Genomic DNA, 144,179 nt, shown 5'->3' with positions numbered 1-144,179 from the left:
TAGGTTTTTATCAGAAAGAAACTAAACTAAGGGTTAATTTGTCTAAACTGCAAAATCCGGCTGGCCAGCTGAAGTAACCATGAGAACAAAGCTAATTAAAGGTCAGAATACAAAGGCTGGTTCATGCTACATGGGATGGGTACCGAATTTGGTACTTTAATAGGTACTGACCGAATTCTGTCGGTAGGCCTCTACTACCGAGTACCGATTCACGTAAAATCAAACGGAACCATGTTTCGGTACCTAAACGCATCATTGTGACACTGAAGGAGTGCAGAATTTGCATGCACAAGAGTGTAATGACTTAAGTAAAACACACACCTCATGCTCTGTGTCACCGACGCTGACACACTGAGTTACGTCCGCTCGCACGCAGGTGAACACAAGCTCCTGACAGCGGACAGAAAAACATGCACTAAAACCTAGAAAGCAGGCAAGGATATCTGCAGTTTTAAAAAGCTTCAAATTTAGTTTTGATGGCAGCACTTCCTCTCCTGCGAGCAGCAGCAGGGCTCACTCTCCTACTCCTGGTACATATGGCGAAGGTAGAAGTTCACAAAATAGCCCATGTGTTTCATGCCCTGCCGCTGAGATGCAGGGTCCATTCTCCACTGAATAAAGGTTTTTGACCTGGCTTGGATGCTGAAAGTGAAATAATCCCCCTGTATCTATAAGACTGAGCTTGGTAATTAAATACATACATGATAGATAGAGAAAAGAAAGAAAAATGGAAACAGACAGAAACAGATAAAAGATGCGATAAAGAGACAGAAAGATGGAGAAATAAGAAGATAGAGAGACAGTTAAAGATAAAGAAAAACAGATAGATACAGACATAATATATAAATACAGTAGATAGAAGATAAATAAACATTTCAGAGTTTTTTTGCGTAAGAATGTTCTGTTGAATATGTAGACAGCTTAAACAGGCTGCAGCCAGAGGAAACCATGGGCCCAACCGTTGAGATATTCTTCTGAGTGTGTGTGTATATACACTGACCTGCTTAAGCGCAAGATTTTTGTCGAGGCAGAGGAGACAATTTTCATCGGCCTCAGATCTACGGCTACAACTCCTGCATTCAGCAGCGTTAGCACGGCAGCATCCGTTAGGGACTCGTCTGCAGCCAGCAACATGGCTGGGTTTTCATTTGTGCTTTACACTGTGTAGTCAGTTAAGGGTTTTAATGTTGAAGAAATGTTTTAAACAGCTGAGATGTTAAAATGCAAACAGCTGGATGTTGTTTTTGATATGTTCATTAAAGTTTATGTATTGAGAAATAAATATGTTAAATTGAAAGTTTGGGAGATTTTATTATTAAATGAATTCCCAGGTACCCAGTATCAGTACTGCATTGGTTCAAATGTGAAAGCTACCCATCCGTATGCTACATATTACAAATAATTGCTAAATTCCAGTCCCACCCTCATTCACCTTGGAGTAGGTTTAATCTGACTCCTGTGTGCCTCTGAAAAAAAAGAATCTCTTCTTCATAATGTAGGTTTGTTGGTCAGACAGTATTTGGCCCAGAGGAGGAAACAGAAAGGAACCAAAGCAGAAAGGAAGTTTGCACAATATCATTCCCTTCAGGTGAAGAAATATTTACATGTTCATTATATAAGTCCCCGTTGGATCCTCCAATCTCATCACAGTGCAGCAGTGGTGGTGCTGTGCTCCTGCTACTAGAAAACATGCCAACATGCAGGAGTGATGACCCTGACAACCCTGTTTCCTGCACTTCTTCTCCCATACACACAGGTGACAGTCAGTGAAACAAATCACACACTGCAGATGTTTTGCTTAGAGAGCTGAGGACTCTCTGTGAGGAATGTAGGCAAAATACAGCAAATAATCAAACAAAGACAAAATCCAGCTAAAAGAGAAATCTGTTTAAATGCTGTCTTCTGCAGGAAGGGGATTCATTCAGTTTATTGAGCATATAATACTATTTTACATTTAGGCACTAATAAAAAAGAAATACAGAAACTATTGGGGGTTACAGCAAGTACCAGACTAATTAGTGAGCTGAAGGTAGGGCCCTGTAATTTTTGCAATGTGGAAAATGAGAACAAAATTGTAGAAAGAAAAAGAATTCACTGTGAAATGCAGAACATTGTATATTTTTTTTCTATCATGAAATGATGTGATCATTGACTCAACTCAGAGTATTTTCATCTTTTACAGCACAACACAGCCCAGGTATTTCTAACAGGGTTGTAACAGGCAATACAGCCAATAAAACACAGTACTGGGTTTATGTAAAAGGGATGCTAACTACTGGTTAGCAAGTTATGGTATGCTTACATTAAGGCTGTACAATCCATTTAATTTACCATTAAATGTAGATCACACAAATGACAAAACTGTCCAAAAAAGATTGTTTTTTTTGTATAATTATCATGCAGGTGAAAAATGTGGTGGGGGAGAAGATGGTGGTCACTACCAAACATTCCACGGTAGATGCCACCATTTCATACCTGCAACAGCAGCAGCAGTCTGTCAACAGCCAGATAGAGCTTGGAAACAGTTTGGAGACAAACAGGTGAAAAAGTACACGTAAGATTTGCTCCTCTGTGCTGTTTGCATCATTCAGCAACAAAACGTCCTGACTTTTTAACACAGAATGAGCAATTAGCAACTAATACAGAAAACGTTGGTTTGTTTGGGAAACATTCAACAATTTTTAATTGTTGTTCGTCAAGTGCAAAAGATACAAATATTTTAACTCAATAAGTAATCATTTTAAATAATTGGGATTTTTAAAACTGACCAAAATAACTGTGGCTGTAGTTTGTTTTCCCATAATCTAGCAGCCATTGCTCACACTGCTTCTTTTTCTCCATCAGGTACCTAAAACGCTGCCACATAAAAGACTTCAAATTTTCCAAGGCTTCTTTTGCAGCTGAGTGTTAGTACCCAGCCCTACCGCATCTTTATTAGCCGATTGCAATCAAAACAACAACCCTACTTCCATTTATACTCCAAAATAAGAGCCTCAAATATAGATGCAGAGTGTTAGGCTTAAAATATTGATCTTCATATTTGGGGCTCAAAACATTAGCCTTGACTTGTTTGACAAAGTCACATAATGGCAGCAACAGGATGGCACGTTGAGAGACAGACTTCACTTTGATGAATGGTATCGTTCTGGTTTAACGGTGTGAGATCTCATACCACAGGATCTCATCAGACCCCTAATCCACAACACAGTCAGCCGGGGAGGGAGAACTAAAACGCCACATTTGATGCGAAGAACTTTATTCATTAAGTAGGATAAAACTTTTCTGCTTGAACACGATTGACTAGATCGACAAAACAAAATATAAAAATACCACAACTTCAAATATCAAAAAGCCAGAATCAGAGGAGGTAAGCTCACATTAAGCTTTCACCTCAGCAAACTCCTCCACAGAGAAAAGAAATCTACAGCAGAGGCAAGACTTGAGTTTATCAAAGATTTTGTAGCTCCATCTGCCCAGTCAAACCTTCATCTAAAAAACACGATATAGCTACTGAGTTCTGTGTTCAACAGCATGAAGGCTGCCGAGGTTTGTTGTCACCAAAACAGCGGAAAGAAGACAATCCAGTGTGCTGGATGTTCTTTTTGCGTTCTTGTCATTTAAATGTATTATATTTTTTATATTTTGGATGTTTTATTAAATGTTTCAAATTGTGTTTATTTACTATAAATTTAGAACACTGCAATTGAAAAAAAACTTGAATAAAAAACCCCCCACTAAATAAAAACATGTAAAGGGTCCTAAATGAAGGGGGTCGTCTTGATTCTGTTTCTGTTACAAGATCTGACCCCTGCACCTCCAATTTATTCATTCAGCAGAACAAATGAACAGGGTAACATTTAGGATAATAATGCTGTTACCATATAGAACATAAATCCATGTGATGGTTTCCAGAGTTTGACATAGATATAAAATGTAAATGAAAAGGCTGGTTTAGAGTTTATATTTACAACATTATGAGAAATGATCACATTAATGACACTAAACTAGTCATGTAAATTTGGTATGAATGCAGTACGTAGTCTTTCTGCGTGCGTTCACCACCAGGAGGCTGAGCCCACTGGTTCTCTCAGCACGTCAACATGAACCCATTGCAGGGATCAGGCTGCATTTCCTGACATCCGGACACAACGGGGATTTCATGCTTTCTTCCAACATCAGCAGCTATCATAGAAACCAGATTACAAACAAAAGCATTATCATTCCATCCAAATGGCTAAAAATATCACCTTGATAATACTGGATCAAACAAAGGGAGGTTACTCACTCTATTATTCACTCTATTACCTTATCTGTTAATAACAATCTGGCTAATTGGTGTTCTGGATGAATAGTTAGCAGAGATGGAATGTCACTGAAGTCTCCTGAGAGGACTGTTAACAATATCTATTATACAATATTTAACTATTTCCCTTCATGCTCAGTGTTTAACAAATTCAGCATTAACAATAATCAATCAGAAAGTCCAGCAGTTTAGTTCACCTACTGGTCTTCAGCAGGCGGACCACAGCTTAGTCAGGCTGGCCAATAACATCCTATTTTTAGACTAATTTGTAGATTTGTTCAAGTAATTTCTACCATTTGAACACAGATTGGAAAACGGTTTGCAATTTAGGATTTTTTACTATAAAAGAACTTTTGCATTTCATAGAATGATCACACCATGCTACTCTATATTCTTTTAACAAAGGACAACATGCTTGCTGTCTACATTTTTAAATACATTCTTTGTGTAATAATCTTTAGTTACATGTCTACCTCCTTATTTCTTACACATGACCAGTAACCATCTTCTAACTATCATGTCTGAAGAGGTCTGTTATACTCTAAGTATTTGCATTTTGTGCAGGGAAACCAAAGCAAATACAGACGGCAAATAATAAATGTCACCTCTGCTGATCACCTGTCCATGAAGGCAGAGACAGACTCTCGACCCGCACTGATGCTGACGGCAGCCCAGTAACAATAAGAAAGCATCTGAAAAAGAATGGTTTAAAGAGCTTTTTGGACATTACAGGGGAGCATTAAAATGAGGATTTGCAAGGTGGTACAAAGTTGTTTTCTCTGATGAAACAGTAACTTGGCTTCCAAGTAGATCCCTCTAGAGATGTTACACAGCACAGTGGAGGAGGCCCTGTCACGATCTTTGGAGCATTTTCCTTTAATGGAACAATGGAGCTTCAGGTTGTTTAGAGATGCTAAACCGTGACTGGCTTTCAGAAATGTTATCTCCTGTGTGTGGTGATGACTGGGTCTTTCAGTGACTGGGTGGCAAAGGACAGCAGTTCCAGCACATGGGTGCCCTTCATGCAGCTATCTTTACTTTATAAACGTTCTTACCAGACTACAGGGAAACACTTGCATCAAACATGTCTGAACATACATTCAGACATGTTCAGTTAGAACAGTGGGACTACTCCCTACAAAAGCATCCTGTTGTTTTCAGTTCTGTTCTGTCCTGTTCTGTTTTTCTTTTTCTTTTTTAGTTTGTGGTCCTAAAGCTTTGAACAATCTAAACAGCGTGTTTCAATCTTTCCACTATTTTTTTTTTTGTCTTTTGTTCCTGTTTCTCGTTTTGTGTGTTGAAGGTCAACTTCCAACCTGGTTATGATCCAGGATGGCTTGATGCAAATTCTTGTCTTAAGTGTGAATGATTTTATAATTGAGTACAAAGCCTCACTAACTGATGAGGACCATACCTGGAGGAGGAGATAAAAGTAGACATTGTCATTTCCAAACGGACACCATTTTACTGGATCAGTCTCATTAAAATTAGGTTTAAATTTATATGCAGAGAAAACACTCCTTCATTCCATCCATTACTTTTACACCCCTTTGTTGTCCTTAATGACAATAATGAAATTTAATTACTAAATGCTTTGTTAACAACTAAAAAGGTTATGTGTGTAAATATCAGTATATTTTTTTGCCAATTAACACATTAGCATACTTTTATTTTTGGCAATATTTAAAATTTTATTTAAAGATGTATATATACATATATATACATTTTAAAATAAAATGTAAAATATATTATACATATATCCTAGAAAACTGGCTGCCATATGGTGTGCAAAAATATAATATAAGTAATATAGAAGCAAATGCCTATTTTTTATTATGTATCCCAGGTTGAGTATTATTTGTTGTTTTGATCATCTGATATGCAACTATGCATCCCTGTAGGAAATTCAGTCAAGGATTTTATAGTTTAGCTGTAAAAATAAACACAAATATGGTCACAATAACAATTACCAACCTTAAACTAAACATCTCATTTAAATACCTCCTTCTAGTCAAAAGGGTAAATTTTGGCTCAGAAACGAATAGTAAACTTTCTCTCTCAGAAGACCCTCTGAACACTCAGCTTTTCATTTTTGGCTTTTCTTTCTAAATTAGCAAATCCAGTAATTTTTTTACTTTAATAAATATAACTTTTCATAAAAAAACAAAACTGCATTCTGAATGCCTTACATTTGAAGTTACTAAAATTATTTTTTTTAAAGAAATTATATATGACAGAAAACATATTCTATTCTTATGCCAATTAATGCGCAACTTTCCAGATACTGTTCAGTTGCTCTAGTACCGCGTACTGCCACTAGGAGGAACACTACACTGTCCAAAGCACTGGAATTAGAGGAGGAAATCAGAGGTGTGTCTCCTGAGCATCTGTAAAGGCTGCACTAAATTCCGCATGAGCATGATGTCGTGTGATTTAAAGAACATTCCTGCCTGTCTGTGTCTAATACCAGCAGAACGTAAGAAATGGGCTGCACAGCATACTAAAGCTATCTGGCTGTTTCTACTGTATTCAGTTCTGTTTAGATGATTATTCATCAATTTATTGATTTTATAGACAAGCACAAAATAAGTACATTTCAAATTGTCTGTTGTAATAAGTTTACAAATTTTCACACATCAAAATATTAGAGTTTCCCCTTTGGGGAACTGATATAAGTCCAAAATGATAAAAGTAAAATGAAATAAATGATGTCAACAATGTTAAATAATTCACCAGAAGAAAGGAACCAGATAACAATGGTGAGCTAGGCTTTACAATTACTTAGAGACTAAAGCTCATTCCTTCCCTTTTTGCTTTATTTATGGACAGTTACAGTATAAGAAGACTTGTGTCATTTACATATTTAGAAGAAAAACAAAGTGTTAACATTTCCTTTTGACCAAAGGAATTCAAAGTACAGAGAAGAGACATGTTCTTTGAGAACATTTGTTGTTTTTATATTTTAAAGTCAAAAATATATTCTTTGCTCAGATTTCTAGGCAGTCATGTCTAGATGTTCATGTAAAGCTTTTCACAATAGGCTATGCAACATAAACACCGCAACATGTACACCAGGAGAGACAAAACAGGGCTTATATTAAAATGTAACTATATTCCTCATTCTGAAGTTATGAAACGAGATGAAAAAAAAAAACTCTGCCTTGAACCAATTCTGTTACAGCACAAAAATTATGATGTATGTTGGGATTCCTGGATAAGTTTATTTTAAAATTAGCATGACAATGTAAACAGAATTGCAGCACTCCACTTCTGAATTTATCAGGTGTCTAATGCAAAAAAAAAAAAAAACATACAGTAGAGACCTGCTTTAGTCATTGATCTAAAGAACAAAAAAAGAGAGGAGGCCACAGCCTGGAGCTTCTTGGTGTGGTCCGAGGAGAAACACACACAACTGAGGAGCAGATGGAAAATCCTACCACATTTACTGACACTAATTAAATCAAATAAAAAGGAGACATGTTTTTTTTTTATAGGGAAAATGTCTAAATCTCTAACGCAGTGTTCTCTACTCCTGATTTCTCCATCTCAATTTGTTGTTTATTATAGGAGGCTTATTAGACATTTTAGTTGTCCACGTGCCTTTTAGTTCAGAAAGGAAGGATGTTGCGTGACTAGATCACACAGTTGTTATAGTAAATACATTTTAGAAACAAAACAGACTAAGTAGAAGTAATGATCTATGTAATCTATTCAATGATATGTCAGAAATACGGTATAATATTGGATTTATGATTTCTGGACATAGTATGACAAGTGAGTTTATGAAGATTGAAATTGATAAACAAAATCGCAGTTTAATATTTTGTTTTAGCATATTTAGCTCTGAAGATAGCATTCATTTGCTGTGACAGAGGACATTAACCACAATCAGGTATCAGTGAGATAAGGGTCAGACAACTGTGTAGTCTTCTTCAGCAAATGGGGTTATGGACATGACTGTGTGGGGAGGAGTTCATGTGGAAAATCCAAATTCTCAGTCAGAATTATGACCCTGTGAGTGATGTCATTTAAGGTGAGATGCCGTTTTAAAAACATTAAAAATGTTTCATAATTTACAAGCTAATCTAAAACCTATTCTACCACTTCCTCCGTGATTAGCGATGCGCCTGCTAAACATTTAAAAATAGTCATATTCTTTCACAATAGCATAATATATCACTGAAAATGTAGAAAAATCCAACCATTAATTTGAGTACATTTAGTTTGGGTGGAAGACATGTTTTACTTAAATCTATGTTGCCATAAATTTTTTTATTAACTAGAGCTCAATACATTTTTTCTAAAATCCTATATATATATCTATATCGATCTTTATCTATATATATATAGATATAGATCTATTTCTATCTATCTATCTATCTATCTATCTACCTATCTATCTATCTATCTATCTATCTATCTATCTATCAAACTATCTATCTATCTATCTATCTATCTATATATATATATATATATATATATATATATATATAGTGTGCTCTATATACTCGACTACTCAAAATACAATTTTCTTCATAGAGTCCATACAACTTTAATACTGCTGTGTAATGCAGGCCACACACACATAATTCCTTCACAGACGCAGAGCCAGAAAAGTGTGTGCTAGTCCACAGAAAGGTCTAGAAAATTCCCTTTAGTATCTTGATACATTAACTAATTGACAACAAATGTGGCTAAAAAAGCACAAAAAAATCTACTTCTGAACAAACTGAGAACGGTTAAAACATTTTAAACACACACACTGGCATGAAAAGGGTCTCTAATGCAACGCTGCACGCCGCTTTTATCACGCTCTTCAAGGTGAATAATCCCTGGAGAAGGTGTAAATGATGCACAAACTCTCTTTCACACACACACGCACACACACACACACACACACACACGAGTCGATATTTCTACAGTTTAAACATTGTGATTGGCACAAATAAAGCCACAAATTGAAAAGAATACACCAGCCCTACCAGACTAAGAAATACCAAACCGCTCTATTAATAAGAAATGGTAGGCAAACCCAGGCACAGAGTCATGTATATACTATGAGCACTGTACCACCTGGGGGGGAGGGGATGGGCCACGTTGGAGGAGATAGGGTTCCTCAATAACTCCATATAAGTCTTCCCATCAGAGGTTAGTGTACGATTGCAGCACAACATGAGCTGCATTAATGGAGTTGATACCACTATATGAAAATATATAAAAAATAAGTACGTTTTGGGTCTTTTGTCTACAGGCAAACAATAAATGTTCATTTGATAGCACGGAAAATGGGACATGTAACGACAGATTTCTGTGGATCCTTTTCTGACTTTAGCCAATCTTGAAATTTCTTGATAATTACCTGGATTGTTCAACCTTTATTTCACCAGGCAAAATATTAAGAACAATTTCTGTTTTACAATGTTAACCTTAAAGTGCTAAAACGCTTAAAATGCACAGTTTTTTTAGGTTTCCTGTTTCTTTAGATAAAGCCTTTTAAAATGTAATAGCTGTCTATTTTTTTTAAACATTTAGAGAAAACAAAACAAAATACACACGAAACAGTAGCAGGCGACATAGAAATTCTCACTCTAAATCTACAAAACAAAAGTCCTTTGAGTGATTCCACAGAGCCGCCCGCCTATTTACATGAAAATAAACTGAATGAGTTAACATTTATTTCCTTTAATAAACACATTGTGCTTTTCAACAGGGCTCAACAACACTTCATCAAAACCTTAAAATGACATGTGTCCAACATTGTTTATTGTTTTGTTTTTTTTCATTTTCTTCCTGTTGCAAATTATATATCTCTCTAAATAAGTTGGGCTTCTATATGCCACCAGTTTAAGAGGCAGCTGGAACTTAGTTTCACCAAAGTAAAAATAGAGTACTATACCTACTTTGCAGAAGCAAAGAGAACAAGTACGCAGGTCTAAAACATGCATGATCTACCACACTGCCAAATACACACTTTCCATACACATTATATCTAAGAAATTCTGCATGGCAGAGATGCAAACTAATTTTACTGTTTCCACAATTATCCTGTGGTCGGGTCACCCAACTGTGAAGTGATAATACTGACCATGAACCACATCAGGGACAGTACACAGTTAGGAAGGTGGCAAAATCAGCTGAACTATTGTGTGAATGGCGCTATGCTTGCATGTGCACGGTGAGAGAGTTGAAATGGTCCTGGGTTCTTCTTTGAATGACTGAAACACCTTTATGGTTCAGTGCAAAGGATACCAGGACATCTGTTGGCATAAACTGCAAACTGCATCCAATGAATTACCGTCCAACCTTTTCCGACCTCATCTGACCTTATCTCACAAATCTAAGAAAAACTATTAACTCTACTAATGTTTTTTCCAAGCATGAAAAAAAAAAAAAATGATAAAAACGTATTTTTATCATTTGTTGTTGAGACAGCTTTTAAATGTATATTGGAAAAGAAAAAACACACGAAGAAAACAAAAAAAAATCAATAAATACTATATTTCAGTCAGGACAAGATGCTTGCTACTCATATAAACCTCGGAAATATTATTTTATTCTAACTCAAATTAAAAGAGCAGAGAGCAAGTTTCAGTCATTTTAACTGGGACGTTTTTGTTCACTTGGACATTTGCCGAATGCCAATATGATGGGGAAACATGGCCATGAGCAATGGCAGATCTGGAGACTTTTCAAGTCCGATTTTACAAAAATGACTGTAGAAGTAAAACTAACCCAAAAAATGCTTAGATACAGAAAAATATCTACTTGCAAAGCATAAGCCAGAAGAGAAAGAAAGAAAAAAGGCAGACAGAAGGAAAAATATTGGTCAAAAAGGAGCTGGGAAATTTTCTCTCAAAAGCATACAAGGTCAACTGATTTTATTTTGTTTGTAACCGTTGATATATACTGCATAGCTCAGAATTAAGTTTAGGCTCCTTAAACTAAAGACATAAATCAGCTGAAATAAAGAAGGTGGTGGTTCATTACAATTTACCTATATTTAAAAAATAAAAATAAAAATAAAACATACATTATAAGCAACTGTAAAATCAGCTAAACGTGTATCTAAATGTAACTAAATTAATGGGTAGCAGCCCTTAATTAGACATTGTTTACAATCTCTATTTTGTTTTCACCACTTCACACTAAATCCATCCAGACATGAACACAACTTAAAACACATGCAAATGTCACACCAACCACATGATCTCATTTTTAGTCCTTAAAAAGCGGGCCCCAGGAGCAATTTCAATGCTTTTCATCATGTGTGAGGTAATGAGTTAAACAACTGAACTTCCTCATCAATTCATCACTCACACTCATGGGGCAGATCAAACACAATCACAGCAACGATTAGAACTTTGGATTATCTGCATCACAGTAAAAAACTGAAAGTTCTCCCGGTTCCTTTCTGTTTGACAAACTAAGTAACTTCAAGCATTAAGACTACCGTTTCTGAGAGGGCTGCACCTGAGGAAAATAAAATCCCTTCAACTAAAATCCCTCTGAAATCAGGAGGTGCTGGATAAAATGTCACTTTGCTGGCATGAGAAGATGAAGCAGCAAATCAGTACAACATTTTTGTATTTTCCATGAGTGTGGAATGTATGGACCGCTACACCTGTGAAGGTAAGGTGCGAACAGAGCGGCAGTAAACCCAAGAGCGAGGGGATATGTGACATGCCAGCAGAGGCAAAGCCACTGACTCTTTCATGCTGTTTCACAATTTCTGTGCTTTGCCACCTTAACCTCCAACACCTACACACCCTTACTCACACTCACAGCCTCCAAGAATTTCCATTCCTGAAAGTGAATGAAAAGCATCTGCTTAATATTTTCTGGTGTTTAATTTAAAATGACAATACCTACTGTGAAATGTATTCTGAAATATGAATTATGTTTAGTTTGATTTCCATTTTTTTGTCTTCATGATCACAAATGTGACAAGAGTGTTAAAAATCAATCGTGATCATTTTAGAAGAACAAACTGAATCAATGGATAGAAGACTACCATGTTTTTCATTCCAAAGATTTAAAGTGGCCCACGGTTGAAACATCAGTTAATTAAAATAAAACGGGGAAAACTCCAGAGCACTTTAATCGAAGAAAATTATAAAACCAGAAAATGTTTGCAGGAGGCTCCTAATTCTCTGTTCCTTACAGTGTGGAACACGGTGAGACCTAAAAGGTCATAATTATGTTGACCAAGTCACATGTCCTTATTTTTCCTACGGAGCTATGTCAATATCTATGAGCAAAGTATTTGGAAGGGAACCTGCGATCTTTTGTGTAACGGGTAACATTTGAGAAGGGGGATTTTTATGATCTTGATTGAAATAAATAAACCCAGATTACATTTTAGACCCTTTAAGGTCAAATGTTTTTGCCCCGGCTGCATCTTTATCTGCGCGCTCCTACCTGCCAGTTGTTGCGGGAGTCCTCCGACCACAGCCGCTTCTTCTTCTCCACTTTCAAACCCGAACAAACTCTCTCCACTTCAGCCTGCCGCCGTTTTTCTCGACAAAGGCTTAACGAAGAAAAAGCAAAAGAAAACCAACATGAAGATTAAGAAAATCTCCGCGATGCGCCGCGTTTTCCGTTACTTTTACCGTGCTTCTGGACATTTTACTCTCAGCTAAAAAAGAAGAAGAAAAAAAGATCACGTTCCTCTCTTCCATCAATGTTTTTAACTGTAGCCAAAAATGTTTTCAAAAAGCGACGTCCAGAGCTGCGAGACGCGCGCTGTTATGAGGACGAACATGAAGGTGAACAAAGTGCCGCTAGAAGGACAGACGAACCGGTCGGTTCTTCTGTGCATGTGCCGATTAAACTAACATAGAGTGGACAGCTCTTCCATGTTACCTCTCCTCAGGACCAAGAAGGTGAAACCTCCTTTTTTATTTCCTCTGCTCCCAACTCTTCCTCCCAGTACGCCGGCCGCGCAGCTCTTGCTGCACTTAGGTTAAAGCGGGCTTTCGCAGCACAAAGAGCAAAGAGTCAGAAAGCAGAGGGGGAGAGTTAGCGCACGAGATGGACTCAGAGTGAGAAACAACAGTTTCCTGTGTTCTGGTGCTCTCACTCAACTGGGAGCCGGCGCGAGCTCTCCTCCTCCCGGTAAAAGCTGATAATGACTCGGTAACGGTGTGCTGGGGATCCCCTGCTGCGTCCAATTCTGACGTCTTAACCGGTGAGCGAGCGAGAGAGCTACTCATAGATAGAGATGGTTGAAGGGTGGCTAAGGGGTCAGGAGTGACTTTGAACTGTGAGCTCTGACTGTGACAGGTGACAGCAGCGGAGGAGGGAGCAGCAGGAGCCAACATTCGTTTAGCAGGTGCAGCTCTTCCCTCCTTTAAACACACACACACACACACATCTATCTATCTATCTATCTATCTATATAAAGTTGTTTTTTTTTCACCTAACACTGAGTCCCTGTCCATTCCAAATATCTCTACGTAATCATTCCTCTCTGTTGTGCAAAACAATGCTTTTGATTTTGTTTTTATTTTGGGGGGATGTTAAGAGATAGAAGGATCTAAATCCGCTGAGTCAGAACATAAATCGACTTAATGACACAAATGCTAAGCTCAGAGGAATAGTGCGCACATGATGATGGTGCACACAGAATAAGAGAAGATGTGATAATGCCACAAACACAAACCCACCCCTTGACCCCAAGCACCCCCAGTTACAACAGCAACCATTAGGAGTGTGCTTGATGTCTTCTTTGTTTTTAGTGTTTGTCCGTGGTCGCTATACATCGCAACATATAGGGCAAGGATACTGGTTCTTTCTCTTTCTGACTTCATTTTGTACAGATGACGACATTTCTAGAAAGGATCGGTGCCAGTGGCGGATCTAGACATTTTACATGCGGGGGCAAAGGAGATGCAAAAAGGTCTAGGCAGGGTGGCAATGCTGGAACTCTTCATTGAAGTTCATTCATCTAAAAATATATATCTAGTGACAATTAGAATGATCTGATACAATTTTCTTTGTGATTCTGCGTTGCAGAATTTGCTTTTATTATAAAATTATAACATAAATTCACTACATCTATAAAGCCTGGAATATCTAACTTCATAAAACACCTATATACTTGTGCAGATATGTTATTCATTGAAACATCTTCTATCTCTGCACTGAAATTTATACCGAGAATAAATCCATACCAGGTGGTCCAGCTGGATAGGGTGCATTCCCTGACTCTGTGCCTTCCTTCTCATCTTCATCAGTTTCCTCTGCACTATCTTCTTTCTCTCTCTGACTCTGAAATCTTCTCATCTTCATCACTTAGGCCAACATCATTTTCCTCATTTCACTAATTTCTTCACCTGTTGCCCTTTAAGTGGCCTCCTTCACCTGTGACCCTCCTGGTCTCTCTTCATTTTCATCGACAAACAAGTGATTAGTAATTACAAGTATTTTAAGAACATAAAATAAGGGGGTAGCTGGGAGGCATGGCACGGTATCAGTGCCAAAATTAAGATTACTGCGCACCCAGCGGTGGCTTCTTCCTTGTTGCAGGAGGCACTATCCATTCCGAAGCCAGTTACTGGTCTGATTAATGGTAGACCGGCACCGGTAATTGAGCGGCCGGAGCTGGCAAATGAGAAGATGAGTACTCACTTGCGTTAGCATTGGAGAGGTATGCTAGTGACTAGCATGCCTTTTGTCTTCTCTTTTTTAACAGTCGATGGCACAATTCTGTAATAACACACGAGATAGTCCCACATGATATTACACGTCCTCCATTCGGGTGCGCCGCTGCCATTGTGATAGTAGGGAAGGAGTTTTCCTCTTCATTTGGTCGCACGTAAGATAACCACAATGGTTGTGTATTGGTGGGTTCAAGGGTGTAAAAACAAAGGCGATAAAGCAGTAAAGAGTAGATTTCATTACATACCAAGAATCAGAAGAAGTGAAGGTGAGCAAACTTTGCAACTAAGCATCCTGCGTCGACAATAGTGGCTGGCTAATATCCATAATAAACACAAGTCATCAAATATGGCACAAATTTGCTCTGATCACTTTGTTAGCGGTTAGATTTTCAAATTTTTCAAAAAAGAACCAAACTGTGATCAAAATCAGAAATCAAATTATGTAGTAATGGTAATTTGATTAACAATATAAATAGGAAAAAGTTGCTGTTTTGTGATAGTAATTATTAATATTGAATTAATAAACTATATTGCATTATAATTAATTAAATACCAAACAAAAATGCTGATCACTCAGAGTCTTGATAGTGTAATGCATTATTTGCCATATTTCATCCATTTATTGATATTGTGCATTAATATCTGCATTATTTTTGTTTCTCTATTGATAACTTATCCTTCTTATTATTACAGATTTGAAAGGGTAAAGGACCGGGCTCACACAAAGGACAAGTACAACACAGCCAGAGCCTTGCTGGACCTTCATATTGCACATGAATGAGAAATCATTTTTATGCTTGACCAAACATGCAACTGTTTATAACAATATAGTCATAATTTAAGAATTGAAATTACTGTTGTAATAGCAATGATTTGTTTATTTTCTCATACAATTTTAATTTCCGTTTGGTGATCAATAAAGTATTTTTATTTGCATTGAACTTAACCTCTTTAAATGTATTGTTTCTTTTTCCTGAAGGTTATGGAGGTAAATATTTCACCATAGGTGTCTAGGCGACTGTGGCTCAGTAGGAAGAATAGTTGTCTTGCAATCATAAGGTTGAGGGTTCGATTCCAGCTTCCTCCTGCCATAGGTCGATGTGCCCCTGGGCAAGGCACTTAACCTCAAGTTGCCTATCAATCTGCGTATCGGTGTATGAATCTGTGAGCGTTAGTGAGTGCAATTGGGTGAGCGGTCTGTATGACTGGAAAAGCTATATAAGTTCAGTCCATTTACCATAGCTGATCAGAGATAAAAACAGTATAGCTCAGTTTACACTTTGTACCACGGACATCAAAACGGCATTTGCCATGCTTCACAACAAAAAAGTGCACTTTACCATGAAAAACTGAGCAGAAAGGGTAAAATAAAGGACAGTCCATAAAAAAAGTATGAGAAAATAAACAAATCTTCGCCATTACGCAAGTGAGTACTCTCCTTCTCATTTGCCATCGTTGGCCCCTCAGTTACCGGCGTGGACCGCCAGTTACCGGTGCCGGCCTATCATTAATAATATCAGTTGCTGGCGTCGGAATGGATATAGGCTACTGTAACAAGGAAGCAGCCACCGCTGTGTGCGCAAAAGTATTCATTTTGGCAGTTGCCTCACCTGTAGATCCACCCCTGATCAGTGGTTATAAGGAGGGTTTTTAAATGGCCAAATACCAGGACAAATTTTTGTTTAAAAAATGGTCTAAAAGCCTTGAAGATGATGGGTACTCAACTACCAAACAATGTTTGACCTTTTTCACCATTGCCTTTAAACAACTGATCTCATATTTTTTTTCTAAATTTTATGTGGCACTAGTGATGTTTATTTTTTCTAAAGTAGATAGACAAGAAGTGGGGTGGAGAGAGAGGAAAAGCATGCAGCAGAGGTCTCCAGGTCTCCTGGGACAGCTAGGTCGAGGACTAAAGCCTCCATAAATGAGTCGCATACTGCTACAAGGCAGAACCCTCATGTCATTTGAAATAAATTGAGATCGGAACCTAATATTATCAGGGAGCTTACCTTTATGGAAATTGAAAACGTGTATTTCTTCACAAATGAATTGGTATTTGTTTAATTTTGTTCATCAAAAAAAAGCAGCATGTGAGGAAAATGTTCCCATCTTCCTCCTTACCCTATAAGCATATCTGAATTTAGACACAACATGGTCACCTGTCAACTCTGAAAGTCCTCGGATAATCCAGTCATTGTTGGATGTATCTTGGAATTGAATGAGCACAGGCACAAACACAAGAGGGTCAAAAACCCCACATTTGTCAAGAAGACCAAGATTTCCTGAGTTTGAGGGTAACTTGACACCTTGTTGATTCATTTGATCCCATATAAATGATCACTCTTTTACCTGAGTTTGCAACATAGCGGAGAAAACCTGGAAGATTTTCCAGAATATTAGGGATATTAGCTTCACCTAGCTATAATTACACAGAAAAATCAGACATTTCTGATTATATGGTCCCTGACCAACAGAGTGATTAGTGGGAACACTGGATGGGGATCAGAGAAGAGGGAACCCCTCTGTTCCATCCATCCAGACATCCATCTATAAGGTAGAGGTCCCCAGCTCCTCATTTGGGGACCATCCATGTCGTGCCTAGCCAGTCTAACTTCTAATCTCAAGGGAGTCCTGAGTGTGTTCAAAAGCCTCTTCCAGTGGGTCAGATATGAAACACCACCATACTAAGGTGTCTAGAAGGCATCCTTAAGATGATCACACCAACTCCTCACCCTTACACCATGGGTGAGTCTGGCACTTTACAGAGAAAGCTCATTTCAACTGCCTGTATTTGCGATCTCATTTTTTCGGTCATTACCCGCAGCTCATGACAGGTGGGGGTTGGAACATGCATCGCCTGGTAAAAAAGGAAAGGTTCACCTTTTGGCTCAGCTGTCTCTGCACCATGATAGAACAGTACAGTGTCCAAATCACGGCAATGCTGTCACACTAATCCACCCCCACTCACGAACAAGTTCTGTTCTTCTCTGCAGCCTCAAACTGATTTTACTGTATATTATGAAGATCTGGCAGAATAAACTATCCATAACCTATGTAAATCTCTAACTAACTTACACGTTTCCTTGCTGTCACACTACTCTAGTTAAATGGACACATTTAGTTTTAAAAATAAATAGCTTAGCCAACTGCTTAGGTAAAATTTTATTAAAAACATCAAGCTATTCTTTCCACAAATTCTCTTACACCTGTAACAAGAATTAGCCATAAGTAATATATGCATTAAAGGAGTCGTTACAGCACACCTTCTTTAAACTGTGACAGAAATCCTGTAAGATATTTTCATTATAGATAGATAGATAGATAGATAGATAGATAGATAGATAGATAGATAGATAGATAGATAGATAGACAGACAGACAGACAGACAGACAGACAGACAGACAGACAGACAGACAGACAGACAGACAGACAGACAGACAGACAGACAGACAGACAGACAGACAGACAGACAGACAGACAGACAGATAGATAGATAGATAGATAGATAGATAGATAGATAGATAGATAGATAGATAGCTAGATAGATAGATAGATAGATAGATAGACAGACAGATAGACAGACAGACAGACAGACAATTGGACAAATCACCAACCTCCAAAGCAACTGCAGCAGTGCTGAATTTATCTCTGAAGCCAAAGCAAATCCAAAGGATGCCTTTCTTTAATTATTGACATAACATTTGTGTAAATGTAAGGGTAGTTCTTACTATTGACAAAAATTACATGTTTTTCTAAGAAGTCTGAGCTATAAACAGACTTGAGTACATAACCAAGTTTTATTTGTTTTGCTTGTCCACATTAAGTTATATGGAACAAGAAAAAAAGGGAATAGGATTGCTGGGACAGCATTAACTAATCATAATTACAACATACTTTGCTGGTATGCATGCACATGATATATGAAAAAACATATGTACACCCCATTAAATATTCAGTTCTTTTGAAAGATATTCTGATATCTCTATAATTGAATATGATTTTGTTAAATTATTTTGTATAGCAAAAGTAAACATTATTCTAATCTTTTAGCACAATATATTAATATTAAAAATGCATCTTCTAGGTGAGCAAAACATTAGGACACCTTATATAATAATAGTTTTACGCTTCTTATAGTTATCAATTAATCTCTTTAACATTGTGCTGAGGAAGATTTGCCCCACTCCTCAGTTTTAGTTGTGAGATATAAGTTCTTGAATGTGAATCCAATTTAATGTCATCCTACAGCAACTTGTTATCTTGATCTGGGCCTTGACTCTGCCCAGGAGTTTCTATTTCTCTTTTGTTAGTCGATCCTTGGTGGATTTCCTGGTATGTTTTAGGTCATTTTCTGTGTTACAGGGTCCAATTCTGCTTCGACTTGAATTTAGTTTAAAGATGATCTCACATTGTGTCAAGCCACTCTGATTTCTAGGATTTTGAGCTGGCCAGGTTCTGCTGTACCAAGGCAACTCCAATCCATAATCTTCCACCTCTGTGCTTTACAGTTCCTATGAGGTTATTTTCCTAGAATCCAGCATTTGGTTTATACCAAACATGTCCTGTCCTCAGATATAATGTCAAAATAATTACATTATAGATTACTTTGTCCCAAAAACATTGCACTGCCCTTGTCACCATTAGCTGGCAAACTTCAAGGTGGATCCACACTGCTGGTCCCGTTCAGGTATTGGCAAAAGTGAGAAAATTCACCCCTTCTGTTGTTGCGGCATGCTTTCACACATATATTTTTAGACAGGACCAAGCAACGTCATGCAGTTGCATGATTGTTGTAGATTGTTTCGGGGGCTGTATTCCGCTGATCGAATGGAAAAAAGCACAAAAAAAAAATCTGTCTCATTAGGGTTTCAGGGCAGCGCCTGTGAGTGGGCAGCAAAGCCTCGGTGACCCGTCCCCCCCTTGTCTTGTGTCATGATGTATGTTTGGATGGGTTGTACTGGAATTCTAATTTCCCCTCGGGGATCAATAAAGTATCTTTGAATTGAATTGAATTGAGTTGCAACTTTGTTGTTCAAATTATATGTCTGGACCTCTTCACTAATCCAGGTAACCCCAAGGGAGATTTTGAAACTCTTTTGTCTTCAGATTTGTGCTCTTACTATGTTTTTCTTCTGTCTTCTGTCTTCTACTCAAATGCACTGTTCATACCTTACATCATATGATACACTGGGAATGACACATATTCACACTGCAAGCAAACCTGGAGTAATCTGCTCCAGAAACAGGACTCTGGAATGGTAAAAAGCATTCCAAATGTTTGCTGTGAAGTTTGGTGTTTTTTTCCTAGAAAGCAAATATTTTCTCATTGCAAAATTTCCATGAAAGTTAAAATTGTGCAGGATCCTTCTGATTGTACAAATATGCATTTTATATCAACAGTAGCAAGAGCCCGCTTTAGGACTACTGATAACTTTAAATTAGATTTTTTATATCATTTTTTTGTCTACTCTCAAGATGAACTTGCTTAGATGGCTATACCTGGGCATATTGGGAGTTGTTTTGAATGTCCTACATTATACACTACAGGTCCTTCTCAAAATATTAGCATATTGTGATAAAGTTCATTATTTTCCATAATGTAATGATGAAAATTTAACATTCATATATTTTAGATTCATTGCACACTAACTGAAATATTTCAGGTCTTTTATTGTCTTAATACGGATGATTGTGGCATACAGCTCATGACAACCCAAACTTCCTATCTCACAAAATTAGCATATTTCATCCCACCAATAAAAGAAAAGTGTTTTTAATACAAAAAACGTCAACCTTTAAATAATCATGTACAGTTATGCACTCAATACTTGGTCGGGAATCCTTTGGCAGAAATGACTGCCAAAGAGAGGGACGTCTGGGCATCTCTACTGAGTCTGCTGACCCCCGGTCCAGGATAAAGTGGAAGACGACGAGTACGAGTATGTATGTATATATATATATATATATATATGTTTGTGTGTATATATATATATATATATCTATATATTGACATATTCAGTAAATAAGAATATGTGTTCCAATGAGGATTGTTTGTCAGATCAGTGTATTTTTTGAAAATAACAACCTTTAAGGATTTATAAAACTTTTCTTTCAAAAAGCCCATATTTCTGTATTAAATGTCATAAACATAGGCTTGAAAAAATAATTTTGTGTGCAATTAATCTATATAATGTGTTTCACTTAGTGAGCTATGTTATTTTAATAAATTAACCTTTCAACAATATTCAAATTTATTGAATGGGTTTTATTTATATGTATATATTTATATATATATATATATATGTACATACACATATGGAGTAGAGTAGGAGAGACAGCATGAAGACGATACATCGTAGACTCACATTCCCTTATCCATGCACACACGTTTGCCCATGCAAACACTGAGGCACCCACTGACACACCACAGACAGTCTTGCTGACACAATGACACTTTTCATCTAGGGATATTCTCTAACAAAAATCATGCAAATTTATTCGTCCTTTGGGTCAAAAGAAAGAAAACTTAGAGCTGAGAACAATAAAAGAGTTAAAATAAGAAAATATGGGGAAAAAATCGGGGCAAGCTATCAAGAAAGTGTGAATGAAAAACTGAAAACAGCATAATAAAACAGCAACAAAAAAAAAAAAAACCGAAGGACAGACAGAGGAGAAGGCTATTGTCAGGACTTTTGGCCAGAGAGGAGCTGTCTGTGTATGAATACTCAAGAGACACTTTGACACACACACACACACAAAGACAAAGGCACTCATGGCATGGCCTGTGGTTAGATGCGGTGTTGTGTAGCATAGAGCACAAGGACAGGTGTGTATTCAAGCAAAACCTCTCTCTAGGATTCCTTGTGTATGTGTGTATGTGTGTGTGAAAAAAAATAAGACCTAGGATTAAGTACTTTAATTAACAATGCTTGCTACGAAGACAAACCTGTTTGTAAAAGTATAAAATATTTGTAAGAGTCCACTTACCTGCTTTATGGAACCACTGTTTTAGTCACTCAAACTCTTGGAAAATCAAACCAACAAACACACACACACACACACACACACACACACACACACACACAAATACACTCATGGCATTCCTCTGCAGCACAGTTGCTCTTTTTATCACTGCAAATGCAAACAAACTTGGTAAAATATTTTTTTACTTTCTAGTTTAGTTCATTTACATGATATCACACTAAAACATTTAGGAAATCCATTCTGTTTTTGGGTTAATTTATTCAGGAGGAAAAAAATCCCATGGTAATTAATGATTATTTTATTCAAAATCATTTCTGCAGCTGCTGGTTCTTGTACTGTTACTTTGTAGCACAATCTTGTCAATAGAACAGCACATATTTTTCTCCTCTAACATTTCATAAGGTTGGTGCATATGAACAGATAAATCATTGACCGTTTCTCTTTGCACAACGTCTAAAATTCATCCAGAGTCCTGGGTTCTCTCTTCCTTTCAGCTCAAGCTTATAGGATGTTTTGGCATGGCTTTATATTTTGGAAAATTATCCTCCTGAAAAACACAACAATGACCAATTTTTATTTCTTTTGAAGAGACAAAAACGTTTTTTGTCTAACAAGATTCCCAGGGACACAGCCCCATAACATCACAGATCCTCCACCATACTTAACAGTGGGCATAAAGTGCTTTTCCACATATACAGCCTTATTTCATTAAAAAAGCTTTCACACTTTCCTAACATGCCTCCCTTACAACTGCTTGGAAAGTAGATAGCATGTAATGGTTGCTATGGAAACTCTGTCAGAATAAGAGCCCAATTTTTGCTGTAGTTCTCTAACAATGAGCTTTTACTTTGCATAGTGGCAAGATAAATATTGGTCTTCAAACCACCCTAGTGAAAAAGGGGCTAAAAGAATGAACCTCTGTGTCATGTCATGTTTATACCCCAGAGACAAAGAAAGTCGTTGATTAACTTTGCAAAAGTTCCTGGAAACTCTGTTTAACTTTAGAAAGTGTCTAGAATGGCACAGTTACTTTAATTCTATCAGAATTGTGCTAGAAATGTAACTGGTGATTTTGTTAAAAATCTATTTTAAATAAATGCACTAAAATTAAAGGTTGGATTTTCCTAAATGTTTCATTGTGATATTATGTTACTGCAATAACAGATCCTAGCCCTGCTGACAAGCGCAGGAAATACTACATTATATCTTTGTGACTAACTTACATGTAAGCACAGCTCACAATGTTGATATAAACATGAACTGTTATATACATTAAACTCATTGAAGTGCATGAACAGAGTGGATGACGTAGTCTTGTGATTTGTAAAGAACTGATTTGCCAAAGCGGAACTTCATGTTGGAATTAAAAATGTACCTTGGATCATGTCCCATGTACACCCATGTTGGATCTAATGAGTTCAACTGAACTCATCGTCACTCTATATGCTTGCTGATTATTCTTTGTAGCCATGGCAGATGATTGTTTTACTTGTCCCAGCAGGATATATAGTAGCTGGTCTAAAAATTAAAACTGACCATTCCAGTGAGCCTTGGTTTTCTTCATTACAGGTTCCATCTCTTTTACATTGCAGAATTACCCAGGAACCTATTGATGTTCTCAACATAAGGCTTTCGGACTTTTCTCCAACCAATAAAAAATACTGATAGTTCTTTAAGCACATTAGCTGTACTAATCAGGAATATGTAGATTAAATCCTACTTTGTTGTCTCTGAGTCATGTAAGTGGAATGCAAATATTACTTTGTTGTAATATTTTGTAGGGTATATTTTATCCAGTTAAATAATGGTTTACAGCAAACTAACAAAACAAATTGAAAAACTGTGACATTTTGGTTCATAAATGGTGAACTTTATGCTACATGCGTTTGACTGGTTCTTGATCGTCTGGCCAGTATGTTTTAAGTTTTTCACATGCCCTTCTTTTCTGGGGATGCCAGCAATTTTAACGCACTATGATTGCAGATCAGCAACAACAGACCCTTTATTGCATTTGCCTATGTGAGTAAGTTATATATCTAACATTGTTCCCATTATTAAATATCTTCCTAAACTCTCAAACTGAATGGCAGGCCTCTGTGACTACTTCCAGAAAACACACACAGTAATTTCTGTATAAAACAGACTGGATCACTGCCTGCTGGATCACAGTTTAGCAGAAGTTAGGCCAAAAGTTTATTTCAAGGAGGAAGAATTTGAGGTAGAAACACTGTTTGCTGAAAGAGAACACGTTCTGAAACAGTACACAGTGTCAAGCCTAAGTGCTCAGGTGCCTTAAAGGAATCTTCCACTCACAGAAAAGCTGATACACATGCAACTATAAAATACATTTGAAACCCCTCAGGAAAGGTGCTATGTCAGGGCTGCTTCCCTTATATCCATGTACATGCATACCTACACACATAACACACAAATTCCCAATAGCAGATCACTTTACGATGGATTTGGTGCATGTTAAATGCCAGATGAACCCTGTGTACTTGCCTTAAGGGGATCTAAAATATGCTTTCTTGAGTCTATGTGAGTTTCTGCGGCTCAGGAACTGAGGTATAGAATTCCAAACATCCAGACCAAAAACAACATTCAGACATTAGGATTTTTGTTCAACTAAACCAATGCACCACTCAGAAACAATACTTGGCTTCAGTACTTAAAGAGAGCTGGCAGAAATGCTCAACAAGTTTGCACCCCGAACTGTTAGTTTTAATGACTACAGTTCTGAAAATCACCATAGCAATATTGATTATATGTAAGGTGCTGTAAGACAGGGCACCTACACAGCTATTTATTGTACAGTTGGCATTGATATTAGCTCAGGTGTATGAATCCGATATCAGAGGATATGAAAAGAATCTTATGCGGTTAAGACTGGAGACATGCATTTTAGAAGTAATTAATACCAACAAAAAATGTAACATGGGTATTTATTGTGGTATCTGCAAAATGAAAGTACAGACTAAAATTCAATGGCAGAACCTTTGATCAGTCAAAGTCAAAGATGGTCCATGTGTGACAATCGTTGTTTGATTACACTTACCTTCAGGCACAATACATGACTTCCATAAACTATGAATAATTTTATCAAGAATTAAATATAAAACATCTCCAAAAATAATTGAAATCAGACAAATGTATACATCTCTAAATGGTGTTTGATGGACTGAAATAATTTAATCATTAAGTTTCTGCTAGATCCTCTCTGTAATTAATAGCATATGTACTGAGTCATATCAGGGTTAATGGTATCAGTTTTCAGTGGTTGTTAATGTATCATATGCCTAGGAGCATTAATGCATCCACTGTAGAAAAGTAGGGTCACCAAGTTGAAAAGTTCACTTTGGGCTGGGTTCTCAAAGGGACAGTTTAGACTTTTTTAAATGATTTTTTGTGATGTAGTTATCAGTATTTGACATGTTACCTCCAGCAGACAGAGGTTTTATAAGTGTTCCAGAGGAGGTTCCAGAGGAAGGCTAACAACCCCTGATAGAGCACATTTTAGATGCTTAAGAGCTCATTATGAACTTTACAGTTTTGTTCAAAATCATTGTTTTGTTTGTCTCTGTTTTCTCAACCACACCACATTCATTTTAAGACACAAAATTCCATATGCAGAGACTGACTCATCTGACTCCATGTCCAATCAAAGCTGAGTAAACAGTCTTTATTATTGTGTGAAAATTCTTGCCCTAATCAGTTTAATTCTTTTTCAATCCTGCTCTAGTCTGTCCTGTGTAATTTGTAAATACTGATTGCTGTGGGCAGAAAGGATCTCCTGTAGCGCTCTGTCTTACAGCACATCTGAAGAAGCCTCTGACTGAAGACACTCTGTTGTTGTAGGACAGTCTCATGAAGAGGATGTTTAGGGTTCTCCATAATGTTCTTCATTTTATGAAGAATTCTTCTTTGCACAATGATCTCCAGAGATTCCAGAGGAGTCCCCAGAACAGAACCAGCCTTCTTTATCAGCTTGTTGAGCTTTTTTAAGTCCCTGGTTCTGATGCTGCTACCCCAGCAGATGATGGCAGAAGAGATCACACTCTCCACAACAGACTTATAGAAGATATGCAGCATTTTGCTGCAAACACCGAATGACCTAAGCTTCCTCAAGAAGTACAGTCTGCTCTGTCCCTTCTTATAGATGGCTTCACAGTTGCATCTCCACTCTAGTCTGTTGTCCAGGTGAACACCGAGGTATTTATACTCCTCCACCACATCCACCTCTTCTCCCATGACGGAAATAGTTTTTGACTTATTCCTGTTTCTCTTCAAATCTAAAAGAAGATACATGATAAAGATACATGGCAGAATTCATGTTAAACATTTCTAAATCTGTGGTCACACTTGGTTGAGTTTCTTTTTTCCCGAAATACTGTAATTTCGTTTGTGCCAAAGATGTCCTCTGTTATGGTACCCAAAGTTTAGACTCATCTCTCCAAGGAACATTATTCCCGATGTTCTGGTCTCTGTCTACATTCTCTCTGGCCAAATTTATTCTGGCTTTTGATGTATTTCTTAGAGCATAGGTTTCTGCCTGGCACACCTCAATAAAGAGTTAAACTTGTGCACTGTCCTTTTGGCTATAAATGCACGCAGTTCCAACAGTAACAGGAGTGTGCTGTAAGTACAGTGATAACATTTAGTGTATCTGTAGTACTTCTTATAGCAACTTGTGGTATATTTATGGTTAAAACCTGCTGAGATAGTCAGAACTGGGAATGTTCTCCACTTGTAGATTATTTTCCGTATAATGAAATGAAAGATTTCAAATTCTTTTGAGACCTCTTTAAATCCTTTAGAAAAATCATAAGCTGCTACAATTTTCTAAAGGCTTCAGACAGCGCTTTAGATCTCACAGTAGTGTTCACCATCACTTCAACAGTCAGGGGGACATACACTAAATGTTAGGGCAAACCTCTTTCAGAATGCTGAGGAACGATGTTCTAATGGTGTTCTAATTATGCAGCTCATGTAATAAGCATTTGTGGAATTTTAGTCCTTTTAAGTAGGAATAAACGGAGGTTTCCTATTATTTTTTCTTATCTTTAATTTTAATGAAATTTTACAGAACGTTTTAAAATATATGTTTAGTCTTGTTTATTTATATTACCTTGATTTTCTGTATTTTTTAAATTGATTTGAAATATCTATAAGAAAAAGAAAAACAAACTGATGTTTATAGGGGGTCCTAATTTTTCACATGATTGTATAATGCAGAAAGTGAACATTTTATCCTGACTGTTCATGTCCTCCTCAGCCTCCCTGGTAAGGGCTACGCCAGGGTATTGGAGAGGAGAGTCCGGCCGATAGTCGAACCCCGGCTTCAGGAGGAGCAGTGTTGTTTTCGTCCCGGCCGTGGAACACTGGACCAGCTCTACACCCTACAGGGTGCTCGAGGGTTCATGGGAGTTTACCCAACCGGTACACATGTGTTTTTTGGACCTGGAGAAGGCATTCGACTGTGTCCCTCGTGATGCCCTGTGGGGGGTACTCCAGGAGTATGGAATCGGGGGCCCTTTACTAGGGGCTATCCGGACTCTGTACGAGCGGAGCAGGAGTTTGGTCCGCATTGCCGGCACTAAGTCGGACCTGTTCCCAGTGCATGTTGGACTCTAGCAGGGCTGCCCTTTGTCACCGGTCCTGTTCATAACATTTATGGACAGGATTTCTAGGCGCAGCCAAGGGCCAGAGGGGGTCTGGTTTGGGGACCAGAGGATTTCGTCTGTTCTTTTTGCAGATGACGTGGTCCTGCTGGCCCCCTCTAGCCAAGACCTACAGCATGCACTGGGGCTGTTCGCCGCCGAGTGTGAAGCGGCTGGGATGAAGATCAGCTCCTCCAAGTCCGAGGCCATGGTACTCGAACGGAAAAGGGTGGCCTGTCCTCTTCAGGTTGGTGGGGAGTTCCTGCCTCAAGTGGAGGAGTTTAAGTATCTCGGGGTCTTGTTCACGAGTGAGGGAAGAATGGAGCGGGAGATCGACAGACGGATCGGTGCGGCTGCCGCAGTAATGGGGGCACTGTGCTGGTCCATTGTGGTGAAGAGAGAGCTGAGCCGAAAAGTAGAGGTGATTTTCTTTACCCCACCCCGTGCAAAACAATTGTTGGCCATTTCTTGATCTCAGTTTCCTATCCAGCAAACTTGCTCCCAAATTGTTGTGGAAATCTGACGTGTACCGGGTCAACAGAAACTGTGAGGTTGCAGTGCCCCGCAGTCTACATTTCACTTAAGCAAGTGATCCAGACACAATAGGTTTGACCCCGGCTTTCAGTCACAGCTCAGATAAGAGCAAACAGAATATTAACATTAAAACCAAACAGGAAAATTGTCCAACTCAAAAAAACAAAGAAACTTGTTAATGGTGCAATGGGCCTTTGAGATTCTTGGACAAAGCATTCCCAACTACAAGTTCACAACGCCATTAACACCGTCCCCTACATAATGCTCTGCAATATGATATTTATGTGGAACTCTTTTATTCCTCATAGTTTTCATATTACTGCATTTGGTTTATTGTATGTGTTTTTGTAAATTCAAATCTTTCTTTAAAGTTATTCTGTCTAAAGCTTGTTGTCTTCATCCTATTTTGCTTTTGATTTCTACATGGAGTAAGCTTAGATGTATTCCTGCTGTACTATATCCTGCAGCAGACACACAAATAATACAAATACATGTGTTATTTTTTTGCTAATAAAGTATGCATATCAGAAAGGTAAATAAATCGATAAATACATTTCAGGCAAGTAATGACTTTTCTTTATTGAATTTTGCAAGCTCAAAATTCCAAAAAAGACAGTTTTGTTTTACCTCCAGACCTTTTTTGTTCTCTAACCAGGAGCAGTAGCCCATCATTAAGGGCCTACAAGAATTAGGACAGTGGAAAAATTGGATTAAATTGACTTGAATATCGATGAGGAATAGAGGTCTATCCTCCTGTGTGATATAATGAATCCCAAGCCAAGCCATTTGACGGTTGCAGTATTTGAAGTAGCGCAGGAGGGGGCTGCTTGAAAATCTCCTACTGTGGCAGCTTTCTAAACCATCTCAGCCTGGAACAGAAACTGAATAAATTTAGCTTCTCCCATGGACTCAAGCTTATTAGGTTGCTCTCTTGCTATGGTGGCACCAACCAAAAACTGGGAGCACGACCCAGTTACCAATCATAATATGAAGAAACATTTGACTTTGGCCTGAAGTCCTACTTACAGTTCTGTAAGTACAATGTATTCTCTGTTAGCTGCAACTTTAGTCAACTTTTTATTTTATTTCTTGAGATTTAGTGCAGTTGCTGAGACCTTTCTTCATGATTAGTGCCTAACAGCATGCATTTTCCATGAGTATAAGAAGATATATATGGCATGCTTATCAGGTTACAATTATTCAATTTCTGTGCCTACATATCAGCAATCTTACAGGAAGGGACGAAGGTGCTGATGTTTTTGGAAAGTCCCTGGCATCTGATAGATGCTCACAAGATGTCCTTAGGCAATTAGGCTCTGCTAAAAGGTTACAGTAATATTAGAAGCTGAATGAGGGATGCAATACTTATGTTGTAGTCAGTAAAAACAACACTAATTAGTCTGTTTGGAGGAAACATATGTAGTTCAACCTAGAGGATTCTAGTATTCCATTCTGTTTTCTTGTTAAAGTATTATTTTTGCTTAGCTGTAGCATATTGGTTTATTTCCCTGCTTGTAAAATCTTGATAGATGACTTTTGCTGTAATTTGTAGAGATATAACTAAAACAGTTGTTTTATTGTTTGCCACTATTTTGCATTTTATGATGACAACAACCAGTAAAACAGTTATTCTACTCGGTCTTTTCTTTTTCACATTCAGTGGCTTTCATGCAGTTGTATCTTTAACAAGGCACATGGGCCTAATTTTAGCAGTATCTCAGAATGCCAAGTTTGAATATTGTTTCTAAGAATCTCAAAGAGTTCAGAGACTGGCTGTCAGCTTTTGCAAGAAAAAGCATTTGTAGACATTTTGAACAGATTTTCTTTTCTTTGAGTTGGCAAACCTCAGAGCAATTCTGGGTTAAATTCTCTAGTGGTGCCTCAGATGGTTCAGGATTGTGGAAGGACTGGCAGTAAGATGACATGTTGCTAACAGTTGTGGGCTTTGCACACAGACCTGTTTGCTGTATCTGAGTGGTGTTATAATGTGGCTGTACTACCTTCACTATTTGTGATTATGCAAGAGCAAGTCCTTTGTGTAAAAGCATGCAAAAAATTTTAGATTTCTTTCTGACTGAACAAACCGTGAGTGCTGGTATGTGAATAACTGTGTGTGTCCTTCGATTCTGTTTGACATATGACGTTGAGAAGCGAAAATTGACATTGACGGAGCATTGTGACTGCTGCGTCCTTCGGGTCCTTCCGAAAAGGCCATGTCTTGAACACACTGATGTGATTTAAATCGCTTTTCGACCAGCCTTAGAATTTGAGACACTACTGGGAGCAATTCTTTGATTAAAAGAACAGTGTGTGTGTGAAAGAGAGGGAGAAATGAAAGAAAGAAGATGGCGTCTCAGCATGTGATCACACAGAGAATTAGAAAACAGACCCAGGAAGAGGAAAAGCTCCACTGACCTTTTTGTGTCAAGGCCAACTCTCAAAAAGATTCCAGTTTGCGTTTCACTTATATCTAGACTGCATTTCACCTCCCTACTCAACCTTTCTTTGTATAGGTGCTTCTCAGTGGCCGACTTTTAGACATTGGTCCAAACATGATGAACACCTGACGATCACCAGCCTTCCAGTCATTTTTAGCATAGTATTAAAAGCTATAAAAAAATAACTTATCTGTTGAACTCTAATGAAAACATCAAAAATTTCAAAACATGCAATTAATATGCTGCATAAAACAAAAGCAAATTTTTATTTCCTCAGCATTAATTCCTCTTTTATTATTGGTTTATACAAATATGTTCCTCTTAATTTAAAGGCTAATTAAATAATCTTAGTGGTAATAATAGTGGTTTGAGCAAGTTTGCAACACTAACATTTCAATATGAAATATTTGACATTATCTGACACTTTTAGAGTTTGTAGTTTCATCTAAAATACATAAAATGTAAAAAGAGATTATAATTATATATAACAATATACAGGATCTTATGCTTGGTACCTATCAACCAATGACTTATCAGCAGTAAGGGAAATGCAATGTTATGATGTTATAAGACATAAGCATCTTATAAAATTGCTTGCATAGCTTTTTATTTATATATTTATCTTGGTTACACCAGTTACCATAGTTATGATCATTGTGGGCCACTCAAATTCTGACCCATTTTCCCAGCAGCCTTCTTTGAGATGTGGACATTTATTAAATACACTCATTATTATTCAAATGCATTTGCAGCTGTAAATACAGTAAATCTATGCAAGTTTAGTTGATCCCAATGAGACAGTGAGCCGCTCCAGATAAGTGGAACTTGCTGTGATTGATGCACAGCATGGATGTAAGTGCAGCTTCAGAATGGAGGCTTCAGAGGACTAGTTTGGCTAGCTGGTATCTTAATATTTACAGGTTGTCCTGATTTAGATTTAAAGTGTAGTGTTGGAGTTTCAAAGTTCTCAAGTGCTCCAAGATCTCCTTGAGACCTTCATAAAGGTGTTTATCCACAAGAAATTAGATAACCCCAATATCCAATCATTGTCCAGTGAAGAAGTAACCATTCTTAGTTAAAATAAATACAAATGTTGTAACCTAGTGTGAAACTATCATCACTGCACAGTTGACACATTATGAGGTTCAGGGATCTACATGACTGCGACAGAAGGGTAAAAGAAGGGTCTGACATTCTTACTGCAGGGTATCTCTCCTTCTCCTGCATCATACTAACACAGCCTGCACAAAATGCCCTCCACAAGCGAGGAATCATCTTTTAATTGTTGCTGTTTTTCGGTTTATTTTCTGTAACACACAGTTCATAGTGCACCGAAAGTGATGTTTGAGTTGAGAACAAAGACGAGATGTGTAATCACGCTGCTTGTGCTCTGTGTAGCTGTGTTTTGCTATGGTAACTGGTTTGCAAATGGAACAACATTTAGTCAGACAAAAGCCGGTGGATAAGAATGAAGAAAAGATGAAGCAAAACAGAGAAAACAGAGACAAAAGAGTGGGTCAACACAGCGCTCTTCTCTGCTCTGCTTAAAAGAGATACAGACCCAGTGGGGACCTGGATCGAAGAGGGTTCTGAGAGAGAGCTTGTGTATTTAATTATGCATGTGTCTCATAGTAAGAGGTATATTTGTACGTATTTGTTAATACAAGAAGTAAAGCAGCTTTTGTACGTGTGTGATTTTTCTATCTGGCTCAGGTGTCTTCTCTCTTAGTGTGCAGTTTCAACATCACACCCCTCTTTCAATCCATAATCCTCCTCTCCCCAGGCATTTCACTCTCTTGCAACTCACCGCCATGCTGAGATAAAGTTATCCTACGGCACCCACTATCATTCCTGCCCATCCGTGTGTATATAAGATGCAGCTTTTCCAAAACGTCAGCCTTTCGTTGCTGCTCTCAGTTCAGACAAACTGCAGGTAAAATAAACCAGTTTAATGATAAAAAGCAACATCGTTTGTTAATTGATCTCCGTTAAACATAGAAGATATGAAAAAAAGCCCAGCCATTCAAATGTGTGATGTTTAACATAGAAGTTACTCTTCCAGTCACAGCTGTACTGTTTTAGACAAGGTTCAGGACAGAAACTGAGAAAAAATATACAATGCCTTGCTAAAGTATTCATGCCCCTTTGATGCATTTAAAATTTGTCACAAAGAAAGTTGCAGACTGTGTAAATGTTTTGGTACAACCAAGAAAACATGAATATATTTTACTGGAGTTTTATGTGACAGGTAAACACAAGGTGGTTGATAAATGATTTTCGGCATTTTTTACAAAAACAAAAGTGTGATGTGCATATATACTAAGCCCCGTTTATTCTTCTGTCCCTAAATACAATCCAGGGCCAGCCATTGCCTTCAGAATTCATATAAAGTACAAATGCAGCTGTTCTGTGAAGGCCTTAGAGGTTTCTTAGAGAACATTTGTGAGCAAACAGCCTCACGGAGACCATGAGAAACAGCAGACAGGTCAGGGAGAAGGTTCTGGAAAGGTTTAAAGCACTATTAGGTTCTACAACAACATCCCAAGTTTTAAATATCTCACAGAGCTCTGATCAATCAATGTTCTGGAAATGGAAAGAGAATTAACCAGCTGCAAATATACCAACACATGCACCGTAACCAAGAAGATTAATTAGAGAAGCAGCCAAGAGCCCTATGGTTTCGCTGGAGAAGATGCAGAGATCCACAAGTCAAGGCAGAGAGTCCGCTGACAGGATTATTTCTTATGCACTCCAAAAACGAGGCCTGTATATATGAGTATTGTTGAAAGGAAGCCATAACAGGTCCTGTTTGCACTTTGCCACAAGCCACATATGGGACACAGTGAACATGTGGAAGAACCTGCTCTGGTTAGATGATCCAAGAATTTTACTTTTTAGCCTACATACAAAATCACTGCAAAATAAAAAACAAAAAAACAAAGCACACCATGCTAACACAGCATTCCAACAGTAAAACATAGTGCTGGCAGCATTATTATGAGGGGAGGCTTTTGTTTATCCAGACAGAGAAACTGTTCAGAATAAATGGGAACCTGAATGGAGCAAATACGGGACAATCTTGAAAGAAAACCTTTGAACCCGGTACATACTATACAAGCTGAATATTAACAATTCTAGCAATAACTCCTGTTACACTGCAGAATGATTCATTACTAAATCATGTTTGAATTGTCCAGCAGACATCGGTCCAGCAATAACTGGACAGCAAATATTTTGTTCTAATGCACATATTATTAGAGCCATACTCAAAAAAAAGAAGAAAAGAATGAGGGAGTGGAGACAGATGGATGAGCTCATGGCTGGAAAAAACGACAAAAATCAGTCATCTGCCACAGCAGCAGTCACACTGCATGATTTTCCCTCAGTATTTCTGACACTACTGGATATTTGTTGTAGTACAATTCATCCACAATGAAAGATTTTGTGACAGCTGATAATCACAGTGTGAAACTGGTTTTAGAGAGTGTAGAAAACTTAAGACTGATTCAGAGGTTCACCTTCCAGCAGGACAGTGACCCTAAGCATAGACTGAGCTACAACAGAATGTTTTAGATCAAAGCATATACATGTATGACAATGACCCAGTACAAGTCCAGTGATAAATCTAACACAGAAATTTGGCATGTGTAATATATTTCTGGTTATATCTCTGATAAATCTGACTGAACAAAAGTGGTTCTACAAAGTACTTGTCAGATAAAAACGTCAAAGCCGTAGTTTCCTATCATGTCACAATAATGCACTACTTTGTGTTGTTTCCTATCATGTCACAATAACCTGGATCTTTAGATGCAGAAAATTATGGTTTTGTGGTCCTGTTTTACGTTTGTAATAACGAATCAGAGAGATGTGTTTAGGAATACACAGAGGGTCCTGAAGGATTTTCTGTTGCCTTCAGAGATCGGGTTTACCCTTTTCCTAGCCTAGATGAACATTTTTTTTCTGGTTTCGGCAAAGGCCTTTGATCCCATTGGAATATTAAACAATATTCATCCACCTTTTTTGGAATATGCTGCAAGAAATAGTCTTGTTATTTCTGCTTGGGATCTCAGCTCTGCCAGCTAACTGGGATAAGGACCGCTTCTTGTAGTCCTGTTTTGTCGCAACTCTGGGAATTTTGCACTAAAAGCCCTCCCCTTGGCTGGAAACAGGAATTCATTGTTTTACATTCACAATCTTCATGATAAAATAATACTATTTTTTGTCAATTTCAAAATTGATATTTAATCATAATTTATTTTTATGTCTAAATAAAGTGCCAGTATAAATGCTGGCTGGCCTCAAAAGAAGTGATGAGAAATGGAGTAAATGACCAATAGCCATGGCCCATATAGAATGGCAAGAAATTAGAATATTCACAGTTGTAATTCCCTTTAAAATTACATACATTTCTAAAGCTATTTTTTACACATTCTTTAGGTTACTCTGACAAAAGGAAGGTCAGTATATTAGCTTGCTGACATATTAAGCCAATGTTTAACATTTGTGAAGTCTATAATTAAAATATTTCACCCAATAATATCCCAGCAGACCACAAAAAAGGATCAACGAGGCAACATTTTTTATGTGCTGCAGACAGCAGAAAATCTCCGAGCACGAAGGTCTGACATTATCATCTGAACTGGGAGGTATCTCTCCTTTGGAGCCAGATCTTTACACACATTGATGGGTGTGTTTACTTTATGACCAAAGAATGGCTGAAATAAAACAAAATATATATATAACAAGAATATATTCTGGAATATCAGTAACCAGTTGTCCTGATTTTTATAAAACCAGAATCTGGTTTAGAAAAACTAATATCTGTCCATCATTAATTCTGACCATATGCATATACCTCCACCGGCTCAGCATCATTTTAAAAACACAAAAAGAAGGTCTGTTGACAGGACTTTGAGCTCTACCCCTATTATGGCAGTCCTTAGAAAATCTGCCCATTCAAATGTTAATGAAAGGTGGTGATAAAGAACAACTAATGGAGTGCTACACATATGAGACAATGATTGGCAACAGCCAATAAAAACAAGCTCTCACTGTAATCAGTAGAGGATTGTGTGGCCTGTAGCCGAGGGTCTGGTGCCCTTTAATTTCAGAGATCATGCTGCTAAGACCTGCGTCTTAAACATGGTTTATGCTTCCTCTGTCAGGTGTCTCTAAATCTGGAGGAAATCCAGTTTTAAAAAAACCTTAAACAACTAAAATATGGCAAGGGTCAGGTCAAAGAATAACCTGCATTTAGGTCTAAATTGGTTAATATCAACAAAATATATACTCGTTATTTTTGCTTCAAAATATTGTCAACCAAATCATTACAAGGGACAAACTGAGTTGAAATGTAAGATCAGACCATATGTGTATAAAAGCAGAAAGAATTGAAAGAATGACAAAAAAACTGTGGTCACATGGGCACAAAATCCTTCATAGTCAATTGGTAGGAAAAATTAAACAAGTCAGCAAGAGAGAAACTGGGAAGTAAGTAAAATGCCTGCAGTAACAAGAATAGAATTTCTGAGTGGAAGTCTGCAGAGGTTTGCTGTGAATACCAAATGTCACCTGTGCAATTCCAGATTTTGCTTCTCCCTGTTGAGAAAACTTGAAAAACAATTTAACGAAAGCTTCTGGATAGCTTTAAGTTCAGAAAGAAAAAAAAAAGAATAAACAAAAACTTTTTAGCTGATGTCAGAGTAAAAAGCAATAGAGTAATGAACAGCAGACCATTGCATTTATGTGAGATGCCACAGATTTATCATGTTTACAAAACCTCTTATGTTCATATGGAAGCAGTTGCGCAGTCTGAAAGAGAAGCCTCAACTTCAAATAGTTCAGCTTTAAATAGTTGAAATAACCCAAAGTCTTTCCAAAACCACAAGTGCAAAACAAACAAAGAAAACTAAAATCATACCTTCCTGGCCATTTAGTCTAAAACTTTACAGACACATGGAAAACTTGTGCTCGTACTACACTGATTTGGCTGTTTTTAATCCAGTTAGTTTTTCTTGCATGTTGTCAGGTGCTATGGAGACAGCCACAATGAGTGCAAAAATTTGTATTTAAAAATGTTTAGTTTTTGTTGTTTAATAGAAAGATTAAATGATGACAGGAACAGCTACATTTAGCTCCTAATTATAGAGTAAGCAGCAAGCTATTACTGCTCCTATTTATATACAGTACTCCGAAGTAAATAAGTAGGAAGTCTGCATATTATCCACTTTACTGTCTAGGACACACTTAATGTTTTTTGTTGTTTTTCCTAAAAGACTAGAAGGAAAGCTGGGTTAGGATGTGGAAGACACCTTGGGTTCTTCACACCAGAGAGTTTGAAATATAACAAAGTCTACAGAGGTTTGTCCTAGTTTATCTTCAGATACTTGTACAGTCTGTCACAGAGATAGTAAATAAGCAGCAGAGGGGATACTGATAAACACATATGCATTGTATCTACCCACTGTATATATCTAAGTGTGTCCTGTGTGCAGAGAAGCTTATTCACTATAGACATGGAAATATACTGGTATTATGGAGCGTTAAAATGAAACAAGGAAAAATCCACATGCACAGGTGAATTGCATGTAAACTACAAGCTCACTGTCTCACACACACACACACACACGCACACACACACAAACACACACACACACACACACACACACACACACACACACACACACACACACACACACACACACACACACACACTATGCATCCACAGAAGCCACATTTATTGTTTTTAGGGATGGTTGTCAAACCTTCAGTGTCATTTTTAGCTACCGTCTAGCAATAATTTACAGCAATACCGCCCTTTAAACAGGAAACATTGAAATCATTTAAAAGGTATGGCCAACATTTTATTACAAATTTATGTATTGATGGCAAGCTATTATACCCTTACACACTTATTGTCTAAAAGGGGGTTTACTGTATTGTGTCAACTGTAGACAGGCATTCAAGATTAAACACTGATTTTAGTGTTTAAAGCAAGTTTAAGTAATAATTTAGCGTTTATTTTATAGATAATTAAAGGAAACAAGCAACACAAATTAGATGTGCTCACAACCACCAGGCAGAGCTGTTATAACATCCACCATGTTTTCAAATATTTTTTATAATATTATTGTTATTATTAGTAGTTTTAATAATAATAAACTAAAAGTAAAGATGATAAACATGAAACCCTAAAAAAAAGGAGGTAGATACACCATTCCATCTTTCCATTTATCCTTCTAAACTTTCAGTCCAACAACTTAAAGTATATGAATTTGGAACAAATATATGAAAACATATACAGATATTAAAGACTCTGTTTAAATGGCAGTCTGATAAGAATGTATATTCCTGTTTATGTGTCACACTCGTTTTGATCCCTCTTGAGTAAATCAAAGAAATACTGTAAACCAGAAATCAAAAATCTATTATGTTATATAAAAAACATCCACCAGGGAGATGTTCAGAGAAGGTGTGATTCTACAGTCAGATGGTCTCAAAGCTATAACAAAAAGTTCAGAAAATATAAATAAGCTGCATTTTCTTTTCTTGTTGTTGGTGATATGATTATTCGACCTGAGGAAGGATGTCCTGCTATTCAGAAGATGCCTCTAAATACAACATGTGGTCTGGATCAAATATCAGCAGAGTACCTGAAGTATGCCACTTGAAGTTACTTATGGTTTCTACCTTGTCTACCATGTTAGTTCTTTTAGTGCCAGTAGTGAAAGACCAAGCCTTGGGAGATATCTAGCACTGATAATTATAGATCAATTGCCTTGTCCTAAAGTGTTTGAAAGAATTATTTTAGAAAAATCTCAAGACAACATAACGACAACTGATAATCAGGTTGGTTTTATAAGTAAGCATAAATAAGCTGATCTTCACCTTGAAGGAAATTGTAAGTAAATAGAACAGACAGAAATACATACAGTGCTGTTATTTTATGCTTCCATTTAACATTAATGGTACTCACTGGGAACTATAGGACCTCTTTCTGTATCTGAAGGAGTCAGGCAAGGTGTCCTTTTTTATTTGTATTCGGTAGATGTTTCTGTCAAGTTAATGAAATTGAAGACTGGTTGTTTGGTGGGTAACCTTTTTGTTTATCATTTAATGTACGTGGATAATTTAATTTGGTCATTCTGTCCCCCAGAACTGTAAGTAATTGTTTTGCTCATTCTGGGTCCAGTCTCACATTTTGTTTAACTGTGAAAGCAGAGTTGTTCTAATTGCTACAGTTAAGGAGGATCAGAAGCTAAATTTCCCTTCTGTTAATTCAGCAAACCGAGTGTTAGATGTGGTGAGCAAATAGGAACAAGAAGTGATCTTTGTCATGATGTCCATGTGCAGCGACACTGTTGCAAGGTGTACAAGCAAGCATACATGTTGGTATGTCAATTTTAAATGTGTACATATGATGTTATGGTGGCCCTTTTCAAGATGGTTGTAGTTCTTTTTATGTGGCTAACTTCTGGTGTAATTACAGAAAAACCATAATGAAAAAAACTGCAGGTTGCTTTTCAGGATGTATTTAGAAGTGTCCTCAGCCTTCCAAGATGAACTACTGCAAGTCAAGTGCTCATCGCAAGCAATCGTCGAACTATATGTATAATTCTATGTGCTGTTGGAATGAGTATACAAATTTAACCAGAGGTTTTGCTTTTATACTTCAACTTCCTGAAACACTGAGACACGTATCTGGATGTTTTGTGATGGTTTCATCTGCTTGGAGAGTGAAGTTTAGAGGATGCATTTTATTTTTTATTAGAGATTTTTTTTATAATAATATGGACCAGTTTCTGTTAATTAAAGATGAATAATGACATAAACTGCAGAATATATTGACCCACTTCAATTCTCACTTAAACAGCAACACAACTGAGAAAATTGGAGGTTAAAAGAACAATTAGTAAAGTTGACCAGATAAGCCAGAATCAAAGGTTCTGATTAGTAGTGAAGTGCTCAGTTTCTCAGCCTAAGTCCAGTGTTGTGTGACACGCAGGTCAGCGGCCTCCATGAAAAACTTGTGCAAATGATGTGAATGGCTGTGGTTTGTTATATTGATTATGAGGATGGCCATGGTTGATCATTTAGTGATGATTTATATTAAGTTTACATACAGAGTGTATTTGATGCAGATTAATATTTTGTTAATTTAGCTGCTTGTCAAAACATGCTTTTTTACAGTTACTGTGTTAAATATGTGCGGGTTGGCCTAACAGTCATTTAGTCTAGAATCATCTTTAAAATCTGTCGTAATATCATGTTCATATTTCTCGTTCATAGAACATTAACCAAAAAAAGGGAATATGTAAATTGTGTCATTTCAGCCAGAATTTTGACATGCAGCTTTTAAAACCTGGTAGTTCCATTGGGTGAGCAAGCAAACCTATTGAGAAGCATTTTGGCTGCTGTTATTTGCAGGAAGCATTTTCATTGGTTATCCCGCTGGTTTAGTTACCAAGGGCGTGGTGTGATGGTGTATGAGTGCCTTTAAGGCAAATCCGTGTTGAAATATTTCAAGCTAATGAACTTTTCATGGCAACACTCAGCAGCCAATAAGTAGTCAGGACTGCAGTGAGATTAAACATCAGTCTGCTGACACTTTATCCTGAGAAAAATGAAAGGCCAAAGAAGCAAGGCATGGCCATCACTGTGCTCAATTCAGTCATAACAAATCCAACAGAACATTTGTTATGCAACTTGCAGAATTCAGTAAATGTTTTAAACCGTTTTGCTTTCATATAAGTTCTGACATGAAAAACTACACAAAACAATCTCTGTGCAAATCTCTGTGGTTTGAATGATCAGAAAAGGACATCTCTGTTTCCAAAAACACATTATGAGCCACAGCTTTAATTATTTGAACCAATGCTCTGTTGGCTATTCATATTTGTCAGTTTATTTTTACATGATTATGATGGTTGTCTATTGCTATTTATACGATTAACTCTAAGAAAATCACAGTGACGTCATGTAAAGCACACTCTAGTAATTGGGCTGAATTTATATCATACTGACCACTCAAAGCCCCCCCCCCCCCCCCCCCCCCCCCCCCCCCCCCCCCCCCCCCCCCCCCCCCCGGCCAAACACAATCACCCAAGTGTACTCACAACATCATCCACCAAAACACAGGTCAACAACTTTGGGTGAAGTGCCTTGGACAGGAACACATCCGAATTTGGCAGCTGGACTCAAACCCAAAACTTAAAGATGGCAAGATATTACTCTTCTTATTGAACCACAATCATCCCTCATTACTCTAGTAAAGACATGAAGAGACAAACTCACAGTACAACACAACAGCCTGAAAGTTCAGTAATTTCTGGCAGAAAAAGAACCAATAAAACATCCTGATGAAAGCTGCAGTGTGTGAAGTCCTTACCGGATGCTTAGAATTGTGAGGAGTCTCTGTCTTAGATTGTAGTCTTAGTAGAGGTACTGTTTTCTTTGTCCCAAATGAATCACATTCACCTGTAGGACAGAAAGTAGAAGAATGCACCAATTTTAAGTAAAAAGTTTAGAAATGTGAAAATGAAAAGAAAAATAACAGTTATCAAAAACAGAAAGAAAGCACCTTCCTCAGTTTGATTCAAGGTGAGAGGAAAGTGAAGATAATAAAAACACAATCAATTTTCTGGGTCTAGATCAGTTTAAATAGTTGGTAATATACCTTAGTCCAATAAACATAAAACAATCAAATAAACAGTGACTTCTAAAAGCTCTGAAGCACTGAACAACATTTATGAATCTGCTTTTTCATGTTTATTGTGCCTGGCCTTCAGAAACATCATGATTCCAAACTCTTCCAAAATGAATGGTCATGGGAAACTCAGTGGGCTGCATACCAGCTCCATGGGGAAACCCAGCTCTGCTGGACCCCCCAAGGGTGGGCAGTGTCTCTCTGTCTCATTTGGTTCCATGGCACTGTGTCACGTTAGGAGCAGCTAGGTTAGGCACCCTGAAGAGGTATGCGCTGCTAGCAGATACTTAGGAATGTGATGTAAAAAAAGGGATGATGCGACAAGTCTGTACAGTTTGTTTTGACGCAATTAAGACATTCACATTAAACCACTTTAGCTCCCAAAAAATGAGGTATTTATGTTTTATTTAGTGAAACATAAAAACAGTTATAAATGTACGAATGTGTTCAGTGAGAATCAAGCTATATAATAATTTGCTCTATTTCATTAATGTGAAAACATCTTACCAGTCAGGCATTATTACATTATCACAATCAAGCACAGTCTGTGTTAAAACAGGATTCTATCTTATTTCTTTACTGTAATTCTTCTTCTTGAGGAGTTCCCCACTTTGACCCCCCACAAAGCTAGCTAGTGTCTCTCTGACAAATGTCATTTCATGCCACGGCCTCCCTCCACTCAGCCATTTTGTGTCACATCAGTCAACCCCTGTGGTTCTGCAGCTTTTCCCTGGTCTAGTATTATTCCATGGCGTCCGCTCAAACTGCAGGAGGCACATTGTGTCATGGTCACTGAATGAGGCTTGGGGCATTGAACCCCTATGGCTTAGAAATGTCTGCTGTCCAACCCTATTCCATGCCTTTGTCTCTCACATTACATCCAAAGAGGAAAAGAAGCCGCTAAACGATGAATCAGCTATCCGTCTATCTGAGAGGGTTTGGTGTTTTGCAAATGCATGAGGGATTTAATCTATCTCAGCCCTGTCCCAGCATTTAACATTACTTATTTTTTCACATCTGTATGTTTGTGTGGCCTGTGAGATATCCATGTCACCCTAATCCCACTCAAACCACTAACAGGATCTTTTATAGTTTTACATTCAAAATCAGTCCACTTGCTTTTTAAGACAGTAAAATGTTTACATGTCAACAGATTAACGAAGAGAATTATTTTTTGTTTTTCTTTATTATATTTTTTCAGCCTATACACCGGGCCCAAGTGACACAACAAGAGTGCTTCTAAATCTCCCAAATGGCCTCTCCAACATGCAGCATGCATTCATTTTAGTTTTTCAATATGTTTCACCTGTCATCTATATTCATACTTCTGCTCAGATGTTTAAATAGACTCATCATGGGCATTAATGGCATACTAATTTGGGTGTTTTAATCATTTTTAGACCAGTTTTTTCACAGGGTGGAATGATTTTTAAGCAAACATGGTCAGTGTTTTTTTTGTTTTAAGTTTTTGTTATCTTTACCAGGTCAAAAATATACACACATGCTTAAATATAAACATACACCTTTATTAGTGAGTTGCAAAAAATACACATTCCTGGCAGCTATCAACAGGCTCCTGCAATAACTATAGCTACATTTGGACCACTCCACAATCACACTAGCTGCTTTCCTGTCCTAAATAAAAATTTTAAGTCCATACATTTTGGTTTATACCATGGCTTTGGCTAGTCCTTTCTAGAAGCTTTTGGTTAATCAGCCATATCCCTTCCAGAAACAGTTTTTATAGATATCTGGAATCATTGTTCTGTTAGAAAACCAAATGTGTTTAAACTGTACAGGAATTTGACTTTGATCTCATTGAAGACATTTTAAATCTAAATACATAAAAAGGCAAATAGAAATAAAACTATTTTTAAAAATTATGTATATATACAGTGCTTTTACAGAGGGGAAGTGCAAATGCACTGTTTCAATCAGGGCACTCTGACGGTCAAGTGTTCATCATATGGTCAGCCTGCAGAAAAAAAAAACTGTCTCTGTGGTGGCTGGTTTTTGCAGCACTAATCTGAAGGTAAACAGTTTGCGTGCAGGGTGTGTGGGATCTGCAAAGATGTTAGCTGCCCTTTTCCTGACCCTAAACCTGTACAAGCTGGAGGGAAAGCTTTGGATGAGCCAAACCACACAGAGATGAATGAACACAGGACAGAATGAATGATGACAGTGAAAGAGATGAACACCACATCCTGTGGAAGGTTGAATTTCTTGAGTTGCCACATGAAGGACAGTGTCTGCTAGACCTTCTTCTTGAGAAAGGGTGGTTCCTAGGAACCGGGAGTTATCCACAGTAGACACAGTGTTGTTGAGAACGGGGAGGGTTGGCGGTGTGGGAGATGTTCTCCAGAAGTCCACCATCATATCCACTGTCTTGAGCGGGTTAAGCTCCAGGTGGTTCTGACCGTACCAGTGGACCAGCTGATCCACCTCCTGTCGGTATGCAGACTTGTCATTGTCCTGGATCAGACCAATGATAGTGGTGTCATCTGTGAACTTCAGAAGTTTAACAAACAAGATCCTGGCATATGTCCACGGGTGGTCAAATTGGTGCAGGATGAAGTGTAGTCACAAGTTCACTGCATCATCTGTGGACCTGTTTACCTAGTAAACAAACTGAATGGGGTCCAGCAGGGAGGCTTTGATGTCCTTCAGATTCTTTAACAATAGTCAAAGGATTTCATGACCAGCGTGACAGATCTAGAGTCATTTAATCCCATCATGGTGTGTTTTTTTGTTACCGGGAAAAGTTGAAGAATTGGAGGTAGTCCTCTTTCTTCATTAGTCTTCAAACTTTGCGTAATTATGCAGTATTTCCTATGCCCTATATGTCAACCTGCCACATTTCTGGCTTTAGTTGTAAATGTTGTTCATGTAACATAGCTAGGAATACAAGACTCGCTTTACATTGGACAGTGACACTGGTGTTCCAGCAGTCTCTAGTTCAGATCAAGCTTTAGCCTTGGTGGTTCCTGTATTGTTCCTAATCAATTTTCCTTATGTCTGTGAAAGTCTGGGTCAAATGGTTGAAATTTAATCACAATTGTTTGTTCCAATGCAATAATAATGATCCCAAACACACATGGATGGATAACGCAGGCTAATAATAACTTTCTGCCGTGGCCTTTCTAAAGCCTTGACCTCAACCCTATTGAACATTTTTGTACCTGTCTTAAAGCTGCCAATAATGATACCAGAAGCTATTTGATGGCTACAAAAGCATGTGGCCATGTTGGAATTTGTAAGGGACTTTTTTCTATGTTAGTATGGACACATGTATATGTTTAAGCCTGTATGGATTTGAAGTTATGATGTGACATTTGAACAGTTAAATTAAAGTTAAATTATGCAATATACGAGTGGTCACTGATTTCATTCTGCTTTATTTCGCTTTTCATGTTAGTGAAGACAGCAGCAAAATCCTGCAAGCATACCACAAAGCACAAACACAAATTATTAAATGCCGCAGTGTTTGTATAGAATGTTAAAGAACTATTTTCATCCACTTAATCGAGATATTAGAAAAAGAAAAATCAACATGTGGAAAAGTATTTCTCGGATTAGAGCAAAGACACAGAATTGTGGTGTTTATGAAGAAATCTTTGTATATTTGTATATTACTGGCAAATGAAAACCTTAATTACTATGAATAGTTTAACTGTAACTTAGAAATTCACACACATCTTTTTTTTTCATTTTATGTCATAAAACAAATAAGCTAATGACAATAAATGCAAAACCCTAAAGAGAAATCTAGGGAGAAGACATGCAGCATACGTCTCTGGGGTCAGGACTCGAACCCATGACGGCTGTGTTAAGGGCCTAGCCTGCTTATATGGCTCGTGAGCTCTACCACTACATCATGCACCACACGTAAGAAATCAAATTTTGTGTTATTACAACACAAAATAATAATAAAAATGTATCAGTGTACTTCTCCAATGTCTGAAAAAAACATGCAATGGATGATTAAGATGTTAGCGTTGCTTATTTAAAAAACGTCATCAATTTGTTTGCTTTGTTTGTCTCATGTTATTTTTCAGAGCTTATATATTAATTCACAAAATCTTGTTATAATTCCCCCAAGATTTTGTTTACATTTTTTAAACATTTCCAGTAGTGTTGTAAAAGTAAATCTCTTTTGTTGACAACAACAAAAACAAAAAATAGAACAAAAAATGACTTAAATATATTTTGGTATTTGTATTTGTATTTCTTATATAATTTAGTTATTTTTTGCGATATATGGTTATTATTTTTTGTCTGTTGCACAGTTGTGTCAAGGATATTATAAATAAAGTGCTCCCTGGGATTTTTGTGCCACTTAGCAGGTTTTATTTCAGCAACCTGTCAGGGTTTCTTGTTTTTTGTGTTTGCCTGTCATGTATTATTGTTTTTTCTGCACATTCCCTTGTTATGTCCTGAGCCTGATCCTTGAGGTCTTCATCCTCATCCCTGTGACCAGCAGTGCAAATTCAGCGGAACACCGTGAAGGACGTGTCCATTCCTCAAATACGTAACAGGAAAGGAGGATTGTGGCAGACAGCAGATGAAAAAGGTAAACTATTAAAATCAATAAATGAATGACTGAATTAATCAATAACACAATTAATTATTTAATTAGTGAATATGACTTTCATTTGAAATATATTAACAGGAAATGTTACAAAAAACACATAAAAATGAAACTTTCCTATCAATGTGATAAAGAACACAATGTCAATCAGTCTCCATAATTCAGACTATATAGAAATACTTCAAACTCTACTATGTCTCATCTGAAAAGTATGGGGGAAAAATAGGCCCTATAGCATAACTGGAACTATGTCCCAGTTACAGTTCAATTAATGGTACAAATTATATTAATTATATACCCTGCATACTTTGCACCATGACAATTACTGTAATCAAAATTCAGATTCCTCAGCCTGCTCATTGTTATATTTGTTGGGACATCTTACATGGCTTCTCTTTCAATGAGAAAAGCACACTGGACTTGCTCCTTATAACATCTTGCACTTTGGTTTTCCAACCTGCTGCTCCTATGCTAATGAAGTCCTAATATTTCACAATCTATACTCCTTATTACAGTGTTATGTTTTGCTCTTTGTTGTAGAACCTAACATGATTAAAATAACAACAACAATAATAATAATAATAAAAATAATAATAATAACATACATCACGCATAGCCAGCAAGATTTCTTCTCAAACAAGCCACTAATAGGGATTTTATTACCATGTACTATGATTCATGTAGTAGAAACTGCTACAGACACATGTCGAGGATATGAACTTTAAACTGTCTCACTGTCTCTAAAGACAGTGGAACCACACATTTCCAGTTTGGACTGCACAGATTAAGCTTTAGTGTAACTCTGAATTTTGAAATTAATAACAGCGTAAGCAGATACTGCTGGTCCAGAGAAAATAGCTTTGAATTAGTTTAAGGTAGTACTGAGAGTTGTTGCAGATAAATCAAGTACAACCTTAAGTATTCTATTGATAAAGATTGAAAGTCATTGCACAAAAGTGCATGATCCCTCAGATCAGGCAACACATTGGATTTCTGAACTGGACCAAACTAATGGAATGTAAGTGTTGGCTTCGAGCAATCAGTGACACACTGAAACTGTTTTTATCATTTGAAAAATATTTTACATCCCAAGACAGTTGATTCCAAAACAGGAACTTGAAAGGTTTATTTCCTTGGGGCTAGACTATTGTAACACAAACAGAAGCACACACGTCAATCCTGTTATAATGTTTTTTAATTAAATTCAAAAATACTGTATTAATCCCAAAGGGAAATTAAATGTTGTAGCTCATATTATGTAGGTTTCTTAAAAGAGTTGTTGTAGATGCTGATGGCTGTGGGCAGGAAGGATCTCCTGTAGCGCTCCATCTTACAGCAGATCTGAAGAAGCCTGACTGAAGACACTCTGTTGTTGTACAACAATCTCATGAAGAGGATGCTTTTGCACTGGTGCATTTTAGAGTTCAATATAAAATCCAGAATTTGACTTTCAGGGCCCTGCATGGTATAGCTCCTTCCTATATCCCTGAATTATTAAAGTCACACACTCCAAATCGAGTCTTCAGATCCTAAAAAATCTGCCAAGTTAGTAGTTCCAAGAACCATCTATACAACTTGAGGGTATTGTTCTTTCAGACTGTTGCACCTTTTGATGTGGTATTCGGGGTCTGGACTCATTATAAATGAAGCTAAAAACATTCTTGTTCAAATGTACTTTTCCTCAAGACCTTTGTAAAAATGATCATATTTGTTTTTAATTATTTGTATCATTTAATTTGCTCTTCATCTTTTGAATCAAGCCTTGATCTAATCATGTTTTAATGTTTATGATTTCTATGTGAAGCCCCTTGTGGTTGTCTGTAAAAGGTGATACATGAATATATTTGACTTACCTAACAGATTATAGCCTTTCCATTATGAAGTAGGCACTATATAAGAAGATGATAGGGAGACAACCAGCTTTGCAGGATGGCACATGAGCCCCTTTCAGATAACAAATTAGATGTGCTACTGCCTAGGTGTGAATTATGAAATGACCAAGGCAGTATGAGAGCTTGAAAACAACCCACAGCTGTTAAGTCTGAGCTGCTAAGTATTTACAGTAAAAGCTATTTAAAGAAAAACTGGCTTCAGTTTTGCAGTTAAAGTATGTACAAAGGTAGCCTAAAGAGGGAAATGTCTTTACTGTCATAATACTGTATGTCATATAATATAGCTTTTATTTAACTTTTATTTAAAGAAGCTATGTGTATAGAGTTTAATAGGGGTTGTTAGAGTCTTTAAATGTTCCCTAGGAAAAAACAGAGGGCTGGGATTATGAAATCAGAATTCAGGGTGGATTTGACTCAGTGGGGAGAACTGTGGTCCTCCAACGAAAGGTTGATGAATTTGATTACAGCTTGCCCCACTACATGTACATGTGCCCTTGGGCAAGGCACTTAAGCCCAAGTTACTTACAGCTCAACGTGTCAGTATATGAATTTTTGATATTTGGGAGTATGGCTGGGTTACAGTTACCTCTCTGTGAGGGGAGAGATCTAGATTCATGGTAGAAAGCCAGACCGCTCTTGCTCAATCTGAGGTTTAACAAGTAGTCAGAGCCTCCCTTCCAAAACCCTAGAGTAATATGTCCTAAATATGGCTGAGAAGTGTGATCCTCTAATAGTTTTCTATTTTTCTACATGTCCTGTTACAGCATTTCAGGCATATATGGAGGTTGCCGACACATGCCAGGGCAGCTTTGGTGTACAAAAAAATCTATACATGGTATCCTAATTGCTTGATCGGCTTTATCAAATTGGGTTGCAGCTGGCATCAGAGTATGGAAGCAAATCGTTACCATTTTTCAAATGAAAAAGCATTTTCAGAAATGCTTTTTCATTTTAAGAATGTGGCTGCATTGTTTGACTCATAAATTAAATTAATTATCAATAATCCTATTTGCATTTTAATTTTCTTCTTCAAGACTGTTCATTCTTTCACTTAATTAAAATGAAAAAGAAAGAGACATTTGAGATTTATTTTTCAAAATGTACCCCAGCAAATAGATACCAAAATTCAATTTGAAATGTAAAATTTGAAAATGAAAAAGTATTTCCAGAAATGCTTTTTCATTTTAAGAATGTGGCTGCATTATTTGACCAATAAATTCAATTTATCCTATTTGCATTTGCATTTTCTTCTTCACGACTGCACATTTTATGCCATAATCAAAAACAAAACAAATCAGACATAGCTTTTTTGTTTTCGTGGTCTGCCCGAAAGTACTGCCCAGAACTCGAAAACGAAAAAGCATTCCGAGCAGCGGGCGCAGCAGAGTGACGTCAGCAGCCGCAATTCCTCATCTCCCCGGTTAACCGAGCTACCCATCTTGTTCGGTAGGGGGCGCTGTGCACGTCTGCATTGCATTACATTGCAAACGTGCCGAGAAATTGATTGAATTGCAGCAGGGCCGAGCTCAATTTGTGGCAGTGGCAGGCAGAACTGGCAGTTCCGGTGGCAGACTGTGGCAGTTCCTCCACAGCCTGCCACCGGAACTGCCACAGTTTGCCGCAGGGTGGCAGGGGATTCTACGAGGATGCCAGAAGGTGCCAGACCGGCCGTAAAAGCTTGCCAATGCGGTTGCCGCTGTTTTTGTGGAAGCTAATGCTGATTATCGGCAAATGGGATGTCATTGTCGTTATAGCCTGTTACCTTAAAATAATGATTTCATTATTGATTATTATTTAATAAACAGCTTTAGAACCATAACATAAGGTGATTGTATTTACTTGACATGGAAAATAAATAGCACTATGTGTATGTGTGACGTGTTGAAAGGATGACGAAGATTTATTGCACAAACAGCCGGTTTATTATAGAGCACGAGCGGCTATTCTGAATCGTCACTCACAGAAAATTATAAATAAATGCTTAAAAACACTCCGGCTTCCTCCCACAGTCCAAAGATATGCCTGTTAGGTTAATTGGTGACTCTAAATTGCCCTTAGGTGTATGAATGAGTGTGTGCGTGGTTGTTTGTGGGTTGCCCTGCGATGGACTGGTGACCTGTCCAGAGTGTACCCCGCCTCTAGCCAGTAGACTGCTGGAGATAGGCACCAGCTCCCCAGTGACCCACTATGGAGGAACTGGTATAGAAGATGAATGAATATATATCTGTACAGAAATGAATTTTGCGATGAAGTTAATTTAAACACACAAGTTAACAAAACACAGAATCTTACCGTGTACACATTCTGAGGAAATCATTCAGTCTGAACAAGGGAAATATTATTAATGTTACCATGTAAAATTCCCAGTATATCTATTGCAAAGTATTGCAACCCTTTGATTTAAAGGTATATTGCAAGATTAGCATACTGCAATATATATATGTATATATATATATATATATATATATATATATATATATATATATATATATATATATATATATATATATATATATATATATATATATATATATATATATATATATATATATATATATATATATATATGAATAAAGGTCCTGGGTTCAACTCCCGGCCGGGGGTCTTTCTGCATGGAGTTTGCATGTTCTCCCCGTGCATGCATGGGCTCTCACCAGGTACTCAGGCTTCCTCCCACAGTCCCAAATACATGACTATTAGGTTAATTGGTCTCTCTAAATTGCCCTCAGGCATGAATGAGTGTGTGCATGGTTGTTTGCGGTGTGTGTCTTTGTTGCCCTGCGATGGACTGGCGACCTGTCCAGGGTGCAGCCCGCCTCTCGCCCGTAGACTGCTGGAGATAGGCACCAGCTCCCCAGTGACCCACTATGGAGGAACTGGTATAGAAGATGAATGAATATATATATATTTTCTCTGTTGTGTTAGGTATGGGTATTCTGAGAATTTACTAAAAACTGGCTGGAAGTAAATAAATAAGTTAGAAAATAAACTTTAAATGATTATAGAAATGTATATGAGACACCTAGTAAATTGTAAATTTCAATTAATAAATACATTAATTAATAAGTATTACATTTAAAGAGACAATTTGTATTTTACAAATTTGCAAGTGGAAAAAACAACAAAGACAGAAAGAAACCAAATAACATTTTTGACATAATATTGTCAAACCTTAAACTGTAACAATACAGCACTGTTAGCATTGTATTTGTTACATATTAAAACTTAAATGATTACACGTTCTTCTTGGGTGACCCACATGCTTGGCATATAAAGGGGATGGAGATAATAAAACATATATTTTTTGCTTCAATTTATTTTATTTTATGTTGTTATTTTATGCACTTCAGTTTTGTCTTCAGGGAATGCATCTCTGCTGCTCTCTATCTTAAAGCATTGTGTGATGGGTCCATCACCCAACACAATACCCACATACTTTTAACAGCTCTGGCATTCTGTATTGTCATTACAGCTGCTGGCAGCTGTTGCATAACTCACCAGGCTTGAAATTAAGGATTGGTTCCGAGCATGCTTCTGTCTATACTTCAAATCTTACTGCAAGTGCCTTAACATTAAGGTGTTGAGTTCTGCTGCATAGTAGCCTGTGTGTTGTTTCGGTAATGTGTGCTGCTTTATTTTCCAACTATTCGCAGTCCTTGCACTGGAAAAGAGCACTGCTCCACCCTGTCAACTTCTTAACTGTCATCATAGGATGCAGAAAAAAAGGTGGTAAACAACTCAGTAGATGCAGCATGTATGTTGTAGCAAAAGAAAGAAATATTGGCAAATGGCCATAAGAGCACAACAGGGTTCATCGCACGCCTGGCATGGTTCCATCCTTGCGCACCAGGTGCGATTTTGTTGATTGACACTTTCTGTTTGGTGTATTATTCAATTCAATTCAATTCAAAAATACTTTATTAATCCCAAAGGGAAATTAAATATTGTTGTAGCTCATATTATGAAGGTTTCTTCAAAGAGTCGTTGTAGATGCTGATGGCTGTGGGTAGGAAGGATCTCCTGTAGCGCTCCGTCTTACAGCAGATCTGAAGAAGCCTCTGACTGAAGACACTCTGTTGTTGTAGGACAGTCTGATGAAGAGGATGCTCAGGGTTCTCCATAATGTTCTTCATTTTATGAAGAATCCGTCTTTCCACAATGATCTCCAGAGGTTCCAGAGGAGTCTCCAGAACAGAGCCAGCCTTCTTTATCAGCTTGTTGAGCTTTTTTAAGTCCCTGGTTCTGATGCTGCTTCCCCAGCAGATGATGACAGAATAGATCACACTCTCCACAACAGACTTATAGAAGATATGCAGCATCTTGCTGTAAACACCAAAGGACCTAAGCTTCCTCAAGAAGTACAGTCTACTCTGTCCCTTCTTGCAGATGGCTTCACAGTTGCATCTCCACTCTAGTCTGTTGTCCAGGTGAACACCGAGGTATTTATACTCCTCCACCACCTCCACTTCTTCTCCCATGATAGAAATAGTTTTTGACATATTCCTGTTTCTCTTAAAATCTACAATCATCTCCTTTGTTTTAGTCACGTTCAAAATTAGATGATTGTTTCCACACCATGCCACAAAGCGGTCCACCACCTTCCTGTACTCAGCTTCTTGTCCAAGTCTTATATCAAGTCTTATTATTATATAAGAACTTATTATTATATCAAAACTTAATATTATATCAAGTCTTTTCAAGTCAAAGGGTTCAAGTCGAAGTGAAGTCCCGAGTCATTGCTGTGAAAGTGTAAGTCAAGTCCTAAGTCCTTTTTGATTTTCTCTAGTTAAGTCTAAAGTCATTACATTTGTTACTTGAGTCTGACTCAATTGTAAGTCACATAATTCGAGTCCACACCACTGTCAGTATGGTACGTGACTATGTACTTGTGTGGGGTTGTGTGTATGTTTGTGTTGAATAGGTGTTTGCCCTCTGGAATAGCAAAGATGTTGCAATGGTGATGAGTATCAATGTGTTCTGAGGCTATTTTTATCTTAGACCATCAGTGTATAATTTGTAATTTATTTCAAACTATTTCACAGTTTTCATCTTGCTTGAGGTTAGCTCTAGCTTTTTTAATTCTTTGACAGCTGACCTTTTTGCTGTGGACTTTAATTCTTTCTTATCTCCTTTGTGTGATGTAGATTCTCTGACTGATCATTTTAATGAACATTGTCTCTCTATTTTTGATGGAATCTGCGCAGTTAAAGAGGTCATTACCTGCTCCAAACTCAACACCGTGAGTAAATGATAGTACCTGTAGTTTAAAGCGTACTTGTAGAATACTAGAACGTTTGTGGAAGAAAACTCATTTACAGGTGCTTCTTCTGTGCTTAAAGGATCTTTTATATTCTTCTAATAATATAGTCAAAGAAGAAAGGGCACCCTATTTTTCTAATTTGATTGCTCGGAGCAAAGGTAACTCTAAACTGTTTTTAGCACCGTCAAGGTCATTACTACACCTGCTTCTCCCTCTGTTCCTATGTCTTCTAATGAGGATTGCCAACATTTTCTTTCTAATTTCACAGACAGTTAGTAAGATGAGAAATAATATTTCTCCACCTGCTTGATTAGGAGTGTTTTTCAGAGTATCGGCCCTACTGTACTTAACATAGGAAATGCTTCTTTTACTTCTGGTCTGGTGCCAGTTTGTCTTTGGATCCTTCTCTTTTTAGCAGTTACAAACCCATCTCAAAGCTTCATTTTTTGGCTAAGATTTTAGGGAAGGTTCTGGTCAGGCAGTTAACTGCTGCTCCTGATCAGTTCAGCTTTGTGGACCTTTTTCAGTCAGGTTTTCATAAATCCACTCAACTGAAACTGCTCTTCTTAGAGTCTAATGATGTTTTGATGCAAGTGATGCAGGTAAACATTCTGGGCTGCCTATCTTAGATCTGACTTCAGCTTTTGACTATCCAACCCTGCTAAATTGGCTAAGGTGTTGGGCTAAGGTGTTGGGTGTTTCAGGTTCTGCTTTAAAATGGATGTCCTCATACTGGTCTGATCAGCATTTTCGGCTGCATCAATATATCATATTCCTTCCTATCCTGTTCAATTTGGTGTTTTGTTCCACAGGGCTCTGTTTCGGGGACACTGTTGTTTTTGCTTCCTCTGCTCTCTCTCGGTCCTGTCATTTCCTATCATTGATATGCAGATGATATCCAGTTGTACTGAGGTTGCTGTGGCTCAGGTGGTAGGACTTTGTCCTGTAACCAGTGGGTTGCCAGTTCGAACCTCTGTCTGTCTCAGTCGTTATGTCCTTAGGCAAGACACTTTACACGACTTGCCTGCTGATGGTGGTCAGAGGGCTTGGTGACGCCTGTGTATGGCAGCCCTGCTTCTGTCAGTCCATCCCAGGGCAGCTGAGGCTACAATGTAGCCACTGAATGTGTGTATGAATGGGTGAATGACTGACTGTAGTATAAAGCAATTGGGGTCTCTGGGGACTTGATAAAGCGCTATACAAGTGCAGGCCATTTACCACTGTATATTTTTTTTCTTTCAAATGAAGTTTCGAAACTGAACATTGTATTAAATCCTGAAGTAAATTCAAAGCTGGATGAGTGGTCTACGTCAATTAAATCAAGAAAAAACTGAAGGAATCACTTTTGCACCAGAAAAAATAACTAGAACGATAAAGCAGATCCTTGGGCCTCTTGGTTATTTGGTTAAATCTTCTGTTAGAAATCTTGGGATAACCTTTGACTCAGGCTTTACATATGAAAATCATGTCAGATCTCTGGTTTGATCCGGTTTTTTACCATTTGCGAAACATTGCCAAACCTAGCTCTGCTGTTTCTTGTCCTGAGATGGAAATCTTAATTCATGCTCATCTTGTTTTGATTATTGCAATGCACTCTACATATGTCTTACCAAAACCTCCCTAGACTGGTTGCAGTCTGTTCAAAATGCTGTTTGTAGGCTTCTGACTAGATCTTTGAGCTTGAATTTTGTCATGTCAGTCCACTGCCAATACAAGTCTATTGGCTCGTGGTTCATTATCGAGTGCATTTCAAGATCCTAGTTTTGACTTGGAGAGTGCTGCATGGATAGACCTCTGATCTCTGATCTAATACATCTCTTCACTCCTACTAGGGTCCTGAGGTCCCGTGAACAAGAGCTGCTGATTGTCCCCTCATACAGAATTAAAACTAAAGGAGGCCGAATGTTTTCTTTTGTGGGTCCAAGACTCGGACACTCCCTTCTTCTGACTTAAAGGGTGCTATATAAATAACGTTTTACTTACTTATTCAGAGTAGAAACCTTGTAGCCTAGTAGTGTCCAAAACTAGCAAGGGCCAGGTAGCTTCAGACCCCGGAGGCCCCAACAGCCCCAGGCAGACAGACACCAGAGTAACCATGCATCTTACCACACAATGTACCATGCCTTGTGTCTCATTCTGTTTCTCTCACTCTACGTCAGAATGACATTAAGCAGAAGCCTGACATTCCAGTCCTTGCAGGACAACGGCCTGCGACTTTTAGATGCTTCCCTGGTTCAATATCAAATGAAGTCCTGAATCAAATGGCTGAATTACCTTAAATGCATGTCATCAAGTTCTACAAAGTCCTGCTAATGACCTAATTATTTGATTCAGGTGTGCTGAAGCATAGCCACATGTAAAAGCTGCAGGACACCAGTACCTGAAGACTGGAGTTTGAGACCCCTGACTTAGAGGATTATTTATTGCTAGCATGATACTACCTCTATGATGGGGTCATGGCTTAGGCATGATGACAGAGTAGCCACTCCTACTTTATATTTTGAGGACATTGTAAAGCTGCCACTGCCATACTCACCACCCACTTCCTAAATACAGTGCCACTATGATGACAAACCACAGCCTTGCCACTGTAGCTTTGTGCAGACTCAAACCCTGGAGGAACTCTCATATTCTGCCACATGCAATGGGGAGACCTTGCCAAAACCCTACAAAGATCATCCACACTCTGTTTGAATTTTGTTTCTAATGACAAACCAAGGTCTTCGAAGGTGAAGGGCTTTTTGAAGCAAAGGCGGATGTGTAAATCAAGTTTCTGTAGGTTACAGAAAATGTAGGAGTTAGGCAGGAACTGGTCATTTTCAGGGTTATAAGTCTGATCGGGAATGCATGCACAACAACACAGATGGCAGAGGTCTTTCTGCATGGATTTTCCCAGTTCATTCAGTATGAAGCTTCTCTCGTCATAATTGTGTACTGGCATACATTCCAATTGATACCAGGTGTTTATGACTAGAGAAAGATGTGGGAGAATGAAAGAGTCTTCTTTCTTGCTTGCTTGTTAATTGTAATTTTTATTCATTTACCTTACCAATGTTTGAATTCAACTTCACATTTTCCCTGGAGGAGGATCATTTACATTACTCTGAATTATGCAACAAATGGCTGGTGTGGGCAGGAATCACTGCTCATTTATTGGCACTGCAGAGTTTCCCTTGACAACGGTTTTATTACATATTACATACTGCTGGTAATGAAATGGGCTGTCTGATAACAATGTGCTTGAATGTTATAGTGGGTGAGGAGGACATAAACATTCATTTTGTTGCTATTTTAATCCTCATTCCCAATTATACTTTTTGTCTGAAAAGGATTTTTCTGTAAAAGAAAGAGTTCCCATCTGTATGTCTCATCATGTTTTTGAAACATGCACCAGAGATGGCCCCAAATCTCAAATAAGAAGACAGCTAACAGCTAATAGTTTATTCCTCTGAGCGAGTGTTAGGACATCAGGTTATAAGCTTGGTTTTAGTTAACAAGGGAGTAGGAGGGTGTCATGACTTCAATATCCTTCATTCTCCAAGGGTCTGACTTTGCCTTCACTTAATTTCCCTATCATTCTGTATTTCTTGCCAAAATCAATATGCTTCTTTTAAAAATTTGTACAGTTCTGGAAGGAAACCAGCTCATATTACTGTACTGTGGCCATTGCTGGTGTTATTGGCCAACCAGAAGACAAAATAAAAACATAATCAGCATTGTTTATTTAGTCATTTGAACCTTCACTACATGTTTTTACTAAACTACTGGGTAGGTTTGACTTTTGTCTATCTGTCCGTCTGTCCGTCCATCCATCAATCCTCCACGGAAGTACAAAATGTCATATTGCAAGACAAACAGACTGAAAAAACTCCTTTATCCTGCTGATATTAACTTGGTCAATTCCAGGTACACATTTTAAAGACTAATATTTTTTATCTGTGTGTGTGTGTGTGTGTGTGTGTCTGTGTGTGTGGCTGTTTTTTATGTTTTCACTGCTGTCTGCACTACAAATTGCCCCTTGCGGATAATAAAGTCTACTTGACTTGACTTAAGACTCGCAATAATGCTGACCAATATTCAGGTCAATTACAGTACAAAACCTTTCATGGCATTGCAGGTTTAGGCTGCAGGTGGCTCAGACCTGTAACCAATCTGTCAGCAACATACACATAGACAATAGTTTCCTCATTACTTGCAGGAATAGCATCCAATGGACTGTTTTGGTACTAAATATATTTTTTATCAATCACCATTGTTAGGTCAATGGGTCAACACAGCAAAAAACCTCTACAATTAATGGTTTATATACATATCACACATCATAAAGAGTATTATATTCCTTTTATGTGGTAAGATGTTTTGGGGGGTTCTAGCGCTGAGGGCCAAATGATAAGAAGACTGGCAAATCCAAAAATTGCTGCCCCATTTTGCTACATTATTAGGTGGCGATGGCTAAATGTTTATATTTATATATACACAAATATTTCAGCATTTGGCATCTGTATTAAAATTATTTCTCAGCATTGCATTAGAAATAGAAGCCATTACTATTTTTTGTAGGCTATTTCCCCATCTATTGCGTCCTACATATGGTATTACTCTTGTTTTATATTATATCAGGACATAATAAAAGTTGTCCTTACGTGTGAAAACACAACACAGATTCCATAGTGTTTTTAAGTGAACAAAAGTGTGGAAAACTAGGCACAATACATGATTTAACAGCTTGTAGAAGCATTGTTAATGAGAATAAGTTATAGCCATTTCCTTTTAGATGTTAACAGTCTCTCACATTTTAAGGAAAAATTGGTCCACTTTTATTTCCAACATTGCATTAATGGGTGAATTAAATTCAGGTGTACTTTCTTTATCCTATTTCTTTATCTCAGCTTTTTTTATTCTTTATGAAACCAAATTATTGAGGTGAGAACTACCTTCTGTAATTTTGTTTTGTGTATTCACCACTTAGTAGAGACATCCACAGGTTGGTGGAGTGTGCAGAAGTGACACTCCTGTCAGTAGAATATTTTTTCTTTCTGTCTTGTTTCATGTTTAGTTTTAAAGTTTATACAGACAGACCATACAATGTGCATATATCACAGCCCGCTGTGCCCAAATTTAATGAACCTGAGCCATCCTGTTGTTATTCCCGATCCCACCTGAGGAGAAGCATGTCACCCAACAGATAACAGTGAAAATCTAATTGACAGTATAGGTACAACAAACTGTATACTTATCGCAGATTGAAATACGATGCTCTTTGCAGCTTACGTGTCTCAAAGCTGATAATTTCAGGATGTCACAATGTCACTACTCAGCTGCACAACTCTATTTTCTTTTATTAATGAAGAAGTCCAATCACCATAAATGATGCACTGATTTTAATTGGACGGTAGTTGCAATTCCCATAGTTCCCATAGTTGCTCCCAGAAGTGGGTGCTAGGTGTGGTAGTTGCTGGGAGCTCAGAACAGAGCCTGCCTGCCGACAGACCGCATCTAATGTGTCGTCTGTGCTTTTTCCTGCAAAATACAGGTTAGTAGCATGGGTATGTTGGACCCAAATCACTCCTAAGGGATGAAGAACGCCTTTAGTTCTGAATGTGCTTACTTCTATTCCTGAAGATAAGTTGTTAAATTAGAAAAGGAGACTTATTGTGTCCTGTATTGTGATTTAGTGTGTATTGGTAAAGAGCAGACCTCAGCATGTTTCATTTAGTTTAAATATGGCTCCACAACGTGTTACTTTTAGAATATTTGATTTAATGTGACTATCATAATACAGGCAAGAGTCTAGGAGTTTTTGGATAATATTGAGTTCATATTTTTATGTATTGTAGCTGTTAATGTGTTTGCTGTAAATAGATGGTTGATATGTTGTTAAGAGTTGTTCAGTAATTGGTTTAGAGGAGCAGGTAAATCCTAGCACTGAATGTGATGCATTTAAGGAGGAGCGGCAAATGTAAAGGAAGTGGACTGGCAGTACTTGTGAACAACAGATGGTGTAATCCAGGACATATTACTGTGAAGTGTCACCTCTGCAGTCCAGATATTAAACTGTTGGCAGTAAGTTTTCGTCCATATTATTTACCCAGAGAGTTCCCCAGTGTTATTTTGACAACAGTTTACGTTCCACCTTCCGCTGTTGCCGACACTGCATGTGATGCCATCAGCTCAGTTGTTGCTAAGCTACAGACACAAAACCCCAATGCTTTTGTGGCAATTTCTGGTGATTTTAACCATGCTTCACTCTCTGCTACACTTCCAACGTTTCAACAGTTTGTCAGCTGCTCTACCAGAGAAAACAAAACATTGGATTTGTTTTATGCAAATGTCAAGGACTCATACATCTCTACAGCAAGACCTCCTCTAGGCAAATCAGATCACAATCTTGTTTTTCTCTGCTCGAAATATAAGCCCCTTGTTCAGAGGCAACCTGTAATAAAGAGGACTGTGAGAAAATGGTCACAGGAAGCTGAAGAAGCTCTGCAAGGTTGTTTTGAGGCTACAGACTGGGACGCACTGTGCCAGCCACATGGAGAGGACATCAATGCCATGACTGAGTGTGTAATCGACTATATAAACTTCTGTGTGGATAACATCATCACCCACCAGAACCGTGTGATGCTTCCCCAAAAACAAACCTTGGATCACCAGTGACCTGAAGGACCTGCTTAACAAGAAAAAAAAGAGCCTTATTATTGAGAAGTATACAGAAGCAACTTAAAGTCAAAATAAGAGACAGCAAGGAGGTTTACAAGAAGAAGCTGGAGAGCAAGCTCCAGCAAAACAATATCAGAGATGTGTGGACAGGGATGAAGAAGATCACAGGCTTCAAGCAGATGGATGATCAGACCGATGGAGGTCTGGACAGAGCCAATGAACTGTACACATTCTTCAATAGGTTCAGTTCAGAAACAAGCTTCGCATCCTCCTCTCCTGCTCACAGGCAAACAGACTTTCCACCCTCCTTTGACCCACAGCTGTCCAGTAACACCTCACATTTTTTATCTTCCACCTCAGCCCTAGACCCTTCTGCTTCTACATGTTTGCCTTCAACCATATCAGAAGATGCTGATACTTCCTTTGCTTCCCCCTTCCCTTGTGTCTCAAGAAGTCAGGTGAAGAGACAACTGGAGAGACTGAATAGGAATAAGGCTGCAGGTCCAGATCATGTCAGCCCTAGAGTCCTGAAGGGCTGTGCAGAGCAGCTCTGTGGGATTTTGCAGCACCTCTTCAACCTTAGCCTGGCCCAGAAGAAGGTTCCGGTGTTGTGGAAGACCTCCTATCTTGTTCCGGTACCAAAGAAAACTCACCCATCAGTCCTCAATGACTATAGACCTGTTGCCCTGACATCTCACATCATGAAGGTCCTAGAGAGACTCCTGTTGGCCCACCTGAGTAAGCAAACAGTAAACCATCAGGACCCCCTTCAGTTTGCTTATTGCTGTGGAGTTGGAGTTGAAGATGCCATCATACACCTGCTTCAACAAACCCACTGTCATCTGGACAAAGTCAGCAGCACTGTGAGGATCATGTTCTTCGATTTCTCCAGTGCATTTAATACAATTCAACCTGATTTGCTTTGTCAGAAACTCCAGGTGGAGGCCTCAACAATCTCCTGGATCAAAGACTACCTGACAAACAGACCACAGTTTGTGAGACTGAAGGGTTGTGAGTCTAACCAGGTAGTCAGCAGCACAGGAGCACCACAGGGGACTGTACTCTCACCATTCCTTTTCACTCTGTACACCTCAGACTTCCAGTACAAGACAGACTCCTGTCACCTGCAGAAATACTCGAATGATTCTGCAGTCGTGGGGTGGATCAGAGATGGACAAGAAGCTGAGTACAGGAAGGTGGTGGACCTCTTTGTGGCATGGTGTGGAAATAATCATCTCATTTTGAACGTGACTAAAACAAAGGAGATGATTGTAGATTTTAAGAGAAACAGAAATAAGTCAAAAACTATTTCTATCATGGGAGAAGAAGTGGAGGTGGTGGAGGAGTATAAATACCTCAGTGTTCACCTGGACAACAGACTAGAGTGGAGATGCAACTGTGAAGCCATCTACAAGAAGGGACAGAGCAGACTGTACTTCTTGAGGAAGCTTAGGTCCTTTGGTGTTTGCAGCAAGATGCTGCATATCTTCTATAAGTCTGTTGTGGAAAGTGTGATCTCTTCTGCCATCATCTGCTGGGGAAGCAGCATCAGAGCCAGGGACTTAAAAAAGCTCAACAAGCTGATAAAAAAGGCTGGTTCTGTTTTGGGGACTCCTCTGGAACCTCTGGAGATCATTGTGCAAAGAAGGATTCTTCATAAAATGAAGAACATTATGGAGAACCCTGAACATCCTCTTAATGAGACTGTCCTACAACAACAGAGTGTCTTCAGTCAGAGGCTTCTTCAGATCTGCTGTAAGACGGAGCGCTACAGGAGATCCTTCCTGCCCACAGCCATCAGCATGTACAACGGCTCTTTGAGGAAACCTTCATAATGAGTTACAACAACATTTAATTTCCCTTTGGGATTAATAAAGTATTTTTGAATTGAATTGAACTGAATTATATTTCGTATTTTTAAGTTGTACGTTATTAGAATGAAAGAAACGCTCCAAACTTAAGTGAAAGTAAACTCTAAATGGGACCATATGAATTTCTGTATACAAGAATAAACCAAGAAGTAACTTGGAATTTAGGAAAATGTTCAGAAGTATTAAGTATTGTGAAACTGAAGTAAGATTAAGGTGTATTGTTTATTATTGTGATTTTTCTGGTAATAAATCTGAGCAGAGCCTGCCTGCCGACAGACAGCATCTAACGTGTCTGTGCTTTTTCCTGCAAAATACAGAATACAGGGTATTAGCTTGGCTAAAACACAGATCTCTTTTGAGGCCTGTAACAAATGTGTTCAAATGGAAAAGACAAATGTGAGTTTTCAAAAGGTTTTCTCTTTAAAAACACATTGGTTTGTCTGTCTATTAGCAGAAATAACTCTAAACAATATTTGAGAAATGTTTGCTAACACATTAAACCATGTATTAATTGTTCAAATGTCTATGGTCTGCACTGATTTAAAACATGATTGCAGTCCTTCAATCTTCATTCAGTCATGACTTCACAATTTGATTAAATTTGGTAAAGTACAAATTACAAATAAAGTAAAAAACATTTTTTCATATTTAAAATATTATCTTACATTATTTGAAGTAAAGGAAATATCAGATAATAAAATTGCTATTGCCTGTGTTTCATATTTTAATTGAATTAACTAAGACCGAGAGTATGATAAAAGATAAAACTACAGAGCTAGGTTTGTCCATGCTGACAAGAAGTTTTTATAAAGGTAGAAACACACTTGTGCAAAACATGTAGTGGTAAACATTTCCTATCCAATGTACAGTTGGATATATAAGGTGGACAAACTACAGACACCATGCAGCTGTCCATGTGCTGTTTTACTCCCCACATCTTACTCTTATTTGATCATTTTAGGACTATCTGCAGGGTTAAAAGATGGAACTGTGTTGGGTCATAAAAGACATGAAACCATAGAAGAAAACGTATTAAATAATGTCTAATTTTAATGCCATTTTCCAGTTAGAGCCTAGCTAGAATATTTCTCTATCAAACTTTCAAGGTTATTTTAGTCTTGTTTTTAATTAATATTGATCAGTGACCTTGTTATTTTGGATTCCTCAAAGCAAAAGAGCCTAACTCTGCCCAATCCTAAATCCAATGTTATTCCTAGACCAAACCTTATTTTATAATCATCTATTATTTGATCAAGGAACCAAAACAGCAAATAATTATTTTATTTTGTTAAGACCCCTGTTAGATGTGTGTTACAACCTAGTTGCCATAGTAACATTTAAACAGTAACAGGACAGCTGTGCATAGAGCATTTTATATTGTTTCTATGGTGTCACAAAAACTCCCCTCTGTAGTTCTAGGTATAAAGAGTCTTAACTCTAATATTTTATTTTATAAATATCCCATTATTAGAGAGATGTTCCAAAGAGCCTTTGCAGAATGTTTTGATGTGTGAGTCACTAGGACTTTAAAGAAAGGAATACAAAGCTCACAATGATCAGGGGGTCAAAGTGACTCCTTGAGGTTCTAGTGTCAAATTTCTGGGGAGCATAGACATGGTTAAAAATGCCCTTATAACTTTACATGACCCTGCTCCAGAGAGATAGGCCATCAGTGAAAGGTGTGCAGAGGATAAAGTGATTAAAGCATCAGGATGGCCATGGTAAAGACCTGGGGCCTCACGTACAAAGCGTACTCACGCACAAAAATCTTGCACAATGTTTTATGCACAACTTGGCATGTACAAAAATGAACATTGCATGAAAATGTGCGTAAATCCAAACTTTTGACCTGCGGTGAAAATGTGCGGAAGTCACGCAAACTTTTTCAATCAACAATAATAAACTACAGAGACTCACCTAAATACACTGAAATAGGACTTCATTCAGCTTTATTTAAATGGAGCATCAAACCTGACTTTAATGCTCCATTTAACTCCATTTAACTTTTTCACAAGTTTGAGCTTTTACGGTTTAAACCAGAGCGATGAAACTGAATCACATTTAGCCTCATACAATAATGTAACACACCTCAAAAATGATGGAAACAACCTCAGTCAGATGTAAACTGTGAAACTTCTTCTGCTTTTGTCACCTGTAGATGGAAATGATCAGTCTGTGCTCTGAGGAGCATAAAATGCATGTGAATCATCTAAGGGGCACTTTCATTCTCACTGAGAAGAAGATGGTGTCGGATCAGCAAATTAAGTCCTAACAAGTCAGGTTTGGTGATTCCTAAGGTGGACAACCTGGAGACAATTACACATGTCCATAAATACCTGCATAAAGTTGCGCGTTATTGTGGAACAATGGCAGCTTTGGCTCAGCTGAAGGACATCACCAATGGAAGAAGTCGGAGGGAGCGTTTTTTCTCAGAGATCGTACTGATCTGCTGGCACATGATGATGCATAGCTTAGTAACCATTTTAGATTGCCCATGGCAATTATTTTAGAGCTCTGCACGGAGCTGGCCTCAGTGTTACAGAGGGAAACCAGGAGGAACCGTGTCTCAACATTACCACTTCATGTTCTCAATATGCTGCGGTACTTTCAACTGGAGCTTTTGAAAGGGAGCTGACTGACAGGTCGGGTATTTAACAGTCATCCCTGAGCTGGGCCATGCCAGCCTCATTCACATGTTGCTCTGATATAGAAAGTTCCCCTAAACTGTGGCTCTCATTTGCAGCGAGAAGATGATTTCTGAATTTAATCAGAGCTGTGGACTGCACTGATACTGCTATAAGGACACCAACTCTAAGTGAAGCTGCTTTAGAAATTGAATTTGATAAATGTGCAACCTATTTAAGATTGCTTTATACTATCAAAACAATTATAATAAATCTAATATTAATAGTTGTGCTGGGAAACCTCCGTGCACGATGGCTGGCTTCTAGGTAATTTTCTAGTTTTGTATGTGAAGTCCTAAAGATTTAAAGGACTTTCCAATGTGTGTGTGGTAACAGTCTCAGTGCAGCAGCTAGACAGCGCTGTTTGGTTTAGATTCACACATTGTAGAACTAAACAGGTTCGAACCGACAAACGTTTTATTTTTTGTCTTGTTTGGGTCGTTGATGTCATTTAAGAAGTTGTTGGTTTGCTTTAATTCACTAATTCACTACAAACATCCCCCATGGTTTGTAGACACAGTCTCTCTTCGTGTTTTTCCACCAAAAGGAACTGGCTCTTTGGCTGTCACAGTACCTTTGCCATGGTTATTTGGATAAGTGATGGGTAACTTCCAACTATTTATACTACTTTGCATATGTATTTAGAGGCAGGGACCGGGCGGTCCAAGTGCCACGTGCAGCTAAGTCAAATCCACCGCAAATTAGGATGTCTGAAGGCTACGTATGCGGTGATGTGTCTATGCACAGTTTCGTATATCTGAATTATTTTTGTGCACAGCAAGTTTCAGAATTTCTCCTTACTACAAACTTTTAGTAGGAAAGCTGCATACTCTTTTGTACATGAGGCCACTGGTGTGGAAGTAAGATCTGGGGTTGATTCCAATGGTCAGGTATCATTTGTTGTTTCTAAAGAGTGAAATGATGACCTAAATAAACTTACTGACCATAATTCATTGAACGATGTTTTTACATTATGCCCTGAATGAATTCAGAGCTGACAATGACTGGACTCATTGCAAACAAACTGGGAAAAAGTGGTTTAGCAATGAAGGTTTATTGATTGATCCTATCCAAATATCTGAATTCTGAATATGAATTTATATAAGTACATGAAGTATCTGCCATTGGTCCTTGATAAACCTCATTATAGTAATAATAGCGAAATAAAGAGGAAACTGGCTTCAAAATCCTTTTAAGCATAAACTAAATACACTGCAACGTTCATTAAAAGACCTACCAACACAACTTTCCATTCAATATTACGCCAAAATGAAATCTGAAAATGAAAACTTTTAGTTTACTTTCTTTTTTTTTCCACAAGCATGTGCCCTGCCCTTTAATTTTTGCCCAATGCTTTCCTTAGGTCAGAATTGCACCTTTAAAATTTTAATCCCTCATTTACATAGCTGTTTAGGCCCTTAAAGCAGTTCGGTAAAAGACCTTTGTAATCTCCTTGGATGAGTTTCCACAAACTTTGCACTTCATTACACTCATTCTGGCAGATCCTCGAAAGCACTGTCAGCAAACTGTAATCTTTAGAATACCACAGATCCTCTATGGGGTTTAAGCCTAGGCTTTGGAATGGGGGGGGGGGGTATTTCTGTGACTATAAACAGAAAGAGCAATCTTAAGAAAAACTCTTATGTGAGGTACCATTGCTGGCAACAGGGTTATCATGAGCCGCTCCCCTGTGCTGTGTGCTGTCAGGCTTTCTCCCCTGCTCTGACTGCTCCACCTCTCTCATAGAATCGTAGTGTTAGGCATCATTTGCATTGAGCCAACATTCAGTAGCTAAGAAGGCCTAGGGCATCGTCAAAGTCCATCTCTGTTGTGTTTTCAGTGTGTAATGCACTGCTAGGTCTGCGGGCCCCAGTTAACACTATCCTCAACCAATTCAACATGTTAATTTGGCACAACCAAGCATTAAATTAATCCTCAGTACACTAGCAAATGTGTAATTTTACCATGAATAGACCTCATAAAATCAATGATTTCTTTTGGTTCACAGTTTAATGGTCAGGGCTTCTCTATGTTTATTGTTTTATTTTGTCAAGACTTCAACAGTACTATATATAAACAGAAGATGATTCAGCATTTATTGTTTTAAACAGATCAGACATTCTCAGGAGAAGTTCTGGAATGTCAAGGCCTCAGTAGTGCCAGTAAATGACGGAGCACCAGGAGCTACAGCAGATTCTGGGGTAAAAACCTTTGAGATCTCTAGCCAGAAGATCACCGTCTAAGGAACAGCTGAGATACTAATTAGAATATTTTAACTTCCAGGCCTCTGGTAGAGAAAGGGTTAGGGTTATGTCAATTTATAAATTAGACTTTATTATTCAGCAGGCTATTCTCTTTCTAATTTTGCCATTCTGGATTTATATTTCTGTAAGATCTGTAATCCAAGAATCAGTGTCTCTCATCCTCTCGCCTTTCTGTCTGAGCCCAGCTCTATTCTCTTTGTTGCCTTCTCTTAATGGCATCATTATGACAGAGTTTGATTAGCACTTCTCTTCTTTTATCATTAGATTATATCTAACAGCCTTCACTAACACTGGAGTAGCACTTGATGTTTTAGAATATTGTCCAGAAACATAGAGCCACACACATTCAAACCTACAAAAGGTATTAAGTGCATGATACTATAGACACAAATCCAATTACACATTTTTCAGAGGGCCTACTAGACTTTTTCAACATTGTCAACCTGTGACACGTCTCTATTATTTTTAGTAGCACACACCAGACAAATAATTTCTTGTCATACGCACTTCAGTGAGCCCATCCAGTGTGTGTGAATGAGGGGAGGTGTCCATGAGAAAGCACAACTAACAAAATGTAAGACTTTCTACCTATTTTTAGAATGAGGGAGAAAACTGGAAAGACAACTGCAGTCTGGAGTAAAACTTGGTGTTCTATCAAAACTTGTGATCATTTCACCATGAAGTGTATTCTAATCACTTTATGGTGAGAGGAAGTTTGTGACATTGACAGATATTTGAGAATTAAAGCCTCGCAGACATGTCCCAAGCCGAAAAGAAAAAAAAAAAAGAAAAACTCACGTGAACACAAACATATATGAAAGATCCGTGATAATCATGATTGTTTTTATTTGTGCCTCAGAACATGTGTTTAAAACTTCACAACAAGTGTTTAAAACTTTATGTGAATAGGTAACTCCCCCTGTACAGACATACAGCTTTAAACAGACGTTACTGATTTAGGCTCAATAACAGGTAAATATAACTGAAAAGATGAACTGTAGACGAGTTTATACTAAAAAAAACAAGAATTACAATGCTGCAAAAAATAAAAATAAAATCCTGCAGTCTTAAAATGCTTATCATTTTCCCTCCCCAAATCTCCATCCAAAGTCCCTTATAAATGAAAAAACTGCTGTGCCAGGGTTAAGTTTTACCCCGCCATTTGTTTTTACTTTGTTAAATGCAGTGGAACCAGAGGTGGCAATGATTGCCCCAGAAAACCACCAGGTCCTGGTAAAGGTTCCTGTGTTGGTAAGACACATAGACAACACACCACAGTGATGCAGATGTGATTTTGCCCTAAATCCTTGAACCATGAAGCGTCCAACCTGTGGACAAACTCACTGTCCACTACTTTGCTTGGCAGCTCAGAGATGCAATGGCTGCAACTTGACTTTTGCAAAAGAGGTTACTGCTTTGTTTCTGGCCATTAATCCCAGGTCTTAACTCTATCAAAGCCAAATAGTATAATCCTAGTTTTCAAAATCAAAGACATTTTATGGAATTTAATTTTAAGACTTAATTGTAAGTATCAGATCATTAATTATTACAAGAAAACAGTTATGGGTCAATGTTATTGACCCATCTAAACACGTAAAGGTCAGATTGTACAAACATAAAACAAAAATAAAAACTAAAAATATAATCAGTTACATGGTAGTAGTATTCAGCAGTCTGTGGATTGGTTTTAATAACAAGTACAGCCTGATCCCTGCACGCAGACCTCCAGGGTGGGAATCAGTAAAATTTGCTTCTGCTGTAAATGAAATTTTGCAAAACACAGAATAAAAGCACAAAAGTTCTCATCCAGTATATTATTTCTAGGGTGTGGCAAATCTTAGAATTTGTTGTAAATTCATTATTTTGGGGTTGTGAAGGTATGACAAAGAAAAGTCGATTTATATTTACATTCATATTTCCCCAGAGTAAGCTGTGACTATAAAGTAAGAGACACGCTTCTTTTCTTGTGGTACTCCACTGATTCATTGTGCTCTCACAGCAGTTAAAGTTTCGAGTTGCCCAGATTACAAAAGCACATATTATCTTGTGTGCATGCCAGACACATGATTCAAATTTTATGTGGTTAGGTCTGGAGATATTGGCCTCTGACATCTCTGCCTCCACTCTGGAATTATTGGGGAATACAATTATGTTTGTGATGCTGCAAGAGCTTTCAGAGGAAAAGCTTTCCACTAAGAAACTTACTCCAGTTAATGGAAACACTGAACACAAACATGTCTAAAAGACAAACCACATACTGTAAAAATAACAGCAAAAAATACAACACATTAGAGACCTCCACAAGTTTTGTTTTCATATACATTTGAGGGGAATTTCAGAAAGTAGCATCATTTATTTTTCAAAAAAATAATTAGCTTCTTTTCATTTCCCATTGCAAATAAATGGAAGAAAATCGTTTGTTAAAGCCTGACTAATACAATTGATCGAAAGATGAAGTGTTTTGGAAAATGTGTTCTTTCAATTAACAATAATAGGCAAAGGCCTCATCTTGTCATATATATTCTTTGCTGTGTTTAAGCTCAGTCTATTAGATTTTCTTCATTTAATGGGTTATATTTCTAAGCAAAAAAAAAGCTAAACTGAACACAAAATTAAAATAAATCTAATATCCTTTAAAAGGAGGGGAAGCGGAAGGATTAAAGATGAGGCCAGTAGCAGTTGGATCTCTCTTCTAGCCCCTGAAAACCGTCTGAAACATTTAAATGTTACTTAATAGTGTAAGGAAATCTGTTTGAAAGTCTATAGTTGAGTTCATAATTATATGTCTTTTAACTGGAAGTAATTTTAACGTTTAGGAGTGGTCCTGCCACCCTAAAACATTCTGTGAAGGGAGCTAAAGATTAGGGTAATAACAAGGAGGCCTTCCAACCTGAAAGGCTTGGAGCTTATCACCAAAAACAAAGGTGTAATTAATTCTCAACAAGCATTTTTCTAATAAAATGTTAATCTTCAACAATGTATGGTATGGTAGTTCCCAAATAGCATTAATTATATATTTAAAATAAATCATTATCTCTTCTGTTGCATTAGTGATTAATAATATTATTCATAATCAATAATAAGAAACAAAGCCATTTATAACCATTTCATTTCCCAACAATCACTTTTTAATGATACAGTAAAAAAGTGATTTTTGGGATGAGATTAAAGAAACTGATGTAGGACTTTAAACAGCATGTCTTGATGTCCAAGCTGGAGGAGGCTTATAAAGGGGAAGTGTTCATTTGGTCAACGATAGTGTTCTTCAAACAGATTGAAATGGTATATCCAAATAAATTCAGACATGTTGATACTGAGACAAAAACACATCAGCTCCCACCTGCAGATGTTTGTGTACCTGCAGCTGTAAATCATCCTTTCTATCATCCAGGTGATGGACATTAGCAGAAGAGAGAGCAGTGGTTTTGTTGTTTCCTGGATGTCAGCTCTAAACTGTCCTCAGGTAACAGACCTGTTGCCCAGCCTCCATCACCAAGCACACCACATTCCGTGCTCCCTCTCTGTCAGCTTGGTCAGCTTTGCCACTAGCTTAACAGTCAATTTTGCTGTTCCTTCTCCAACAAGCTGTCTACCATTCTCCATATATTATCCAAGGTCATTCTCATCTCCATCGAAAAGTGAAATTAAAATTTCCTTCTTTGGGCATGGAGTCAAAACTAAACTTACTTTCCCTGGAGCAAAAAGGCCACTGTGAATTTATAATGAGTTCTGAAAATTGGCAGCACATATACACCCAGAAAACTTGCTGAGGGAGCAGCTGACAAAATCCCAGACAATAAACCAAAAATAGGAATTTCAAGCTACTTTTTCTCAACGACTTTGACACTAGTCATTTACAAAGGCCTGAGCTGATACTTGGGATCGGACCAGAAAATCTTTTAAAGTGGAAGAATTGTGAAAATATTCATCTTGTTCACAAATATGAAGTGTGGACAAAACGCTTTGCTTACTAGCCGAGTATGCAACGTCCAGTGTGTTAGCTTATCTGGTTTAAAGATGAGCAAACTAATGGTATTTTGGCAGAACCAGTTTTAATTTGATTGAAATCACCGGCAACTAGAATAATTAATTTCAAACTTATCATGGCTTTAAACAGTTTGCATAGAGCCTCCACAGGGAATAGTGAAAGACTGGAGGCCTAAAGAAAACTTTAATTATCCAACCATATTATGCAACTGCCGTATGGAAAGGCCTATTATTTGTAGAACCTGGATTAGGCAAAACAAAATGTTAAACTGTATTTTAAAAATGCTGTAATCTTTGTTACAATCACACAAAAAAGTTTTCAACAGCAAGACAATAACTTAAGAATTAATGTACAAATTTACGGCAGATCTTGATCTGATCTTGAACAATTGTTATTACTCATTTCCAATTACCCAATTTTAATTGGACATTCAACTTGATAAGCTTGAATTGCAGCTTTGTCATGGAGTGTAGCAAATAGAAGTTTAAGCGGTAATTAAAGTAGGTAAATGAATTGTTAAGCTTAGCTGTTCTATAAAGAAAAATTCCCAGGCTTCTTTTAGGCAGAAACAAATTCAGAAAGAGTTTGTAAAGTACTAAAGCCGACGTCACATTAAGTATGATGACAGTTAAAAGCCTCCTTACGTGTGTAAAGATGTCATGGTTACTGGTTCTTGCATATTTTAAGGTTAAATATTGTTTTACCTTAAGTCATGTCTACGACCTACAGCTATTGAGCCATATGTGGCACTTTAGGACCACAAAAGTGGCTCCTCATGTTTTTCCAATAATAACACAAAGATGCCAAGAAATGTGTTCATGGAATACCTGCACCTAACTTCTAAAATAGAAATATATTGATGGTACAAAGGATGTGGATTTTGTTGTAAGGTTTAATTTCATTAGGCTGCATATATTTAATAGTCTCTTCTTTATTTGCCATAAATATGGAACATTCCACTACAGATAAAGTTTTCGTTCTCTCATTCTGAAAGTGTGATGTTTTTCTTTTTCTTGGTTTAAAAACTTATAAAACAAACAATGGAATCATGGTTCTTGAATTTTCTCCACAAAACAAGCAGATTTGACATAGCATGTATGCTTTACATTTCTTTATTTAAAACTATTTTCTTCATTCGAAGGGTTGTCTGGGTTTTGTGGCTCTAGACAAAATGTGTTTATTAGGAGAAAGGGCAACTGGCTCTTTAGAATGAAAAGGTTACTAAACCATTAGGTTACTAGCCCAAGTCTTGATCATTATGAGTTTTGTTATTTTTCTGTATTGAACTGGGATGTTGTTTTTATGTTTATTAGTTTCTAATAATATAGTATGCCACAGAACCAATCACAATTAGAAGAAACATTTCATTTGTGTCATTTTATAGATTATTTTTACAGATGCAAAGGTAACTTCTACCTATTCTTTAACAATCACCCTCCTAAAACGGTTACTTCTATTGTTAGACTAGCCTACTTCTGATGCACAACTTTAGCATTCATCATTTGTTTTGTTTAAATACCAAGCTGAACATAAACAGTCGTAAATCTTCTATGAGGAACACTGCGTTAATGTCCCCTGGGACCTCGTGTTTCAGGTCTACATTGGGGAGTTGTTCGCAGTGCCTCTCTCTAAATGGCAAATTCCCCTGAAACTCCATGTCCCATTTTAACAACAAAGCATGGGTCTCATTATTATTGCCAGACAGGAGAAATTCTTGCTATTGTCTTTTTTTATAAAACAAGCTAAACACATAAAAAAAGAAGAATACATTCAAGCAAGTAATTATTTCACATGGATGAAGATACACTTTAAATGTACCTCTAAATGATAGGAGAAAAAGAGTGGAGATCTACCTGTGGCACCAATCAGTGTCTGGAAAAGCTATTTTAGAATTTTCAGCTAATCTCTTGTTTAAAATAATAGAGCTATGTTAAGTGATATATAGAGTATCTGCCATTAAAATGCTTTTAAGAGGTCAAAATGTGCTTAAGGTTGCAGCAGCTGTTGATACTGTGGCACTGACAGTGTCCACTTATTTTATAAGATGCAATACTAACCCTAACCCTACTCTTCCTGCAACATCTATTGCGAAAAATTATTCAATTCAATTAAGTAACATCTAATTCTTAATCCGAAAATAATATTTGGAGCTAAAACAGCTTCAACTCTTCTGGAATGGCTTTCCAGTAGGACTAGAAGTGTGTTTATGGGCATTTTTGACTAGTTTCTTCCTAGAAGCACACTTGTGAGGTCAGATGCTGGCCAAAAGTCTACTCTAAATTATCCCAAAGCTGTTCTGCTTTGTCTTAGTCAGGAAATTCCACAGCAAACTCTGAGATGTATCTGCGTATACTAGACATAAAAGCATGAAACTGTCCAAAATATCTTCACATTCTAAAACATTAAGAGTTCCTTTCACTGGAACTAAGGGGCAGAAGCCTACTACTGAGAAACAGCCCCACTCCATAATCCCCTCTCCACCAAGTTTTACACAGCGCAGTCATGCAACTATTGTTCTCTTGGTAACTGCAAAACTAAAACTCATTCATTGATTACTAAACAGAGAAGCATGATTTGTCACTCTAGATAACACATCTCCACTGCTATAGAGTCTAACGGCACCGTGCTTTACACCACTGCTTGTAATACCCTTTATTGCACTTGATGATGTAAGGTTTGATAGGTCTCCATTCCATGAAGCTCTGTATGCACTGTTTGGAATAAGAATCAGCTTTATTGCTTGTGACACAAACAAGGAATCTGAGTCCTGTACACTTTGCTCCCAGTGAAGAATTATTTTTTTAAATATAATAATTGAAATAAAAAAATATATTTTTAAATGTACATATATACACAAGAGACTTTACAAGAGAATATAATGTGGGATCAGTCCATGAATGCATGGTATTATTCTGGAACTCTGACTGTCAAGTGTTCATTAGAGAAACGTCTTGAGCTAATCTGAAGAACACATGAGGTTTGAAAATATTTAGCTATTGACTAGAGACATTGATGACCTCTCGCACTGTACGCCTCAGCATCCACTGACTGGGCTCTGTCATTTTATGTGGGATCTCCTCCGTTTTATTCTAAACCCCCTGACAGTTGACTGTAGAATATTTAGTAGCAATGAAATTTCAGGACTTGTCTTTTTTTGCACAGGTTGCATTCTATCACAGTAGCACGGTCCTGCGAGTGACCCATTCTTTCACTTGAACACACAAAGAATGAAAAGTAATAAGGAAAACAAATAAGAAAAAAATAAAACGTCTCAATCACATCTAAGTCTTGAACTTTTCTCGATCACTTCATAACCTCTATTTTTACATGGACTTTCTGGTGTGTTTGAAATCTTCTAGTCTGCTTCATGTTGTAAGACAGGTTCTATTTAAGTGAGGCATTGGTGTAGCTAGAGAAATTAACTTTCCAATGTTTAATCACAGATAATTCATGATTTAATGTTGCGGCAACTGTATCTGCACACAGGGCTAAGTTGGTTTGGATAGCTTTCTTTCAGTTATAAATGAAGTTATAATTTTAAAACTACATTTTAAATTCATTACAGCAATCTTTTTAGCCTGATTAAATTTATATCTATATCAACTGAACACCTATAGGTAGATACAGAAATGCTTAAATGAAAGCAAAAAAATCCTAAAAATGGTAGCTTCTCAGTAGCTTTGGTGTTTTGAGTACTGCGATACAACCAGTACATTCAGATAGAGAAAAAGATAACTAACATGCTTTAATCTAGCAGTTCTCAGGCTTCTTATAACTGCCACCTTAGTAAATACCAAATTTTTCCAAGTACCACCATCTTGACAGATCTTCAAAACAATTTTGAAACTGGATGTTTTCAGTGTGTTGCAATTTGATTTGTACTATTGACCATATGTATTCTATTCACACAAAACAGTACTAAAACCAGATAAATCCATCAACATTACTGTAATGATTTGTATTACTAATAGTTATCATGTTCTCTGAGAAGTGGAACGCAGTTAAGTTGGATTTGATGTCATTCCAGATCCTTAAGTAGCCAATTTGTTTGTCTTTCCCAAACAAACTTTCTTCAGAATACTTCTAGGGTCAGCCCAGTTACCACAAGAGTTACGTGTAACACTGTCTGAGAACTATGGCGTTCACTTATTTACAGAGGTAGTTTAATGGAAATCAAACAAGTGGTGAATGAAAAGAAAAATAAAGAAGTTGAATTGGGAGTCTTGTATTGGTCTTACACATGTCACACATTTTCCTTTCAGCAACCTTATGAGAAGCCAACACGAGTCATGTGAAACATGACAGAATGAGGTTTTCTGTATTTGCCATACAATACAACAGGGTCCATAAGGGCTCCTTGTGTGCATCTCTGGGCAAAAGCTTTAATGGAAGCAACTGAAAATCTCAGGCTGAGAAGAGGCCAAGTGAATGATCCGTCTTCTTCTTTTCAAAGCCCAGACCCATTGTTATTTAACACAGATAGAAACACAGATATCAAAGCTGAAGTATATTCTACATTGGAAATGTCCGTGACAATAACTGTTGACAAAAACTGTTTAACCAAAGTTTGTACCTGCAGCTGAGAAACAATAGATGAAAATGCCAGAATGGTTAAAAATCCTAAAAATGAACCAGCATGGAAAATAATTTTTTTTTGTTTTGTTTTTTATTGAAAACTTCTTTCATGTACAAAGATGAAACATCACATAGAGTACATCTGTGTCTGCGTTGCTGTATTTGATTTTATTCTTTTAACAAATGCACGCTTTTTCGTTTTCTTTCTCAAATAAAACTGCTGTGTCCAAATGAAGTACACAGAAAACCACTTCACATAAAAAGCATGGCTGAGACAGAGAGAGAAAAAAACAGTAACTGAGAAGGACCTTCAGTTTGTGCAGAGGCAGCCAGAGAAACTGGATATATCTAAACACACCTGCTTATAATGACTTTTGACTGTGTGTGTGGTTGTGTATGTGTGTATTCTGTTTCTGTATGTGCACTCAAATCCAGCAAAGTCCTCCTTGTGGTTTACTGGCTCTCTAAACTGAAATAAAGAGGCACAGAAACATAGACACACACTGAAAGTATGGCACGAATTAGAAGAACATAATTTTTAAACATACTCATGTAAACTGAGCGCACACACACAAACACACACACACACACACACACACACACACACACACACACACACACTTTTGAACTGCAGATCAGCTGATTATTTGTCCAATATGACATGATGTAAAATACATCGAAATCATAACGTATATATGTATATATACTGTATCTATATCTACAGATATACAGGTCCTTCTCAAAAAAGTAGCATATTGTGATAAAGTTCATTATTTTCCATAATGTAATGATGAAAATTTAACATTAATATATTTTAGATTCATTGCACACTAACTGAAATATTTCAGGTCTTTTATTGTCTTAATACGGATGATTTTGGCATACAGCTCATGAAAACCCAAAATTCCTATCTCACAAAATTAGCATATTTCATCCGACCAATAAAAGAAAAGTGTTTTTAATACAAAAAACGTCAACCTTCAAATAATCATGTACAGTTATGCACTCAATACTTGGTCGGGAATCCTTTTGCAGAAATGACTGCTTCAATGCGGCGTGGCATGGAGGCAATCAGCCTGTGGCACTGCTGAGGTCTTATGGAGGCCCATGATGCTTCGATAGCGGCCTTTAGCTCATCCAGAGTGTTGGGTCTTGAGTCTCTCAACGTTCTCTTCACAATATCCCACAGATTCTCTATGGGCTTCAGGTCAGGAGAGTTGGCAAGCCAATTGAGCACAGTGATACCATGGTCAGTAAACCATTTACCAGTGGTTTTGGCACTGTGAGCAGGTGCCAGGTCGTGCTGAAAAATGAAATCTTCATCTCCATAAAGCTTTTCAGCAGATGGAAGCATGAAGTGCTCCAAAATCTCCTGATAGCTAGCTGCATTGACCCTGCCCTTGATAAAACACAGTGGACCCACACCAGCAGCTGACACGGCACCCCAGACCATCACTGACTGTGGGTACTTGACACTGGACTTCTGGCATTTTGGCATTTCCTTCTCCCCAGTCTTCCTCCAGACTCTGGCACCTTGATTTCCGAATGACATGCAGAATTTGCTTTCATCCGAAAAAAGTACTTTGGACCACTGACCAACAGTCCAGTGCTGCTTCTCTGTAGCCCAGGTCTGGGGAATGCGGTACCTGTAGCCCATTTCCTGCACACGCCTGTGCACGGTGGCTCTGGATGTTTCTACTCCAGACTCAGTCCACTGCTTCCACAGGTCCCCCAAGGTCTGGAATCGGCCCTTCTCCACAATCTTCCTCAGGGTCCGGTCACCTCTTCTCGTTGTGCAGCGTTTTCTGCCACACTTTTTCCTTCCCACAGACTTCCCACTGAAGTGCCTTGATACAGCACTCTGGGAACAGCCTATTTGTTCAGAAATTTCTTTCTGTGTCTTACCCTCTTGCTTGAGGGTGTCAATAGTGGCCTTCTGGACAGCAGTCAGGTCGGCAGTCTTACCCATGATTGGGGCTTTGAGTGATGAACCAGGCTGGGAGTTTTAAAGGCCTCAGGAATCTTTTGCAGGTGTTTAGAGTTAACTCATTGATTCAGATGATTAGGTTCATAGCTCGTTTAGAGACCCTTAATGATATGCTAATTTTGTGAGATAGGAATTTTGGGTTTTCATGAGCTGTATGCCAAAATCATCCGTATTAAGACAATAAAAGACCTGAAATATTTCAGTTAGTGTGCAATGAATCTAAAATATATGAATGTTAAATTTTCATCATTACATTATGGAAAATAATTAACTTTATCACAATATGCTAATATTTTGAGAAGGACCTGTAGATACAGTACAGACCAAACGTTTGGACACATCTCCTCATTTAAAGAGTTTTCTTTATTTTCATGACTATGAATATTGTAGCTTCACACGGAAGGTATCAAAACTATGAATTAACACATTAACAAGTGTGAAACAACTGAAAATATGTCTTATATTGTAGGTTCTTCAAAGTAGCCACCTTTTGCTTTGATTACTGCTCCGTACACTCTTGGCATTCTGTTGAGTCAGTCAGTCAGTCATTTTCTACCGCTTATTTCATAGTGGGTCACGGGAGAGCTGGTGCCTATCTCCAGCAATCTATGGGCGAGAGGCAGGATACACCCTGGACAGGTCGCCAGTCCATCGCAGGGCATTCTGTTCAATTCAATTCAATTCAATTCAATTCAAAAATACTTTATTAATCCCAAAGGGAAATTAAATGTTGTTATAGCTCATATTATGAAGGTTTCCTCAAAGAGCCGTTGTAGATGCTGATGGCTGTGGGCAGGAAGGATTTCCTGTAGCGCTTACAGCGGATCTGAAGAAGCCTCTGACTGAAGACACACTGTTGTTGTAGGACAGTCTCATGAAGAGGATGCTCAGGGTTCTCCATAATGTTCTTCATTTTATGAAGAATCCTTCTTTCCACAATGATCTCCAGAGGTTCCAGAGGAGTCCCCAGAACAGAGCCAGCCTTTTTTATCAGCTTGTTGAGCTTTTTTAAGTCCCTGGCTCTGATGCTGCTTCCCACAACAGACTTATAGAAGATATGCAGCATCTTGCTGCAAACACCAAAGGACCTAAGCTTCCTCAAGAAGTACAGTCTGCTCTGTACCTTCTTGTGGATGGCTTCACAGTTGCATCACCACTCTAGTATTTTGTCCAGGTGAACACCGAGGTATTTATACTCCTCCACCACCTCCACTTCTTCTCCAATGATAGAAATAGTTTTTGACTTATTCCCGTTTCTCTTAAAATCTACAATCATCTCCTTTTGAAGGTCATCTTGATGAGCTCCAAGAGGTAGTCACCTGAAATGGTTTTCCAACAGTCTTGAAGGAGTTCCCAGAGATGCTTAGCACTTGTTGGCCCTTTTGCCTTCACTCTGCGGTCCAGCTCACCCCAAACCATCTCGATTGGGTTCAGGTCCGGTGACTGTGGAGGCCAGGTCATCTGGCGCAGCACCCCATCACTCTCCTTCTTGGTCAAATAGCCCTTACACAGCCTGGAGGTGTGTTTGGGGTCATTGTCCTGTTGAAAAATAAATGATGGTCCAACTAAATGCAAACTGGATGGAATAGCATGCCGCTGCAAGATGCTGTGGTAGCCATGCTGGTTCAGTATGCCTTCAATTTTGAATAAATCCCCAACAGTGTCACCAGCAAAGCACCCCCACACCATCCCACCTCCATGCTTCACAGTGGGAACCAGGCATATAGAGTCCATCCGTTCACCTCTTCTGCACCACACCAAAACACGGTGGTTGGAACCAAAGATCTCAAACTTGGACTCATCAGACCAAAGCACAGATTTCCACAGGTCTAATGTCCATTCCTTGTGTGCTTTAGCCCAAAAAGTCTCTTCTGCTTGTTGCATGTCCTCAGCACTGGTTTCCTTGCAGCTATTTTACCATGAAGGCCTGATTCACACAGTCTCCTCTTAACAGTTGTTCTAGAGATGTGTCTGCTGCTAGAACTCTGTGTGGCATTGACCTGTCCTCTAATCTGAGCTGCTGTTAACCTGCGATTTCTGAGGCTGGTGACTCGGATGAACTTACCATCCGCAGCAGAGGTGACTCTTGGTCTTCCTTTCCTGGGGCGGTCCTCATGTGATCCAGTTTCTTTGTAGCACTTGATGGTTTTTGCGACTGCACTTGGGGACACTTTCAAAGTTTTCCCAATTGTTCGGACTGACCGACCTCCATTTCTTAAAGTAATGATGGCCACTCATTTTTCTTTACTTAGCTGCTTTTTTCTTGCCAGCTAAGTATCCACCTCCTGCGCAACACAACTGATGGTCCCAATCCCATTTATAAGGATTGAAATCCCACTTATTAAACCTGACAGGGCACACCTGTGAAGTGAAAACCATTTCAGGTGACTACCTCTTGAAGCTCATCAACAGAATGCCAAGAGTGTGCAGAGCAGTAATCAAAGCAAAAGGTGGCTACGTTGAAGAACCTAGAATATAAGACATATTTTCAGTTGTTTCACACTTTTTTGTTCAGTATATAATTCCACATGTGTTAATTCATAGTTTTGATGCCTTCAGTGTGAAGCTACAATATTCATAGTCATGAAAATAAAGACAACTCTTTGAATCAGAAGGTGTGTCCAAACTTTTGGTCTGTACTGTATATATATATCTAGATCATAATTTAAATATTCACCAATATTGATCTGAGTCAATCACCCAAATGTCTAAACGTTAGAAAGGATATGCTGAAAAAAAATCATGCTGTGAACAAGTATGACATAATTCTGCCTCATTACTAGTTCTGACTAGTAACGAGTAAGAACAACAAACATCTTGGGGTGTCCTGTAGTGCCAAAATCAAAGGTTGTGGGATTTGTGGGATGGGAAGTTAGGTTTCTGGGAAACATGTTTGTTTATTTTCTTTTCCTGTTTTTGGGTAAATACAAAAAAGTTATAATTGATTTAACTACCCTTAAACCCAACTACACTACAACAGATATTTCGTTTTCTTTGAGGGACTCCAGTCCCACACTGCATACTCACAAGTGTATAAAGGAGTTGATGACAGCAGAGGAAACTGTAAAAAGATAAATTTTCTGTTTAATCTGCATTTAGCTCTTTTAGGCCAGACATTTCTAACATTTCTAGGCTGTGACTTTTGTAGAGCTGCTGTTTCATCACTCAGATTTAAAATTTTGCAGCATTTTGATGCATGACAATTTCATAAGCTAGTGAAACTAACTTGCTATAAAAAGTGCAAAAATCTAATTCTGATCAACTAAAAACAATGTAGACACGTGCACAGCAGCATCTGTAGTGTACCACCAATCAGATCATAGTTCCACAATAAACCCACAACCACTAACCTACTATTATGTAGGTCATACATCACATCATGGAAGTTTAACAGTCAAGGTTATGGGCCTGAGTGCTTTCAGATCAAGCAGCTAGGATTTTGGAACCAAAGAGGTGTGGCTTACAAATCAATAGATTTACCTGAGCAATAGGTTTATGAGAGGTGGAATTTATCTGTATATGGGTGAGGTCTGTGTCATGGCCTACCTGCAGGCTGCCAAAATGCATTAAATTCAATTCAATTTAGTTTACTTATATAACGCCAATTTACAACACATGTCATCTCAAGGCACTTCACAAAAGTTAGGTTCATACATTCCAATTAATCTTAATCATTGAACAGTGCAGTCAAATTCAGTTATTTATTCAAACAGGATAAAATGTTTTTCTATCTAAGGAAACCCAGCAGATTGAGTCAGAGACTTGTAGCATTCACTCCTCCTGGAGTGCAATACAAACAAAGATTGTTGTGAGCCATCATTAAAAGTTTTTTTTCTGCATTCAGTGCTGCTGACCAGCATGTTTCCTACACTTGAGGATCCTCTTGTGTCTCTGCTCTATGCACACCTGTGGAATGTGCAGGGGATCGATATTGGTGAGTTGACATCGTGAAGCAAATAAATATATGTATGTCATGGAATGAAAGGAAGACATGATAGGGATTTGTAATAGTTTTTATCTTCAACTGATGTATTCCAGATCCCTTGGGGTAGTAATACATTACATGCTTTCAGTTACATTTCTTTCACTTGAATGCCAATTGTGTGGGGAATATTAATTGCAATTGAATAACAAAACATCTCAATCAGATGTAGGTCTGGACTTTTACTAGGCCACTAGTAACCTTCATTTTGACATACACTTGCATTGTCCTGCTGCAGAACTGAGCTTGTGCAAAAAGTAAGAAACTAATGTGATTTTGCTTGAGAGCAGAAATTATTGTTTCATCAATTACCAAACGCTGTACAGGTCTTGAAGCAACCCCATACCATCACACTACTACCACCATGTTTGACATTAGGTATGATGTTCTTTTCCTGAAATCCATCTTTTATTCATAACAATTATAATGGGAACCATATCTTCCAAAAAGTTCCATCTTTGTCCTGCCAGTCCACAGAATATTTACCCAAATAGCCTTGGGGACCTTTTTTTCTTGTTGTTGAATCAGAAACATTATCATTCACTGAGGGAGATGAGGCCTACAGAGCGCTGGATTTTATTCTGGGTACTGTTGTGACCTCCTGGATGAGCTGTTGATGTGATCGTTCAATAATACGGTTAGAAATTTCACTCCTTGGATGGTTCATCACTGGTTCATGTTTTCTCGTTTGACAAGTCTCTCTAACTGTGGTTCACTAGAGTCCCAAAGCCTTTCCACATTTCCCACACTGATATATGTCAAATACTTTGTTTCTTATTGTATCTTACATTTTGTTAGATCCAAGCATAATGTGTTGCTTTTTCAAATATTTTAGCTTACTTCATGCTGCCCGACATGTTCTGTTTACATGATTTGTAATATTAGGTGTCAGGCAGTATTTCGTCAATCACAGCTCATACATTATTTAACAAATTAAATCATTATTTGTAAAAATTGATGTTTTTGGGTAACATGTATACATATTTGATGATCTGAGGCATCTAAGTGTGACAAAGAAGAAAAAATCTGTAAGGAGCCAAATACTTTTATATATCACTGTACATGGGTGTTTTAAAAGGAAGTATGACTAATAAGATTAACTGAAAAACACTGCTTAATGCATCACTTTTACTTCTTCCTCATTTAAAGGCCAATAACAACTAACTGGTCATGAGATTAAAAACAAAACCAAATAAAACAATTCATGGGCTTTTTGTTGATCACTTCAGGTGGAAATGTGAATACTTCATATTAGTGATCATCTTTGAGTTATTTCTGCAGAAATTATGCTTAATATTGCTGCTGTTGTGACATCCAGTCTCTCTTAGAGACTGATTGAGATGCTTTTAAACAAAATTTAGTCACATTTAATCTTTTTTTATAATTATGTTTGTATTTCACTGTTCATCCAGTCCTTAAATTAGTTGCATATGTGCATATCATTTGGATACTTTCGCCCTAACTGTGGGAAGCGGTTTTAAATTATTTTGATTTAATGGTAAAATCTAAAATCCTGTTTTGCTGAGCTAGTTTTGTGAAATCTCTGACACAGTACAACCACCAGACCTTTCTGTGACCTCACTTCTCTGTGTCCAATGTTCAGTCACTCCACCATTTCCCCTTTGTGTTTTCTACCATTCCCATTTCACTCCCCCCAAACAGGTCTTTCATATTTTAGTAGTTTTTAGCAAGGATAAGCTCTCTAAGGTTAGGTTGCTCCCTTTTAAGCTTTCCAAATATGTCTCCCTGTATGTGTTATGGGTCAATTTTAGGTTATACAGATGTTCTAACTGGTCAATGTGAAAAATCTTGTTTCGGTAAATCTGACCCATTTTGGTATGTTTAATCATTTCAATTTCCTTGTTTTTGTTGCTTGCTGTAGGTTATTTCCAGCCATTTTATTTCTAAATCTTTTCATTAAGCCTGTATTATTATATTTAAATGTTATATATAATATCTTACTGTCATAGTTTGTTATTACATGCCTCATTTATTTAACCTACTATTTAGGTTCTGGTGCTCACACTGTTTTCTACATATATTCTCATTAAACTACAGCAGTATAATTCTAAAATGTCCTTCTGCAAACTGTTGCCAGATACACATGGGGCCACAAACAGAAAAAAAAAATAATAATAAGTCAAACAAATTAAGGCATCTGGCTTAATTTGAAGAGAAGTGTGTTCCTTCTCCTAAAACTCTTTCCACATGAGCTAATTAAAAGGTAATTTCAGGCAAATACCTCAATTCTATATGACCAACAGTCAGTTTTGTTACAGCAATCAAGAAGAATATTTCCACTTAATCGCTGGGCACCCTATTTTGAAAGTTCTGCAAACTTGAGTCTTACAAGTTAGTCGAACTAGTTACACAAAACAAGGCTATAAAATTAAAATGGAAAATTTATGAAATCATAATAAGCATATATAAAATAAATGTATTACATTTGAAGTTACATTTAATGACAGAGAAGCCACCACGTTTGTATGTTTTCTACTTAATAAAACATAGAATACCATGTTTGTTGTGAGTAATGGGAAAATCCCCACTGTGATGTGTAGAACAACGTGGCTCACCAAAAAAAATAAGATAAACATGCATTTCCTGGAGGTTTACAAGAAATCCCAGACATTACATTTAAGATCTGAGCTCTTTTGAAGAGTTGACATTCCATATTAACACCAGAGTCTGGCATTCAATGTGCTTTCCTAACATGATATTTTTTTTACATTTGTGCCTAAAGAGAAATATCAGTCTCATTTAAAACTGATATTACTGTACTTTAGTGATTGTGGGTAAAACGTGTGTGTAAGCATGCAATGACATCGTGATATTCCTGTCACTTCCATTTACCTACTGATGACAACTTTAGTCTAACTCTCTGATCAGATCCCTGTAAATTTAGTTACACTTTATGCTGTGGGAAAATGAAAGCTCTCACCAGCTGACCCTGTCTTACTTTTCTGTCAGGCCTCAAGCAATGAATTTGTGTAGCAATGTGTGTGTCTCTGTGTATTCACCAAATGTTAATTCTTTTAAATTTTTACTGTCATTTTTGGTCCTAGTCTTGAGCCTTTCTGAAGCTAACAAAGTCAAGTGTTGTTTGTCTAAATAGGAGTCACAGCTCTGCTGAATCATGTTTGCATTAACTCATCACAGTAATGAATTACAACATTCTTTACAAATAAAATTACAGTGACTTGCAAAAGTGTTCACCCCTTTGGCTTTTTTATGAAGGGAAATATAGGGCATAACTATTTGTGCATTGTAACTGTAAACCTGAGGCCACAGAGAGAAATGCTATAGAAGTTCCATAATTGTAGACACAATTACAGTTACCCCTCTTCAGATTCTCGAGTATTGTATTCAATGATATATATATATTCCCTCTATATATATATATATATATATATATATATATATATATATATATATATATACACACATATATATATATATATGTATATGTTTATGGGCTGCACCCCCCTACACCTCCCCTAGTCCACTATATTGTGGACTATCAACTATATGGGGGTGGGGAGCTGCTGACCTCAACTAGGGACATTATCGGGCGGTGGAAGGAGGACTTTGGGGAACTCCTCAATCCTGCCGTCACACATTCCCTGGTGGAAGCAGAGGCTGGGGACTCGGGGTTGGACTCTTTCATCACCCAGGCTGAAGTCATCGAGGTGGTTATAAAGCTCCATGGTGGCAGGGCTTTAGGGTTGATGAGATCCACCCTGAGTACTTCAAGTCTCTGGATGTTGTGGGGCTTTCATGCTTGACACGCCTCTTCAACATTGCCCTGTGGGGGGTGCTTTGGGAGTACAGAGTCGGGGGCCCTTTATTAGGGGCCATCTGGTCTCTGTGCAAGAGGAGCAGGAGTTTGGTCCGCATTGCCGTCACATAGTCGGACCTGTTCCCGGTGCATGTTGGACTCCTGTTCAGAACTTTACTAGTGGATTTTGTATCTTCTTTTTGCAGATGACTCGGTCCTGCTGGCCCCCTCTAGCCAAGACCTACAGCATGCATTGGGGCGGTTCGTGGTTTGAGTGCAAAAGCTGCTGCTCCTTCACATCGAGAGGAGCCAGTTGAGGTGGCTCAGGCATCTATACCGGATGCCTCCTGGACAGCTCCCTCAGGAGGTGTTCCAGGAACCTCCCACCGGGAGGAGGCCCAGGGGACGGCCCGGGACACGCTGGAAGGAACAATGTCCCTCAGCTGGCCTTGGAATGCCTTGGGCTCCCCCCGGAGGAGCTGGAGGAGGTGTCTGGGAAGAGGGAAGTCTGGGCGTCTCTATTTAGTCTGCTGCCCCCACAACGCAGTTCTGGATGAAGCGTCAGACGATGAGTACGAGTCATATTGAAATATAAATATGTTTAGAGTTATTTCACACTTTTTGTCTACTACATGATTCCATATGTGTTTATTCATAGTTTTGTTGCCTTTTGGGAGAATCTAAGAAAACCTTTGACCAGTAGTGTAGTTTTAATGCAAAGATGGATTAAAATGTATGGCTAACAGAAGACGCAACACCTTAGGGGCAGCAAAACTGGGTTTTAAGAAGGCTTTTCAACTTTTGTACATTTACCTCACTTGTAGAAGGATAGACCTTTTGGTTTTTGGCACTTTGAGACAGTGCAAAAATGTAAAGTGCTTTAGAAATAAAATGTGTTATTATTATTATTTTAATTACTGTTATTGTTGTTGTTGTTTTAGTGAGAGTTCTGGGCAGTAGATTTGTGTTTTTTTAAAAGGTTTTTTTCATGGAAGCTCATGGCTGTCAAAATTACTGTAGTTATATGCTGCTGTTTGCCTGGTAGGTATAAAAGCAGTGTGTTTGAAGAGCACTCTCTTACATGCTCTATGAGGCAACAGCTGTGAGCCAGCTGGACAACTGAGATGCTCATGTACACATTCATTGGTACAAAGGAAAACTGACAACTGATTGATTATTGACAATTATTTTAATAGGCATTAAAACAACTGTTGGTTCATGTTATGATAAAGAACAATTTCAATGTATAAACAGTGAATAATTTAGTGCTGTGCAGTCAGGGAAGGCAGGTGAGGCACTGTCTCACCTGGCATCACGACAAGGAAAACACTAGAAGTGATAAGTGAAAAGCAATGTGTCCAATGGACTGTTCTATAAACTTGTGTTTTTCTGTATGATTTCAACCACTTCATGGTAAAATCACCGAATTTACACATTGCCTAATCGAATACATGGGAGAAAAGCAATGTTAGGCAGTGATTAACCGCTGATGGCGCTGTGTCACACACATTAACTGAAGCAGGCAGTTAACGCATGCCCATTGCTGTCTCTCTTTATATGGCCAATATACTTGCTGGGTTACACATGTACTAGACATGCTGACGTTCCACAGTCTGTCTAATATATTTAATGAATGTGTGTAACAAATGTTTTTAATCCCCCATAAATACGCAGTGAAAATGGACAGGGTGAATAGTATGGAATTGGTTATAGCATAATTAAAAAGCTTTTCAAATAATTACATGTTTAGGTTAAGGTCAAATTTGAAATATAAGCCTGTATTTTGGGTTCACACATTTGTATATCTGACTCTAGAGGACTCTGCGGCTCACCAGTCATGAACCCCATTGCACGTCACTGGAATAATTTGTCTGACACACTATATTTATTCTGCTCTCTGCACCAAAATTTTGATGTTTATGTCTCAGAAATGACGACTCAAGTCGCACTTTAGTCATGAAAACAAAAGACTTTATACTCGACTTGGACTTTTGCTCTAAATACTTGAGAGTTCACTTAGACTCTAGGGCTCGTCCTCACAAAGAATCCTAAGACTAAAAGTAGTGATGTAATTCTAAGAAAAATGTTTCTCGAATTATTAGATTTTTCTTAGAATTTTACCTCGATAAAATAAGTTATTCACAAAACACCTTAATGGCCAAAGCTCTTGCTGTATTGTACATGATGATGTCAGTAGCCAAACCCTAAATGGTCATCTACAACGCTATCTGTCGTCTCCTAGCTCAGAGTCTCTCTGAATCATTTATAAATTAAGACTCCTTGGTAGGAATTTTTAAGCTAAGATAGGAGCCTTCTGATAGGACTCTGAGAATCTTTGAGAATATGGGCCCAGGTCTGAGACAAGAGTGTGAAGGACAGAATATCGTCCGGCATACTTGACTCCATGGATGTACACGAGTAAGCGAAGTGTCACTACTATTCCCTGTGCCACACTGTGGTAGTGAACCACTCTAAGTAGTGTAAGAATTATGATTATTGATTAATTAATATTTATCAAGAATTCTAATTTAAAATCATAATTTGAGAAAAATTAATTTCTCAACCAAAAATCTTTACTTACGAATCGAAATCAGAGATGTCCTCTGGTGTTGTAATTGTGGCTCAAAGGCCTTGGTAATTACAATTATTAAATTCTCAGTAATAACTGATAACTATTATTAGATGTCACTGTTTAATCAAACATTTCACCTAACGTTGGAAACTTTACCTTATTTTGACAGACAAATCACTCTTGCTCAAAATAAACACAAATGCTTTCTCTTTAACTACGTGGATATTTATTAAATCAACAGCCCTGATACACCACGCTATTCCGATTCAATAATCTTCACCTAATCAAGCATGCAACGTTTTACACAAAAGGGGTAAAATAACTGACTAAACAGGATAAAACAGCATTGAGTGTGTATGAAATCAAACCAGCAGTTATTTCAAAAACAAGAGATAATATGGTGCTGAGCGAAGCTTTGGGAGCGGCCCCGCCAAAGTTGTAGCTCCGTGGAACACACAAAGGGTCATAAAACGTTTCGGCGGCAACCAGTGAAAGGCACAAAGAGTGAAGACAAAGGAATGGTGAGTTTTCCACCATGAGGTTCTAACAGTCCAACTTGTAAGTTTACCTGAGTCTGCGCTCAGGTGTTCAAAAACATCGTTACAGGCACAGCTTCAAAGTGCGGCAGCTTTCAAAATCCAACAGCAATCAAAGTTTCAATAAAACATGGAATGCACATACAACTTGGACTATAAGTGACGGTTCTAAATTGCCCTAAAATCCTACTCTATCCTGCTCAAGCTATTTCTAATAGAAATAAAACAAAACAGGTTACTTGTTGCCATCTTCTTTAGAAAAGGGGGAGAAAAGGGGGGAGTAGTTGCGCGTCCGCAATTAACTCCAAGAAGCGGTCGGCATCGTCCTTGGCCTCCTTTGGCAAAAAGGAACAATATGATGGACCGTCAGCAGTCGATTGGAACAAAACAAGGAGGAAGATTTTGTCTCCTTGAAAACCTCCTTGGGTTTTGGTCACATGTTAAATCCATGTCTTCGATCGGTAAAGTAAAACTTACAAGCTTTCCTGTTCTTGTAAACTGAATTTGTTGAATTTTTTGGCCAGTGTGGAGAATTGATGAAAACCCACATGTGAGTTTCTTCTCCAGAAGGATGCGTTTCAGTTGCGTGGCTAACCGGTCCCGGTTTCCAGCATGAAAAGCAAAGATGAGAGAGACCTCATATTATTACATAGTCCACTGTGACGTCAGAGCTGCGACGCCCCCCTTTCTATCAGCTGCATTTCTTGCTGGGAGTTGTAGTAGCAGACTATCCTGGGGTAGATAATGGCAGCTGATGCTGGAATGCATAGTAGCGCACAAATGGTCCAACATTCAGCAAACAAATGGTCCGACAGTAGGGACTAGTGGAAAAAGGCATTACATAACCTAATATGCAAATTAGACAATGATGTCATCAAAGTACTTCTAGCGAGTTTTAGGAAAGCCAATACCTAGTTTCCTTACTGAGGAGTTGGCAGCAGTGTGTCAAACTACCCAAACTGTTAGTCCATGAACACTCTTTTCACACATTACGGCTGTGTCCAAATTCAGGGGCTGCATCCTTCGAAGGTAGCATTTGCAGACTGATTACATCATAGCGAGGCAACAAATTAGAAGGCTCCTCCAAATGCGGCCAACAAATGTGTCCTTCTTTTTCCAAAATTTGAAGAATGGGTCCTATATCATGCGTTCTTTAAAATAACTTTTACAGTGTTTTTAGGTGAGAATGTAGTTGTGTAAACCTGAAATATCTGCTCGGTTTATCAAGATATCGCTCAATCACAAAAATGCCCTGATGTGTTCGGAGATGTCCGCTCCTGCTGCGCTAACAGTCGGCTTGTCAGCTGACTGGGTGGTCAAGGCTCACTATACTGGAAGAGGACGGCTGACTGTCGACACATCAATTTCATCCTCGTCCTGTGTGAATTTCACCCATGGTGTTGAGGTGATCTGTGATCTGTTGTGTAGGACCTAATTTAATGTTCTCAAAATTTTCATCAATGTAGCGCTTCCATAGGGCTGGTTGGCAGTGCCCCAATGCAGATGTTATAGCTTTTTTCTCCAAGTCTTCCATGAGACCTATATATTGTGTTTTGGAATTGTAAATAAGTGGATGTGGCGAAAAAATTAAGTAACTGCAAAAAGTCCTGTGCTGTGAGGTTTGTGCATTTTTAACACGTTTTGTACTATTTGTAATGTGGCTTCCACTGGGAATCATGGTCCTGGTAAATAAATATACCACCTCGTGAGATACAATTATTTTGCATGCTGCAACCTGTATGTTTTTGAGTCCTTTTACTAGTCGTTTGGAATTTTCACAGTGTTGGTTTGTGTTACCAAGAAAGGGTTTCACAATGTCTTCTTGGGCTTTGGAGAGATTGTATCTAGCAGTCAAAGTCCGTCAGTGCAATATGTCCCCCCATGCTACTTCCGCTAGCTCACTGTTATTGACTCACACACACGTACACTGGCATCTTTTTAAGAAGGTTAGAGGGGAGTTTAAATCCAAACACTTCCCCCAGCAGTATTTTTCGAACTTCATAAGGAAGATTCTGGACCCGACAAACCCTAGCCGTTCTGCGTGCTTCATTCAGGGAGGTTGCTTTTATATTGAGTGCGAGGGAAAGCTATCTTCCCTCGCATGCAATAAAGGAACTTCAAACCTACTTCCCTTAAGATTACAGTATTTTCAGAAGGTCGGACCTCCCCTTCTCAAACTCACACTGCTGCAATCGGACGGCTATTGCACACGTCTTATACTCTTATTCCGTTTCCTCAAACTCACTAAAAACCATTCTGAACCATTTCTCTGCCTCCAAGGGTACAAAAAATTCCAGTGCACTCATAACTAACAACACAGCCAAAGTATTTTTAGGAAAAAACACTGGAGATTTTTAAGAGGTATCTCCTCAACAAATAATGTGCGGCTGCAGGCTGTAATATCCAGTTAGTTTGTGGCCCCTATAGCCAGAAGAGGAAAGCCCTTCCGGGGCACGGGCGGAAACACCAATTTGTCTGAGCTACCGCATCTCGGAGCTCCCCCGAATCCTTTTTCCCAGAAGCGTCACCACTGTCTACAACACTTTCTCTTCAAAGGAATGACTCTCAAACTGTTCTACACTCTCAACACTTTTATTCTAAATAAGACAGAAGAATGGATACAGAGATCAGCTGATAGCTCCTGTCCTTAATCTGATCAAACTGACGAAGCAGCCCCAAAAGAAGGTCACACATGGTTTTTATGTCTGGCACTCCCTTGCAAGGGATGTACACTCCCTCAGTGTTTATCAGTAGACTATGTGTCACTATTCTGGTGTCTATCTGAGAATGTGTGTAATAGCAGGTGTCAAATCCTGAATCTAAGTGTTGCTGCTGCATTCTAATCAACCCAGTTACAGACAAACCCAATGTATTAAACTTTATGTCAAACTGCAGGTAATTTGTCCTTATAATGTGCGTCAGTTAGGATTCTTACCCTATCCTAAAAAAAATGAAAACTTTAGCATTTATACTTTATCTCTATGGTGTTTGTGAAAGCTCATCTATAAGTAATTATAAATAATTATTGATTTTAAATCTAGGTCGTTAGCTTTTTGCCACAGTAGGTCTTTTATAACATAAAGGCACTGACAAAGCACATGTCCTAGACCTTTCTATGACCTCGTCTTTCCCATCTAATATTCACTCACTGCATCTCCTTTCCCCTCTTTCCCATTTTGGTGCTGCTTGTACCACCAGCATACAATCTCCTCCTCCTCTCCTTCCGTCAGGTCTTTCATATTTCAGTAGGTTTTAGCAGGGATCAACTCTCTGAGGTTAAGTTGCTTCTTTTAAAGGTCTGTGTGTGTATGTGTGTGCGCTAGGCAGCCCATCATGGCTTCGTGTTTCAAGACTTTTACTGCTGTACAGACCACCTAACTAAGGTGTATGTATTATCTTCTGTGTTTGCCGCATGAATATCTATGAAACAAAAAAAGTAAAGAAAGGAAACAATTTGTAGGCTCTTTGACATAAATGTCAGATGATGGAGTACTTTCTTTTGCATGTCCATCTCTCCTTAGTTGTGTTGCAACCAGGCTTTTTATTAATTGTCAAAATAAAATTTTGTAAATGTATCTCTGCTGTCAAGCAACCCATATAAAAGTTAAGCTTGACAATACCATACCTAATCTACAGACAACATATGAATCAATTAATTCTTCAGTGAGTGAACACAAAGGGACTTATGGTTCATTTCAATGAAGTGAGAGGTTCCTCATCTTCTAGTTAAAGCTCTTGCTTTATGCAGTAAATAACCAGTGCAATATTGGTGCCAAATCCATCCATCCATCCATCCATCCATCCATCCATCCATCCATCCATCCATCCATCATCCATCCATCATACCTGCACAATCCTTCCATATAGATTGTATACAAGTTAAGAATATTACAATTCTGTAGCATTGTTGCATTACAACCTAAGCAGTACATGCCAGTGCATTCAGACATTTATATAAACAGCACTGAACACATTCAAATATTTAAGCATGGTTTTACAATTTTCCTCATTTTTTCAGGTAAGAAAAATCAGTATCAGATATACAATTAAAATGCAAAACAAAGTTTCAATTATTTCAGTTAAACCCTTTATTATTAACCACATAATGTCTGAATTTAAATCCAGTCGTACAAACAATTTTATAACTTGTGTTTTTGTTGTCAACCAGATGTTAAATTAATTAGAGTTTAGTCATCAGTGATGTTGGCCAAGAAGGCCTGGCTTGCAGCCTCCTTTCTAATTCATTTCATAAAAGAAAGGAGATGATTGTAGGTTTTATGACAAACAGGAATAGATCAAAAACTATTTCGATCATGGGAAAAGAGGTGGAGGTGCATTTGCCTTGATGTCAACATCTTGTTGTTTTATTATATTTAGTGATTTATTGATGAAAGCTCCATAAACATATGTAGCCTTTGAAATGAGAGAATCAGGTTGTTTATTAGTACAAAAATAAAGAATAATGAATAATTTTCAAGGTGCACTTGATATGATTGCATCACTCATCTGGATATGATGCATGCATCTGCAGCCATACGGTAGGGGAGTGTCACTGCGGGCTGCAGTGACTGGTGTCTGCGAGGAAAAAGGAGGAACAGTGGCTACAGCTCCTGGTTGAACTTGCCTTGCTAAGACTGGTGACGTATTAGCATCGTGCCTGCTTGTGCCTACTTTGGACTAGTTTTTGTGCTGCAACAGTGGGCACGGGTGATATTCCAGTAGCCTTGCATCAATCAATATCTGCGATATACATATACTATTTTTTAATATTAGACATTTTGCCAAATTAATGCCAAAAACTTTTTCAAACTAAGCAATTTGGCTTAGCTGGTATTCAAAATGCTGCAGTGTCATATACATAGAAAGGTTATTCTGGAGTGTTATGTAGTTCATACACTACAGAAATGAAAGACATATCCAAATCTGTGTGAAAAAGCTAACCATGTGGCCTGTAATTTGGAAGTTCAAGTTTGTGTGTTTTTGCCCTGCTGACTGCCTGTCAGCAAGAAGTCAAAGTTGAACTTTTAGAAGTTTTTTTTTTATTTGAAGCAGACTGCAGACTGCTGGACCTCGTGTCCTGAAAACTCCATTGTTCCATCATTTTATGACCCTTAGGGTTTTTTCACCAAGCTCCCGCCTCAGAATTTTACGACCCTTTGTTTGAGATTTGGGGCTATCAGCCCCTTAGCCACTAATACTCATTAGCGTATCAAGAGCTTTAACAAATACATTGTCAAACAAACCCATTGTTACTGAAGTTTTTGAGTTTTTCACATCCAGTAAAGTTTATAATATTTTTTTATGTATTTATTAAAAGGCCCAGCATAGGTACTGGCCATCCATTCAGCTGAGTTTGCTTCATCCACTTCTCTTAATACATTTACATTTTATAATCATTATTTTTTCTCCAAATTATTTTCTCTGTTTCATGTTTATTCTCTATGTTTTTGCCCTACCCTACTTGCCTTTTCTGAGTAAGCTAAAATATAACAGCATCAATTTGGGAGAAGACTCCAGTAATGATTTATGCTCAAGGGTCTCAAATTCTGTTCTCTCTCCCTCTCTTCCTCTTATTCACAAGCCATTTTAACTTTTGCGTTCCCATAAATCATTTCTTACACACCTTTATATAGTCTTTCATACTCTAATTTACCCTCTCACTTGTTTTCACTCACTCACTCACTCACTCACTCACTCACTCACTCTGGTGACATCAACCTCTCATCATTAATTTTAATGACTTTCGATATGCTATAATACACCAGAGCATACATACACACACATCTACAGGGCAACAGGCGCCACAGATCCTGGAGAACAATTATAGCCAGCACTTTGTTTATTATCTGGTACGAGAGGCAAGGGACTCACTCTCTCTCGCTCGCTCCCTCTCTCCCTCTGCCTGTCTCTCTCTCTCTGTGAGTATGTGTTTGATATTGATAAGGTCAACTGTGTGTATCTTTTGGCCCGGCCTGTGCTGACACCTTGTATTGTCTTGTTTGACATCAAACATTTAAAAACAAAACGACTGTTGCAAATTTATGTGAGTATGTTTGTAGCTGTATGTGAGACTAAGAGATTAAATTAAGATCAAACTAATTTATAGAAATCACATCATGAAAACAAACAGGTCATTTTTGCTAATCTAACATCAGATAAACCAGTGTAAGAGACAGAAAGGTTTTTAACCCCTTGCTATGTTTTGAAAGATTCACTTACTTTCTTATTTCCTTTATATATTTTTCCTGGGTTGTTTGCTGTGTTACATTCATAAGATGAGAATCATTTGCTTCAACACTGAAATTTTGATTTTATTTTGAAAAACACCTTCTGTTACCTTCAGGGAATAAAGCTCCAGACTCCACTGTTTCACATTCTCTTCCATCTTCTGCTTTCACCAAGATAGGACCTCTCTTCCATCTACCTTCCCCCACTTCTCTGTTTGGGACAAAGACTTGCATCCATTGCAGGAATGGACCTCACTTATACAAGCCATCAGTTTCCTGAAAAGCTCTTACTAACTAAAGTTTGCCTAAAAAGGTGCAGTCATCTCTCTTTTTCATTTTCATCAGCAGCATAAATTTGGAATACATTCCGTCAGAAGCCAGACAACTCCAATTACAAGTGCACTGTTAAAATAAAAGGAGAAGAGTTACCCCTTAAGGACAGAAGCAATTGAGTTTATTTTTCAAAATATATAATCCAACTGACCAGACACACACTAGACAAAGAAAGGCAGATGTTTACCCTTTCATGTGCAAAGCGAGATTAAATCTGGAAAAACGCCAGACTCCGATATTAAATAATTAGCTAAACATAGCATAGCCTTAGCACTGAGCACATGGCTGAACATGAGACTTGAGAACATGAGAACATTGAACTTGAGTTCAACATATTTTTGCTTTAATTTATTATTTTATATTAGTGATTTATCGTTGCAGTTATTTTGTTGTGTAGGGGATTATGATTATTAATTATAAATATTTATCAAAAAATCTAATTAAAAATCATAATTTGGAAGAAATAAATCCTAACCAGAAATAATTTTTTACGAATAAAGATCAGAGATAGCACTTAATAATTAAAATTAGTTAATTATCAATAACAATTGATAATTATTAACCAAAACCACACCAAATGTCACTGTATTATCAACTGTTTTACAGAACGGTGTGGAACACCAACCTTATCTTGACAGATAATCACTTGATATCCAAGATGATGCCGCAGATGGTCGCCTCGGCGTGTTGGTGCGCATTGTTTTGTTTTGTTTTTTGCTTTAAAACGGTCTTCTGTGATGGTACCCGGAGCTCTCTCACCAGAGAAGAACTCATGAACATCAGGGCTACTACACCAGAGGAGTTATTTCCCACTTTTCTGCCTACTGCTCTGGAATGTTTCGACATTCTGGTCAAAGGTGCGCTCACCTTTGTTCATGCGGTGAAACGGGCTGGGGTGCTGGTACGTCTTCGCCAGCGTGGACTACGAACACCGTTACCTGGAATATTTCTCTCTAACGTGCGCTCACTTCCCAACAAAATTGAGGAACTACAACTGCTGTTGGGGAAAAACAGGGACTTTTATTCATCGGCAGTTTTGTGCTTCACGGAGACGTGGCTGTGTGGATTAATACCGGACTCTGCGCGGCAGCTGGCAGGATTCCAGCTCTACAGAGCGGACAGAGACACGGAACTCTCCGGCAAAGCGAAAGGTGGAGGAATCTGTTTTTACCTCAACAGTGGTTGGTGCAACGACGTGACAGTAATTCAGCAGCACTGTTCTCCAGACCTGGAAGCCTTCATCATAAACTGTAAGCCTTTCTATTCCCCACGTGAGTTCGCTTCGTTCATCCTGGTCGGTGTTTACATCCCGCCGCAAGCTAACGTGCAGGTCGCACAGCGCATGCTCGCCGACCAGATACTGAGTGTGGAGCGGACCAACCCGGACTCCTTAGTTATCATTGCTGGTGACTTTAACAAAGGTAATCTCACCCACGAACTTCCCAAATATAGACAGTTTATAAAATGTCCGACCAGAGAGGACAACATTCTGGATCACTGTTACACCACCATCAGAGACGCTTATCACGCCGTCCCACGTGCTGCACTGGGCCAATCCGACCACATCATGGTCCACCTGATTCCTGCATACAGGCAGAAACTAAAGCTCTGCAAACCTGTTGTGAGGACGACAAGGAAGTGGAGCAGTGAGGCTGTGGAGAATCTCCAGGCGTGTTTAGGCTGTACAGACTGGGATGTGTTCAGGACTACTACCAACAGTCTGGACGAGTACACAGAGGCTGTGACTTCCTACATCAGCTTCTGTGAGGACAGCTGTGTACCATCATGCACCAGGGTGAGTTACAACAACAACAAACCCTGGTTCACAGCTAAATTCAGAAGGTTAAGACTGGATAAGGAAGAGGCCTTCAGGAGTGGGGACAAAGACATATACAGAGAGGCAAAGTACAAGTTTGGCAAGGCAGTGAAAGAGGCCAAACGACTGTACTCTGAGAAGCTCCAAAACCAGTTCTCAGCCAACGACTCCGCATCTGTCTGGAAAGGGCTCAAGCAAATCACCAACTACAAGCCGAAAGCCCCCCACTCCATCAACGACCGACGCCTCGCCAACGACCTGAACGAGTTCTACTGCCGCTTTGAAAGACAAAGGGACAGTCCTGCAATCATCCCCCACGACACCCCCCAACAGCTGCAGCCACAATCCACCACCCCCACCTCCCCAACCTCAAGAGGGGCCTTGGCACCTCCAACCCCCACCCTGAAGTTCCTCCCCACCAGCCCCCTACCCACGCCGAGGACGGCTCTTTCCATACAGGAGAGGGACGTCAACAAACTCTTCAGGAGACAGAACCCCCGAAAAGCTGCTGGTCCGGATTCTGTCTCACCAGCCAGCCTGAAGCACTGCGCTGATCAGCTGTCTCCAGTCTTCACAGACATTTTTAACACCTCACTGGAGACATGTCATGTGCCAGCCTGCTTCAAGTCCTCCACCATCGTCCCTGTTCCCAAGAAGCCAAGGACCACAGGGCTTAATGACTTCAGACCCGTCGCCCTGACCTCTGTGGTGATGAAGTCCTTTGAGCGCCTTGTGCTCTCACACCTAAAAGACATCACCGACCCCCTCCTGGACCCCCTGCAGTTTGCCTACAGAGCCAACAGGTCTGTAGATGATGCAGTCAACCTAGCCCTTCACTTCATCCTCCGGCACCTAGACTCCACAGGAACCTATGCCAGGATCCTGTTTGTAGATTTCAGCTCTGTCTTCAACACCATCGTCCCAGTTCTGCTACAGGAAAAGCTCTCCCAGCTGAGTGTGCCCGACTCCACCTGCAGGTGGATCACTGACTTCCTGTCTGACAGGAAGCACCGCGTGAGGCTGGGGAAGCACGTCTCTGACGTCCTGACCATCAGCACCAGTTCCCCCCAAGGCTGTGTTCTCTCTCCTCTGCTCTTCTCCCTGTACACCAACAGCTGCACCTCCAGTCACCAGTCTGTCAAGCTTCTGAAGTTTGCGGACGACACCACCCTGATCGGACTCATCTCTGATGGTGACGGGTCCGCTTACAGATGGGAGGTGGACCATCTGCTGGACTGGTGCAGCCAGAAAAACCTTGAGCTCAACGCTCTAAAGACAGTGGAGATGGTTGTGGACTTCAGGCAGAACCCAGCCCCACCTGCCCCCATCACCCTCTGTGACTCCACAATTGACACTGTGGAATCTTTCTGCTTCCTGGGAACCATCATCTCCCAGGATCTCAAGTGGGAGCCAAACATCAGCTCACTCATCAAGAAAGCCCAGCAGAGGATGTTCTTCCTGCGGCAGCTGAAGAAATTCAACCTGCCAAAGACTATGATGGTGCACTTCTACACAGCCATCATTGAGTCCATCCTCACCTCCTCCATCACCATCTGGTACGCCGCTGCTACAGCCAAGGATAAGGGCAGGCTGCAGCGTGTCATTCGGTCTGCTGAGAAGGTGATTGGCTGCAGTCTACTGTCGCTCCAGGAACTGTACACCTCCAGGACCCTGAAGCGGGCAAGGAAGATTCTGGCTGATCCCTCCCACAGACTTGTTGAGACTCTCCCCTCTGGCAGGAGGCTGCGGTCCATCCGGACCAAAACCTCACGCCACAAGAACAGTTTTTTCCCATCTGCCACCAGCCTGGTTAACAAAGCCCGGAAACCACCCTGACACTCTCCCTTTCCCCCACACCCCCCCCCTTTTTTACTGACAAGACACTTGTAACCTGCAACTCTATGCATTACATTAACATTACTCTCACTCACTTAAAACTGTGCACATATATTTATATTATATTGTAGACATGTTTATACTGTTTAATTTGTACTGTATTGCACCGACTACGCCAAAACAAATTCCTTGTATGTCCAAAAACGTACTTGGCAATAAAGCTTTTCTGATTCTGATTCTGATTACTAACTAAAAATAATAAAAAGAAACAATATATGCACATTGAGTGTCTGTGAAGATCAAACCAGCAGTTTATGGACAATAACACGGAATAACAACAATTTGGATTAACTTGGAAAGTGGAACAGAACCACTACACAGTGAAGCCTTCCTCTGTGGTTGCATCTTGACAGTGACTATTAGCCAGTAGAACAGAAGGGCCACGCCCCAGACGCAGAGCATCTAGCTGCCGGCCCCTTAGCCACTAACAGTTGATAGCCCCAAATCTCGAACAAAGGTTAATAAAATGATGGAACAATGGAGTTTTCAGGCCACGAGGTCCAGACCACAGACTGCCATCTGCTTCAAATAAAACAAAAAACTTCTAAAAGTTCAAATTTAACTTCTTGCTGACAGGCAATCAGCAGGGCAAAAACACACAAACTTGAGCGAAACTACACTTTGCAGTTCAACAGTTTTCAGACAGCAAATCAGAACAGTTCAGCAAAACACTTCAACCAATGTTTCATTCAACTGGTTAATACCCTGGATTAACTAGTGGTGATACTAAGTAACCTTAACTATGCCTCAGCCTGCCCAGACCTCTAAATACACCAATCTGATTTAGTATAAAAAGAATGAAATAACTTTGTCAATTTCTTTTGTTCACCGGCTTAGGGATGGGTCAAGGGGTCTGAAGAAAAACGTGTAGTTGTCACACGTCCGTGATCATCTCAAAACGGTCAACTTCTCCTCTGTCCAAAATGGAGAAAATGTGAAGAACCATTGCAACTGACTGAAAAAGAAGGAGGAAACAAAACCTCTGTGGATTTTACCTGTGCCTGGGTCGCATCTTCAATCAGGATATGGATCTTCTGATCTTCTTGTATCAGACAGGTTTCCAGCTTTCAAGCTCTTCCGCGAATGGCCAGTGTGGAGGAAAAATAACCCGCCCACCAGCTTCTATTTCTCCAGAGATGTGCCTCTGAACGTAGTCATGTGACAGTATGCCTGGAAATGGCAGTTAAACATTTATTCCCTCAGGTTTTTATAAACTCTGATGACGTCAGAGCTGCAACACCTGTTGAGCTGCGTAGTAATAGTCGTTTTCTGATCAAAATGGTGGGTGGCCCAAGAGTTGAGTAGTAATTCATATGTTGCCGTCTTACCTTGCATGCTAGTTTACACTCTTTTGTTTAACTTGGCCAATCATTCATGCTGTCATATAAACCAGAACTAGACCTCAAGAGAGATTAAAGTATCCCACTCATCCTCTATACCAAATGCTGAAACATAAATGGATGCAGAGCACATGATCTTACATGCAACATGTGGTTAACAAGCCAATTAAAACAGAGGGGTGTGTTTAAGAGCGTTATTAATCAATTGTCTGTTTTTTAGGCGTTAATACATCTAAAAAATACATGCAGCCTTTATACTTTATAGGTATACTGAACTTAATGCTGGCCTGTCACATGAAATCCTCATAAAATGAACTGTGTAACCTGACAGAATTGTAAGTTCATTTTGCTTTACAGCAAGACCCATTCGCTGAATATATGAGCCAGTTTTAATCAGTTCAAAATGGAAAGACCTAAAAGTAAATAAAGTAAATAAAGATTGTGCTTCCCTACCGCAATAGAATGAGGAGAACCTTCCACTCTGCATCAACATCAGAAAGAAGTGAACTCCAAGGCCCTCCTCTGCTAAAATGTTTGAGTAAGAGACAATCTGCACCTACCACTTGCAGAAATGATCTAAAGAGAGAAACAAAATGAGCTGGGAAAAAAGGTAAGACAAATATGAAATTAACAGAAACTTTACGAATCCTCAGTATACTGTTTCCAAGTTATAAACTGACTCTAGCGAAGATGTGTGTGTCTGGAATCATGAAAGACTCCATTTTGGAAAAGGAATGATAATTTTAGTTACCTTTAGCTTTTCTAAAACATTTTTTTTCCAACTTAGAGCAATAGTTATGTAGGGATTTAGAGAAAAAACAGTTATTCTCTAACTGAACTCTGTGTCAACCTCAACCTTCAACCTCATCCTTCTGATTCAGTCTCAACACTGAATGTGTGTGTGTGCGTGCATGCGTGCGCGTGCATGTGTGTGTGTGTGTGTGACACAGGCAATAAAGTGATTTGAGCTCTCCCTACCCCTCCACAGTGTCAAGACAGAGGTTCATGAACAGGTGAGGGCCCTGTGTATGTCAAAGTGGCCTGGTGCATGTCAAAGGTCACTGATTTCTTACTGGTATGTTTATACAGACAGCTTCCCATGTCAGAGCTAAGTGAGTTACGTACACCTTCAGTGCAATCCTTTAGGTATCTTGGACAATCTGCAAGAAAACAGCTAAATGAATATGTAATTCGCTAATTGGACCTCTTCTGCATTTCAGGGTGCTGGCAATAAAAAACACGTTACTTTCACAGGACTTCCAGAGTAGACATCAGAGTTGTCTACTTCGTAAACAACGTCAAGTCTGGTACTGCTAAATGGTTTAAACTTGTTACACTGAAAATACTAGTAGAACTCTAGTTTAAACTTGTTACATTGAAAATACCAGTACAGAAAAAAAAAAATGTCGGTACATATTTCAGGAAACAAAGACGGTGCTGAAGTCCGTCAACCTGCTTCTAATGATTCTCAGAAGTACAATGCCATCTTTAGAAGTAAGTAATCATCTTTAAGAAATCCTTAAATGCATGTGAATGTTCTCTAATATTATTTAATTTATATATTTTTTTAGAACCCCCAACTGATGATCTCAAGGATTTCATATTAACACAGTTCGAATACGGTAATTAATGTTAAGTGCAACAATATTTTATAGTTAACGAATAAATCAACTAACATTGAACAAATCTACTTATAGATTTAATGAGAGGTGTAAACCCGAATGATCATGTTGGAGAGGTCAGCTGCAGTAATCGACTTTCCCCCAGAAAGTCAAAGTTGAGAAGGCGGCTTATCTCCAGAAAGAAAACCCGGCCACATCTGAACTTTCTTCTATCAAAGAACGAGAATCTGAAACGTTAAATACCCCTCCGCGAACTATCATCATTTCCCCTGAAAACACATTGGACAAGTTCCCAACTGCTGCCGGGCCACAAAGTAAGTCCAAAAAACTATTTGTTTTCTTTGCGGGTGAATGTGTTATTATAGACTTGTTTAACCCTGAGATAAAATTGTTTACAGATTTGACGGAGGATGTATCTCTGAAAGAAGAAGAAGAAGCAGATTTGATCAAGCAAACTAAAGCCAATAATGAACTTGCAAAAAACAATGGACAGCCATGAGCTGTGGAACGGCAAGGTAGGTAAAATAAATAAAATAAAAATAACAATAATATCTATGTATATATATTTTTAAGCAAGCATAATTTCCTATAAAGACTCTTCTTGTTTTCTCCCTAGCTGGCATGTACGTCAATAACCTGACTGTCTACAGTTCAATAAAATAACATCATATAAATCTGTTTACAGATTCATCCAAAGATGAAACCCTGAAACCGACCCCGAGAAGGTAATTTTTCAAAGATCAAGACAACGTTTCACACAAGCACATCAGTTCAGTGCAACAAGAAGCGAAATCCAGACCTATTAACATAGATCCCCGTGTCCGGAGTAAATAAAGGTTATAGCAGTTCAAAATTCGTTTATAAGCCTACAAGTATTAAAGTTATCGGAGGTTCACTTTCCCATTAAAACTCGCTTATTTGAAAACTATTATTATTATCTTTTATTTATGAGCGCTGTGCTGCGCAGCATAAGGTAACTTTTTTTTTATTTTGTTTCACAGAATATTTAACCCCGGCCAAAAGGCAGCGGCTCTCTGCTCTGCATACCAGAGCAACGCTTGTTAGAGGTTTAATGAACGGTACGTTTAATTCTTATTTTACCTACTGAATTAATTTGAATTCACCTTTTTTTTAATTGTAATTTGTTTATTTCAACTGCGATGGACTGGCGACCTGTCCAGGGTGTACCCCACCTCTCGCCCATAGACTGCTGGAGATAGGCACCAGCTCCCCCGCGACCCACTATGGAATAAGCAGTAGAAAATGACTGACTGACTGACTGTTTATTTCAATATATATTTTTTGTTGCTCATTCTCTTTGCAGAGGTAACGTTGATGGTAGGCCAGGTTCGATCCAGACACGGACAACAGCAACAGGGCAGAAAGAAAGCTTCTCCGGCCGCACGTGACTGTCGTAATAAAGCGTCATCCTTAATGCTTTTGGCTGCATGCCAGACTCTGTTACAGAAACTGTCCGGTGATATCAAGGTCCTCAACTGATTTTTTTTTTTTGTTTTTTTTTTTTTTTGCTGGTTTGTTTGATTTTTCTTATGCTCATGTAAATGGATAACCAAATCAGACTTGCCCTGAATGAAATTAAGAATGCAGTGGTAGGGCTCAATGAAGTCCCAATCACTGCACATGTATCAGATTACAGTTCAGATGAGGATACATCTAATGTTAACAACACCAAAGAAGATGTAATAATAAATCAAAATCTGCATGGTGACTTTTTAAACTTACTAGAACAGGCTCTTGAAGATTTAAATAGACCACTGTCTCCACCTGACACTCATCAAAATGAATAAGATAATTCTTCAACATCACACACTGCTGATCAGCATGGGGGTAATTTCACTCAGGAGGTTGCAGTCAACCCTGATCAGATTGAGGGAGATCCTCCTGCGGCTGTTGAACATGAACGTTTTAATAACATTGAAATAAGAAGACCTTTTACCATTCCACCCCCGTGTCCGTGTAATGTTCCAGATCTAGCAGCATTCTATACAAACATTATACGTATTCTCATTGAATTAGCCGACGCCGCACGATCTTTAACCAGACGTAACGATGTTGTACAGCTAGAATTAGTGGGTGAAAATCTCAATTGTCACGTCACATTTACTGTTACCGATGATAGAAATATGATCCTGCCTGCTTTCGAGGATTTTTTAGATGAGTTATTACCGTCAAATACTGATGTGCCTATAGAGAATAACCTGGAATTTGTTCTACAGGTAGTTAATGATTCAGCAGGAGGGTCGAAAGGTAAGGCTACAGGAATGTTAGACTGTGAACTAATTAACATGAAAAAGCATCACCTGTATGTTATAGATAATACCGGTAATCAGTTATGCTGTGCCATCAGCCTTGCACATGTCTCTGACCCTAACCTTACTGATAATCAGGTTTTAGAGCTGGGGAGGGAGTGGCAGCACCAGGAAGGCCTCATTGAACAAACAGCAGTTGCTTATAGTGATATTGATAAATTTGAAAACATTCTGAAGAGAAACATTTTAGTGTTTCACAGAACTACAGGCTTTACAGCTGGGTGTAAATTTGAAACCGGTTTCCCTGATCGTTCAAACCCTCTGTTTTTGCTGTTATTTCAAGGTCACTACTATGGGATAAAAAATCTCAAAGGTTTTATAGGGTCAAGATATACCTGTGGATACTGCTACAGCGAGTATGAAAATCCAAACACACACCACTGTGAAGGCTATTGCCCGGTTTGTTACTCATACCAGTGTATACAAAAAATATTAACAAACCTGTCGCCTGTGCAGGCTGTCACAGAATCTGTCGTAACTCTTCATGTTTTGGCAGACATAAGGAACCCTGCAACAGACCAGTGCTGACAGGCCTACGAGTAACTGTGAGTTTGTAAAACTGTGCCGGGTGTGCAAAAGGATATACGTTATTCCAATCAGCAAACAGGATAAACCACATGTGTGTCATGTACAATGCGGTATTTGCGGTGAGAAAATACTTCCCGGCTTAGACGTGACATGTGATGAACATTAGTACCATACCATACCATACCAACTTTATTTATAAAGCACTTTATACACCGACAGGACCAAAGTGCTGTACACAATCATAAAAACAATGCAAAATGGAAAGAGATTGAATATAAAATACATATTAATGTACAGACACAATAAATCAAGTAAAAACATCTCAGATTTTGCCAAACGCCAAAGAAAAAAGATGGGTCTTAAGGAGTGACTTAAAAACAGTGAGTGAAGAGGCCTGTCTTATGCCCAAAGGAAGATCATTCCAAAGCTTGGGAGCTGCCACAGAAAAAGCACGGTCCCCTCTGAGCTTGCATTTTGTTTTTGGCACGGTCAGGAACAACTGATCAGTTGACCTGAGGGAATGTGACGGTGTGTAAGAATGTAACAGCTCAGGCAGATAGGGAGGGGCAAGGCCATTAAGAGCTTTAAAAACAAATAAAATGATTTTAAAATGAATCCTAAAATGTACTGGCAGCCAATGTAAGGAAGCTAAAATAGGGGAGATATGATCAAATTTCCGGGTGCCTGTTAAAAGACGAGCAGCAGCATTTTGTACCCTCTGGAGCTGGGAAACATATAAATCACTGACTCCTATATAAAGTGCATTGCAGTGATCCAGCCGTGTGGTCACAAATGCATGGATTATTGTTTTGAAATGCTGTCTGGAAAGGATATGTTTTACTTTGGCTAGCAGCCTTAAGTGGAAGAAACTGGATTTTACAACAGCTCTAATATGTGCTTCCAACTTAAGACCAGCATCCATCTTGACCCCTAAATTTGTGATAACCGGCTTGACATACGGGGCCAGAGAGCAAAGATTAGTCAGGGAATCTGTAGTCGATCTGCCAAAAATCACTACTTCTGTCTTATGTTCATTTAGTTTCAAAAAATGTAGGGCCACCCAGGCCTTCAAATCATCCAGACATAATTGCAGAGACCGAAGAGTGGTGGAGTCTGCATTTTTTAGTGGTAAGTATATCTGTGTATCATCTGCATAACAATGAAAAACAATCCCATATTTTCTAAAAATAGAGCCAAGAGGGAGGAGGTACAACAAAAAAAGAAGAGGGCCTAGAACTGAGCCCTGTGGGACACAACACGACAGTGGAGCAGAGGGGGACCTATGGGCATTAAGACAGATACAAAAAGTACGGTTGGCCAAATATGATCTAAACCAACCCAGAGCTTTGTGACCGATGCCCACCCAATGTTCCAAATGGGAAAGTAAAATGCCATGATCAACTGTATCAAAAGCAGCTGATAAATCCAACAGTACCAAAACAACGCTGTCACCAGAATCAGTTGCTAAAAGTATATCATTACAAACTTTTAAAAGAGCTGACTCTGCTATGAAATGGTTTAAAACCAGACTGAAAAACCTCTAAAATATTATGTTCTTCAAGATAATCCATTAGCTGATTATAGACTACCTTCTCAATAATTTTTGAAATAAAAGGCAGTTTAGAGATGGGTCTATAATTTGCCAGAACAGTGGGATCCAAATATGGTTTCTTGAATAGAGGCGGCAGAACTGCATGTTTCAGAGTTTTAGGAACAACACCAGAGGACAAGCTACTATTTACAAGAGCAAGGACAGAAGGGCCTATAGCAAGAAAGACATCTTTAAATAATCTAGGTGGAATAACATCATCCAGAGAACCAGTTGGCCTTAAGTGACTAACCCCCTCCTGCAATGATTGCAAAGTCATACATTCAAAGCTGTATAAGACAGCAGAACAAGGCACAATGACTGAAGGGTCATAATCAGAGGGGGTGATCTGGGCCCTAATAGAAACGACTTTCTCGTTGAAAAAGTGTAAAACGCTTTCACATACAGTAGGTGAAGTTTCCATCAGTACTACATTCAACCCAGCAAACCCTGTAAACAGCTAGATGATAAACTGATTTTTTATGATTTTGAATGCTTCATCAATGAGAACGGTGTGCACGTCCCTTTTCTGGTCTCTGTTAAAATGTTGAAAGGTGATGAATGGCACGCTTATGGGTTAGACTGCACCCAAAAATGTCTTCTCCATTTCAGGAGACCGATGTACAGGGGCTTCAGCTTAATAGCGCACAGCGCATGTGGGTATGACAGCTACCTGATTCTCACAGCTATGCTGCAGTTAGGCATTAAACCCCATCTCATCATGCAAGGAAGTAAAGTTCTCTGTTTAACCGACCCCGATTACAGGTTAAAATACATTGATAGCCTGTCCTTCATGTGTATGAAGCTCAGTGCGATGCCTAAAGCATTAGGTTTTACTGATCAAAGCAAGGTTTTGTTTCCCTCACCTATTCTCCTCCGAACAACATCTCCAGTATGTGGGGTCTTTTCCTCCTCCATCCAGCTATGCTGTAGAACGCATGAGTCTTTAAGAACAACAGGTGTTTAACAGCTGGTATAGAGAAGCGAGCAAAGCGGTCTTTGACTTTGAGAAAGAAGCTCTTCAATATTGTAAAAATGACGTTGACATTCTATATCAAGGTTGTGTTAAATTCAGGGATGAGTTCTTTAAGGAGACAAGTGTGGATCTGCTTAAATGCATCACGAAAGCCTCAGCCTGCATGAAGGTTTTTGTAACCAATTTCTTTCCTCCTAAAACCTTGGCTATCCCCTCACCTCTGGACTATAAACGTAGCAGTAAAACGTTTTCCGCTGGCTCAGCTGGATTGCAGACAACAGAAAAATAGACATCGAACATGCATTAAACAAGGGGGAAAAGAAAATTGGTCCATATTCTGTGGATGGGTTTGCAGAGATTAACGGTGTCAAAGTTGCGTTCAAATTTTATGGTTGTTTTTTCCACGGCTGTAAATTGTGTTTTTCACCTCATGACAAGTGCCCTTTGAGAGGGGTAGCATTTGAACAGTTTTACACAGCCACTGTTGAGAGAGGCAAGGTGCTCCAAACTGTGTAAGGTCTTTGTCTCAAAGTCATCTGGGAGCATGAGTGGACTGAAATGAAAAAATCCCAACCGGGGGTGATCAGCTTTCTTGAGAAAGTTAACGCACCCGAACCATTATCACCCCGAGATGCCCTGTATGGTGGAGGCACCTGCACTATGAGGTTGAGGTACACAGCGGGACCGGGTGAAACTGTGCATTATGTTGACTACAGATCTTTATACCCCTATGTAAGCGCCAACTGCGTTTTTCCCCTCGGCCACCCCACCATCATTTACAAAGATTTTGATGACTTCGGTATCATCAGAGCCGTAGTCTACCTCCCACAAAGCCTCTTTTTCCCCGTTTTGCCTTACAGAACTTCCAGAGGTAAACTAGTGTTCACTCTCTGCCGCACATACGCTGAAATAAATAATCAAACAGGTCCTTGCATGCATAGTGATGAGGACAGAGCTCTGACGGGTGTGTGGGTGAGTGTAGAGTTTTGTAAAGCGTTGCGGTGTGGTTATCGCCTTGCCAAAATCACAGATGTGTGGTATTTTGAGAAAAGCAGTAACACAATCTTCAAAAGGGTATTTCAACACATTCCTGAAGGGTAAGCAGGAGGCTTCAGGCTACCCATTTGAAGCGGTGGAAAAGGAGAGCAAGTCAAAGTATTGTAGAATATAAACTATTTATGTGTGTCATATAAACCATCTATGTGTGTAACTGGCATGTGCACATAGAGCAGAAGGGGTCAAGCTTAGGGTGTGAAGCATAGAGTCCAAAGTCATAAATTAGTGAAGGACAAGGAATCACCGATGGGGGAGAAGAAGACAGGGGAGAACAGGGCACAGAGAAGGCAAGGTCATAAATTGGGGAAGGAGACAAGGCTGGAGCCAGACAGGATAAGTTTGTTGTAAGAGAAGAACCAGAAGTACTCCTTATTTGGACATGAGGTTATATTGTTGCTGGGGAGATATCTACAGACAGGATGGTTGTGTATGTGTACTGCGTGGCAGTGAGGGGTATATAAAGGTATTGTGGCCCCTCCAAAACGGACAACACACAAACGTTTCCAGGTACCAGTGTGAGTGTGTGTCCCCTCTCTGAATTCAGATTGGTTTTTTAATAAACTTGTGGAAACGTACAACTGATCTCTGACTGAGGATTGTCCTTTGGGTGCCAAATAAAAAGAGTCGGGGAGAGGTGAGGAGTAATGTAAGAGTTAACTGACGGCCAGTAAAGTTTTCCTACCTCAACAATTGGTGCCGTGACCCGGATTTGGCACTAACTAAAGGATAATTAATTGACTACGAGGCGGACGTCGTTCTACAACACCACAGGGTCGACCCAAAATAAAAGGTAAGGAGATCTATATTTATTCTCCTTTTGCCTGCTAATAGTGTAGGTGGTGTTGTGGAATAGATATCTGTTTTCTCTTAAATTTACAGTCTTGATCAGTTTTAGGTAAAATATTTGTTGGTTGAAATAATGGATTACGGTAAAGAAATGATATATTGCATAAAAATATTTGTTGATTGACACAAGATAAATTTTAGCCGAGATACTTGAATGTTGAGGTTGTAACATACTTCTCACCGGAGATACTTAAATGGTGATGGTGTTGAAGTAAATAAGTTCTGGATTTGGCAATCCAAACTCAGTCCCGACGAGGACTGGGGTATTTAGGCTGGGGTTAGGAAGGGCCTCCCTGAGGGATTGGGACGCCTCAAAGTGGCCAGTAAATAAGTTCTGGACTTGGCAATCCAAACTCAGTCCTGACGAGAACTGGGGTATTTAGGCTGGGGTTAGTAAGAGCCTCCCCGAGGGATTGGGACGCCTCAAAGTGGCCAGGAATAGGACCCCGAGACCCTGAACTGGCAGGTGAGGGAAGACAGTTGAGATACTTAAATGGTGAAACTGTAATAATAAGATGAAGTAAAAGGAATTCCAAGGAGTCAACGGAGGGTTGATTCCTAGGTGTCAAACCGGGTTTGGCATCACAGCGGTTGGACCAGGAGAGATTGAAAAAGTCCCGCTGAGTGGAAGGGTTCAAGGCCCTCTGCGATTGTGTTAAATATGCTTTAATGTGGGAAGATAAGTTTGGTTTTTCACAGAGTGAACGTTTGAGTGTAAATAGTTTAAATAGTTTCAAGTAAAAAAGTTGATGGATGGAGAAAAATAAGAAACATAAGAAAAAGATTAAAAAGCACAGAGTGCATCAATTAAGGTGTTAAAGAGTTAAAACTTTCCTGCAGGAAGTTTCGTTTGTCTTAAATATTGCGATCAGTCGGAAAAAAAAAGGAGTATAGTGCATGTTATGGTGGACAACTGACTGACTGACAATATTTCTGTGTGCAAAATCTGAACCTATATTAAACTTCTCATCTGCCTCTCACACACACACATACACACATGTATGGGATTTGAGTGCAACATCTGTGTTTCTGAGTCTGGACTTTAGAAACCTGCCCTTCCCATGGCTACTCGACGCTTCTTCAGCACGGCCTGAAATAGAGAGCCTGTCTGCCTGCCTGCCTGCTGTAAATCACAGTGTGAGTTTCCACCAGAACGAAACTCAGAAGAAGTCTGGCCCCAAAACCCACTGAGATGGACAACGATCCATGCTGTTTGCCAGAGCCAGAAGAGCGATACACTGGATTTATATAGAAAGCACATCTTATGCGGGCAGAAGAGAAACAGGCCGGAGCAAAGTTCTTTCTCCCTCCTGGAGAAGTTAAAGTGGACAAGGAAGGAGTGAATGTCCCATCAACAGACCCGGGAAGGGCCTGGGTTGTTTTTGTTTTGGACTGATAAAGGATTGTGTGCATGACAGTCTGACTCTGGAGCGATTTAGAAACTGATGGTGGTAACGTACAAACACACACACACATTTGAATAAATCTTTTCCTATTTTCTGCAATGAAGAACGCTTATTAACCGCTGCTCATGTGACACGCTTGCTTGACGTGGACAGATATAGTGGGTTAAAATATTATTTTAGGGTTAGAAAAGTATCTTCAAAAGGGTGATAACATAACTTATTTGATACTTTCCAGTTAATTCTTTTAGAGAAGCAAGTTATCTTTTGTCGTGGAATATTCAGGGTCAATTATTATAGGTATTAAAAGTTATTAAAATGCAGAGGAAGTTACATCTCCAAAACTCAGCAGTTACCATGTGTTTTCTATGTTATTCTCAGGACAGATCTCATGAAGGAGCATTTTTAAAACCCACTGCATGTGTAAAACCTGATGGGTTTCTCCTTCAGGTATTATTTTCTGTTGTCAGAGTTTGTATCCCATAAATCTAATGGGTAGAGACCTCATTAAAACAGGCTTAGTTCTACTGCAGATGGTCTTCATACAGTCTCTGACACAGTACTTACAGTTTGGTGCAGTTATTGTCCGCAAGTGCTAACTGACGCTTATGGAAGGTACAAATTCATTGTTTTTCACAGCAGCTGCTGGGAAGATTAATTAATTTATTAATTTATTTCCTTCCCTCTTCTGATTCATGCAGCATGTTGATTTACACTGTACCTTATATCAGATCCTGACAAAAACTATGAAAGGCTTGGTTCTGCAGTTTCTTTCCCTTTGGGGAACGAAAGGAAATGTAATCAGTTCTGGGCTGCACAGAAATATTTAAACACTTGTTGTTTTCTAAGATATCACTAGCAAAAACTTTTAAAACTTTTTAGAGTAATTGGTTTTGTTAAACACATTTTCCTTGGTAAAACAAACCTTTAAAATGAGAATGAAAAATTTTGGGTTATTTTTGAAGGTAAGAAAAATTCTGATTGAACAGTGGTACCACACAAAATTAAACTAATCTCATGTTTCCTAAAAGACTGCATGAAAAGGCCTTCAGAATCGTAGAGTTATTTTTCACCTCAGTACCAAGTTTTTAAGCATGCTTTTTCTTTATTTTAAAACAGATCTGTGTTTTTGTTTTGTTTTTGGCTTTTTAGCATAATGTTTGTCTGAAGCTTCTTATGAACTGTGTTAGGAGCAAATATGATCTGAGGTAAATAGGGAGTTGTGAACCAGTGATTTTTAAATCTGATTATTGTCCAAGCAGAAATAATACACCAACAGGTCTGGGAATATTTAGCCAATCCTCTCTTCAATCTGCAAAAAGTTAACATCATTGTTCAATGCAGTAGTACTCAACCTGTGGTTTCTGGACTTCTGAAGCCCATGAGCCATAGATTTTGGGTCCATAAAATTATAATACTTAATTAAAGGTAAACCGATTACCTATTAAAACAGATCTAAGCCAATGATGGGTTCCAGTCATTTGGTGGCTTTGAAATGCAATAATACTCAACATTTCTACTCTGGGTGACACAGATTGGGGTTGAAGAGTTTTGTTTTGGAACCAAGGTTAAGAGTTTTATAACGGGATAAAGAAAATCCTTCATTTTAGGAAAAGAAAAGAAATAAAGGCTCTCTCAATACTAAAGAGGACTGTCGGCTCAAACTCCAGTCTCATTGTTTGATTTCTTAGGGTTTAAAGATTAAAAGAAAAACTAGGAATACAAAGGTACACAAGGTAATTTCAGATTACTAAGAGATAAAATATTGGAACATTTATCAGCATTTGGATTATTAAAGAGGGGTTCTAGTAATAATTTTCTCCCCAACTCTCAAAATTTAAATAGCCCAAATTAAGGAAAATTATGTCTTCCCTTTGAAACACTATGTGGGAAAAAGTCCAGTTTGGAGTCAAGCTTCTTAATCTTAATTTCTGATTAAGTCAAACACTGCAGTTTTCGTTTTGTTTGGGTAGACCATAAAAATGTCAACGCCGGCTTAAAATACTTCTTTGCATTTAACCTGAGCAGAGAAATTCTTGAATGCAGCTGCGATCAAATTGAGCAAAACAAAAAGAGAATTATAACTATAACTCTCAGGATTGTAGTTATTATTACAGAGTTACAGTACAAAGAATTGGCAAAAGGTTTCAGCATCAGTGAATTTGGATTCATTTAATAGGAAACTGTTGCTGTGCTTCTAAATAGTTTTAGATCTCTTTGGACTATGTGCACTCATCTTAAAAAGGATCCTGAAGATTGTCATAACAACATTGATCAATTACAGCATTAAAAGATATGGCTGAGAAAACATATTCTGAAAAGAGATTGTTAAAAATTTCAAACACAGATTGGGGTTGAAGAGTTTAGTTTTGGAACCAAGGTTAGGATTTTTATAACAGAATCAAGACAAGTAAAATCCTTCATTTTAGGAAAAGAAAAGAAATAAAGGCCCTCTTAACAGTAAGAGGGTCGGCTCAAACTCCAGTCTCCTTGTTTGATTTCTTAGGGTTTAAAGATTAAAAGAATACATAGGAGTAGAAATGTACACAAGGTGATTTCAGATTACTAAGAGATAAAATATTGGAACATTTATCAGCATTTGGATTGTAAAAGAGGGGTTCTAGTAATAAGTTTTCCCCAACTCTCAAAATTTAAATAGCCCAAATTAAAGAAAATGAGGTTTGTTCTTTTTGAAACACTATGTGGGAAAAAGTCCAGTTTGAAGACACGCTTCTTATCTTAATTTCTGATTACGTCAAACTGCAGTTTTGTTTAGTTTGGGTATACCATAAAAATGTCAATGCCGACTTTTCTAATTTCCCCTCGGGGATCAATAAAGTATGTTTGAATTTGAATTGAATTGAATTAAATACTTCTTTGCATTTAACTTGAAATTCTGCAATACAGCTGCGATCAAATTGAGCCAAACAAAAAGAGAACTATAACAATAACTCTCAGGATTGTAGTTATTATTACAGAGTTACAGTACAAAGAATTAGCAAAAGGTTTCAGCATCAGTAAATTTGGATTCATTTAAGAGAAAACTGTTGCTGTGCTTCTAAATACTTTGAGATTTTTTGGACTATGTGCACTCATTTTTAAAAAAAGGATCCTGAAGATTGTCATAACAACATTGATCAATTATAGCATTAAAATATATGGTTGAAAAAACATATTCTGAAAAGAGATTGTTAAAAATGTCTTTGAATTCTTTAAGCTTCAAATTTGGCCATTTGTCTGTCTTTGATGTTTTGTCTTTGTTTTGTTGGAATGAATGTTTGTTTATATGTTGCTTGACACAATAATCCATGTTTAGAATAATGTTTCTAAATCCTAGATTGATTAAAACTTTGAGTTTTCAGGAGAGTTAAGAAGTAGCTGGTTTCTGAGGTAGGTGCATGTTAACAGTTTTGCAGTTTAAGGTTCACTAAGATGGGTTGGAATGAAGAAACTGTGGGTCCGCCCATAGGCTGCCAATCAGAGGTGAGTTCTGCCTGACTCCGCCCACCTACCAGGTTGGTTCATGCCTTTGCTGTCATGGTAACGCTCAGCACCTCCCTTCCTGAGTTTTAACACTGTTTAAGAGACAATAGAATCAAAATGCTTGTAGTGATTGTTGCCTTAAAAACATGTTTTTTAATATAATAATTAAGGATGTAGCATGACTTTTAGATGTATGTGTTTTACTATTAAAAGGTTAATGAAATAGTTTAAACTAGTTTGAAGAATTTAGTTTTGCATGCAGAATCATTGGTGATTTATTAGATTGAAAGTTTTCCCTGGTGCCATTAAACTAATTGACAGTTCAAGATATGCCAAAAGTAAGGAATATATTTTTGATAAAGAACCAGAGTTATGATTTCATACTTGACAGGAATTATGTATTGGATTAAATTTGTAGAGTGTATGCATCAATATTACATTGGATTTCCATTAATCTAATACTTATCTGCATACAAGGCAAATTAGGATGATATGTGACTAATTTCTAAGTGAGATATTGATAAACTGAATAACTAAAGTTTGTGTTTTGTTGTTAATGGAACTGAGTTGCAGTTAAAAACATCTGGATTTTATTTATGTTGTTTTCGTTAAATTCATAGAGACACATAGTTATGTCAGAATTCATTTCTTTGGTTCTATGTAATGTGATCTTGGTTACTAGAACATTCTTGTTTAAACTTTTTGCTGGATTGTCGCATGGGTTGGACCCTGCGCCAGAAGGGGGGGAATGTCAGAATAAAGTAACATGGAGATATTGCCTAGATCATTTTCTTCCACATCTTTGTATGAAGATAGGATGTTGTTTTACTGTCAAAACCTGTCCACTGTGTTTTCTCAAGTTTCACAGTCGGTGAAGGCTGCATTACCAGGAACAGCCACTTCCACCCTCCAGTCCTTTATTCCTGGCGACTGGATTCTGATCAGAGAATCTAGGAGAAAACACTGGAAATCCAGGTGCTGGAATGGCCCATATCACATCCAGCTCCTCCAGCTTCATCTGGCTTCCAGGACACAAGTCATCTTCCAACTGGATCATCCATGGCCTGAAAGGTGTGAGGACAGCAGACCACCACAAGACAAAGAACTGTAAGCTGATCACTGGCGAGTGATTGAAGAGGTGGTTGAAGAACACTGTTCTTACAAGGGCACAATCTCTTGGGCAGTGCAACGTTATTTCAGAATCTACTTAAGGCCATCGCATTGCCTGAAAGTTAGAAATCTTAAGGTCATTTGCCTCACTGCACACACACCACAGTGAGAGACACATAGGAAACATACAGGGAAGACCTCTACACATTGCACATAACCTTTCTCTGGATGATGGACTGGTGACATCTGCAATAGAGAGACAGTCAAACATGCGCCATGATGCTTATTCTCCTTAATTTCTTAACATTTTGTGGCTACTAGGCCCTCTTTTGCCTGGACAGCAAGGGTCAGCCAAATTCTTTTCTCCCACTTTGACAGCGAAACTGACTCTGAGGAGGAAATCTCGGATGCTTTTATGTAACTTTCATGTTTATTGCTTGATATCTAACATTATGGTATTATTACAAATTTGAAATGTGTTCTTTTCCACCGTTGTTTAGTTGGACTATGGAAGCCTAACTTCCAGCAGGTTAGAGTTCCTGTTTCTAAACATATTTCTAGAGGGGCTTCCTACGACCGCCCACCTGTACCAGACTGGTAACAGGGCAGCTTGAAGCCACTCAGGAGAGGCAGCAGGATTTTTGACTTTTGTTTATGATTTGTTTTCTTTGAGAAAAAAAACTGTTTGCTTTCAATACCAGAAGAAAGGACATTCCACTTCAAGGTCACGATGCAGCTATATGGAAGATGGTCTGTTCTGATGCTAATGATTGGTATTGCAAGTATTTTATAACTCTTGTGTTCATTTGGGAAAAGGTACAGCAAAGATAATTTGAGGCTAATCTGAGTAATTACGCCAATAATACTCATCAGCTGATTCGAAGAGAGATTCATCACTTTTCTGACTACTATGATCATGCTGATAATGTCTGGTGGCAACTAATGCATCAAACCGTGAGGAAGATAAGAAATGACAGTTGCTATGTTTGTTGTTTGATTCCACGTGCTATAAATGATCAACCATTTTTAGTACCTGTTGCTATTGAAACTACTTTCTTTCCAGATAGGCGACATAACCAGCTGGTGGAGGTTATTTTTCCTTGGGTGAGGAGTTATATTGCAATGCAAAGCAGAAATCTTAGTAGATTTTCTAGTGAGACTAATTTAATATGTGCTACTACAGGAATTCTTTATAGATTTTGGGGTGATAGGAATCAATTGGATATCCAGATATAGGTACAGATATTTGTATTGCACAGAAGGAAAACACACCTTATTTCCTTGGAAAGACAGAAGGTTGCAAAATTATTATATCTGTTTCATGTGCTTTAATCAACAGACATAAATATGAGTCATGTCCTATCAGAATTGCTGCTTCTACCATTTCAGGATCTTTGGTCCCAGATCCCTTTGTGTTAACTCTTAATCTGACAGGCGTACCGAATGGAAGTAAGTTGTATGACCAGGCAGGTAAATTAACCAGGGTTCTTGTTACTTTTCCTAGTAGAGATGGGTACTCATGTCCTAAGAACATGGTTTGGATGTGTGGACATAGATCATATCTGTATCTGCCTGCTAATTGGTCTGGAGTATGTTATCTAGCTCATTTACTACCTACAGTCACAACTTATAATTCAATCAGCCCATTATTAGAGAGGAAGGGTTCACTGTTCTGACCAAGGAGCAGCAGGCTCTTAGAACGATGAGTCTGCAAAGTAGAATGGCTTTGGATTATCTGTTAGCTGAGAGGGGTGATGGTTTTGAAGAATTGTCCTTTTAATTGTGATTACCTTGTAATCAGAAGAAAGGAGTTGTAATGGAAATTCTTGTATTACGTGCTCTGAGGTGTTCCAAAGTATATGACCTTTAGGTTACCTCTCTTTCTTCAGAACATCTGTATTAGAGGAGAAAGCTGTAAAAACCAGTATCAGACGTTTGATGGTTAAAACCCATTCCTTTTGGGTGATGTCTCAGGAAAAGCAGATGGTCTGTTACCCCTGACCCGAGGAGAGTCTAGGCCATAAAACACAAACTCTTTTAACTTGAGATAACACCCACATACTCTTTAAATACTGTGTGTAAATGTTGACACCACACTGAACCTAAAGACAGATGACTATGATGACACAGAAAAGGTTTATTTTACCAAGTTACAAAATAAAGACCACTACTCCTATGATGACATGTTGTAAATGAAAATATCTTTGACGCCTGAGTGTACTCATAATTGTACTTCATAAAATGACTTTATAGCAGAAAATCGAAAGAAGTTGCTATTTAAGTGGAATGAGAAAAAGTACAATGATGACATGAACAAGGCTTGTTTTAATTCTTTTACTTTTATTACATTTTGTTTTCTTTGATTTATTATATTATTATTGTATTCTGAGTATTTTTCCCACAATATAATCTGCTTACCGTTCGTGGGTTTTTCTTTTATATGTATCTAATCATGACTTTCTTCGTGATAAAAAAGGGGGGACTGTTAGGGTTTGAAAACATTTGTATTGTTTATCACTCATGTCTGCTCTAAATGCTTTTCTCTCCTACATGCCACAGAAAGGGATAGGGGGGAGACGAGTGAGTTATGCATACCAAGTCCTCACTCCCTCTCTGTTTAAAATCAAGATGCATGAACCCTAACCTTTCTGACCCCACACACACACACACACACACACACACACACACACACATACACACCCTAAATGTTTGTTGAACTGTGTGTGAACCAGCATGTATAAATAAAGAGAGAGGGGTGCCAACACTTTGTAGTCTGCACTGCAAAAGTGAGCTACCCTTGCTGCAAGTAAATCTGACTCTGTATCATTCCTGCCTCTGAGTTGACTAATTAATACCTAACAGTTGTGATATCACCGGTCTAAAGTGTAGTCTTATGACGGTCCTTCCGTGGACGAAATTTCTATATGGATATTTTCAATATGTTTTCTGGAAACTGGAAGGCAGTGAGTGGGGTTAAACGTCAGAGTAACCATATCACTGAAGTTGCCTTGTACTTTGACGGTCCGCAGTAAAGGTGCAAAAGCGTCGCCTACTATTTGCGGGTTGATCACGTCGCTGTAACAGTATAGGTGATAGAAACCAGCCTTCATATCCGCCGGAAAAGAAGCCAGTTTTGGTTCAGATACATGAGTCCATTCCCCTGGTTTCACACCCAGCATATAAGCTAGAGTGTTGAAGAAGCGTATTTTATACGGACCGCTTGCTTGAAATGCAAATTTCTTTTTTCTGCTGAATTTCCTGCGGATATCCGAGTTTATTTTTTTGAAAAACATGTCCATCTCTGTCTCGAGTTGAATAACGTTGTTATAGTAGCCTCCTCTAATCCTTTGTGTATTGATCTCCACATCAGCAGCCTAGCCTTTCTCCATTCAAAGTAGGCTTCATGATCTGGTAAATTATGCCATGTATAGGGATATGAACTCTATGCTAATGCAACCAGCCATTGGCCTTCTAAATCAATATGTTGAGCTACCTGACGGTTCATGATGCTGTGTCAACTGTGAGGTTTAGTGCAGACAATTTTATACGTCTCAAAGTTCATCAAACCTGATCCTACTGTTGAATTTCTCAGGCCAATTTTTCCAGCTTACAAAAACCTGTTTGACACCCTTGACAGTGCGTCGTTTTAATATTTTTCCACTTGATACATCTTGTCGTTAAATATTTTTACTTTTTGAAGTTCCTCTGCGTAAAAGGAACCCTGGATAGGTTCCCTGTCCAAATCTTTGAGTTTGTATACAGTAGGAGAGCGGGGTATCCGCTCATACACTGTAAACACTTCATCCATAAAACTCTGTTCGTATTTTTTGTCAAACACTCCCCGTACCTTGGATATTCTGACAAGATCCCCTTGTTTAAACGTTGTCACTGAGTCCTTGCAATATCTGTTGGACTTGACATCATACAGATTCTGAAACACTTGAAAGGCATTTTCAGAGGTCACTTCCATAGGGCTCATTTTAATGCTGGAGTGGTAGCTGTGGTTGTAGCTTCTAGCTAGGTTTTGCTGGACATCAGCATGTTGTTAGCTGTAAAATATCTCCACATCCTTGTTTCTAATGTGCGGTTAAATCTCTCAACCACAGAAGCTTTTGCTTCACTCGCTGGTTCGTTATACACCCGTAACAGGTTTCTCTGAGATAGTTCAAACAGGTTATGTTGAATAAATCAAGTATCGCTGTTTTCACCGTATTGATGAGGGCGGTTGAGAACCAACCGTCAATTTCGTCCCCCTGATTACTCTCATCCTCCACTGAAGGCTGAGGAGCCGGCATCAGGTCCAGGGTGTGTGGAGGGGGTTCGGGAGAGGGTGAGTAGCTGGTAGTTACCTCGTCCTCCACGACCACCTTCTTGTCTTCAGGCTGGATATTTGCGTCTACAGACTCAGCCATGAATAGCGGCGATGGTGAGTAGAGGTCTGGAGAAGACGGTTGATACAGTTTCATGTTGTATCCTGTAGGTGATGCAGGACTGAAGTGGGTCTCAGAGAACGAGGACATTGAGGTGGATGGTGAGAAGAGGGCCGGAGAAGGCGGATGATACGATCCAATGTTGAAGCTTTCATCGTGCTCAGGAGAGAAGTGGATCTCTGCTCGGTGGTTGTAGAGACCCCTGTATGGTGTTTTATCGTACGCCTCACTCATTCACAGGATTCGGTTCTCAGTGTCTGTGAGCTTGCTGTTATCCTGCAAATATATATCATAGGAAGGGGGGCGGGTCCTCAGAAGAGGGTGTGGTTTAGACGTAACACAGGGAACGTCAGCGTTTTTTTCATTGACATGACATCAATCCAACAGCGTGAGTTGTGGAAAAGGTTGGAGAGATGCTGTCCAATTTCACTCATCTTCTCTGCCCAAGCTTCAAACGGGAGAGCCAGCATTATTGTGAATATGCTACAGTCCTGATTGAACGCCTCCAGCACAAACAGATCTGAGGGATTCGTCTGGTTGTTCTTGCATCTGCTTGCCCGAAAAGACCAGCGACCAGTCCCAGTGGTTTTTGACCCCCACACTGCACTAAAGAGAGGTTCTCTCTCAGCTATTTCAACATCGGATGGAATATGAAACATTCTCACCCGTTTTGCAGGTCGAGGAGACAGTTCATTTTCTTCTTCATCCTCCCTCTCCTGCATTGAGACTGTTTCAGGGCTATCATTAAGGTACGGGATTGCAAGCCTTAACACAGCCCAGTCGTTGTGGGTGAGAGTACACAGAGTCTATGATGGATCAAGTTCCTCATATTGATCCAGTTAATACAGGCAGAGCTCTCCTATTTCATACTTGAAAATATAACCCCATACACCACACACCCCATATGGCTCCAAAGACCACTCTTCCTGCAGAGTGTCTAACAGGGGTCTTTGTACCTTGCAAAGGTAGTAGGTTGATTTCTTAGGAGCATTCAATTCATGGGGTGAATGCTAGTAGACGGTCACTGGGGTTTCACACAGAACTGACCTACCTCTTGGCTGACCCAAGGTCTGATTTTCAGCCGTGGTTGTTGAAGTTGGATCATCATCATCGGTAGAGTATGTCATGACGGGAATTCCGAAAGCTATTGCAGATGAGGAAGTTGATGATGTAGATGATGCAGTTGCTTGTTCATCATCTTGGCACACGTTGCGTTTCTGCTCAGTTTGACGATTAACTCTCTTAACTCTAACCATTGCTGAACGGGTGTTCTTTTCCAATGAATGCTGCATGTAGAAGTGCAGAGTTTTACACCAGTATTTAAAACAAACACTAAAGCACACCCCATTGTTTTCATTGGGTTATTCAAGGTGTAACGAGCCTTACAAACACACCCCTCTATTTTAATTGGTGCTGATGCTATACAGTTTCTGATAATACCATATTTGTCTTGTTCTATTTATATCATACACACCCTCTGTTTTAATTGGTTCATTTAAGGCCTTGCCCATAACACCCTTAAACACACCCCTGTATTATAATTGGTTCATTTAAGCTCTCGCTCCTAATGACGACATCCAATCAGCATGCACGGTTATGCCCCTCGGTCACACCCCATTGACCCCATGACCCCCCCCCCCCCCCCATGACCCCATGACCCCCCTTAAGTTCACCTGTCAAAAACTTTGACGAAAGGGTGTCTTTTAGTCTCTGTTGTTGCAAAAAATAAATAAAGAAAATGCTCTCCTAGTACTCAATGGAGAGAAATTAACTGATGATAGAATTTAAACTGTATTCAGAATTGTGCAAATCATGATGATAAAACTTAGTAAAATTAAATTAATTGTCACACAGCATCAAAATGTTTTAATGTAGCTTAATTATATGATCCTCATTATTTTGATTTGCTTAGTATTATGTTTACTCACCATGCTGGTCGTTTTCATACTGCATCTATTTCATAATAATGAATTTCATATTAATATTACAATTCAGTTAGAACAAACAGGCATTCCCGAGCAGCTCGATGCATCGTTCCCTCTGCTTTCGGTAGCAGCCTGTAATGCGAGCAGCTCTGGTACCTGCTGCAATCAGAAGCTAGAGAGGAGGTTGCAGCAGACGGGGTAGCTTTGTAGTTGGTCATTTTAGGCATAAGCTACTGACATCATTTATATATATATATATATATATATATATATATCTCAGACAGCAGTTAAGTTCGAACAACCAAAAATACCACACAACAAAAATATGTTTACTTTACACACATTTAAACTGAGAAAATATTCAACAACAAAAACATCCAGACTAAACACATTCAAAAGAGTCAAAATGTCCTTGTGTTATCTTCTTGCATGTTAGTGTTTCATTGAAAAATACAGCAACATCACCTCCATTATTATGTGTTGAAGTTTCATTCATAGAATAAAAGTTGGGGGAAGCTGCTTCCATAGCTACTGCTGTAGTATTATTTTGGCCTAATTAAATTTTACTTAGAGCATAAAATGAAGGTTTTGTTTGGAAAATAAAATAATTTATTAAAGATGACAATGGTATATTTGGTGCATAATCTTTAGAGGTTTTCCCTGATTACTGCTGCCATGACAATTGTTCAGATTTGAGAACACTGTGTTTTCACACACAAACACCATGGAGGGAGGGACTGTGCTCCAGGGGCACAGCTGGTGCGGGTCCCGGTCCAATGAGCTTGGCCTGCAGAGCTGGGAGTGGCAGTGTGGCTGGGTCAGGGGGGCTCGATGCCCTGCGTCTCGCTCTGTGCCTCTTTGACCTTGGGGCTGCTGCTTCTGTGTGTTGCTGGTGTACTACTTCTATGCTGAGTGTATGGCTGAGCTGTAGTAATGCTTGATGTCTGCTGCTTTCCGGAGCCAGATCTATTTGCCATTTGTTGCCCTCAGGTGCTGTGGATTGCAGGCCCCCTACCATTTTTGCCACACTGGAGACAGCAAAGATTTTCTTAAATGCGTATGACAATTACCTAACTTTATCAACTATTATTATGCAGCTTTTTAACAGTTTTGTCAAAATGTTCAATTTAAGATTATCAGTTTAAAGTATTGTTATTTAAAGTGGAACTAAGTCCCATACAAACTTATGTTTGGAAATAAACTGTATAAATGTCACTAAGGGTGCTATCTTTATGTTAATGTGCAAATTTCAACATTTTCTTGTAAACTCGTTTAATTCTGTAATATTTGTCCTAAAACCGTCTTACTGCTGGCCTGCCCTCTTAGGGCTGAACGATGGCTACTGCAGTTGAATTTTTCTAATGGTTTAAACAGCACAGCTTGGTACATGTCTATGTCACAGCCCCACATTCATCTGTAAAACCAGCTCACTCAGACACACGTCCCCTCAGCAAGTCAAGAGTTTGTGAGCATTGAACGTAGCATTTTATACCTTTGAACATATGCTTGAGATAATATAAATCTACATGTTAATGTTAACTTTCTGAAAGTTTGTTACTGAACCCAGAAACTGGACCCATTCTGTCCTCCAATGCATCGCCAGCGCCGGCTTAGAGCACTGCTGAATCAGCACCTTGAGTCAGCAGCTCGAACTGATAAGGCTCGGGCCTGCTGGGCTCCACAAAGCCTCCCTCAACCGCCATTGACGAGGGGGGTGAAATATATTCCAACTCAAAAGATCTATCTGTGACAATATTACCAGTGTCACTCTGCTCACTTTCCATGTTTCAATATGTCAAATTAAGCTAGCTGCCTCTTTCCTGGTCCTCCTGATCACAACCAGCTCAACCCCCTCCACACATCCCCAAACGCTGTGGCCCGCTGTCTCTTTAGGCATTACCCACTTTGTTGGCATTTTTCAAGATTTGTCTGGGTTGGGCTTATGCTTTTACATCAGTTTTAGTTCCACTTTATTTTGATACTACAATGACAAGATTTTACACTTTAGATAAGAAAATGCTTACAGCAGATATATATCCAAAAATCTATTAATATTTCTAGAGATAAATAATTCATTCATTCATTAATTAATTAATTCATTAATCTTCAATACCGCTTATTACATAGTGGGTCATGGGGGAGCTGGTGCCTATCCAGCAGTCTACGGGCGAGAAGTGGGTTGACATACAGGACAAACAACCATGCACACACTCATTCACACCTAAGGCCAATCTAGAGAGACCAATTAACCTAGCAGTAATGTTTTTGGACTGTGGGAGGAAGCCAGAGTACCCAGTGAGAACCCACGCATGCACGGAAAGAACATGCAAACTCCATGCAGAAAGAGGGAGTTGAACCCAGGACCTTCTTGCTGCAAGGCAACAGTGCTGCAACTTCTTGCTGCAAGGCAACAGAGCTGCAAACTGCGCCACCATGCAGCCATAATCACCGTGCAGAGATAAATAATATGTTCAGTAAATCATATCAAAAGAGGTGTCACAATTAAGCTTATTTATTTAGAATAATAGCCTTAGGTAAAAGATTTCCATTTACATTGAATTTGACAACACGTGGCCTAAGGAAAATAAAAGAATAATGCTGCAACATCCTCTTTCTCCATGGAAAGGATAGAACATTGGAATTGCCTCTTCTCTATGGCTTCACTAAATAACTTCGTCTGATGAAACATGATTATATGCATTGAAAGTGAAGATGGTATACATGGATTTACACTGCTGAATCATGTTGACATGATGACAGCTAGATTATGTAATTTGAAAGTTGTTCCTCTTCTAATCCTTAGAGAACACAGGGTTTTCCTGACTGTGCATTAGCTCCCTGACATCCCAGATCTTTCTCAGAACAACTAAATTATGTTTTTTGGCAGATGAAAAGTTTGATGAATAACTCTGAAGGTGCTTTCTGTTGTTAGCACATTTCTTGCTGAACATCAAGGTTTGTTCATTTTGCTTTGTAAAGGTTGCAGTTAGGAATTGTGGATATGGACCAAAGCAGGGAATACATTTAAAGTGACAGTTTTTATAACAATATGAATTATGAAATTCCACTGATAGAGTTGCAGCTGTATCTGACATTTCCATAATTGAGATTTTTGAACAATTTATTAAACAGTTGCTTTTTTACACACTCTTGAGATGTGAAGATATTTCCCAACAGCACTGTGTCCAGAGATTACAGCTCATACTATAACATCATTTTAATATAGGGCTCTTCATACTTTGTGAATATAAAACTAAAATACGCTTTCATTCTTAGTATAAAGTGAACTGTTAAACATAGAATAAAATTGTACCCCAGAAGGTGATCTAAAAGCTTTGATTTAAATGCTGCTTAAAGTGCTTTAAATGCATTCATTTTTCTGTAAATAATATCCATTTAGAAATGTTTATTTTAAAGGTTGTGTAGTCTTCAATTACAGAATATAAACTAAATGAAGATATTTTCAGAATTTAAACAGATGCACTTTACCTATTTACAACTCCCAACAATCTGTAGCCATACATGTAGTCATGTGTGTGTGTTTGCATAAATTGGTCTGCACTCTAGGTCTTACCGTTGTCATACTGCCTTCATTTAGGAGTAAAGCTAAATCTATCTAGACAGCTGGGAGAAGAGGGAATGATCCATTATTTACACAATCACAATAATTTCTTTCATCTCTGACCCAGAAAGAATGAATTTGTCACCTCTTCACATTGCTTAGCTTTGATGGTTATTCGAGAAAAACAGAAGACAAAAATATATTAATGAATAATACACTTCATTGGATATTATTTTGATTCTAATTCTAGAAATCACAAAAACAAGGTGAGTGAACTTGATTAGATTTTTTTCAATCATTTTGAAAGTTTGCATGGCATGTTTGCTTAGTTTACAAATTATAAGAGTAAAAACATCTAAAGATAAAAAGTCAAGGCTAAAAACCATTAACAACCCAAAATCAGTACATGTCTATAAAAAATAGGCTAAAAATCCAAAGGCGCAAAAAAAATAAATAAAGATGTGTGTGTAGGGTGAGTGAGGAGTTTTTTATGTTTCATACAGCTACTGAAAGAGATAAATTAGAAAAAAGTTAATAGAAAATCTATGCTTTAATCTTTTCGAGCGATTCTTCTTTTTATCAGACATACCGTGGTAAGGAAATGTCGACCCTGACACTTAAACAACCTATAAGCTATGAATTGTTATCTTGTCTTTTTCCTTTACCCAGTTCCCAAACAAACTGCTACGTTTTTTTCTTGCTATGTTCATAAAATGCACATACACAGTGAAAATAAACAAAAAAAACGATTTCTCAAATTTTAGCGATTAAAAAAACAAATTCAATGTCCCCTAGAAAACACAAAGTCAAAGTAATACTATCTTAATACCACTATTAAAGTGAGGTATCAAGGCACTTTCAATTAAAAAGGTGCTTTATTTTTTCCTTTATTGTCAGCGTTGAGCACAACTGAACCCGCACTGGGCCACCATTAAAAACACCAACTGATTAAAAACCATTTAATTTGATAGCTAAAGCAGTGCTTCCCAATTTTCAGACGAGCTATTTATCACAATCCCAGACACACAAATACTCAAAAACAATTTGACTCCAATTGTTGTAAGTGTCGAATCACGCTGCGAGACATGCTAAAGCTAATTTCCCAAACAAATTACTTGGCACAATTTGAACCACACTGGCGAATTTAGAAAAATCCCGTATGAAGCGGGAAGGGCTCCTGCCGTACATTTATTCTAATTGTTTCTACGGAACCCTACTGTTAAAGGCATGTTAGACACCCACCCCCCTGCCATTCTTTAAAGTATGCAACTGTCAAATGGCTTGGCTCAAGTTTCAAAATGTTACAAAGAAGGCCTATCCATTCCTTTTCTCTACTGGAGTTCATCTTCCCTGTGATGCCAACACATGCTTAACTGGTAGCAGTCCAGTATTTTAGGCTCCTACGCTCAATACAATTACCAGAAAAAATAATTAGTAAAAGTTAGTTTTACATTACACTCAAACCTATTCAAAGATTTGGTAAAATTATTAGGCGATGGTAGAAAATAATCAATATTTAAACTTATGGAAAAAGAATGGAAACTCATAAAGATTTTCCAGCTGCTTCGGTGCCTAATTTGATTTTTGTAATTCAGAAAATGTATTTCATTATTTACTAATATAAGCTTTACATTGTAAGATACTGTAAGCTTCACTTTGTAACAATGACTTGGTATTTGGCAAAGATTGCTAAGCAGTATTAGCTGTAGCAGTCTAGAGATTGATTATGAGCAACACCAAGTTATTACATACTCCCATTTCCAGATGGGGATTGCTTTAGTACATCCAGACCTTTAGAGAGAGCCCAATACATTCCAATAGAATTTGAATTCTTAAAGCTTATTCCTTTTGTTAACAAAGAAGAGAGGCATTACTCCTTTTAGGGGAACATACCTCCTCACCTCATTTGGAAGGGAAATCTTGGCCACTTTATAAAGAACATTCTTTTCAGCAATTTGTTTAATGGATGTTTGTTATTATGGTCATGAATTAAATTTCTTCACCACAGACGACAGGCAGAACATAGATGGACCAGTCAATTGAGAACTTGGCCTTTGAACTTAGGTGCTTCTTTAAAAGAGAAGAAAAAATAGAGGAATGTCTGCAAAACTGCAGATTGAGTCCTGGATCTCTCTCCCTATCAACAGTATCTTGCCATCACTCATCAACAACTACCCAAGATACTTGACTCTTTCTCAAGCAGATGACTTCTAGATAATTGCACTTAAACATCTTAGCTGAAGGCTTAATCTGACAATGCTAATATGCATTCTTTTCTGACTGAGAATCGTGACCTTAAACTAAGAGGTGTTGATTCCATCCTAACCTTTAACATTTTGTTGCAAACTGCTTACACCTAGGTCCTGTGTACATAACAATCCATTGAAAAATATTTTTTTTCAGTTTCCGTTAACACATCTACATGTCAACGGTTTAATAACAATCTAGTAGACATGAAAATGGTGTAATTCCCCTAACACACCACTAGTGAGCAGCATGTGCTTTGAAACAACATGCTCAAACACTTCCTGCTTGCAAAATGGGGGCGAAAATGAACACTTTTTGGAGAACCTTTGTTAGATTCAAAAGAGTCAGCAGCTCAAGTAATCTGCTATTCACCATTTTTATTGTTGACATCTTTGTCTCCTGTGGGTTTTAAACTGGTTGGCAGCCGTTGTGCAGGTACACATTAATTTCTACAGGTTTTAGTCATAATGCACATAAGTCAAAGTTTCACCTACAAGAAATATTACATTTTTCCTTCACAACAACGGACATTTTCAAGCCATTACACTCTGAAAGCTATTCTCAAATTGTACCATGTAAACAGGGCCTTAGTCACAAACTGCTCCACTGCATGCAGATGACTATGGCTTGAAGAACCATTGCCATTTGCAAAAAATGAGCTAGACTGGTTAATACTGGTTTGATGAGAACCAGCTCATAAAGTGAACTGGTGATAAAGTGGTAGCCTAACACAGAGCCTCTGACTCTGTTAAGGTAAAGATATGGTCCACTGTTCTACAGCATTGGGGACAGCAACATTTTTCCTCCAAGATCCAACATTTACCAAATTAATAGAGCCTCCATTTTTAACAAAGAGCAAGTGAGAAATTTGCACCTACAGTATTTAGAACACCTTTTTCAAACCCCTTTTTCGAAAATATAATTTTTCTTTCTAGTAATGAGCAGGCAAGAGAACCATGGCACAAATTCAAATACCAGAGACTTTAGAATTGCGAGGGGAATTTCAGCTATTCCCTGCACCCTGCCATGGGTAGCTTTTTAACTGCATCTCCTCAACCACCATTAAGGTAATGGCTAATATACCCAGGCTCCACAATTAAGAATTTAGTGTTTAAATTTAAAAGAATTCTCAAAGTGCTCCTTCCAGTGCTCAGTAATGTTTTTCCCAGTATGGGTTAATAATATCTCAGTCAAGCTCAGAAGGGCCTGCGCCGAACCTTCCTTTCACTATTGAAGTTACTTAACATTTTTTAAAGTTCTTTAAAAGCAACCTAAATGTATTTCTTTAAAGTCTGTCAGATTTTAGTCCACTGTTGAACGTTTGCTCCTCCAATCCCAAAAGCCATGTGGTGAGTGTTTATCAGTAGCTTTAAAAGTCTACAAGGACAATGACGCCCAAAAGTTATGCTTCTTGAGTTTGATGCCTTTCATTACTTTTGGTATGCACCAACTGGTCTTCAAAGTTGTGGTGATTGGAAACAACAACATTCTAGCTACCATTCTTGAAATCTGCATCTGCATGACCCATCCTGGACTCAATATGTTGAAATAAGTTTCTTCCTTAGGTTAGCCATCCAGCGTGAGTCTGGAGAAGAGCTACAGCTCCTACGTTTTGCAAAAAGTCTTGTCAGGTAGTTCCAGTAAGTAATCAGAATGTTTTCTACTTGCCTCCCTTTGGTGGGTTTTAAAGGCACGTTCCACTGGGAAGAGACCTCATGGAACAATTGACCAGATTGTTACCCCAATATCTGGTCAACTATTCCATGCCCATTATGAAATTCGAATTGATCCTCCTCAATCCGGGGCTTGACCCCTAGATATTTGGAATACACTCACCCATCCCCTTTGCGTTCCCATGCAACATTGAACAGGTGTGTCAACTAGGACAGCTATACGAATTCCAGAGCCTTCAGCATCTAGTGTTGAATCTCGGTGATGGAACTGCCTTCTCCCTACTATTCAGGCTTTGCCTACTCAATGGAGGACATACTGACAAGATTGGAGACAAATTCAACATGCTTCTTCCACCAACACTATGCTCAGTCTAGGTTCATAGTTCCCGCTCCAAACCACATCCAGCTTGGGCTGGTCCCTGTTTTTGCTCTTTCTGATTCACTAAAAAGATTTTCCTGAACTTCCTTGAGACCAACTGAAATTCTTTCTTTCTCTATAGCTTATCTAAACTTCTCCCATTAACAGGTTTTTAACGTTGTAAGTACAGATGCCACAGTCCTTTTGCTTTGGCAGCCGGTACCAGCCAGTGGCGTCACGAGTACCCAAAAACAATCGAGCCCTAGAGGCCACCTTCTTCATTCTGATAGCTTCCATCACCAAAAGTGTCCATTAAAGGGTCCTCTGATTGCTGCCATGGAAGAACATGGCCCATTAAAATCCCAGGAGAGAAATTCTCCTAGAAGTGTGAGTTCTAGATCACCTTGAAATGTTCCTCTTCCAGATTTTCCCAGCTCACCCTCACCAGCTCTCAGGATTAACAGGTATATCGGGCACCCTTCCCTGCCACCATGTCCAATCAGATAAGAGCTCCAAGACACTGTGCAATACTCCAAGAAGGCTGGGTAATCTGAATTGCTGGTCGATGCATAAGCACAGAACTGTTGCAACCTGAAGCTGCACAGAGGTGACCTTATCACTCACTGGGAGACACTGCAAAATCCAGGCACTCAGCTAGGGGCTTGTGAGTACAACTCTATCTGACTGGAATCGCTCAATCCCAGACACCAGGCACTTGTTGGTGAGAGAGCTCCCACATTTTATCATTGAGTTAAGTCAGAGGGAATGTATTATCCTTTACATCTGTACTGTCAGGGTTTGAAGAACTGGTAAGAATAGTCATTTTATATTTTAAGTTATTGAATAACAGAAAACCTATTATAGATCTAAGACCAGTATTTGTGTTTTTTAAATCTTGGATAACAGTATAGCTGAACCCAAATGGCTTTACACTACCATACACTTATTCAAACTTGTATTTACTTACCATCTGCCTTTCTAGACACATGTGGTCCTTTTTATAAAGTTTTAGTCACACTGTCACTGTGACAGTTGGTACCGTGGTAACCAATCAGATCCACTTAAATACCATGACTGGGGTTTGTACACATGTACCCCCAAGCTTATGTGGGAGTTCCATGCAATTATTTCTTCTGACTAAAGTTAAGAAAGGAAGCTACTGTAATGCTAAGAAAGATTATCGTTTTACTGTTGAAATGTAGTAAAAGTAAGCATGTAGCGTGTGTGTGTGCATAAGTATTTGCATACAAATGTGTTTGTGTGTTCACTTAACAACCATGTCGTTGAAGCACTCCAAAGCCTGAAGCAATACCATTGTGCTATCCATTGGATTAGAAAACCTCATGCTAATAGACATAGTCAGACCTTTGCCAGTGCCTCACACTGACAGATGCACAGACTGTTACCTCTATTTATATATGCAAGCCACACAAAAAAAAAAAAAAACACATTGCCAACATGCCTGTTTTCAAAGCCCATTATTGGCTAGTTGTGTACAGTCGGTTACTTATTGCTGAAAAGCAAAAATCTCATATTAGGAAGTATGTTACTGATAAAGTGGTATTACAATCCAAAATATTCCTCACATTTTCCTCAATAAACCTACATAAAGAACAGGAAATATAGGAAATAGATGTGTTTTGTCATTGTAGTTTTGATAGTGGAGAAAAACCAAATTGCCTGACCTAAGTCTGAGAAACTGCACATGTAGGCATTCACAAATGCACTACCCCAAAATACCTTGAACAAAAATTATCTACAGAAAACATTCCTAGTCAGACAGTGTTTAATAACAACTGGGATCCTAGCAATGCTGTGGCAGACTGACATATTTAATCTTTTACTATATGTTTTACCTTATGCTGCTCTGTGCACTTTGTAATTTCTCACTTTCGCCAGACTTGGGATAAAAGCTTCTTATTTGCTTGTTACATCATGAACACAAACCACTGTACAAAAGTATTTACACCCCTAGAACATTTCACATATTGTCACAATAAAACCACAAACTTCAGGGTACTTTATTGGGATTTTGTGTGATTAACCAACACAGCAAAATGAAATGATACATGGTTTTCTAAAATGTACAAATGTAAATCTGAAAAAATAGCATTTGTATGTTTACTGCAATACTCCTAAAATGTGAGACAGTTTATTACAATCTCATTATAAATCCAGCTATTCTATAAAGGCCTCACAGATGTCTATTTGGACACTTATGAATAAACAGAATCATGAAAACCAAGTTTGAAGCAGGGTTAGGTTTTAAAACAACACTCCAAGCCATTCTTAATTTAAGGCAAGGAGAATGTTAAGCAGATAAGTAGCTTAAACAGCTCATTGTAACCCTGGAGGAGCTACAGAGATCCATTGCTTACCTGGCTGCACCTGAAACTATTTGTTGGGCAACTAAGAAATTCAGCTTTTATGAAAGAGTTGCAAGAAGAAAGCCATTGTTGAGAGAAATAAATAAAAAAGATCCATTTGCAGTTTGGCACAGGCCATGTAGGAGATGAAGCAAACATGTAGGAGACGGTGCTCTGATCAGATGAGATCTAAATGTAACTGTTTGGCCTACATTAAACATGCCATGTTGGGTTGAGAATGACCCCTGCACATCTCCCTGAACACATTAACTTCCCTATGAAATGTGATTGTGGCAGGATCATCCTGTGGTATGTTTTTCATCTGCAGGGACAAAACTGGATGCAAAGCTGGATCTGAACTCTGGCTGGGGCTTTCCAAAATATTAATTTAACTTATAGCCAGGAAGATGCATGTTGGTCAAATTAAATGAGCCGTAAACCTAAATGATGTCAGTGATAACCAATTCTGGAGGAAAACAGCAGGAAAACTTCAGAAGTGTTACTGCCTTCCTTTCTTTTTGCAGTAGCACTCTTTGTATATATTTAACAATGGCATGTAATCACTGTCTATAAAATACACAGTAATACAAAATGTTTAATCCATTTCATGATGTCTCATATATACTCTATGTTAAAATAAATAAAAACCTCTGAACAATATGCACTACTTCAGGGTATTGGGTTTTTTCATCTCCTTTTGACCTATTATCTACTGTCTTTGCTCATTCCTACATTTTGAACTTTAGCCCTAACACACTCCAAACTCATTTCCTGTCTCCATGGGTTGTGTTCCCCTCTTGACTTTCCTCACCACCAACATATAACCCCTGTGACTGAAAATGAGAGAATGGACTTGTACTGTGGAGCATGTTTTCGTTTACTGCTAAGTCCCTTGTGCTAAGGGACAAAACAATTTATAGGTGTTTGAAATGTTAAGGTTCCCATCCATCCAGTAATAATATAGGGAATGTGTAGGATATGTGATGGGTTATGTCTAGAGCAAGAAGCAGCCATTAGAACCATTTTAAAACGTTTCTCTGGGGGATTAATGATTAAAAACAATGTCAATTTTATTACTATTAGAAAATGACTCCACGTTACATGCAGACAAATGTAGTCTAGAAAATGTTGGAAATCTCTACAATTAAAATTCTACATAACAAAAAAACGAAGAATATGAAAAAGATCCAAGATCCAATGTTATTGCAAACATAGTATTTAAGATAAAAGGGAGAATTGACTGTGATGATGTTTTAGTCCACTGAGATTTCTTACTTAGCTCCAAAGTTATTATACATTTCCATTTTACTTAATTAACTTTCATAGTTAATAATTTTTTTAACAGTTTAATGGTTAAATGTTTTCTAAAAAAAACTTAACTCGTGGCTATTAAACTGAAACTGCATATGCCACAATATAAAGATAGAAACAAACAATTAACAATAAATGCCTATATTTCTCAGCCATTTTTGAGTAGTAAATTGTAATAAAGTAAATTATGGATTACATATAACAAAACTCAACAGGTTTGTTAAAGTTAGTTTTGTGGCCAAGTGTCTCATATTATTATACAGAACCACCACCAACTGTCCCTGTCTACCAACACACAATTACACAAGCGCCTCAGTGACTCTTGCATGCAGGAGAATAGAGCAATATCCTGGTCATCACCTCTTACTTTCCAACAGACATCAGCCATACCTCATCCAAGGTAAACACACAGCATGAAGTAATTACAGAGAAAACTCATATAAGCATATGTGCAGTCCTTGATTGCTTTTGAGACCAAGAATTATGTAAAAGGGAAGCCTAATTATTCATAAAGAAATTATGACAATACAGTATTTGTATTGTATGTTACATATGCAGTTACAATAATAAAATAGTTTAACATAATGCCTTATTGAATGTAAAGACATAATCTGAATATTCAATATTACTTTTCTACAGTGTTTAACACAATTATGCAAATTCTGCAACCTACAAAAGACAACGAATGGTTTAGAAGAAACAATATACAGTATAACCTCCTATCACCTCTCTTAAAAAACAACAAATCAGTTATTTTCCTTTTCTTTACTAGCTTTCTTCCAGAAAGATTCCAGCACTAAGTAAAATAAGCAATGGACTGAAAGTGCAAGTAGAAAGATTTTATAGTAATGGAACAATTACTTGCTACTTGCTCGTCCAGGACTTTAAACTTCTTTACCAATTTTAATAATAAACTGAACTTAATCACATTGCTTGATAACTAAGATCAAGTTAGAATGCATGTAAATGACTTGGAATCTGTGTGTATGATTTGATTGAATTGCCTTCCTTTGTAAAGTGCCTGGGCTGCATGGTAGCACAGTTGGTAGCACTCTTGCCTTACAGCATACAAAAACATGACTATTATGTTAATTGGTCTCTCTAAATTGCCCTTAGGTGTGAATGGGTGTGTGCACGTTTGTTTGTCCTGTGTGTTGCCATAGACTGCTGGATATAGGCACCAGCTCCCCCATGACCCTTTGACGGAAGAAGCGAGTATAGAAAATAGATGGATGGAGGTAAAGTGCCTTGAAAAGATATTTGTTGTGAACTGGTGCTATATAGGAAAAAGTCTTTGTCAAGGAAGAGTTGTGGCATAACAACTTATGCCACATTGCTAAAAAACTGTTTTAAAAAGAACCAGTAGGAAATTTCTGTAAAGATGAAAATGTATGACCAATGCTTAGGATTACTGCAGAAAGTCTTTGTAAAATATAACTTGAAGTGGTATTATAGAAGGTCAATGCAATATATCAAGTTTGTACAAGAAGGTCACATAGTTCTTTGGACACAAGCAAATCTTAGATGGAGAAGGAGATCTTGGTCGTGTGATCCTTGGTCGAATAAACACATGTCTCAGGTACAAGGATTATGATTATTGATTGATTAATATTTATCAAAAACTATTTAAATCCTGTAAGACTCACAATAAAAAGACACATAGGTGGCAATTAGAGAAGTTTATTTACAAATATTTATTTCTTTGGGACTCGGACCCCGGAGGAAGACAAACACTGAGAATGACGTGAGCTTGAATGAACAACTTATGAATAGAATTAGCGATGTCTTCCCCCTGGGATCCGACTGGTGGTGGAGTGGATGCCTGAGGAGGTAGGGAAATCAGGAGGAGCTAGGAAGCCAGATGGTGGAGATGGGGAGGAGGAGAGTCGCAGCTCAGCTTGAAGAGCAAGGAAGTCCGAGTGAAGAGCTTTAAAGCGGAGCCTTGGACAGTGATTGGCTGAAGAGGAATGCAGACTCTATGCTGATTGGCTGGAGCGGGAACACATGGTGGAGTCATTGGATGGAGTAGAGGACGGGATGAGTCTTTCAGAGTGAATTTTTGTCAAAACTTCATAATTAAAAATCATAATTCATAAAAATAATTTTTTTAACTAAAAATCGTTACTTACGAATAGAAGTCAGAGATGTCCTCTGGTGTTGTGATTATGGGCTCAAAGCCCTTAATAATTACAATTAGTTAATTATCATTAATAATTGATAATTATTAACCAAAACCACTAAATGTCACTGCCAATGTTTAATCAGCTGCTCCATCAATCGGTAGGGGAACTTTTACCTTATTTTGACAGATAAATCAATCTTGCACGAAATAAACACAAACGCTTCTCTTATTTATATATATATATATATATATATGTGAAAATTTATTGAATCCATATAGCCCTGATATAATTACTATTCCGGTCCAAAAACCTTGCCCTAACTAACAAGCATTATCAACACAAAGGGGATAAAAATGACTACCCAACAATAATAATGAAAGGAAATATATGCGCATTGAGTGTCTATGAAGATCAAAGCAGCAGTTTTATGGACAAATTTCCAATTTGGAATTTTATCTTGGAAAGAGAAGCCTTCCTTGTGTGCTGATTGCCTCAAATGAACAAAGGGTCATAAAACTCTGAGGCGGTGTCGGCTGGAGATTTTCCACTCAGTGAAAAAACTCCAGTAATAGAACTGGGACAAAGTAGTGGTCAGGCCACGAGGTTCAGACCGCGGTTTTTTTGAATGGAAAAACTTTAAAAGTCCTTTTATCTCCTGGCTGATTTGGGATCAACCGGACAAAACATGACCTTGCTGATCGCATCCGTGCTCTGCAATTTGGCACCACTTGCACGGCAAATCAAAACAGCTCAGCATAAAACACTTCAATCAGTTATGCATGCAACAAGTTGATACCTTGGATTAACTACTGATGATTCTAAATCACCTTAACTATGCCTCACCCTGCCCAGACCTCTAAATGCACCTTCCGATTTAATATAAAAAGAACTAAATAACTTTGACATTGACCTCTTCTCTTTCCAGTTGAGAAAAACGAGGGGGGGATCACGCGTCCGTGATCAACTCAAAATAAAACAAAACTGTAAATTTCTCGTCCGTCCAAAACGGGGAAAATATGAAGAACCGTTTAGTCGACTGAAGTCAACTATGAAGAAGAAAGTAAAGGCTGTTAATAGTTAAAGTTTTTAACATTAACACAGATTGCACATGTCATGCAAAAGTGTGTCAAAATAGAACAGAATGCTGGACTTCAGACACGGTAGTTAGCAGTGATGGTTCAAAGAGAGCAATGGTCAAGGACCAGACACCATTGATACAGTATGTTACAGTCATATTCAATAAATTAGAATATTATTAAAGAGTCAATTATTATACAGTAACTTATTTCACGAAGATAACCCCCTTATATAGATTAATTACACACAGACCGATGCTTTCAAGCCTTATTTCTGTTAATTATGATGATTTTCCACCTCCAGCTAATAAAAACATGACATTTAAGAACAGAATATAATATCAGACCAAAAACGTACATTTGTAATACAGAAATGTGGGCTAAAATGTATGTTTAATACCTGCATAAAGGTTGTTATTTTTAAAAGGTCCTTTTAATCTGACAAATGAGCCTCATCTGAACCCATTCTAATTTACTGAATATAACTCTAATTAAAACAATAACAGAGGTGTGTTACCTGCCTTTATGTTTCATGCTTCAGAAAGGAGGATGCCTGACACACAATTTATGGATGGTGCTGAATATAGATCAGCATAGAGTTCATCTCTATGCTTCCTGTGTGCTTAATTTATAAAGGCAAAAATCTGCACACAACATGAGATGATGTGATTTATGAAAGACCAGAGAGAGCCTGTATTTGCAATTGTATTGAAGGCTAGTCTCTGCTTGTAAGAAGAAGAAGCCTTGTAAGTGTCTTTCTTGTGCCAAAACACATCCTTTAGATTTAAAATGATGTAACATTTTGTTACTTAATTCTAACATTTTAGGTCATCAGTAAAACAGATAAACTTTTCTTTACAAAACATAGATCTGATGTTTTGAGGAACCAGGAAAACCTTTCCCCCACAATCCTAGATAGGCCCTTTGGTATGTGACTGAGTCAAAAGGCGTTGCATATATAGAGATCCGATATGGGTCAGAAAGTTTTTCATGGGTGCTTAAATGTGTTTTAAAGTGCTTCGTATACATTTGAAACAGATTAAAAACATAAATGTAAACCACATAGTATGAACTGGAAAGTGATTTATCTCTTTCAAATTCTAACATTCTGTCATGAAGTCCTAGTATTCTATAGATATATGCTAAATAAGGACCATCACACAAAATAGAGATCCAACTATATTGTCCTTGACCTACACACCTTAAGAGAATAGATTGGGATTAAGGTAAACTTAAAAAAAAGATCCTTTATTGTAAAGGCAAAAATTATCCTGCTAAGCTCTTCGTGTTTTCTAAATATGTTTTTCTAATGTGATATCCAAGTTTCCGTCTGTATTTCATACGCATCATTTATCCCTAGAATAATACCGTGCCCTGGACCCTGCACTAATCCAACTCTCCCAGACAGCATCTATATGCAGCAACACCAGAAAGATCACATCACTCCACCACTGTTTACACTGCTGCCAGTTTTCCTGCTTCAATTTCTTGACAACCAAACCACCCTGTTGAGTTCAAGCCCCATCTTATCGATACATTGTCACCGCTACCACCATGCTCTCTACAGTTCTCCCTCCAATTCCCCCCATGGTATTAATATGCTGTATTAATAAACCTCACGCCCACGCATGGAGACACCAAATACCGTTCATGTCCTAGCTGCATTTGTTTTTTACAAGTACTCCTGTCTGAACTTTATGTGAATACAGTCTAAGGTTTTGTAAGGCAAGCATAATGAAGCTGTAACTTCATTAATTAGTTTAGTAAAGGTTAGTGAAGGTACCCCAGGGACTGAAGGAGAAAATAGTTTATGTGCAATTCGCATATTGACAAAACACAAATATCATAAAGACTAAATGTCAGAAAGGTGGACCAAAAAATAATGTGGAAGTAATACGAAAATATGATTGGAGAGGGAAAAGTCAGATGAAAAATTACAAGGTGAGAAAAATTGGGAGTGGGAGTGTACTACCAGCATTTGCTCAGCAAACACAGCACAGAAGATGATGGGTTTTAGCAAAATAGAAGTGAAGGCAAAGAGAAAGAAAGGGAGATATGAATTAGAGGGAGCCTGAGAAAACAATACAGGACAAGTGAACGGGAAGAGGAACATGTTTAGGGACAGAATGGGAATTTTATCTGTGAGGAGACTCACAGAGTCAGTACGGCAGACTTGTTGAACTGGCCTAATTTATGCAGAGGCACGGGTACCTGACAAACACCTCTGATATGGAGCATTAACACACACATGTGCACACATGCACACACACACACACACACACACACACACATGCATACTTTATTCATTCATTGTACACCCACCTTTGTGATGTGTGTAATAAAGTACACACTACGAGCTGTAACATCTCAAGCAAGAGCAGATGTTTATTCATGACAGCACAGGGGGTGAACACCAGGATATACTGCTTACAGTATTTTCACTCTCACATTGTAGGTGTTTATGTACAAATACATTAGATCAGAAGGCAGTGACACAATTTACTGCATTTGTTCATATGCACATACACAGTAATCATTTTGAGTTATCCTTAAAGTAATAAAAACACTTTGAATAATGGCATTTGGCTCAGATAAGGCTATGTGATGACAAGGCCTGCCCTCTTTGGACATGACCTTTTGAAATATTCAACTATCTTTTCTCCAGATCATCACTAGTCCAGTCAAAGCACATTGCTTGCTGTGCAGGTGGAGTACCGAGTTTCTTGGGGCTCCTCTGGAACCTCTGGAGATCATTGTGCAAAGAAGGATTCTTCATAAAATGAAGAACATTATAGAGAACCCTGAGCATCCTCTTCATGAGACTGTTGTACAACAACAGAGTGTCTTCCGTCAGAGGCTTCTTCAGATCTGCTGTAAGACAGACCACTACAGGAGATCCTTCCTGCCCACAGCCATCAGCATCTACAACAGCTCTTTGAAGAATCCTGCATAATATAAGCTGCAACAACATTTAATTTCCCTTTGGGATTAATAAAGTATATTTCAATTGAATTGAATTGTGTCTAAAACATTTTGTCTGATTGCTTATAAAACAATATGGTATATTCCTTCTTGTTTTACTAATTGAAATATTTAACACATTTTCATTTATTTCCTAAATAGTTTAAAAGTCAAATATTAATAATGATTGTGTCACAGCATGAATGTGAATCTTGTGTGATATTCAATGATTATCAATTTTATGCTTAAATTTGGTTGCATATCAGTACAGTGTCAGTCCTGAGGTAATTAACGATAATCTTAAATAATCTGTGTATTTTAGAAGGACTTCTTGATACCTTAATGCAACAGTTGTAAAATGAATGAGGGGTTCTAAAATGAACCCCATCATTCTACACAGGTCAAATCATAGAGAATACCTAAGAATATGCGCAGCTCATTTGGAGGAAACTTGACTGGTTTGATTCACTGTCAAGGCTTTTAAATCATTGACAATGCTGCAGTAACGGGTTCCTTATATCTGGGCCCAGAAATAGAGAAACAAAGAAACTGTTGTGGCTTGTAGTGCTTGTGGTCAGCACCGTGCATGCCGATGATGACGACAAGAAGGACAGCGAGGGGACTGTGATTGGAATCGACCTGGGGACAACCTACTCATGTGAATAAGCGTGTGGAGATCAATGCCAATGACCAGGGTAACCTCATCACTCCTTCATATGTGGCCTTCACCAGTGACGGCAAGTGTCTGATTGGTGATGCTGCTAAGAATCAGCTGACCTCTAACCCGGAGAACACAGTTTTTGATGCCAAGGGGCTGATCGGTCCCACATGGGGCGACTCCTCTGTGCAACAGGACATCAAATACCTGCCATTCAATGTTCTTGAGAAGAAGAGTAAGCCCCACATCCAGGTTGACATTGGTGGTGGCCAGATCAAAACTATTGTCCATGAGGAGATCTCTGCTATGGTGCTGGCAAAGATGAAGGGGACTGCTGAGACTTACCTTGGCAAGAAGGTCACACTTGCTGTAGTCACTGTTCCTGCCCACTTTAATGATGCTCAGCGCCAGGCCACTAAGGATGCTGGGACCACTGCTGGTTTGAATGTCATGAGAATCATCAATGAGCCAACTGCTGCTGCCATTGGTTATGGGTTGGATAAGAGAGATGGTGAGAAGAACATCCTTGTGTTCGATCTGGGTGGCGGCACCTTTGACGTCTCTTCTGACCATCGACAATGGTGTGTTTGAAGTGGTAGCCACCAACAGTGACACCCACCTGGGAGGTGAGGACTTTGACCAGCGTGTTATGGAGCACTTCATTAAGCTGTACAAGAAGAAGACTGGCAAAGACAACCGCGCTGTGTAGAAGCTCCGTCGTGAGGTCGAGAAGGCAAAGAGGGCTCTTTCTGCCCAGCACCAGGCTCGTATTGAGATCAAGTCCCTCTTTGAGGGAGAAGACTTCTGAGACCCTGACCCGTGCCAAGTTTGAAGAGCTGAACATGGATTTGTTCCGCGCTACAATAAGGCCTGCCTGTACAGAAAGTCCTGGAAGATTCAGACCTGAAGAAGTCTGACACTGATGAGATTGTGCTTGTTGGAGGCTCCACTTGTATCCCTAAAATCCAGCAGCTGGTGAAGGAGTTCTTCAATGGCAAAGAACCATCCAGAGGCATCAATCCAGATGACACTGTGGCATGCGGAGCTTGTTTCCAGACTGGAGTGCTTTCTGGAGAAGAGGACACTGGAGAAGTGGTCCTGCTGGATGTCTGCCCCCTCACCCTTGTTATTGAGACTGTTGGAGGAGTCATGACCAAACTGATCCCAAGGAACACTGTGGTGCCCACAAAGAAGTCTCAAATCTTCTCTACAGCCTCAGATAACCAGCCTACTGTCACAATTAAAGTTTATGAATGTGAGCGTCCTCTGACAAAACACAACCATCTGCTGGGCACTTTCGACCTGACTGGCATCCCTCCTGCCCCTCGTGGAGTTCCCCAGATTAAAGTCACCTTTGAAATTGACGTCAGTGGCATTCTACGTGTCATGGCTGAAGACAAGGGAACAGGCAACAAGAACAAGATCAACATCACAATCGATCATAATCACCTGACACCCGAAGATATTGAGCAAATGGTGAACAATGCCGAGCTATGCCTACTCGCTGAAGAACCAGATCGGTGACAAGGAGAAGCTTGGAGGCAAACTGTCAGATGAGGACAAGGAGGCCATTGAGAAAGCTGTAGAGGAGAAGATTGAGTGGATGGAGTCCCACCAAGATGCTGATCTGGAAGACTTCCAGCCCAAGAAGAAGGAGCTTGAGGAAGTGGTTCAGCCTATTATCAGCTAGCTCTACGGTAGTGCAGGTGGACTTCCACCAGAGGGTGCTGACGAGCAAGAGAAGGATGAGTTGTAGGCGGGCTTGAAGTCTGGTTGCCCCTTTCCTTTTTAGGTGGCATCATCATGAACATGGAACTGATGGGACTCAGTAGTGAGAGGAGTGGCAGGGAAGGGGGACGATAAAAAGCAACCATACTGAATGAGGCTTACTGCTGCTTTGTCAGGCAGTCTTGATGGAGTTTTGTGAAGGGGAGGGTCTTATTTGGGTGGGTGGGCAGTTATTGGAGGGTACACTTAGGAGGGTGTCTGTGGGATCAATGGATCTGTTTACAGGCAAAACTCAGTTTATTGTAGTTCTGGAAAGACACTGAAATAAGTGTTTGATACAAATTAATAAAAAATAAATAAAAAAAGAAGGACTTCTTGATACATTAATGTAACAGTTGTAAAATGAATGAGGGCTTCTAAAATGAACCCACATGAGGCCCAAAGGATGCATCTGATTGGTCCTTCCTGTCCACCTGATGTGTCAACCTCAGAAGAAGAGAGAATTGAATCCACAGTTCACCTACAGCAGTTCAGAATAACTTTCTTATCTCAACCACCAGGTGTAACCTGGGAGTGGCCTAATCAACCAGACCCAGTTCTTCTGTCAGCACCATTCATTATGCAAAGTTCCCGAGAGACTGTTCTTTAGTCATTCTTTTAGCTTTTTTTGCTTGTAGAAATAATCAACCAGTGTCACCAAAAGACCAACACCTGTGTCAAGAGTGACTCTCCATCTGCGGAGCAACTGCCAAGCTGTTCAAATAGCTGTGTGCTGAGATCCTGTCAACCAAACTGAGAGACGGTGTTTGGTATCCCATGTCGAAGTCTGAGACAAGTCCATTAATGGTGGCCGTGCTTGAGTCAGACAGGTAGTAAAGCACTGTTTGTTTCTCTGAAGATTTCTGATCCTGGAAAATCGATGAATGTATGTTGTTCTGTAGGCATCATCTGACCCAATCTTCTCTCTCAGGTTAAAGTCAGGTGTTAGATTCAGAATTAGGAAATAAAACCTTCCTTCAAGCTTCTGAGAATCCCCAAAACTCCTGATTATTTTTTAAATTTGAGTCCTTTCAAAAATAACATCAATATTAACTTTTGAGCATTCAGTTTTTATTCCCAAAATGTACCATATTTTTTTCAGCTGGTGTTTAATTTAATTTAAATCCTGTGAGACTCACAAATGAAAAACGCAAAGAAAGGCTATTAGAAGTTTATTTTTTTTTATACACATTTCTTTGGCGCTCAGACCCTGAATGCTGCGAATGATGAGGGCTTGAATGATTATTTGTTATGATTAAATTAGAGATGTCTTTCCCCCGGAATCCGACTGGTGGTGGAGTGGAGGCCTGAAGGATCGGGTTGTTGTGAGTCCAGAAGGAGGAGATGGGGAGGAGGTGGGTCAAAGCTCAGCGGAAGAGTGAGAGAATCTTGCCGATGAGGATCTTTAAAGTGAAGCCTTGAAAATGATTGGCTGGAGAGAAGGTGCGGACTTGATGCTGACTGGATGGGCGGTGACGCATGGAGGAGCCCTTGAATTTTCGTCAAAACTTCATTATTGTCAATTCTGGGTTACATTAATCAACAGCTCTCATTGATTCTTCTTATGAACTTTAATTGAGGTGTTTAGTTTTGTGTTGATACAAAATAAAAAAATTATTGGAAATATGCAGGCATCAATTTGTATATTTTTACTTTGCAAAGAGTCCTCAAGAGAAAGTTCAACATTACATCATTCAGACTGTATTTAGATAGATTATAAAACAGACGGATTTAAGGACCTTTGTACTATTTACCATTGCTTAATCAAACTAAAAATGTTTAAATAAACGAGGCAAAAAAATTTAAGAAATTAAAATATGTAAAAAATGCTTTGGGCGCAGGACTGGTGGTGAAGAGGTTAAGCGCACGACTATGTGCAGAGGCTATAGTCCTCAATGCGGCTGTCCTGGGTTCGAGTCCTGGACCCAGTGACCTTTGCCGAATGTCTCCTCCTCTCTTTGCCCTCTTTCCTGTCTGCCTACTGTCAAAAAAAAAAAAAATTAAAAATAAAGGCCTCTAGTGCTGCAAAAAAAAAAAAAAAATGCTTTGGCCACAGACTACTTTAAGAGTGGTCTCAACAAGCAGTCATAGTTGCCATGATTTATTTTAGGCTAAATGCTAAAATAGTTAATAAAAACATCAATTGTCAACATTCATCAATTCATACACATGTGGTTCAACATATGTACATACCACATTTTACCTGGGATTTAGGGTATTAGTCATAGTGAATTTGATAAATACAGAAGTTTGGATTATTTTCCTGCACACTTTTTTTTTATTCAATCAAGTTTTTGGTCTTTTCTTGTTGAGGTGCATGTCCCTGTGTTAATATACCAAAATACAACACAGAACATTCACAATTATCTGTAACTAAACCTCTCTCATGTGCACACCTACAGATTCTCTGAGTATGTTCTCCAATCCATAAACCTTCAGCAGCCTGGATGCATCAGATTTTTCACACCAAGAATAATCCCTGTTTTTGGTTCATTGGCTTTGAGAAGCTTTGCACTTAACTTGCCTTTCTGCAGTCCTGATATAAGACCACGCTTTCCAGTAGAAAAGTCAACAACAAAATAGAGGTGAAACCTTTTGTTGTTGTCCTTGATGACTAAAGCTCTTTGAACTTGAAAGTTAGTTGGGTACACTGAGCTTCAAGGAAATTCTTTGTTGGTTGTGGTTTGTTTATGGTTGATACATTTTTTTCCCTGAAATAACAAGTCTCCCTTCCAAAATAGTAGAATGCTTATTTTTTAAGAAAACTTCCAGTTGCAGGGTTTTGTAGGGATGCACATTCTATTCTATTCTATTCTATTCTATTCTATTCTATTCTATTCTATTCTATTATGTTGACAGTCAGCTTGCTTGGTGACCTGAGAGTGACACTCACTAATGGAGTTTCTCTCTAAGTGTCATCCTCACATACACACATACCCAAAGTGCTGCTGAGAGTAGACAAGAAGACTTTTGATGGCACTTCTGTGCACTGTTGATATTGCCAAATTGCCACCTTTAGCCACCCCCCCACCCACCACCCAACCCACTTGTCATCGCCTCCCCCTTCCTCCCTTCCCCTGTTTGTGCCAAAAACAAAGTGTGTGCAAAAGACAGAAAAGGACACAACAGATATCATGAGTTCAAACAATAGGAGCAAATATCCTGTCAGTAACAAAGGACTTACCACTTAAGTGATGTTTGACAATTAAATAAAGTCGAGCAGAATCAGAGTTGATAGATTAT

General features: G+C 38.6%; 1 protein-coding gene, 1 long non-coding RNA gene and 1 pseudogene across 2 annotated transcripts in view; 2 read left to right on the top strand and 1 right to left on the bottom strand.

Annotated features, from left to right (window-relative positions):
* Positions 1–13,432, bottom strand: part of LOC124868280 (teneurin-3-like) — a 474,572-nt gene extending 461,140 nt beyond the window's left edge. Inside the window, exon 1 of the mRNA XM_047365339.1 lies at positions 12,722–13,432. The gene's annotated coding sequence lies outside the window, so the exon portion shown is untranslated. The remainder of the gene's footprint in view (positions 1–12,721) is intronic.
* Positions 13,433–29,060: 15,628 nt separating this feature from the next.
* On the top strand, positions 29,061–85,692 carry LOC124869058. The gene is made up of 3 exons (XR_007038470.1): positions 29,061–29,174; positions 45,766–45,858; positions 85,024–85,692. It is a non-coding gene; the product is annotated as an uncharacterized LOC124869058 (long non-coding RNA).
* A 49,467-nt stretch (positions 85,693–135,159) lies between these two features.
* LOC124867717 lies at positions 135,160–140,925 on the top strand (annotated as a pseudogene).
* The last annotated feature ends 3,254 nt before the right edge of the window (positions 140,926–144,179 follow it).

The sequence above is a fragment of the Girardinichthys multiradiatus genome, chromosome 5 (assembly GCF_021462225.1).
Source record: "Girardinichthys multiradiatus isolate DD_20200921_A chromosome 5, DD_fGirMul_XY1, whole genome shotgun sequence".
NCBI lineage: Eukaryota > Metazoa > Chordata > Actinopteri > Cyprinodontiformes > Goodeidae > Girardinichthys > Girardinichthys multiradiatus.
This window is presented reverse-complemented; position numbering and strand designations above follow the sequence as displayed.